Source organism: Microcebus murinus, chromosome 23, assembly GCF_040939455.1.
Source record: "Microcebus murinus isolate Inina chromosome 23, M.murinus_Inina_mat1.0, whole genome shotgun sequence".
Lineage (NCBI taxonomy): Eukaryota > Metazoa > Chordata > Mammalia > Primates > Cheirogaleidae > Microcebus > Microcebus murinus.
Genome location: NC_134126.1, coordinates 28,285,934 through 28,415,489, shown reverse-complemented (window position 1 = coordinate 28,415,489; position 129,556 = coordinate 28,285,934). Strand labels below are relative to the sequence as shown.

Genomic DNA, 129,556 nt, shown 5'->3' with positions numbered 1-129,556 from the left:
GTCGAAATAGGGTTGACGTGGCGGACAGCCAAAGCCCGGGCGCAGGCCTCGCTGTCATTCAGGCCCCGCGGTAATTGCTTCAGACCTTGAATCCGCCTCCTGCCACTGCCCAGACTGCCCTGTCCCTTGGGCCTGGCCTGTCACACACAGCTCCCTCGGTTCTTGGAAGGCGGCTCTGTGCCCTGATTCAGTGGCCGGGCTTGTTCTCCCCAGCCCTTCCCAAGAATACCAGGCCCCGAGCCACGCCTCCGGCCTCACCTGTCCGGGGGCCGCGTGCCCGGCCTTGGGGGCTTTGCAACGTGCTGGCACACTCCTGGGCAGAGGAAGGCAGGGCTGGGAGGCCGGTGGTGTCTCCCAAGGCCTCGGAAGCAGAGGTGGGCCCGGGCTGGACTCTCAGCCTAGCACGGTCGGGGGCCTCCCTGAAAAGACCAGGGTGAGCTGTGACATGGAAGGGACAGCCAGGGACCCAGTATTCCAGCAAAGGCCCTGAAGGGAAGGGCTTGAGGACTCGAGTGAGCGGGACAGGGTGGCAGGAGGGCCGGGTCACGTGGGGCAGTGGCTCTGCCCATCACAGCCGGCCAGGAGCGTTTAGGGCCCACCGCTGCCTGGCTGCCGCTCACATCGGGTCAGTCGGATTTTCCAGCGGCGGAACCAGACGTCGGTAGTGTTTTAAAACTCCCCAGACGACCATGATGTGTAGCTGGGGTTGAGAACTCCCCACTCCTGTGGGCCTTGTGGGCCCTGCTAGGGGCTCTGAATTCTGTTCTGTGACGGGAAGCCGTGTACCTCTGTTGTCAAAGGCTCAGAGAGGCAAACGGGAGGTGCCAGGTCCCAGGAGGAGGGTGCCGTGGCGGGAGGGAACGGTCCCCCTCCAGGCCTTCCCGTGCGGCTGCAAGACTAGGGGACCACGAGACGAAGGGGCTGTCATCGAGACAGGGCTGTCATCCCATATCCCGGCCTGGTCACAGAGAGGAAGGAGGATTGCGGAATTCGAACCCAGATCCGCCCACCTGAGCGGCACGGTGCTGTCCGCCACCATCAGCTGCCTCCTGGGCAGGCATGGGCGCCCCCACGGGAGGCTCCGCCTCACTCGTTTTCATGGAGGAGCGATGGGCATCTGGATATCCAGGGACCGGGAATAACACCCTTGCCCTCCGGTCACCTACAAGCATGGCTGGCAGGCACCAGAGGATTGGCCAAAGTCACCGTCCCCCCATACCAAGTGCCCCTGCCATCGTCCAGCCCCTCCTGTGCACCCTCTGGACCTCCCACCGTCTGCCAGTGACAAGTCGGGACGCCGGTTCCGGCTCCGGTGGCTGCGGCCGGTGCCATTTCTGATGGTCAGTGCCCGGCCCCAGGTGAGCGAGTGCCACCTCTCCTTGGACAGGACGGCCGGGGCTGAGGGCAGCTCTGACGGGACCACAGACGCCACTCAGCCCCTTGGTTCCCCGCCCACCACCGTTTCCTCCTCTCCCTTCCTCCCTCGTCTTCCCTTCTCTGTTCTCTGCCTCTCTCTTCTCTGGGGTGGCCGTGGGTAACACTTCAGCACAGGGGTCAATGATGCGACCAGGCCTCTTCCCTAAGGAGGCAGATCCTGCAGCCTCTCCTGTCACCCGAGCCTCAAATCCCTGAGACGCCGTCTCGGTGTCCAGTGCCAACCCTTGCTCCTGCTCCCGCGTCCCCTCCCTCTGATGTCCACACGGGCCACGGGGTGCTCTGGCAGGGGGTGCCCAGCCTGAGCCTGGAAGCCAGAATCACTCTGCCCTCCTGCAAGCCGTCAGCCCTCCCCCTCCCCCGCTCCTTTCTGGGCTAGAACCGTCCTCCTCTTCCTGTCTTCTCCTGAGCTCCTCCCTCCCTAATGGACTCATTATCCGGATGATTCCAGACCATGCGCCTGGCTCTGTTTCCAACACCCGGGATACAGACTTGACCCCGACTTAGACCCTACTCGCAGGAGCTCAGCGCCTCAGCACTGGCTAGGGTGTGGTCTCTGCTGCTTCTCGGGAGGTCCCGGCCCCTTGGGGGAAGCGGAGTTGTCCATTAGTCAGGCTTTTAAATTTCACCATGTGTTTTTGTTTCCGACACAACAGAAATCTTTTATGCCATCCATGTTTTCCTGGGAGGAGGGACTGGGTAGGTCCCCGGCTTCCTGGGGAGAAGGAGTCTCGCACAGCCAGGGAAACAACACGCAGGCTCCAAAATCGCGTGGACCTGAATTTAAATCCCAGCCGTACCTCGCTGGCAGGCTGTGTCACCTTGGGCATGTTGCTTAACCTCTCTGTGCCCCCTTTTCATTCTCCGTAGAATAGAGGTAGTGATAGCACCTTTTGCACAGGACTGTGAGGATTCGAGAGCACATGTTCAAAAGAGGCCTGACAAACAGAGTAGAAGCCCAGTTCACCCTGCTCACTCTGACCCCCTTCACCCGCAGGAATCCCAGCCCCTTCCTCCCCAGGGATCCTAGTCCTGGAATTAAAATTGGAAAACATACTCTTTTTTTTTTTTTTCCACTTGTATTCTTCAGCCTTGATAAGATCTCACTCAGCAAGAATGTATTAAGTACATTCTACTTAAAAGATTTATGCAAGACTTTTTAAAAAGATGACCTCAGCCCAGAGTTTTGTCTCCACAGAGCTTTAAACTGGCTGGGGAAGTACACATGGAAAGAGAATTTATGGTAAGAGGCACTGGGTCACAGGTGTCACTCGAAGTGGATCAGCTGCTTCCTGAGGTAGTGAGCACGCCGTCGCTGGGAGCATTCAAGCAGAGGCTGGCAGCGCACTCGCTGGGAATTCCAGGGGCACCACTGCCTCTGGTGAGTCTCTCCAGGCTCCTGAGGGAGCCGCCTGCAGATGTGCATCTGGGCTGACCCCAACCCTCCTCTCCTCTTTGCCACGCGAGGCAGCGAGTTGCAACTGGCGGGGGAAACACGTTCCTCAGAGAAGCCGAAAGGAATGTGGCAAACCGTGATTCTGGGCCCGCAAACACCCTTCCCCCTAGATTCCAGGAGGCCTGGGGTGTCCTCTCAGTGTCTCACTGGCTTCGAGGACTTTCAGGACCTGGGACTGATTCTGGGATTTTCTTTTTTTTTCTGAGACAGAGTATCACTTTTGTTGCCCAGGCTAGAGTGAGTGCCCTGGGGTCAGCCTAGCTCACAGCAACCTCAAACTCCTAGGCTCAAGCAATCCTCCTGCCTCAGCCTCCTGAGTGGCTGGGACTACAGACATGCACCACCATGCCCGGCTAATTATATATATATTATATATATATATTTGGCCAATTAATTTCTTTCTATTTATAGTAGAGATGGGGTCTCGCTCTTGCTCAGGCTGGTTTCGAACTCCTGACCTTGAGCAATCCGCACGCCTCGGCCTCCCAAAGTGCTAGGATTACAGGCGTGAGCCACCACCGGGCCGGCCCTGATTTCGGGATTTTTAAAGCCGGAGTTGATGAGGGTAGGACAGCCACCTTGGGGAAGCGGGGATGGGGCGGGGCGTTAGGGCCCAGTACTGCTTCCTGCCTTGGGCAGATGCCTGTGGTCACCCTCAGCCACCTGTGACTCCGCACCTCCGGCCAAGCATTCCACCTGGTCACGGAACTGACGGCCTCGCTTCACTGTACAAGAGGAGGTGGGGTGGGGTGGGGTGGGGGATGGGGAGGCTGGGTTTCATGAGCAGTAGAGGCACTGCCGTACCGGGCTGCCAAGGCCTGCATCCTAGAACACCGGGTCCTAGTCGTGTGGCCTTAGCCACGTCACGTGGCTTCCCTGTGCCTCCATTTCCCCAGCTGCAAAATGGGGCGATCGTAGGATGAATGTGGGGATGAAACGAATGAGCACATGAAAAGCACTCAGAGGTTTGCCAGAGATCCAGACGCCACCGCCCCAAGAAAGCACTCAGAAGTTACTGGTCACACAGGAAGCCTCACATCGGTGTTAGCGGCTATGTCATCTGTCCCTGAGATGGAAGCAGGTGTCATCACCCCATGTCTCTGTTTTGCCGTGAGGGCTGTCCCAGAAGCCCAAGGTTTCTTACCAGAAAGAGGAAGGGTTGTATGGGGCGCAGGAGTGAGTAAAAGCCCTTCTGTCCATGGAGAACCAGCTGTCTTCCCAAAATGCCACTGCGGTTTGGGAATTCCAGCGTCATTTATTCTAACAGATACGTGCATTAGACAAAGTGCTATGAACCTAAACAACCATTACCTAAATTTTAAAGGTTTTTTTTTTAAAGGTGTTTTTTTTTTTTTTTTTGGAGACAGAGTCTCGCTTTGTTGCCCAGGCTAGAGTGAGTGCCGTGGCGTCAGCCTGGCTCACAGCAACCTCAAACTCCTGGGCTCCAGTGATCCTTCTGCCTCAGCCTCCCGGGTAGCTGGGACTACAGGCATGCGCCACCATGCCCGGCTAATTTTTTATATATATATCAGTTGGCCAATTAATTTCTTTCTATTTATAGTAGAGACGGGGTCTCGCTCTTGCTCAGGCTGGTTTTGAGCTCCTGACCTTGAGCAATCCGCCCGCCTCGGCCTCCCAAGAGCTAGGATTACAGGCGTGAGCCACAGCGCCCAGCCTAAAGGTGTTTTTTTTTTAATTTTTATTTAATAGGCATCTATTAAAAAATCTCCTTAGCTCAAACCACTCTGTGAAACACTAGAGATTCAGAAATAAGTAAACGGTGTGTTCGCTCCCCAAGGAACTCACAGTCTGGTCAAGGAGAGAGAAGTTTGCAAAACTAGTAACGATGGCCTCAAGGTGGGCTTTGGGGGTCCCCTCCTTCCCTGCCCCTGCAGCCCCTCCCTGTCTTGCAAGCCTCGTAAACTGAGTTGGACCTCCACCTCTCGCTTTAGAGTTGTGAATGAAAATACGAATGAATCTGTATAAGCTTGAACCGCCTGCTACATGGGGAACCTGCTGGAACCCACCTTGCCCAGCCAGCTCCCTGCCCTCCCTTCCGTGCACAGCACCTCGAGGCGACCCTGCTGCCTTGAGCTTAGACCTCTTCAGACTTGAGTGCCATTTACAGCCACAGGGTAAAGCCAATCTTATTCGTAGGTGTCTCCAGCCTGTACTCCCCCACCCCCAACCCCCGTGTTCCCAGGCTGCAGGGAGCTCCAGAGAGGCTTCCAGACACCGAGTTGACTGTCCCACCGCCATCTCTAAGGGGCTGTGCCCACCCTCCAGGCGAGATGCTGAAGCTCTGGGTGCCCCAGCCCTGACCTTCTCCATACGCGCCCTGCAGTCTCGCTAGGAGACCCAGGACCGGCCCTCCCCCGAAGGCACCTCCTCCCTCAGGCCTTTGCACCTTTGGGTCTGTCCCTGTTCCCTCTGCCTGGACGTCCCCTTCCGCCTTCCCCTGCAGCACTGATTCCATTTCAGTCACTGGGCCTTGGGCACGTTCCCTCCCCTCGCTGAGACTGGGTGCTCCTGTCCCTACAATGAACTGGGCCTTACATGTCCTCAGCATGTGGTCCCCGCTCCTAAATTTTACATCAACCTGTCTGCTCTCACTTTAGTGTTTTGCATTTCCCCTTTTCCTTTCGAACATGCCTCAGAGCCGCCGCCTCCAAGAAGCCTTCCTTGATCAAGCCCCTGCACACTCCCTGATGTGCTTAGTTCTATTGGTACCAAGTAGGCCTGAACCAATGCTGGTGCCAAGGGGTTCGTGGGGGGCCTTAACCCCCTCGTAACCTCCATTGCCCAAAAGGCCACCCACACATACACAGCCCAAGTAAGAACAGAACTCAGTATGGAAACAGTTGCTACTTCTCAGGAAGCCCTCCAATCGCCCCACCCAACCGGCCCTACCCCAAGCCAGACTATCTAGAAATTCTAACTGCCCACAGTCCCCACGCCTGTACCTGGGTTGACGGCATCTCTGGGGTCTTTTTCTTGGGTTGAGGCTGTAAGCTGTCAGGGATGGAGAGAGCCAGGCCTTCTCATTTTTGGCTCTGCCCTCGCCCAGGTGTGCCCCTCCCCCAGTCGCTTTGTCAGTGCGATGACACCTCTTGGTGACCAAGCAATCCCTCTATCATTACTGAGGTGCTTTCGTGCACAGTAGCTCTTGAGGCTTCGCATTCCGAGGGGCACACAGGACACGCACAGCGCCCCCAAAACCCAGGCCTGGCTGACACCTTGCACGTGGTCAAGTGTCAGAGCAGGCCTCACGCCAGGTACGCCTGCATCGCTGACTCTGAACTGCCATATCCGCCAGCTCGGGTTGCAATCCATTCCAGGGTCGGGGCGGTGAGCAGTGGCCCGGGGCTGGCAGGGGCGCCAGAATAAGCACATCTCACGTCTAATCTGACCCACCCAGCTGGTTCAGAAAGCAGCCAAACTGGGGGGATTTGGTTGTGCTCCCACGCCCCCCTGCTTCCAGGGCTGCCCTCCAGCCCCTCTCTGCACCCCTCACCCCTCCCTCCCAGCTGCTGGGAGCCCGCAGAGGGGTGGGGTCCCAGGAGGATGTGAGCCTGCGGTCTGGCGGGATGTTTTTCCCACTCGGCATTGTTCTGCCCGTGCCCATTGTACGAGCTGAGAGCAGGATGTCACCTAGTCGCCTGGCAGGCTCTCAGCAGAGCTGGGGACCGTTTCCGGACGGGACCGACCCATTATGAACGGCTGGAACTCTTCAAAAGCTCTGCCATTTCTTTGGATCATCGGACTGGGCAGGGGACTTGGAGCCTCCTGGCTGGGAGGCTAAGGGTCCCCGGGACCTTGGCAGACCTGTGGCTTGCCAAGAGGGCCTTTCAGCCTGGGCCTGCCGCACGGGGAGGGGTCTGGGAAGGTAAAGCAGAGGGGAAATGGGGGGGGGGCTGTGGATGAGCCAGTATTGCATTATATGTCACACACAACACCTGCCCCCCCCTTGAGATGGCTCCCACCTGAGTATGGGAAAGGACCTCTCACCTTTAACAGCTTCACTGAGCTCACCCCAGAGGAAATGCAAAGTCAGAATTGTTTTGAAGCCACTCAGTGTTTGCCCCGGGGTGAGTAATGCTCAGTGTTTTAACAGGCTCCTAGCTCCTCTCTCCCAGACAAGGTATTTATTTAAGCATCTCTCTCTTTACCAGGAGGCTGGGTGTGCCCGCATTTCCTAGGTGCCAGGTGCCTTGCATACACTTTCTCACGGTTTGATTGGCCCTGAGGATTAACTGCTTTGGGCCAGAGCTGACATTTGAACCCAGGGCTGCGACACTCTAAAGTCCACGTTCTATAACAGGATTTCTCAAACATTCATGTACGTAAGAGATGACCGAGGTGCTGAATAGGAGTGCAGATTCCTGGGTCCTGGCCCCTCTCGCCCATTCTAATTTCACAGGGAGCTGCATGTTCAACAAATAGCACAGGTGATTCTGAAGCCTTTATGCCCCAGGTGAGGGACACGCCTTGGGGGCGCTGCTCTATGACTTCGGCCAAGAGAGCAGCAACCTGGTCTGCAAACACAGGTGCAGCCCAAGGCCCTTCCCAGCTCTCAAGGGGCGGGCCTGCCCCCTGCTTCCTCCTTTGCCTAAGTGATGAAACCCAGAGAGGCAGCCGTGACCCTCAGAAGACAGAAGGACACATCTACAGCCTACAGGATCTTCCACTGCATTTTATAACATATTAAACCTCCAAGAGAGAAACTTGAACAACAAAGTCAGGAGTAAAGGGACACTCATGCATCCCTTAGGTGTTTATGGGCCCCCCTCCCCTTCCATGAGTAAGGGCTTGGGACAGTCACCTCTGAGATCACTTAGAGCGGGTTCCCCAGAGCTGGGTGCATCAGGAACCCCCTGCTTCAGAATTATCTGGGGTTTGTCCACGGCCACACCACCCCAAATGCGACCAATCTCATCTGTCCTCGGAAGCTAAGCAGGGTTGGGCCTGGTTAGCACTTGGACGGGAGAATTATCTGGGGTTTGCTAAGAGTGCAGAATCCTGGGCTCCACCCCAGACTTCCATAGTCAGAATTTTGGGGTAGGGGTGGTGAACTCTGGGCATCTTCATTTTAAATACTCTTCTCCAGCACTTCCGTAGCAAACACTAATAGAAGTTTGAAAAGCAGGTCCCTAAGAGTCTAGGAAGGACCGGAACATAGCAATACTGTAGCTTTGGGGTCCTGAAGGTTAAGGACCCCAAAGCTCTGAATGAGCAGCCTGGGGTTGTGGGGGAAGAAGCTCATTCCGTGTGATATGAGCTGGTGTGGACGCACTTCACTCAGTTGGGGAGCCAAGGGCTGGGTTGGGCGTGGCTGGTTAGAGTTCAGAATCCTGACTCTGGACTCCGATGGGGTGGCCTAGGGTACCCTAAAAGGGTCAGGGGTCAGGCCGTGGCTCTCAGGACCCTGAGGAGGGCAGTATAAGCCTGGCAGCCTTGTGGTTAAGAGCCTCATCTCTGGAGCCATAGGGTTCAAATCCCACCTAGACCACTCATTAGCTGAGTGACCTTGGGCCACTTACTTCACCTCTCTGTGCCTCAGTTTCCTTATGGGTAAAATATCAGTGTACCCACTCCCTCGACACAGGTAAAGTACTGAAAACACGTCTGGCACACATTAAGTCCTCAGTAAATATTAGACATTATTGCTTATTAATGGAAGGGTTTTGAGCATGGGTAGTGTTTCAACGCTCTTGACCTCGTAAGTAGCTACCTGAGTCCGTGCAGGGACCTGTGCCGGCCACGTCCGGGCCTAGCCCTGGCTGCCCCCACCTGGAGGTGATGCCGAAAATGGGGCCGGGAGCCCAAGTCCTCGGGCTGGGTTTATCCTCTTGGCAAATCTCCTTGGGAATAGGGATAAGGACGAGAGCAGCGGCGGCGGATTAGGGGACATCTCTATCAGTGCCGCGTAAGCCAGGGCTTAAGACGAGAGGAATCGGACATCTGGGCCTCTCTTCCGTCTCCCGTAGGCTCAACTCCCACGTGGCCTGGGAGCAGGGCCTGGGTGGGAGACGAAGGCGGGGCAGTCTGTGAATCCCTGGGTCTCTGCATGCCGGAAACCGGGAAGGAGCGGGACTCTGCCAGCTCTGTTCTCCCACGGCAATCTGCCAAAAGGCAAGCAACAGACTCAAAGCCCCAGCAAAGGGGACAGATTGGGGTGGGGCCCTGCTTCGGTCACTCCCCCTGCTCCTGTCTCCTCTCCTCCCGCCCAATCTCCCTCTAGATAGGGCCAGGCAAGACTCCGAAGGTTACCTGGTCTCCCAGTCCCACCTTCTCTAAGGGACTAACCGGGTGTGAGAAAAGGGCCCCTCCCTTCCCCCTTGGGCAGACCAGCTGTCCCCAAGAGCCCTTTTCCCTCCTACTGGACCATGGGGGGCTGGTCCTTACCCATCCTTGGTCTGGAACAGGGGTCCTCAAACTTTTTAAACAGGGGGCCAGTTCACTGTCCCCCCAGACTGTTGGAGGGCCGGACTATAGTTTAAAAAAAAAACTATGAACAAATTCCTATGCACACTGCACATACCTTATTTTGAAGTAAAAAAACAAACGGGCAAAAACACCTGCATGTGGCCCTCGGGCCGTAGTTTGAGGACTCCTGGTCTGGAAGATGCGGCTCTGTCTCAAGAATGCCACTACGTAGACGGCCCCATCAGCCAGGAGCAAGGACTGCAGCTGCGCCAGGCAGAACACCAGAGGCACACGCTAGAAACGGCGACGCACGGAAAGGAGACACCGAGGCGACGTGAGGACTGTGGCCAGCCGCGACTCTCGTGATGCGGCCGTCTCACAGCAGGTGGAGGAAGCACCAGGCCGTGGCCACTCAGCCCACGCTGGCTGGCACCTGTTGTGAGTTAGGGCCGGGACTGACCCAGCAGCACAGGACTCAGAAGACCAGGTCCGCACTTACCGGGAAGCCAGGCCAGAGGGAAACAGCTGGTTCCCTGGCACGAAGGAGGGAGCCGCCGACTCTATCCGGAAGGGGGTGACACTTGAGCTGGATGCAGCTCAAGGCTGGGTCGCATTTCTGCAAGACAACAGAGAACCACCAAGGGGCCATGTTCAGAAACCACCAGGCCTGCCGTGTGTGTGTGCATGTGTGTGCACGTGTGTGTGTGTGTGTGTGTGTGTGTTTGACATGCATCATGAAGACACCGAGCTTGATCCCATGGATGATGCAGGGGAGGGGAGGATGCATTATTTTTTACAGACTATTAGAAATGATGTATGTTTATCATAAAAAATTGGGGGAGAAACAGAAATAGGAGAAGAAAATTAAAATCACTCATAAAGTAATCACTGTTAATTAACATTTTGATGCTTTCCTTTCAGATTCTTTTATCAAGAAACCTTAAAAAAAAGAATTATGTATTGTAGATATAATATATAAACATGCTAATACACCAAAATACATATTTCATATTAAAGGATTATGTTACATTAGAATATATTCTGAATTCAGTATATTTAGAGTTTAACATAAAAATTATTTTATAATAATTTATATATAATATATATTTATATATTATATATAATAATTATAATAAATTTAGTATATGTGTGCTTTTAAAAAAATTAAATTGAGATAATATAAAGGGTGAGTTTTAAATTTTACCTACTTAAAATAGACAACATTCTTCCACAATTCAAAAGGTGCAAGCTCGTACAGTGAAAATGTCCCTTTCATTCCATCCCCCATCTTGCACCCCTATTTGGACTCAGTGGACACTGTTGTAACCTCCCAGCAACTTTATGCATAGATAAGAAGATAAACATATTTTTTCTCCTTTTTTTTTTTTTACATAAATGTTACACGGGTTAGCCACTTATTCTGCATCCTTCAGCTTTTACTTAATCTTAGGTATTGTTTCTTATCAGTAATCCAAAGAGTTTTCTCACTTTTTGCGACTACATAACATTCCATTACGTGAGTGTATTCTAATTGATCTAGCAAGTCTCCACTCACAGTCATTTGGGTCATCTCCCATCTTTTGCTTGTATAAACAGCGCTGCAGTAAATAACCTGGTGCTTGCGTCATTTGGGACACGTACATGTCTGCCCGCAGGATGATGCCCTAGAGGTGGACTGGCGAGTCAAGGGCAGGTGCAGTTGTAGTGTTGACAGGTGTTGCCGCACAGCCCTCCACAGTGGTGACAGCCATTGTGCTAAAATGTCCCTCTTCTGATGTGAACCAGAGACACAGTCAAGTGTGAATGTAGAGCCGTGGGTGCTGGATCAGGGTTAGGGTTAGGCTGCTGCGACAACAGAGGACATATTGCCTGGGACCAAAGGGTGGGCCGGAAGCCCTGGACAGAGGCAGTCATGGGGCTGGAGCCGTGAATCCAAAACATGTTGGATTCACATTCTCCTGTTCTTCCGATTCTCCTGTTGGCTGCAGAATTGACAGGACAGAGACACAAACTGGCACTTGGAGGAGACGGTGCCAAGGTCTCTGACGGGGTGACTGGGCAGCCTTGTCTGAAATGAGGAACCCAGGTGGGGAAACAAAGGCAGCCCAACACAGAGGGAAGGAGCCTTCATTTTTCAGAGGGAGAGACATTTATTATGATGGTCACAGCGGAATTTGTTTCATTCCGCTATGTCAGGAGAATGACCTTCATTCCGGAAAAGGCACAACAGGACACCTTAAGAGGGAATTGAGGCCGGGCGCCGTGGCTCACGCCTGTAATCCCAGCACTCTGGGAGGCCGAGGCGGGCGGATTGCTCAAGGTCAGGAGTTCCAAACCAGCCTGAGCGAGAGCAAGACCCCGTCTCTACTATAAAAATAGAAAGAAACTAATTGGCCAACTAACATATATAGAAAAAATGAGCCGGGCATGGTGGTGCATGCCTGTAGTCCCAGCTACTTGGGAGGCCGAGGCAGGAGGATCGCTTGAGCCCAGGAGATTGAGGTTGCTGTGAGCTAGGCTGATGCCACGGCACTCACTCTAGCCTGGGCAACAAAGCGAGACTCTGTCTCAAAAAAAAAAAAAAAAAAAAAAGAGGGAATTGAAAACTTCCAAAGACAGACTATTGGCTGCACGAGTCTGCCCTCCCTCCTTCCCTGATCCCACTAAAATGCTAGTAGGGCAGTGAAGAGAGGTATATTCCCAATGACGAGGAGACAGGAGGAGCCACCTGCAAATGAACATTTTCGGCAAATGCATAAGAGCTGGGAAACAGGCAGTGGCGCGGTGACTGGCGAAGCCAGGAGGACAGGGAGCCCAGGGCGGGCGGCAGCTGGGAAGGTCACATGTTACCCCAACAGGACCACAGGGGCCTCCCAGAGACCACAGGGCTGGACGGCGGAGCGGAGTCAGGAGACGGCTGAAAAGAGGACTGGCCAGTGGACAGGGAGGAGTCAAGTCCCACACGACACAGGGGTGGCCAGGGGCCAGCGCCAGTGGAGGGTTCCACGGCCCCAAAGAAGCGGCTTCCACTTCTATCGCGTGGCATCCCCCGTGTGACGCTTGGCTCCCTGCCCAGACGAGATGACATGAAATCTGCCAACTGACCGGCCTGGCTCACTTTTCAAATATGAGAAAACAAATATCATCAGACATTTGAAAAAAGCCTCTAGCATGAAAAAAAAAAAAGACAAAGATGAATGGAGGTGGGGGAAGTGCTACATAAGAAGGAGAAATAATTAGGAAATAGAAGATAAAAGAGAATTTTAAATATTTAATTGGAATCCTCAGAGAGATTTGAGAAGGCGTCTCAGCCCTCAGCAAGGACAGGTGCTATGAAAAGCAGCGGTTAGAGGGGAAGTGTGACTATCGGAAATTAAAGATAGGATCGCGCAATAAAGATTTCATTAGATGGTGTTGGAAGGTAAGAGAATTAGTCTAATGTCTGAATAATAGTATATCCAGATCCTAAAAATTTCGTTAGAGAGGGGAAAAAAAATTCCCTCCAAAAACATAAGAATCAGGCCAGGCGCGGTGGCTCACGCCTGTAATCCCAGCACTGTGGGAGGCCAAGGCGGGAGGATTGCTCAAGGTCAGGAGTTTGAAACCAGCCTGCACAAGAGGGAGACCCCATCTCTACTAAAAATATAAAGAAATTAATTGGCCAATTGAGAAGATATAGAAAAAATTGTCCAGGCATGGTGGCGCATGCCTGTAGTCCCAGCTACTCGGGAGGCTGAGGCAGGAGGATGGCCTGAGCCCAGGAGTTTGAGGTTGCTGTGAGCCAGGCTGACGCCACAGCACTCACTCTAGCCTGGGCAACAGAGTGAGACTCCGTCTCAAAAAAAACCCAAAAAGAATCAGACGGGCCTCAGGATTCCTACTAACAAAGGCTAGAACAAGGCCTTCAACGTGCTATGACAAAAGCAATTTCAGCCAAAAATTTTATATCCATCCAAATTACCATTCAAATGTGAGGGTAGAACAAGGACATTTCCAGATATCAGGGACTCAAAATCTACATACCACACACACCTTCTTGAGGAATTACCTAAACATGTGGCGCAACAAAACGAGAGCATAAAGAAGAGAAAGAGAAAGGAAGAAAGAGAGAGAGGAAGAGATAGAGGGAGAGAGGAAGGGCTGCTAGGCCTGGGGCATCTGTGAAAAGAAGAAGTCCCAGGCCAACAGCTGGGTGGCAGAAGGGCAGGGCTCTGTGTGACAAGTCCCCAGAAAATAGGTCGCCTCTGTCCACACGCTGGAAAAGTGGAAGCAGACTTGAGGAAATGACCAGGGCACATACTGGTAAGAAGAAAAGAAGAAAGAGGGAAACGGGAAGGAGGAGAAGAAAGGCAACTCGAAACTCTATGGAAAGCTAAAAGAAAATGAAATCAATTACAGGACATTGTGTGGCTCTACAGTAAACAATATTTACATGGGCACAAAATGTAAACACTGTTTATTGAATTTAAACCTTTAAAACCAACCTATAGGCAAAGCACAGAAGACTTAATTATGGTTTGAAAATTAGCATATAAATATCACCAACATTGACCATTTAAAGTAAATGTTTACAGGACAGAAGTTGGGAAGGAGAGCCAAAAAGGAAAGGTAACAGCAAAGATGTCTTTTATCCTACAAAATAATGAGTCATACCTGCTATCAACAGGTTTGGTAGCTGTCGACAACAGGTCAACAGCTGGTGCGGCCTGAAGCTGGGACTGGAGTGGGGAGGGGGAGCATGGGTAATATACGTAACCGTAACATTTGTACCCCCATAATATGCTGAAATGGAAAAAAAAAGAAAAGAAAAAGAAAACACTGACAGTCGAACTGGATCCATTGAATGGCTCTGAGCTCTGGGATGATAGATTCAGGTACCACTTCAAAGTATTCTCCATGGAACTTCTTTTGTGAGCCTAGAGAGTTCTTCTAACTAGTGTCAGAGTTCTACATTTTCTGAGGATTCGGACAATTGGTCTACAAAGAGTTAGGAGAATTCTATGATATACGAAAACTCCACTGGAAAAGGCTGAACCTGGAGAGCGTGGGTATTAAATGGAAATGTCAAGATTTATCTTAAAATTGAAGAAAAGGTATGCATGTTTATTTCTCTGTGTGTGTGTGTCTGAGTGTTTAACAATTATTTTGTTTAAAAGAAAGAAAAAAATACTTTTTTTCTAATTTCTCCTCAAGTGTTCTTTAGCTCTTGACATAAACTCCAGGGAGATTTTTTTTTTTTCCTTTTTAATCAGAAAGACTTTAAAGAGTGTTTGAGTTCTTTTCAGTATGGTTTTTATTACTCCATTCCAATTGCCTTTGAGAAATTGATAACAATAGACAGTCTCTCCCCCATTTACTCATATAATCTGATTGATGGAGTAGATATCTGTGGTATTATGAAGGTATAAAAGCTATAGTCCTGTAGGGGTCCTCAAACTATGGCCCGCCAAGGACATTTATCCGGCCCACCTCCGGCCGCTGCCTGTCCTGCTTAGCAGCCGACTCGTCCCGGGCCCACAGTGCGCATGTGTGGAATGTGCACCGCACTCTCCAACGGTCTGAGGGACAGAGAACTGGCCCCCTGTTTAAAAAGTTTGAGGACCCCTGCAGGGTATAGCCACACTTTCAACATGTTTACTAAATTTTAAAAGAAGGTACAGGTTGTTTCAGGAATTTGTTAATCTCTTATTTTCTTCACCTTTTGGGGTCCAGTTGAGATATACCAGCAATACCTCAGCTCAGGTTTTCCCAACTCAGGTCCACTGAAAATCTCCATTCTCCTTTTGAGTTCTGTAGCAAACACCTGGAAACCTAATGGAAATAGATAATGGGAAGGTGGTGTTTGATAAGCTGCCCTTTTTTGTCCTCAACGTCAGTAAGTAGACTGAATTTGGAATTGCTCTGAAGGTAAAAGCAAAGTTAAGCAGACTAGATCGGAGAGTGTAGGCAAATCTCATGAGACAGCATAGGCGGGTAGACATCTAAATCCCGGGTAAGCAAACTGAAGAACAATGGGTTAGAAATATGAGATAGAAGACTGATTAATGAGAAATTATAAGAAGAAAGTCAGGTAAAGATTGTGGACAGCAAAGGATCTCGATACTACCACGGTAGCTGCCTAGACGAGGATGTTGCTGGCTATCTATGGGAAAGGAAATGTACAGTTCTCAGAATCGGGGCTGTGATGTGAGGGCAGTGAAGTGGGGAAGAAGAGAACCAGAAACAAAGTGATTCCTGTGAATGAGATATAACGCTTTCTACGCATGAGTATATTCATCCAGAAAAAAAAATTTATGATAAAATTATCAAAGAGTCATAGGACGTAAAACTTTGGTAATTAATATTATTACGGATCGATCAACTTGAACTCTAATAATGAATCACATTTGTCAATGATTGCCTTAACCATAGTTTCTTTCAAACAATTAGCTTACACATAATGCCACACAAACACAAGAGTTTCTCGTGTGTTTCAGTGACGAGGGTGACATATCCACCAGCAGATAAATGGCCCCTGGCTCTCAGTATGTATGTCTCAACAAGAGGGATCTCTTGGTCATCCCAGAGTCCTAGTTTATTTGAGTATTCTAACTGCCTGCCCACATCGACTGGTCCTTAACATCAGCTGGTATTGCTAATAGCGGCAGCAGCCAAACCCAGAATTTCCCTACTGCCTGTGATCTAGCAAGTAGCTGACCCCACCACTCCATTCCTTGCTAGCCGCGGGCAAAACAGGTATCTTGTGCTTGGAGTAAACAGTAAACATTTGACCCCGGGAGTTGAAGGTGAGAGCAGTCCTTCCATTCTATAAAAATTTTAACAGTGATCCAAACAAATCAGTTGCCAAGGTCAGGTCTTCAGATGTATATGTTACCTCATGAAAGCAATATCTTCTTGACCCAAGGTTCAGAGCCAGACCTTTGACTACTGGAATGGTTGGAAAAGAGAATGCAAGGGGAAAGAGGCAATCTCATGACACAACTCTAAACTGAGTGCCTATCTTTGTTGATATACATATATATATATATATATATATTTTTTTTTTTTTTTTTTTACCATGTGTCTTTTTAAACTGGAAGTAATGAAATTCCTCTTGTTTTAGTAACAGGCATTTGAGATAGTTACTTTTGACTTTAGTAGCTCCTAAGAGGTATCTTGAGGGGAGGAGTTTGGTTAGTTACTAATCCTGAAATGCAATTTCTTAGCAGTTGTTTCATGATGTTTAGCTCCTTTTTTTATATTATAGAAACGGCTGCTATTTTGTGGCATACTACAGAGCTTGTCTAGGAAGGACAGTTAGGGTTCTGGCTCTGAAATACACCCCTGCCCGTGATCTAGGGAGAAAGCATCCCAGAAACCATAGCGTAAAAAGAAAGATGAATCCTTTCTCCAAATATAAATAGTATGCTGGAATGCCTAAGAACAAGAATAAGTAACAAAGTCCCAAGAAAAGAAAAATGTAAACTTTTAGGTTGTTCAAAAAACTCTAAGAGGGTAAAGATTATTCTTTTCTACTACATAACAAAGAAGGAGGTCTTTTGCCTTTGAAAATGACATTTTATCTCCTCTCCCCACCCCCCACCCCTGACCCGGTCCTGTGCTATCCAGGGTGCTGGACTATTCCCACCAACTGGGTGGTGGGAAGATCTTTTAACCCAGTCCTTGACCTCTGTCTGGCCTAAGCCTATTCCGGTCATGTGCTCTTCCCCTATGGAAACTACCAGCTCTTACCCACACTGACCCTGCTTGAACAGTCAACAGCCCCTAAAACCAACCTGACAGTTCAGCCCATTTCTTTGTCCTTATTTCTATCTACAGTTGTATCAAAGGAACAGTGTAAGAGGAAGTAAACTACCTGAGACCTCATCTGAATTCCTAATGGTTTAGATGCTGTGAATACATCTAATGATCCCAAATGGGAGAAGTTAGGGCTGGATGTTTCTAAATTCACTTTAGGAAAAAAAATTTTTTTTTAATATATTGTAGCTTTGGTTATATAACATTTCTATGTCTAAGCCCACTTGTTTATCATTTTCAAGTGATTATTCATAATCATTTGAACTCTTCCTGAGTCATTAAATTCCACAGCCTGTTTCAAAATTCTTCTGCAAAAATTGGGAAGATATTTTAAATTCATAAAATAAAAATGTTATTATTAAACCACTATCCATATTATCGAAGATGGTAACTACATAGTAGCATCTTGTCTATCGATCTCTTACATGAAAGAATTGAGTCCTTCCATCTTAATAGTCTTAAAACACTTAAGCTGTTTTTCACACCCAGCAATTATTAAAAATGCATTTTTCATACAACTGGCAATTTTATCACCACTTCATGAACAAATCCAAATGCCAGAAGGTCAAGAAAGAGCAGGTGAGACCACCTTTACTAAGGCAAATCTGAGTTTTTATTTCCAGAGAATTGTACCTCTTCTTCTTTTAAGAATAGCCTGCAGAGTAGTCTGGTTGATGTTCATACTGTCACAGCTGCCTTGCTCAGTCATCTATCTTTTCTCTTCTATTAAAGCTGTAAAGATGGTCCTCGTTCATTCCTTTTTGTCCTATGAACCAGTCCCATTGTGGTTCAGAATGAGAAGTAAAAGGGTGGAAATAATTTATGTAGCTAGCTGAGCAACTGATTCCTTAGGGATTCACCCCTGACCTTTACAAGGGCTATATTTTCATAAATAAATTGGGACTCTTTTGTTCCATAAAGACAGCTAATCCAAACTTTAAAGACATTAGATGCTAGAATCACTTTACAGTTTTTTTGCTATAATGATTTAGATTGAATGTCATTGTACACTCAAGCTTACCAGGTAATTGAACAAATATGGGCTTTATTTGATGATACAGTCATGGCTCCTGAAATATCAATGACAGTGGTTTTGGAGTATAAAATAATGGTCATCAAATATGTAGTCATTATGAATAAGAGACACAAAAGCTATAAAATTTATTATTTTGAAATTAATGAGTTTGAAAAATGAATTATGTCCTTAAAAATTTACAATTACTTAATTATGACTCTTGGATTTTCCTTACAGAGAGTAAAAGTACTTTATTTAAAGTATAAGTTTTTAAATTTTCTTTCTTTTTTGGTGAGAGGAATAGCTATTTTAAAAATAATTATTTTATTTTTTCAATGAGATTTCTAGTTAGGGTTTTCTGGTAATCATGGCACATTTTCTCATGGTTTATTTGTACTTCATTTTTTTCTATATATTCATTATACGTATTTGTGAGGAATGGATTGTTCTCAATAAAATACATTTTTTTGTGGTTGGAAAAAAAACAGCTGGTGCAATGGAAAGTAAAGATGTAAATATGTTAGTTAAAGCAATAAAGGTAATCAACAGATTTATTTTTGTTTTATTTAGAGGAACGGAACAAAAACTGCTATATAATTACATGGAGAGTAGGGTGAGGGGAGGGAGGGTTGTTTGGATGATATATGTGAACTAAATCCTCATTTTCCATAGTTATAAATCAAAAGGGGATGTTTAAACTTGAAAAACCAAGGAACAGCAGCATTATTAGCATATTATTTAGAGATCTAGAAGTTTCTCCCAGAATAAAAGCAGTTCCCCTGGGGAGCCAGACTAGAGGTGGGAGGCATGCGTTTGGGGACTTATGGCTGTAGGCTCTTCTGTTCTAGTTTATTTTTAACCATGTGCATGAATTTCTTTGATATAAAAAATTCGAAGTACATCACAAGATAGATGAGAAGGTAGACGAGGAAAGCTTTCATGATCGTGGATGAGTTCTATGGGCCCCATGCAGACGAGACACGAGAGTTATGAAATACCTTGCAGGTAGGACTGAAAAACAACCCAGATAAATCATGAGGACATTGGAGATAAGGAAATTTTCGCAAGGAGACAGAAGGTATTTCTGGAAACTATAGACCAAGTCAGCTCAATATAGAATCCTGGCAAAATCCTCGCACAGATTATTAAACAGATGGCTTGGGAGTGCTTTGTGATTTATTTATTTATTTACTTATACTCTGCCTCATTCCAAAAAGAGAGATTTGCAGTATACAGAGATACAAACAACAGGACAAAAACATTCATTGAAATGTGAGGAAAGGATCTGAAAACATTAAACAGAGAGAGTTACTATATGACCCAGCAAACCACTCCTAGGTATATACCCAAAAGAACTGAAGCATGTTCACGTAAAACCTTGTACATGAATGTTTCTAGCAGCATAATTTATAATAGCCCAAAAGTGGAAACCCAAATGTCCACAGGCTGATGAGTAGATAAACAAAATGTGGTACATCCATACGATGGAACAGTACTCAGCCATAAAAACGAATAAAGTACTGATATGTACCACAACATGGATGAACCTTGAACACATTATGCTGGGCCAGATGTGGTGGCTCACATCTGTAATCCCAGCAGCTGGGCAGGCTGAAGCAGGAGGATAGCTTGAGGCCAGGAGTTCAAGACCAGCCTGGGCAAGGCAGAGAGATCTTGTCTCTACAAAAAAATAAAAAAAATTAGTTGGGCATGATGATGCATGTCTGTAGTCCTAACTACTTGGGAGGTTGAGGCAGGAGGATCGCTTGAACCCAGCAGTTCAAGGTTGCAGTGAGCTAAGATCAGGCCACTAATGAGTATGGGGTTTCTTTTTGGGGTGATGACAATGTTCTAGAATTAGGTAGTGGTGACGGTCACACAGTCTTGTAAAATATACTAAAAACCACTGGATTATAAACTTTAAAAGGGTGAATTTTATGGTATGTGAATGATCTCAATTAAAAAGCATTATTAGGGGAGAAAATGAGGAAAGGAGGATAAAGAAGAAAGGACAAAAATAAAGAAGAACCAAGTCAATACATAACACTTATACCATAAAATTCTATGTAGCAGATAAAGACGGACAATGACTTTGATCATGAGCTTTCCAGCAGCTACCATGTGCTTGGAAAATAGTGTTACTTAAGTGATTCCCAGCAGCTATGAGATAAACTCGAACAGGTTGCTGAAGAGGAGCACAAGCTTGCTTTGGTGCCGATGCCCAATAGAAATCTGTCCTGTGCATCTTCACAAAGGGGACCCACTGACAACAACGTCCCCCCATAACTCCAGTAACAAGAGCCACACAGTTATATCCTAGAGCCACTAGAATTAGACTTCAAGCCTAAGCATGATTCAATAAAGGCACTTTGATGAGGGGCTGCGACATGCAAACCATTCTCCCATGGTAAACTGTGGATTTTCCAGAGCAGTGAGTTCCAACCTCAGCTGCACATCAGAAAGCCCTAGGAACTTTTGCAAAACACCAACCAGAAGTTCTGACTTTTCTGTTTCCAGGTGATTATATTATATAGCCAAACCTGAGAACTATTGATTAAATAGATCAATTGCACATCTTTCATGAAATCCTCCATGAATACTATTTCTTGCCTCGCAGGTTTGTAAGTTCAAGGTTATAGTACTCAAACACATATTTATGCAGCTAACATTTTCTGAATGCCGGTTATTCTGCTGGGTAGGTACTGTGCCAGGTGCCCAAGAGGTAAGGATTAATGTGTGACCCAACCTCTATCCTCAAGGGGCTGACCCAGTGTCTACCGGGTTACAGGTGCCTCAGCTGGTGACGCCAAGGGGGGGGGGTGGTAAGTGAGGAGATGGTGGGAACACAGGCAGGCGCCTGCGGCAGCCCTGGGTGGGTGGCGAGCCCCAGCAGAATGAATAGCTCATCTGAACCCCGAAGGAAAGGTTAATCAGGAAAAAGTGGGGTGGGAGAACGGTGCGTTGTGCTCAATATTTTCCCCAATAATTAGGATGATTATTAGGATCCATCCCATGCAAACGTGAGGTGCCTTCCTTCCTTACTCCGGAGCAGCTGGAGACGTGGCCCCCGCTACACGGCTGGACTGGGATCCAAAGCACACGGGCAGGCAAGAGGAACCCAAACCCCAACGACAGGAGACTCCCGGGACGGGAAAGGCAATGAGGATGGGTGAGCGGCGCCATGCCGAGTGTTCTACTAGAAGCCCGGCGTGTGGTCTCCTTGAACCCTACATCAACATTTCACAGCTGAAGAAAATTAGGCTTATAAACATCCAGGTGGCTGCCTCGCCCCGGCATAGCCCAGTGTGCGGCCAGAACCCGAGTCCAAGCCTGTCTCACTCCCAGGTGCAGGCTCTTCCCGTTATTCCACGCATATCAAGTCCTGGACTTAGATGCAAAAACCCAACTGCTCACAGGCAAGACAGGAAGACGTGGTTCATTAGCACCGTCTTCCGTGGGGGGAAATGTTAATGGCTGTAAGTTCATGCACTAGTCGTAGGTGTGCGAGTTGGAGCTGAAGGTGAGAGGCAGACCTTCTCACGGGAAGGCTCCAGACTCTGGAGTCAGGAGACGCGGGCTCAGAACTCAGCTTTGCTACTTACCCTGCGTGGCTTTGGGCAAGGTCCTGGTCCCCGGTGTCCTTATCCATAAAAAAAGGGCTAAGAGTGCCTACCTCACGGGATCGTTGTGATGATTAAAGATTATGTGTGTGCATGGAACATTCTCCAGGATAGACCATAGGTTAGGCCACAAAACAAATCTCCATGAATATAAAAGAATCAAAATTATATCAAGTATCTTCTCAGACCATAATGGAATAAAACTAGAAATTAATAGCAAGAGGAACTCTGGAAACTATACCAATACATGGAAATTAAATAACGTGTTCCGGAATGACCACTGGGTCAATGAATATATTAAGAAGGAAATCAAAAAACTGCCTGAAACAAATGAAAATAAAAACACAATACACTGAAACCTACAGGATACAAAAAAGCAGCACTAAGAGGGAAGTTTATAGCAATAAACACCTATGTCAATAAAGTAGAAAGATTTCAAATAAGGAACCTGATGATATACCTCATGGAACTAGAAAAGCAAGAGCAAACCAAACTCGGAATTAATATGAGCAAAGAAATAATAAAGATCAAAGCAGAACCAAATTAAATAGAAAGTAATAAAGCCTGGCCGGCCGCAGTGGCTCATGCCTGTAATCCTAGCACTCTGGGAGGCCGAGGCGGGTGGATTGCTCGAGGTCAGGAGTTCGAAACCAGCCTGAGAGCGAGACCCCGTCTCTACTACAAATAGAAAGAAATTAATTGGCCAACTAGTATATATAGAAAAAATTAGCCAGGCATGGTGGTGCATGCCTGTAGTTCCAGCTACTCGGGAGTCTGAGGCAGGAGGATTGCTTGAGCCCAGGAGTTTGAGGTTGCTGTGAGCTAGCCTGATGCCACGGCACTCACTCTAGCCTGGGCAACAAAGCAAGACTCTGTCTCAAAAAACAAAAAGTAAAAAAGCCAAAAGATCAAAAAAATAAAATGTTGTTTTTTTAAAGCAAAGATAAACAAAACTGATAAATCATTAGCTAGACTAAGAAAAAAAAAAGAGAAGACCTAAATAAATAAAATGAGAAACCAGGCATGGTGGTGCACACCTGTAGTCCCAGCTACTCAATATATCGGCTGAGATGGAAAGATGGTTTGAGGCCAGGAGTTTGAGGTTGAAGTGCACGATAATCATGCCTGGAATAGCCATGGCCCTCCAGCCTGGGCAATGTAGTGAGACCCCATCTCTTAAAACAAAAGTCAAAAATGAAAAAGGAGATATTATAACTGATGCAACAAAAATGCAAAGGATCATTAGAGACCATTATGAACAACTATACACCAGCAAATTAGAAAACCTACAGGAAATGAATAAATTCCTAGACACATATAACCTACCAAGATTGAACCAAAAGAAATGGAAAATTTGAACAGATTAATAACAAGTGATAAAACTAAATGAGTAATAAGGAGTCTACCAGCAAAGAAAAGTCCAGAACCAGATGGCATCACTGCTGAATTCTACCAAACTTTTAAAGAACTAATTCTCAAACTATTCCAAAAAAATTGAAGAGGAAGGAATTCTTTTGAATGCATTCTATGAGGCCAGTATTACTCTGATATCAAAACCAGACAAGGACACAATATAAAAAGCCACAGGCCAATATCCTCAGTAAACACAGATGTAAAATCCTCAGCAAAATGCTAGCAAACCGAATCCAACAATCATACATCAAAAAGACAACACAACCATGATCATGTGTGATTTAACCCGGGAATGCAAGATGGGTCAACACACAAAAATCAATACATGCGATATATCATGTCAACAGAATGAAACATAAAAAAAACCATATGATCATGTCAATAGATGCAGAAAAAGAAGTTGATAAAAATTCAACATATTTTCATAATAAAAACTCTCAACAAATTAGGTGTAGAAGGAACATACCTCAACACAGTAGAGGCTATATATGAAAACCCACAGCTAGCATCATATGAATGGGGCAAAGCTGAAAGCCTTTCCTCTAAGAACTGGAACAAGACAAGGATGCCTGCTTTCACCACTCTTATACAACACAGTACTGGAAGCCTTAGCCAGAGCAATTAGGCAAGAGAAAGAAATAAAGGGCATCCAAATTGGAATAGAGGAGTCAAATTGTCCCTCTTTGCAGACAACATGATCTTATAAATATAAAAACCTAAAGATTGCACCAAAAAACTCTTAGAACTGATAATAAATTGAGTAAAGTAGCAGGATACAAAAATCAACATACAAAAATCAGTAGCATTTCTATCACGCAGTAATGAACTAGCTGAAAAAGAAATCAAGAAAGCAATCCCATTTATAGTAGCTACAAAGAAATCAAATACTGAGGAGGTGGCCAGGTATTAAATTTAACCAAGGAGGTAAAAGAACTCCACAGTGAAAACTATAAAATATTGATGAAAGAAATTGAAGAGGACACAAAAACATGGAACAACATTTCATGCTCATGAGTTAGAAGAGTTAATGTTAAAATGATCATACTACCAAAAGCAATCCACAATGCAATCCCTTTCAAAATACCAATGATAGTCTTCACAGAAACAGAAAAAAAAAAAAATCCTAAAATCTGTACAGAACCACAAAAGACCCTGAATAGCCAAAGCAATCCTGAGCAAAACAAAGCTGAGGCCGGGCGTGGTGGCTCATGCCTGTAATCCTAGCACTCTGGGAGACCGAAGTGAGAGGATTGCTCAAGGTCAGGAGTTCGAAACCAGCCTGAGTGAGAGCGAGACCCCGTCTCCACTAAAAATAGAAAGAAATTAATTGGCCAACTAAAAATATATATAGAAAAAAATCGCCAGGCATGGTGGCACATGCCTATAGTCCCAGCTACTCAAGAGGCTGAGGCAGAAGGATTGCTTGAGCCCAGGAGTTTGAGGTTGCTGTGAGCTAGGCTGAGACCATGGTACTCTAGCCTGGGCAACAGAGTGAGACTCTGTCTCAAAAAAAAGAACAAAGCTGGAGGCATCACACTACCTGATTTCAAACTATACTACAAAGCTATAGTAACCAAAGCAACATGGTTTTGGTGTAAAAACCGACACACAGACTCACTGGTCTACATTAGAACACAGAAGTAAACCCAGAATAGAGAACATGAAATAAATCCACATATTTATAGCCAACTGATTTTTGACAAAGGTGTCAAGAACATACACTGGGGAAAGGATAGTCTCTTCAATGAATGGTGCCAGGAGCCAGGAGTGGTGTCTCATGCCCATAATCCCTACACTTTGAGAGGTCAAGGTGGGAGGATTACTTAAGGCAGGAGTTTGAGACCAGCCTAAGCAACATAGTGGGATCCCCTCTTACAAAAAATAAAAATAAAAAAATTAGCTGGGCATGGTGGCATACACCTGTAGTCCTAGCTACTCAGGAGGCTAAGCCGGTAGGATCACTTGAGCCCAGGAGGTTGCAATGAGCTATAATGATGCCACTGCACTTTAGCCTGGGCAACAGAGTGAGAAATGCTTCAGGATATTTGTCTAGGCAAAGATTTTATGGGTAAGACTTCAAAAGCACAGGCAACAAAAACAAAAATGGACAGATGGGACTATACCAAACTAAAAACCTTCTGCACAGCAAAGAAAACAACCAACAGAGTGAAGAGACAACCTTAGAATGGGAGAAAATATTTGTAAGCTGCTCATCCAACAAGGAATTAATATCCATAGTATACTAAGAACTCAAACAACTTGACAACAAAAAACCCAAATAATCCCATTAAAAAGTGGGCAAAGAATCTACATAAATATTTCTCAAAAGGAGACATATAAATAGCCAAACAAGTATGCCAGGAGTTAGCTACTCTCCCAGCAAAACAAGTCCCAAAGCAGGATCATCACAAGGGATTTGGAAATAAAGAAAGAAATGATATAGATGGAGAAATGATTGAGATGGAGACAAAGTGCAGTTTAAATGATGGGGGATTTAGAGGATCTCCAGCATTCCCACGAACTGTGAGACCCCGAGTGAAGTCCCACATCAGTATTTATTGTTACAGCAAATAGTTGTCTTTTGTTGAAGTACTGCGTATACAGTTCATTTTTTGAGGTTTCCAGGGGAGCCTTACCTAATTCTGTCTACAAGAATAGATGGTTACACAATTTTTCTAAGATAAGCATGTTGAGCCCTAAGTTAGAAACAGACCTAGCTGAGCATACAAGTTAAAGATAAAATGTATAAAATGAGAACACTGAGGCTATGTACTACTCTAATCTAATTCTTCTAAACACAGAGACATGTAGTCAGGGGTGAAGCAGGAATAGCCTTGAAGTCTAGGACAGTTCCAGCTGCACGTTATCTGCTGGGCAGGCATTTTAATCAGCCTCTCTACCAAGGACCCAAACCAAGCTTCTGCCTTGCAAAAAAACTCAAGGAGATGGCCGGCAGCAAAGAAGAAACGTTGCTTTGCAAACGTCCTCTGACAATGCCCCCTTGTTGGAAGCAGCTTCTATTCCATGAACTAACATGTCCACAGATTCCTTCAAGGCAAAGCCCTGCAAAACCCCTGAAACTTCTCATGTCTCTTAGCCTATTTCCCAACACAAGTATATGAAAAATGTTCATCACTAATCATCAGGGAAATGCAAGTCAAAACCACAATGAGATATCTCTCATCCCAGTTGAAATGGTTATCATCAAAAAGACAAAAAATTATAAATGCTGGCAAGGATGCTAAGAAAAGAAACTTCTTATATACTATCAGTAGGAATGTAGATTAGTACAGCCATTTTGGAAAACAGTATGGAGGTTCCTCAAAAAACTAACAATAACAATAACTATATGATCCAGCAATCTCACTACTGGGTATTTATCCAAAGGAAAGGAAATCAGTGTTTCAAAGAAATATCTGCATTCCCATGTCTATTGCAGCACTACTCACAATAGCCAAAATATAAATTCAACCTAAATGTCTATCAACAGATGAATAGATAAATAAAATGTGGTTTATATACACAATAGAATACTATTCAGCCATGAAAAAGAATGAAATTCTGTCATTCACAGCAACATGGATAAGCCTGGAGGACATTATGTTACATGAAATAAGTCAGGTACAGAGAGATAAATAACACATGATCTCACTCATATGTGGGAACTAAAAAAAAAAAAATTGAGCTCATAGAAGTAGAGAGCAGAACTGTGGTCATTAGAAGGAGGCTTGGAAGGGCTGGGGGAGGGGAGAATAGGTAGAGGTTAATTAACATCTACAAAGTTACAGCTAATAGGAAGAATAAGTTATAGTATTCTATAGCATTGTAGGGTGAGTATGATTAACAATAATTTAGTATATGGTTTCAGAAAGCTAAAAGAGAGGATTTTGAATGTTCACAATAGAAATACATGATAAATGTTCAAGGTAATAGATATGCTATTACCCTGATTTGATCATTACACACTGTATACATGTATCAAAATATCACCCTGTGCCCCATAAATATGTACAATTTTTGTGTCAACTAAAGATAAAAGGATAATGGACGTGCAGACAAGGAGAAGGTATTTATATAATAATACAGGTAACTGACAAAGAACTCATATCCGGCATATATCAAGAACTCCTAAATAAATTTCAAAAAGATAGAAAACTCAATTTTAAAAGTAGGCATGAGACTTGAAGGGGCATTTCACAAAAGAGGATGTGCAAAGGGCCAGTAAGCCTCTGATGAGTTATTAAACTATATTTGTTGTGAGGGAAATATAAATTAAATCCACTAAGTTACTAGTGTACCCCTACAGGATGGTTAAAAATTTTTTTTTTCTTTTTTCTATTTTCTGGGATGGTTAAAATTAACATGACTGACAATGCTAAGTGTTGACAAGGCTGTGGAACTAGAACTCCAGTAGGAGTGTACACCGGTATAACCACTTTGGAAAACTGTTTGCGGCATGTACTAAACCCAAACATATCCATGACCTGGCAACTTCATTTCTGGACATACACTCAATAGAATGAGAGCTTCTGTCCATCCAAAGACAAGTACAGGAATGTTCAGAGCAGCTTTATCATAGCTCCAAACTGGAAACAATCTGAATGTCCATCAACAGTACACAGGATATATAAATTATGGCGTATCCACATGATAGAATACTACACTGCAATGAAAAAGAATAAACTACTGGTCTCATAGTATAATGCTGAGCCAGTACACCGCTGTTTCTTGTGTGGGTGCTGGAAATGTTCTGTATTTTGATCTTGATGGTGGTCAAATAGGTGTGTGCACATGTAAAAATTCATCGAGCATGTTATTTAGTTAAGACTTATGTACTTTAATATATTTTAAGTTTAACCTCAATCAAAAAAGTAAACTAAAAAGTACTGTAAGTCATGTGCTTGGCATACAGTAGGCACTCGATAAATAGTTGTCAGAATTTACAGAGTAGGGGAGGTAGCAAACCCATTGCACCGTGCACTACTCAGACCACTTGGGAGTCCTGGGTGCAGTGCTGGGAGCCATCGTTTTTAAGGGGGTCACTGACAATCAGAGCGTGGCATGATGACGAGGGAGTACATGGTGACTGAGGAGTAGCTGCAGGGAGTGGGGAGGATGATGCTGAGAACAATTTGGCGTAGGGAGAGCACAGAGTGTCTCCAAATACACACTCTCTCGGTAGAAGGGGAATGAGACTTTTTCTTTGCGGCTCTGCATCTGTGACTCTCAAACTGCAGCTGCATATGAACCCCCTGGGGAGCTTGTTAAAAGGCAGATTACTGAGCCTCACTCCGAGAATTTCTGATTCGGCTGGTCTGGGGCAAGACTGAGGATCTACATTTCTGACAAGTTCCCTGGACTTGCTGCTGCTGCTGATGGCCCAGGGACACTATTTGCTGGCCACTGTTCTAGTACACAAAACTGGAATGGCAGCTTGTGTTGTTAATATCAATAATGAGAATTTATTAGGAATCCGGTGTGCCAGTTTCCGTGACACATACTATTTACATTTTCTTACAGTAAGTGAGTTATTACTCTCCCTGTTTTAGAGAGGAAGAGACCGTGGCTCAGTTTCTCACGGGTGTCCCAGCCTGGGCACGCTGGGGCTGAGGCTGGGCTGCTACCTGCAGGGATGCTGTACGCGGAATTCCGTCTCTGAGTGGGAGGTTGCACTAGATAATTTCAGAGTCCTCCCAACTCTCAGTTAGGCTAGCTTCAACTAGCACTTTTAAGCACTAGCACACAGTAAGCACCAACTAAATGCCAGATACTATGCAACATCTTTCCAAGGTGTTTGTGGCCACTGGTCCAACTCTAAGACGCTTCTGGGTCATCTTGCTTCCTCTTGTCCCTCCTATCCTCCTTGGCACCTGCAGTCACCACTCCCCTTCCCCTCCAGGCAGGCTGAGCACTGAGTCCATCCGGATATTTAGTAAAGGAGGCTCTTTGTACACATATCCGCCCCTGCTGTTTGCATTCATGTGTGTTAAGGTAGCTGGGTCACCCAGGTACAGTCCTTGGCACTAAGCTATCTGCCACCCGCCACATGCCAACCCCAGAGAGAGCCTGCCAATCCACTCTCCACACCCTGGCCAGCAGGGCAATGGTGTGGAGGCTGAGAAGACAAAATCCAGAAGTTGGAGAGGAGCACCTTATTCCACAGAATGGCAAAACAACCTGCAGGATGTGCCCAATGATTTTGAATTGGCGACTTCCTTCTACTGCTCCTGCCCGGCCTCCTGAGAATCTGGGAAACAGAGACTCGAGGGCTCTGGGGACCGAGGGCAGACCAGAAGTCACTAAGAGGATCCTGCCAAGCATGAAATCAGGCCTGCATCCTGGTGCCCATCCTCTGGGCTAGCAATAATCAGGCCTTTTCCCTTTGTACATTTTTGTTCATACTGAAGGCTTTCAATTCTAACAGAAACGGTAACAAAAACAAAATGTACAACATGGGTTTATACGCTAAGGAATTTCCACAGCTGTGATGCATGCAAAAGGATGGTAGTAAAGATACCTAGCTCTTATTTCACTCAGTGTTATATTATCTTGTTTACCTTCTCCTGTGTATTTCCAGGATGTAAATTACCTACAGATGGTCCAAGATGTGCAGCTGATTTTTTGCTTCTCAACTTCCAGGCGTAAGAGCGGGAGTTCGGTGGAATGCAAACACTTCTCACCAAAGAGCCAGAAGTCTGGGCACCCATGATGAACCAACCCCACAGTCCTCACTTTGGAACAGCAGCAGGAAACAGATAATTAGCACTGGGATAGGCTGGGAGCCCCACAGAGGGAGGCTAGGAAGGTCAGAGAAAATTCTGGAGAGGTGATCTTGGAGGCAATGAATAGATTTCTTTCTCTAAGAGCTTGAGAACACTTCACTCCTACAGATCCTTTCTTCCAATCAATTTGATCTTTCCATATACTGGGTCTCAAACCACTTCCCATAGCTTAATGGGGATAATTCCCTTCCGGTTTATAAGGAGAGAAATCAGAAAGGAGTTAAGCAACCATCCAAGGTCTAATCTTTGAAAATTTAAGAATGACCACAAGGTGCCCCACCAGGAACAGACATTTGAATACTCAGCACATACGAAAGGTTGGACAGTCTCTGCCCGTGGGGAACCTGGTGTTGGGAGATAAGACGTGTAAACGTAAAACCAAAGTAACTGTAAAGGTGTCGTGCAAATAAATTTATCCAGGACTTGCTCTCGGCAAGGCATTCTGTGATGTGAGGCACATGGGTAGGGGTGGAGAGAGCCAGAACATAGGTGCAAATAGCCCCAGCCCTCAAGAACTCGTGGTTTAACTGGCTGTGCTGAGGGGTGGGGAGGTGGGAAGAGGAACCGTCTGTGGAATGTCATACCTGGCCCCGTGGAGACGGCGTGGGGGTACAGAAGTGGATCTGGGTCTTGCTGGAATTGAGGGCTGGATGGGATTTGCCTGGCAAAGATTCCTAGAGGAGGGGGGCAATGTGTGATGCTGGAAAATGGAAGACACAGAGAAAGAGCTGAGGAAAGAGTACGCAAAACCTTTTCACATGTGTACTCATCTTGCAGACCCAGCTCAGATTCTTGCATGAATCTTTGCCAGGCAGAATTAGACACCTCCTTCTCCAGGCTCTCATGCCACCTCTATTACAAAATGTACCTCGTTGCCATGTATAGCTGACCCTCTGGACCTGTAGGTTCTGCATCTGTGGATTCAACCAACCACAGATAAAAAAAATACTTGCAAAGAAAACTGCCTCTGTACTAAACATGCACAAACTTTTTTAAATCATTAGTCCCTAAATAACACAACGTAACAATTATTTATGTAGGGTTTACATTGTATTAGGTATTATAAATAATCTAGAGATAATTTAAAGTATGCAGGATGGGGCTGGGCATGATGGTTCATGCCTGTAATCCCAACACTTTGAGAAGTCAAAGGCAGGCAGATCGCTCAAGGCCAGGAGGTCGAGACTAGCCTGGGCAGCTTAGCAAGATCCCATCTCTAGAAAAAATAAAAATTAGCTCTGCGTGGTGGCTTGCATCTGTAGCCCCAGCTACTCAGGAGGCTGAGGCAGGAGCATTGCTTGAGCCTAGGCGTTCGAGGTTGCAATGAGCTATGATTGTGTCAATGCACTCCAGCCCTTGTAACAGAGCAAAAATTTATCTCTGAAAATAAATAAATCAATCAATATGAAGGAGGATGTGCATAGGTCAAATGCAAATACTATGCCATTTTATATCAGGGACTTGAGCATCTTTGGACTTTGATATTTGCAGGGGGTCCTGGAACCAATCCCGCGTGGATATGAAACACCATACTTGTTGCCTTACCTGCTCATCTCAACCCCAGGGCCTTATGGAGTCCCAGTACCTAGGAGGTCTTCGAATGTACAGAGGCCAAGTATGGTATTCATGGTGGAGTGTCCCACATTTTAAAGTAAGGAGTGCCTTACTTTTTAGTTTTACTATTTTATTTGAAGTATAACTTACAATAAACTGCACAGATCGTTAGGTATACAGTCCAATAAATTTTTACATACATTTACACCTGCGTAACCACCACCCAGATCAAGCTATAGAAGCTTCCAGCACCCAAGGCACTAGGCTGCCTCCCTGTACCAGAGTCACTGTCACTGTGGCTAGAGGAACTGAGTCAGTAGGGTTAGGTGGCTGGGGAACACCATCTAGGGGAGTGTGGAAAGAATTTCAGGGCTTTGGGCTGGAGAAGCGAAATCACTGGGGCAAGGTCATTATTGTGTGTGCGAAGGACTAATGTGTACAGAGCAATTAGACTTCCCTCTGTGGGGCTGTGGGGAGCAGCCACAGGGAGGGGCATTTCAGTTGAGCACAAGAACCCTCCTGCAACCAGAGCTCACCCGCATGGCAAGCAGCACCCCAAGAAAGGATAAGTAAGGTCCCCATCAGTAAAGGTGTCAGTCCAGGACAGGGTTGGCAGGCATTTAACAGCAATTATGCGGTGGCGATAGAGGACTCAGTTGGAGGTTATGCCTTCCAGCTCTGAGCTTCTGTGGTGCTGGAGTTCTGTGACAGTGGCAGAGAGGACTCCCTTTTCTGGTGCTCACAGTCTATAGGGATGGGTGGAGCAGATGTCCGGGTGCTCCTGTGAGATGGGACCAGCGCTCGCAGGAGAAGTTGGTTGACCCTGCCTCATGCCAGGTTGTCTTGGGGCCACCCCCTCATGCACCTGCTCAGTCCTTTCAGCCCTCGTCCCCCCCAGCAGGCAGGTGGGCATAATGTCATGGCTCCTGCTACTACTACCACACCTGGGCACAGGTGAGACACTGTAGGGTTTTGCTGCTATTTGCCTCCGGGAACCAGTGACCTGGCTCCCTCAAAAACAGGATCACACTGAACCCACCAGCCTGTGACCACCTGATGAAGGGACAGGCTGGGTCAGCTGCCGCTCCTTGAAGGACAACACCTGGTCTGGAGGCTAAACATCCCCCCACCCTGGCCCAGGCTTTACCCATGGAAGGAGAATTTTCCCTAGAACACATGATTTATTTATTCTAGAGGATTATTTCAGAGTTCTTCCCTGGGGTTCTTCTAGGACACCACCCTTCCCTCCCCACCCCCTCCCCTCCTCCAGCTTGTTAGAAGGAGAGAGATGGAGTCTGCGGGCGAGGACACCCTGCCCCTTCCCGCATCTGGCCAGGGCGCAGACCAGATGGGCCGCGAGGGCCGGCTCTCGGGCCCTTCCAGAGAGCTCAGCGGGAAGAGGATGGCAAGTTTTTAGGGCCTTCCTCCTAAAGGGCAACGTGCTTGACCTCTTCAGGTTCTACTGAGAATCATGAATTCGCTCCCAAGAAAAAACGTATAAGGCGGGGCGCCGTCAGACCCCCGGAGTCCATCTGGGAAGCCCCTAGGATTAAGGGGTTGGGGGTCCGGGCTTCGGGCACCGCCGAAGTCCAGGCGCGGGGAGGGCCCGCAGCCCCTCTCCGCAGATGCAGGGCGCGTGGGGCTCTCGGCGTGCCGGGCTCTAAAATGGGCGTCCGGGGCTGCGCGGCGAGCCCGTGGGAGGCCGGCGGGCGGGGCGGGCTGCGGCGCGGCTGGTCTCCCGCAGCCGGGGGAGGCGAGCATGTGTGCTCGGGGAGCCGCGGGAGGCCGGCGCCCGGCAGCGCTCGGGAAGGCGCGGGAGCCCACGCGCTGCCCCCGGCCGCACAGGCGCCCCCGCCGCTCCGCGGGCCCGGGGCGGGGCCCCTCGCCGGGGCGGCCCCTCCCCGCCCCTCCCTCCCGGCCGCCGGCCTCCCCAGCCCGGCCGGCCCTCCCGCGGGCGGCGCGGCACTCGGGCACCGGGCTCGCTCGGAGCCGCAGCCGCGAGCCCGCCAGCCGGGGCCATGGGCTGCGACGGCCGCGTGTCGGGGCTGCTCCGCCGCAACCTGCAGCCCACGCTCACCTACTGGAGCGTCTTCTTCAGCTTCGGCCTGTGCATCGCCTTCCTGGGGCCCACGCTGCTGGACCTGCGCTGCCAGACGCACAGCTCGCTGCCCCAGATCTCCTGGGTCTTCTTCTCGCAGCAGCTCTGCCTCCTGCTGGGCAGCGCCCTCGGGGGCGTCTTCAAGAGGACGTGAGTGCGGCGCCCGCGCGCCCCGCAGACCCTTCCCCCCGCCCCGCCCGGTCCCGCCCGGCCGCGCGGCTGCCGTCGCCCCGGTCTCCTGGCCCGCGCGACCACCCCCGCCAGCCCCGCCGGCCGCACCCCGCCTCGGCGCCGCGGTTGCCTCCCTCCCCCACCCCGGTCTCCCCGGGGGGAAAAACTCTCCCCAGAGACTGAAGGTGACTTCTGGATTATTTATTTGTCTTCACTCACACGCGCGGGAGGGTGAAACCAGTTGCCACCCCTTCCCCCACCTGCCGCCCCGCGGGGAGCGGAGGGGGCGCCCGAGTTTGCAGGGCTGGGCAGGGCGGGCGCTGGCACGGCTCTCTGGGGCTCGTCGGCGGCCCCGCTGCCTGCCGCGCCGGCGGGGGCGGAACTGAAAGTGCGGTGGAAGGACAGTGGGAGGCCAGCTCAGTGGCAGCGCTGGGTGTCAGAGCTCGCCTGCGGCTTGACTGAGCACCCGGGGCCGGCTCCGCTCACAGCTGACACAGGCTGTCCCTTCCCCACGTCCAGCGATGGGGCTAGTGGGTCCTGCGTGGTCCTGCTCCTGAGGGAGCCAGGACGCAGGTCCTGCATTGGCCCCTAGAGGTGACACTCCATCCCTGGTGCCAGGGTTCCCCTCTGTTCCGCGCCGCCTCCGCATGCCACTACTCCCTTGGCCTCTGCCCCAGGACAGCGCTCCGGTCTCTCCCTGGCATGTCCCCTTTGGATACCCTTGCAGAGCCTCATTCTCCTGGCTCAAATTGGACAGGGCCACCTCCGCAGGGCCCTTGCGTAAAAGCAGCAGGATTCACTCCCTTGGTGCAGCTGGGAAAACAGACACCCAGAATAGAATAGGGAACAGAGGACTTGCAAGCCAGCGGCTGCTGCGTGATTTCCCTGGTCCCAGCTTCTGGCTGAGTGGTCTTCTGAATTGCACGGACTCAAGCAACCAGCTAGCCTGGGGACAGAAATCACAGTTGGACTATCGCAGAGAAACCTCTGGAGGGACCATTCTGCCCCAAGGGCTCTTGCCCTTTGCTCAGTCCTCAAAGTGTCCATGGCCGTGGGTGTTCCTGTGCGCCTCACACCAGCAATGGAGAGAAGCGCAGGTGTCAGTACAGATGGAACTGAGTTTAAGACATGAGCCTTGGGGTGCGATGGTCCCCACTTCCCCCAACTCCTCTTGTAAACTGAAGACTTCTCGCCTGAAGAAGCAAGCGCCCTTGTGTGTTACCAGCGTTCTTGTGGGTTTGGTATAGGATTGGATGTGCAGGAGATTCAGAAAATCTTAAGGAAGAGCTCAAGATCCATTCTGCCTAGAGGCTTAATTAGAAATGAAGATAAAGTATCTTCAAATATCAGAGTTGTTTTGTTTTTTTTCTTGAGCATTTTAGCTGACAAAGACTCCCTTACCTGGAACTTTTAAGAGCATGTGTAGTGCAAAGACCAGGAAAGGGAGTAAGGGTAATTCTAAATGACAGGTTGGCAGGCCGGGCTTTGTGAAACCAGCAGAGATACACACCCAACTGGGCCATCTCTTCCTGGACAGCCTCGTGCCTTCTTCGGGGCTCCTTAATCTACAGGCGGCTCTGGTGGAGCCAGTCCTACAGCAGGACACGGCGTCACAGAAAAGAAAAATTGATAATGACAACAGTCACAACTAACTGCATTTTGCACTTGCTTTGTGCCAGGCACTGTTGATTGCACTTTACCTGCATCGCCCCGTTCAATCTCCGCAAAACCCCTGGGAAGTAGTACTAGTACCTCTGTTTTATGCATAAGGAAGTTGGGGCACAGAAAGATTAAGAAACTTGGCCCATATCATGCAGTTGTTACGAAGAGACCTAGCCAGGATTTGGACCCAGGCATTTGTCTCTAGAACCAGATTCTTTGGCAGCGCCTCTTGCTTTGTGAGCATTCGGCTTCAGCTCTGCAGATCAGGGCTATGGATGTGTATCCCTGTAGATACTCATGGGCTGAGTATTCCTGAGCTCTCACGACTCCTGGGAAGGCAGAGGCGGGCCTCTGGGGCTTCCTGCTGGGATCTTTGGGGGGGGGGGATAGGTCCCATCAGTGGTTTAGCTTTAAATTTTTTTTTTTTTTTTTTTGAGACAGAGTCTCGCTTTGTTGCCCAGGCTAGAGTGAGTGCCGTGGCGTCAGCCTAGCTCATGGCAACCTCAAACTCCTGGGCTCGAGTGATCCTTCTGCCTCAGCCTCCCGGGTAGCTGGGACTACAGGCATGCGCCACCATGCCCGGCTAATTTTTTATATATATATCAGTTGGCCAATTAATTTCTTTCTATTTATAGTAGAGACGGGGTCTCGCTCTTGCTCAGGCTGGTTTTGAACTCCTGACCTTGAGCAATCCGCCCGCCTCGGCCTCCCAAGAGCTAGGATTACAGGCGTGAGCCACAGCGCCCGGCCTAGCTTTAAATTTTGAACCTCAGTCCTGCCCCTTCCAAGATGAAATGTCAAAAAGAACCCATTTCCTTTGATTAAGAGCAAAGCAGGGCTAGGTGAGGTGGCTCATGCCTGTAATCCTAGCACTCTGGAAGGCCGAGGCAGGAAGATCCTTTGAGCTCAGAAGTTTGAGACCAGCCGGAGCAAGGGTGAGACCTATCTCTGCTAAAAATAGAAAGAAATTAACTGGCCAACTAAAATATATATATATAGAGAGAGAGAGATTGAGAAATAAGCTGGGCAAAGTGGCGCATGCCTGTAGTCCCAGCTACTCGGGAGGCTGAGGCAGGAGGATCTCTTGAGCTCAGGAGTTTGAGGTTGCTGTGAGCTAGGCTGACACCACGGCACTCACTCTAGCCTGGGCAACAGAGTGAGACTGTGTCTCAAAAAAAGAAAAGAGCAAAGCAGACTTCCAGTGGGAATGGAGGGATGCCCCAGGAGTGACCTTGGGCATAGGTGATAGTCTGCCACCACCTAGCTAGCTCTGGGCAGCTCTCATCACAGTTCCCCAAACAAACAGAACTTCCAGCAGCCCAGAAACCAGCCTCTAAAGCTTGATTCCACCCTGTCTGGGTTAAAATGCTAATACCCTTGCAAGTAAGTGCTTTTCAGCTTAAGTGATTACCAGCTAGCGCAGCTCTAGTGCTTGTGAGTGGGGGATTGGTTTAACAAATCTGCGAAAGCCAGCTGTTGCGGGGGTTGGGGGAGAGTGAGGGATGGCACGTGGGAGAAGGAGCGTCCAGGCAGCGCCTTTCTCTAGGGCTCCTACTCAGGTCCCGCCTAGGCTGGGGCCCGGGCTGAACAGGGCTTCTGGACGCCTCCAGAGGGACATGCATTGAAAGGACCGTACATGGAGAGCCTTGAAAGCTGGGGTGGGTGCAGGGGGGGACCGGAGCCTCTGCTCAGGGCAGCACAGCCTGCGTGCACACCCCTGCTCGCTCTCTCTCTGCCTCTGAGACTTTTGGCATAGACAGAGATCTCGAAGGAGGCCGACACATGCAGGCAAAAGGGGGAAGAATCTAGACTACACCTTCCTTAGGAAAGTCTTGCTTACCACAAAGGAGGAAATCTTTCAGAGAAGCAAAAAACAAAAGGCTACCTGGTTGGCAGGGCTTTTGTCAGATAGGAAAGGCGAGGGGGTATTTAGATGAAAGATTAGGTTTTCTTCCTGATTTCTCAGGGACCTGTCTAACCAGGCCAGGTAGGTGGGACACCCCTTTATCTCAGAGGCATCGGGGTAGTTAAATGACTTCCAGAGCTTCCTCTGCCTTTTCCCATTCTCACCTTGTCCTCTCCCCTGCCTGCACGCTCTTAACCGAAGACTTGTTGAGTTCTTCCTCTGTGCCCTCTTCACTCTCTCCTTTTCTAACTCCCCCCCAACTAAATTTCTTCTAGTCTGCAAGCCTTGCCCTGCCCAAGACCCAGCTATGACACCATCCTGCCCATTGCATCAAGCCCCATCTTCCACGCACCGGTTACGCAGGCCACCCTCAGACCTGGTGGCCCTCTGAAGTCCCTGGAACACAACCCAAGCCAGGTCCTCCCTCGGAGCTGGGCTCTGGTCGGTCTCCCATCCAGAAAGCCTCTGCCTCTCTCTCCAGCACCTTGTCTGCTTTTCAGCACGCAACAAACCTGTGCCAAGAGCCACAGGGAGTCCAGCACCAGACATGGTTCTTGTTTTAAAAACCTGTCTCAACACCGGGCTATCATACAACCCCAACTCCTAGGTATATGCCCCAGAGAACTGAAAACAGATGTCCACACTAAAACTCGTGCACAGATGTTCATAGTAGCGTTATTCATAATGGTCAAAAAGTGGAAACAAATCAAATGCCCATCGACAGACGGATGGCAAAACAAAAATGTGGTATATTTAGCTGGATGCAGTGGTACATGCCTGTAGTCCCAGCTACCAGGGAGGCTGAGGAGGGAGGATCACTTGAGCCCGGGAGTTTGAGACCAGCCTGGGCAACAGAGCGAGACCCCCGTAGCAAACAGAACAGAAAAATGCGGTATATCCATACAGCAGACTATCCCTCAGCCATAAAAAGGAATGAGCTGTTGACACATGCCAGTAATGCAACATGATGGACCTTGGAAACATCATGCTAAGTGAAAGAAGCCAGACACAGAAGCCCCTATCTTGTGTGATTCCATTTATAAAAAAGTCTAGAATAGAGAAATCTATAGATACAGAAAGTAGATTAGTAATTGCCTGGGGCTGAGGGTGGGGTGTAGGGAGGAATAGGAATTGACTACTAATGACTGATATAGGATTGCTTTTTAGGGTGATAGAAATGTTCCAAACGTAGATTGTGGTGATTTCACAACTCCAATATACTAAAAACCCTTGAACTGTACACTTAAATATGTGAATTTCATGGGTTTTAAATTATATATCAATTTTTTAAGTTAAAAAAGTTCTCAAAACTCATCCCACCCTTTAGTTCACTCAACAATTCTCTCTTAAGTCAGACGCTGTCTTGGGGAGGAACGTGACGGGCAAGGTAAGGACCCTGCTGTCATGGCACCTGCGTCCCGGAGGAGGATTTTAGATGGTGACATGAAGGACATGAAGCAGGGTAGGGTGGAGAGTGGCAGGGTTGGGGGCCACTTTAGTGCTCAGGGGAGGCCTCTCTGGGAAGGTGGCGTGAGAGCTGAGGCTTGCATGGCAGGAGAGAGCCAGGCGTGCACCGTGGGAAGAGGTACTCCAGCTGGACAGACTTCAAGTTCCGGCTCAGCCCCCATCTCAGGAGCACCCCCCACATCGCCAGCACCCCAGGGGGCCCCAGGGGTGCTGTCACGTGCAGGGTGCAGCTCCCAACCCCAGAGTCTGACAGCACAGTCCTGCCTTGGGTTGGGGTCTCCCAAATGACAGATCTGTGTGGCCCTCCTGCTGGGTCTCCAGGGGGGAGACCCTGGACAACTGGGGTGTGAGCGTGAGGGCCGGGGTGACGGAGTTAGAGGGGCGCCTCCTCTCCCCTGGCCCCTTCCTCAGTCTGGGCTGCCCCTGCATCAGCCTGGCTCGAGATCAGCAGCAGCCCGACCTAGCTCCCAGGGGTGCCTGGTCTCCTGGTTTCTTGTCCTGGGTCCCCACACCATCTCACTCTGCGCTGCCTGCCCGCTTCGGGGTGGGTAGGGCTGGCACGCCTCTGTGTGTGATTCTTCGCAGTTCTGCTCTCTGCGTCTCTGCCCCCGTCCTTCAGGGAAGGAGCTCAGGGAGGCTGGGCAGGGGTGGAGGGCAGGAACAGGCCGCCTGGCACCTTGCCGCTCAGGCCCTTCCCCTGCTATGGAGCCAGGCAGTCCCTGCTCTGTTCACAGAACCGGGAGGGCGAGAGCAGGTGCCCAGGGCAGGGCCGGGTCAAGGTGATCCCGTGCTCCCTCGGGGTAAGGCAGAGCACTGGGGCTGAGAGGGTTCAGCAGCCTGGTCAAGGTCACCCAGCAGACGGGGCTGGGCAGGCAGCTCCAGCACCGCAGCCAGGCTGGGGACAGGGGACCCTGGCTCCCTCCTCTTCCTTCCCGCTTTGCACCTTCTATGTGGAGCCATTAATAAGTAACTTGGTCATTTCTCAGCTTCCTGCAGCAGGTTTCCTACACTGTCTGGGCTATTTCCTGGGTCTCGCTGGGCCATGAGGGAGTGAGGCTCCCTCACTCCCTGAATTAACCTGTGAACCGAGGACAAGAGGAGAGAGGATTGATGACACTCTGCTGGCCTTCGCCTGGACTGGGAGACACTGGACCCTGGCTCGGTCCTACTCCTCTCTCTTCCCCTGTCTGAGCCTCAGTTTCCTGATTTGTAAAATGAAGGGCAGGACTCAAGTCCTTGCTGCCATGCTAGCTGGGACGCTGCGGTGTGACGCCTCCCTTCGACAGCTCCTGGGCCAGCCAGGGTCCCCCCAGAGGGTGTCGCAGCAGGAGTGGAAGCAGGCGCGGGGGAGCTCCGGAGCCGGCACTGAGCTCTGCGCTCTTTCTGCTGAGCACGGTTCTCTGGGTCCAGTGATGCTCTTTGGGGGAGCCGGGGCCACAGGGTAGGCACCTGGCAGGGGCCGCAGGGGCCGTGGGAAAGCCCAGTGAGTGAGCAAAGGAGGACCAATGTCACACCACACCGCCTCCCGGCAGCCTCGGCCTCACACAGAGCTTGCCGTCCCCATTTTATAGCAGAGGAAACTGAGGCTCAGAGGGGCTGAGTGTAAGTGGCTTGCCCCAAGCCACGCTGCTGGGAAATGGCCAAAGTGGTCTAGAACCCAGTCATCTGATGACAGATCCCACTACATCCTCGATGCCAAAACTATTTTGACATAATGATTCCATAATTTTCAATTACCCACCTTCCAGAAGGGCTCGTTGACCAGGCCATTTAGAACAGGCAATAAATGTCTTTCAGCCTGGCTCTGGGTTATAGCTGGGACTTTTTTTTTTTTTTTATTTCTTGGCAACAACATACCATTCTAAAGAAATTTGTTCAGGCCGATGTTTGGAATGTCCCGGCACAGCCCCTCGGAAGCACTTGGGGAGGGTGGCCAGCCTGGGGTCCAAAAGCAAGGTTCCCTGTGGCACAGATGTCCCCATTTACGGGGACAGGTCATCTCCCTTTCCCTGGCCCCCTGGCCCCCTGGCCCGATGGGGGCTCAGCCCTCCCGCCCCAGCTGCTGCGAGCTGTCAAGCTCGAGTCCCAGAATTCACACCCGGGCTCTGGCGGGAGACGTGGGGAGATTTCCCAGGCCTGGTTCCCTCCGGCCTCCCTCTGCTGTTTGTTCGCTCTTTACCCCTCCCTCCGGCCTGTCACTGGGCCTGGGGCAAAAAATGTCCCCATGGGGCATCTAGTGTCCTTCTCAACAATGACAAGGTGAGAGGAGACCAAGGGCCACCCGTGGGGTCGAGGGACAGGGCAGCCCCTGTGCTGCCAGCCCTTCCCCTTCCCCTGTGTCCCCTGCTGTTTACTGGGCATCTTCCCGGCAGCCTCCGCCACCCCCACCGGATACTCTAGGGAAACTCCCACGTCGGCTCCCCAGCTATCCCTTCCTCCGGGCTCGTGTGGGGCGGCCAGACAGGCCTTCACCAAGCATTGCACCCTGCCCCTGGCGACATCCAGGATCGGGCACCTTCTCGGGGCCAGGCGCGGGGCCGGGCACAGGGCCCGCATGGAACCGGCTGTGGCACGTGCCTTGGGAGGCTGGTGACAAAGCCGGCGGTTAGGACAGCGAGCATTTGGATCCCTGCTAACAGCCGCAGAGGGACCGTCGAGGCACATGTTCTAGGGACTAAGCTGCTCTTCGTTGTTTCCTATTCCTGCAACTCCAGGCTCTGCGGGGTCTGGCCCCGTGTTCCCAGCTGGTGCTCCCCTCTCCAGCCGGGCTGGGTCTGCGGCCCCGCACCAACCACACGTGTGAACATGCATGTGCGTACGCTCCTCCGTGGAAAAGCGTGGCACAGGGAGCGTAACGGCAGGAGAGCTGAGTTGCAGTCCAGGCTCCGTCCGCGACCGTCTTAGCCTTTCTCAGCCTGGGTTTACTCCCGGGGCAGATGGGCACAGTGACAAAGCCCACCTCACAGCCTTGTCACGTGCAGCCGGTGTCCGTGCACTGTAAACACATGTCAGCGGCCACCATGTGAACCGCGGCGCAGTGATTAGCATCATTTCCTTTCCCACAGCTCCTTCCTATCTCGGCCTCCTGGTGCCCGGTCCCATTCCCCCAGGACTTTGCCTCGCGGCTGCTGACTGAGCCACTTCCATCAGCTTTTTAAAGGCAGTCACGATAATGAGTTAATTCTTCAAGAGCGTATCTGCAGTTGTGTTTCCGGGGTGTCCCTGCCTTGCTGCAGAGTGGCGAGTGGGGCAGTGGGCATGTCAGTCCTGGTCCCGAGGCCGACGGGGATATTTGCAGTGTGCACATAGGGGCCCTCTGGCTGTCCCTGAAGCCAGCCACCCAGGAGCCTGCCTGCCTGCCTGGTCTGTCTTGTCCAGGGAAAGGAAGGGGAAAAGGGAACTGTGATGAGAGATCTGACGTTTTCATCGACCTGCAGTGTGTCGGCGTCACTCTGTGCTGGGCACTAGGCGGGAGGGGCCGCACAGCAGGACACAGCGGCACAGGGGGGCACAGTGAGCCCCACGGGGTGGGGGCGGGGGTGCAGCAGGGCCTGGGCTCTCGGTGCTGGGGACCCTCGGCGAGCCAGGGGAGTCCGGAGGGAGCTGAGCAGCCCTCCCCACAGCACTGCCCTCCCTGGCTTTCCTCCGAACGGCTGGCCTTGCAGCGGGTGCACCCTCCCCTCTCACACACCGAGCTCCGAGCTGGGAACAGACAGGGGTCTCCCTCAGTCCTGTCCCCGACAGATCAGCCTGGAAACAAGAAAAGGGAAAATAACGAACTGCTGCTTATCAGCAGAGCCGTTTTGATAAAGCATTTAATCAAAGATGGAGCAAGATACGATGGCTGAAGGCCAGCGCTGAGGGCCAAGGGGGTCAGAGGCAAGGAGCCCTGGGACAAGACACAGCCCGGGGCCACTGGGCACTTCCCTTTTCTCTTCCGTGAGCCGGAAACTCAGCGGTCTTTTTGCCGCGCCCCACACACACCTCTCCAGGTCCAGCAGCCCAACTAGAGGCTGACTGGGGGCTCTCCAACTCTTCATAATCTGAGAAAGCTCCTCCAGAACCTTCCAGAACCTTCTTGCTGCCCAATCTCCTCTCCCTGACTTGCCTTTCAGACTGGTCCAGGGGGGGAAAAAAAGGCTTTAATCCCTTCTCTGAGGGTCTGGTTACTGGGCAGAGTGTCCCAAAAAGACCTTGCCAGAGCTTCAGACATGCCATGCGCTCACTTATCCATTCACTTATCGGGGAACAGGTCCTCGCCCTGCCTCCCACGGGCTTTTTTTTTTTTTTTTTTAAGACAAGATCTCTGGCCAGGCCCAGTGGCTCACGCCTGTAATCCTAGCACTCTGGGAGGCCGAGGCGGGCGGATTGCTCGAGGTCAGGCGTTCCAAACCAGCCTGAGCAAGAGCGAGACCCCATCTCTACTATAAATAGAAAGAAATTAATTGGCCAACTAATATATATAGAAAAAATGAGCCGGGCATGGTGGTGCATGCCTGTAGTCCCAGCTACTCGGGAGGCTGAGGCAGGAGGATTGCTTGAGCCCAGGAGTTTGAGGCTGCTGTGAGCTAGGCTGACACCACAGCACTCACTCTAGCCTGGGCAATAGAGTGAGACTCTGTCTCAAAAAAAAAAAAAAAAAAAAAAGACAAGATCTCACTCTGTCACCAAGGCTGGAGTGCAGTGGTGTGATCATAGCTCACTGCAGCCTTGAATTCCTGGGCTCAAGCGATCCTCCTGCCTCAGCCTCCCCAGTAACTGGGACTACAGACACCTGCCACCATGCCCGGCTAATTTTTTTTTATTTTTTGCAGAGACAGGGTCTTGTTATGTTGCCCAGGTGGATCTCGAACTCCTGGCCTCAAGTGATCCTCCTGCCTCAGCCTCCCAAAGAGCTGGGATTACAGGCATGAGCCACCATGCCCGGCCTCTGTGGGCTTTTCTATTGTCTGAAGAAGGGGACAGGGTCACCACTCGAACACCTCTCAGTGGGGACGGCCACAGGGCCTCTCTTCCGGACATTTGCCGAGCACAAAGCCTGCAACCTCCGCCTGCTAGGAGGGTCGCCAATTTACCCGAATCCCGGGGCTGAGGGCCCTGCGCCTGCGAGGCAGTGGCTGGCTCGCCACTCCGGGTGGCGAGGGCACACTGGGGCCAGCACGTCTCCCTGGGCAAGGGGAGGGGCCCGGCTCAGGGGCTTCGGGGCTTAGGTTCCATCTTGGGTCCCACCTGCCCACGGTGAGGCTCTCTTGACGGGTTCAAAGCGGCTTCCTTGGGCGGGAGGGGAGGCATTTTTGCATTTAATTGTTTGCTTACAAACAATTTAAGGTTTAAGCAAGCAACATAAAATTGTTTATAAGTACAATAATAAAAAGTAGCCGGGCTCTGTGAAGTGCCGATCGTGGGCCGCGGTACCCGGAGTTCTCGTCGCAACCCGGGACGTAGAGGCCGGTATCGGAGGAGACGGCTCTTTGGACAGCGTGCCCACGGTGGCTGACGGGTGACCGAGCTCGGTCCTCGGCGCCCCTCCCTTCCCACAGGGGGTGGGTGGGGGGGGACGTCCTGTCTGCCCGAGGAGGACAGGGAGGGGGTCTGCATGCGAAGGGCCCCGGCCCGGCCCCCTGACGCCGCCCTCCCTGCCGCAGCCTGGCGCAGTCGCTGTGGGCCCTCTTCACGTCTTCCCTGGCCATCTCCCTGGTGTTCGCCGCCATCCCCCTGTGCCGTGATGTGAAGGTGCTGGCCTTGGTCATGGCGCTGGCAGGCCTGGCCATGGGCTGCATCGACACCGTGGCCAACATGCAGCTGGTGAGGATGTACCAGAAGGACTCGGCCGTCTTCCTGCAGGTGAGCCTGGCGGGAGGGCGTGGGGCTGGGTGGCCGGGAGGGCGTGGGGAGCTCCTTGGGCCCCTCCCCAGCTGGACCACGTGCCAGCCGGGCCATGCCGGGCGGCCGCTCGGTGCCTGCGGCCTTGGGGTTCCCCGCCTCTAAGCAGCCTGCATTGCAGGGCGTCACAGCAGCCTCAGTGCCCGTGAGAGGAAGTTCTCTGTGAACTGGAAGCGTGTGACGGGGCTGGGGTGGCTGTTTCCCTCCTGTCTCCTTCCCCTCCTCCCCTCTCTCCGACCTCTTTTCTTCCTTCTGTGCCAGTCACCCAGGAGCCGGGATTCCCACCCAGCCCTTCGCTTTGGGGAGCCAGCTGGCAGCTGCTCACATGGGGGACAGCTCTAGTTGGGGGTGAAGCTTGGGAAAGAAGAGAGACAGGGAGGGAGGGGACTGGTCACTGTCACCCAAGTCACCATGAGGGTGGTTGACTTAGGTGACAGTCACCTTTCCCCACCTCTCCAGCTTCTTGTCCCCTTTGCTCCCCACTCTGGGGCCAGGCAGGGGCTCCCGGATGGGGCACGAGGCGGGGTCGGGGGAGCTGGCCCCCATGGGCAGAGGCCAGGCCGTGGCGTCCTCGGCTGAGCCACGTGCCCCCTCCTCCTGCAGGTGCTCCACTTCTTCGTGGGCTTTGGCGCTCTGCTGAGCCCCCTCATCGCCGACCCCTTCCTGTCTGAGGCCAGCTGCCTGCCCGCCAACGGCACGGCCAACGCCACCTCCAGAAGCCACCTGTTCCACGCCTCCAGGGTGCTGGGCCAGCACCACGCCGAGGCCAAGTCTTGGTCCAACCAGACGCTGCCCGGGCTGTCCCCGAAGGACGGGGTGGGGACCCGAGTGTCCTATGCCTTCTGGATCATGGCCCTCATCAATGTGAGTGTCACGGGGCAGGCCGGGTGGGGAGCTAGTGGACGGTCCGCCCAGCCCAGTCCACCCAGTGCCGCGGCTGATGTGTGCATCCCGGAGGCAAAAGGATGGGCACACTGACCCTCCCAGGGTCACCTCCGAGGCCCTTCAGTGACCTCTGTCATTGCAGTTCTCAAGGACGGGAAAGCAGCGCGCAGGCTGAGCGCAGCGAACATCAGGGCCAACTCTCAAGGCATCTGAGGCCCGGGGGGAACCGGCTCTTCCCTCCAAGGCCAGACGCGGTGGGCCCTGGCCCAGGCCGAGGCAGGAAATGTTAGCCTCTTCTCCGGGGTCCTTCTCGCTGGCGGGATTCTCCTGTGCCCTGCTGCCGGGGGGTCCTGTGGAGGACGGGGGGATGGACAAGGTGACCTCCGAGGGGCCGGGCCTGCCAAGGCAGCCTGTGGCGGGAGCAATGGGGAGACCACCCCACGCTGTGATCCTGGGGCCCCTTCGTTTGCCCTGGTGCCGAGGCAGCACTGACTCTGGCTTCTGGCTGGAACCCTGCCCTGGTGCTCTGCACCCCAAGATGGGCTCCCCGGCGTTAGCCTAGACTGGAGCCAGGGGCCGGGTGGGGAGACCCCCTTCCCCTACCCAGCCTGGCTTGGGAAGGACTATTGGCAACACCAGAGCAGCCCTGGCCTCCCGCCGGCTTGGGCGCAGCGTGGAGCTGGGGACGGGGAGTGTTCCAGGTGGCCACTGGCCTGGCTGTGGGACGGGGGCACCGTGCTGCTTGTCGGGGTGGCGTAGAGCCTCTCTTTGCACCAGGGCGACTGGTCAGCCCTGCAGGGCCAGGCAGGCGGGACCCGGGTGCCACAGCAGCTGCCCGCCCGCTGCCCAGCCCGAGTGATGGATGCCGCACAGGTAGCACTGAAAGGTGCCTTTGAGACCACCAGTTGCACAAGCAGCACAGCAGCGGTGGCAGGTGCGTGTCACGCCGTTGCTGGCTCAAGGCCCTGATAAGGGGCTTGTAGGAGGCAGAGCCCCAATCCCAGCGAGACCATCCACCTGCTACCCCAGCATTGCTGCTCAGTTTTCCTTCCTTTTCCTTTGTGAGTTCCCTCTCCCTGTTCTGGACTCTTCACTGGGGGTTCTCAGAATGCACCTCTCTCTCTGCTCCTTCCCTTTTCTGCCTGAGTGCATCCATTGTCCTGGAACCTCAGCCTGGGGAAGGGAAGGGAAGGGAAGGGAAGGGAAGGGAAGGGAAGGGAAGGCGCACTGTCAGTGCAGCCAAGGCCGGGACTCCGGCCCAGGAAGCCAGAAGGTCCGGCTTAAGCCCGAGGTTTGTTCTCTCTTGCCCCATGAGGTGCAGACTGCAGGGACTTTGTTTGCTGCAGGATTTCCGGACTTTTTCTATTGGTTTGTGTGTGAAAACAAACAGTGCACCACCAAAGCAAGCGGGGGCTGGCGCGTGCATGCCGGCACATACACACACACGCACGCACACGCGTGCACGCCCCACCCGGCCTTTTCTGGCTTTCAAGGTGGGGCTGCCTTCCCTGAATGGCGTTTTTATAAAGCTCGGGCGTGTTCCTGCGGTGATGCCAGCCAACCCTCTGTGATGGCCTCCCCACGCCCACCTCGCTGGAAGGCCCCACCTGGGCGATCCCGCCTCTTTTACAGCTGTTTCCACTCGGCCTTCCCCCGGGCATTCTGCCACTGCAGGCCTGCCTGCCGGTTTCCTGTTTGCCGGGTGGCAGGCTGGAGGTGGGGCTGCGTCTCCCCCAGCGGGCCGGGACCCCTTGGGGCCGGGGCTGTGTCTCTGCACTCAGGCCCGACCGGTGGGCTCACCGCTGGCAGGAGCCACGTCTGACCTTGACTTATTTTTCTAGTGGGCAGGAAGGCCCCCAAGGTCACCGTCGGGGGGGGGGGTGTCAGCACAGGGGCGGATCTGTGTCGTTCACTCTGTCGCAGCATGACGGGGGAAATGCTGGTGAGAGCCAGCTGCCTCCAGCGGAGTGGGAGGGGCTCCCCCAGGGCAGCGCCGGTGGTGCTGGTCTCCTCGGCTGGCACCCCACCCTCCCGGCGTCTCCCGCAGCCCCCTGGGCTTCCTCTCTTTCCTAAGCCACGGGAACTGGGCTGAAGCCGCAGCAGGAAGGGCAGCGGTTAGACTTGCCGCGGCGCAGGCCGGCGGTGAGGCTGGTGACACACGGGCAGGGAGCCTGCGGGAGCTGGTGGCGGCTTCTCCAGGCAACGCCAGGAGCAGGAGACGCTCCCGTGCTCCGGGGAGTTCGGTGGAACCCAGGTGGCTTCACCTAAAGAGCACGAACTGAACGCTGGGCTCGTCTGCGAGCCGTGCTTGTCAACATGCCTTGCTGGGTGGAAGGGAGTCCACGTCTGTGTCCTCGAGTGTAGACATCAAGCCCCGAGGGGGCCTCTGCACCCTGCCAGGACAGGACATCGCCCAGGCAGGCCGGGGCTGGGAGGACCAGGACGCCGGCCGGGTTCCAGGCTAGCTCTGCCCCAAGTCTGCCGTGGTGCGACCAGGCGCTTCCACTCCCTGGGTCTCTAGCGTGCCTCTCGGGTCTCTTCCAGTTCCACCAGGTTATGACTAAGTGACAACAGGGAGCCTCAGTTGTCCTATCTGGAAAATGGGGATAATAAGCTCCCCCCCCCCCAGCACATTTTACAGGGCTGTGATGGACAAAACCAAAACTGATCTGCAGCACGGAGGGGCGTGAGTGCCGTGCTCCGGCACTGCTCAGGATAAGGATAATAGAAGTGAGTTGACCCGGCACCTCTCCGGGGCCGGCGGAGGCCTGGTGTGACAAACATCTGTCTTTTCGGGGGGGAACAGGTGTGGTTCAGGTTGGGCAGCAATGACACCAACAGCCCCCCCACCTCCAGTCAAGGCACCCGGCTTACTAGGTGGGGCTGGCACGGCTCTTAGCTGGGCACCCTTGGAAGAGACCAGGGCCGTGCGGACGCCGTGGGGGCCGCCACCTGGAGGTGTGTGCAGTGGGCCTGACGCCCTCTGCCTGGCCCCCAGCTGCCAGTGCCCATGGCCGTGCTGTTCCTGCTGTCCAAGGAGCGGCTGCTGACCTGCTGCCCGCAGAGGACGCCCCTGCTCCTGTCCGCAGATGAGCTGGCCCTGGAGACACAGCCTCCCGAGAAGGAGGATGCCTCCACGCTGCCCCCCAAGTTTCAGCAACAGGCAGGTAGGAGCTCTGATGAACCCTCGTGCTCACAGCCTCACAGCGGGGCTTCCCTGGTGACCCCCTCCTCCCAGAAAGGGTGTGCTCCCGGATCACAGGATCACAGATGATAACGGTTAGGGAAAACCCTTGTTCTCAAGAGGCGGGAGATGGAGCGAGCAGCCCGGCAGGGCGAGTGGCAAGGCGGGCTCCAGCCTCCTTCCTGCCCAGCCCTGCCTGCGCTACCTGGGGCAGGTTCCTTGACCTCTGAGCCTCGCTTCCACCAGGGCTGTTCCCAACAGAAGGCTGGACGAGGCGGAGGCAGGAAGCGGCCCCCTCCTGCCAGGGCGCCTCTGGCTGCCAGCTGTCCCTGGGGCATGCAGGGTGGGGTGGGGGGAGCAGGAGCAGACGCTGAGACTCACCCCTGCTCTTCCTGCACCGCCCCCAGCGCACGAGGACCTGTTCAGCTGCTGCCAGAGGAAGAACTTCAGAGGAGCCCCGTGTTCCTTCTTCGCCATCCACGTCACGGCCGCCCTGGTCCTGTTCATGACGGACGGGTTGACGGTGAGCCTGCCGCGGCGCACGTCCCCACTGGGGGCCCCACCCTGAGACCGCAGTCTGGGGCCGGCAGTGCAGACTGTCCCAGGGTCCTTCACAGCCCGTTGCTAGTATGAGCTTCTGCCCCAGCCAAGTGTTCTTATTCTTGTTAACACCGTAGACGGGCCTATCTGGTCCGTGACCCAGTGCAGGGTACTCGCATTTTTTTTAAAGGGGTGGCGCCCTGTACCCCCAGTTAGAGGTCACTCCGTGCAGACTGCAGGGCACGCTGCTTCCTGGAATGCGTTGTAAACCTGGGCTTCGCACGCCCGTGCTGTAAACAAGCTACCGGCAGAACTGAGGCCGGGCTGTTTGTTCTACTAGTGGCCTGTGTTACACTAGTTAGTGCCTTTTTCCAGAAATCTGCCAGGGTTGGGTCAGGATAGTCTTTCGTGGCAAATCACTGATTGCCATACGAGGGACTCTCCGGAAAGGGGGCCCCCTCCAAACGTAGATGGCCTGGTGGCAAGCACTCGTGACAATACTGGTTGGCTTCCAGCTCTCAGGGTGACCTTGGGCAAGTCCCTTCTCCTCTCCGCTCTCTCACCTGTAAAACAAGATGTTTGCACGCATGCTTTTTTTTTTTTTTTTTTTGGCAACTTTTCCTTCAGCAAAAATCCTTTTGTGGAATCCTCATCAATGAGGCGTAGGGGCCCCCTACTGCGTCCGCCCTGCCCCGGGGGACCCAGAGGCACGTCTCTGTAATCCCGGGTCTCCGCAGGTGCAGCCCGAGGCTGCGGCACCCCGGATTCTGCTCCTAGCTGGGGCCTGCGCAGTGGGCTCGAGTCAGCCGCGCTCACCCAGGCCCGGTCTCTCGCAGGGGGCGTACTCCGCCTTCGTGTACAGCTATGCCGTGGAGAAGCCCCTGTCCGTCGGACACAAGGCGGCCGGCTACCTGCCCAGCCTCTTCTGGGGCTTCATCACCCTGGGCCGGCTGGTCTCCATCCCCGTCTCCTCCAGAATGAAGCCAGCCACCATGGTCCTCATCAACGTGGTGAGTGGCTTGGGGGACGTCCCTTCTCTTCTTAGAGACCGAGAGGAGCCCGTCTGCTCCTGGCCCTGCCGCTGCCCCAGGACCTTTGCCCGGGACTGGACTCCTGCCAGCAGGGCGGGGGTGTAGAAGGAGAGGGAGGCGGGGAGGAGAGATTGGTGAGGAAGGGAAGGAGACCTGGGAGGTGGAGGCTGCTGTGTGACCATGCAAAAGTCCCTTCCCCTCTCTGGGCCTCTGACTTGATGCCCTTAAAAGCATAAAAGGAAGGGGCTCTCGGAGGTGATTACCGAGGTGCGTGGAGCAGAGCCCAGCTGACAACCTGCCGAGGGCATGAGGGAGGCAGGTGTCGTCGGCCTTGGTCCCTGTGTTCACCTCAGTGCCAGCTGCTCAGGGCGTTCTGGCCGGCGCAGGCTGTGGAGGCCGGGCATGGCCCAGCCTTCAGGACCACCACCTCTGGGCTGCGGCCCGGGAACTTGCATTTTGTGGTTCTCCTAGGTGATTCGTAAGCCGCCAGACTGGCATGTAGGGTGACCTTCGAGGAACTGGTCTGCCTGGAAGGTGGGAGGTCTGGGCCGGAGCGAGGGGTTGAGACTGGCCCTGGGGTGCAGCCACGTCACCGTCTGTGACAAAGGGGTCCAGGTCACAGACCCCCATGGGGTCGTCTAGTCTCGGACCACCTCTATGACATCCCTTCCGTCTGCTTAAACACCTCCAGGGACAGGGACGCTCCACCTTCCCAGGTAGCCCAGCACGAAAGCACTTCCGTGGCAGAGTTTCTAACAGAGAGGGATTTGGACGTAATTCTGGGGCTACAGAGACAGAAATCAGGAGGCCTAAGAAAGGCCTTTGCATTTGACCTCGTGCTGGTTGAAGACCTTCAAGAAAGAACTTTCTTTCTTTTTTTTTTTTTTTTTTGAGACAGAGTCTCACTCTGTTGCCCAGGCTAGAGTGAGTGCCGTGGCGTCAGCCTAGCTCACAGCAACCTCAATCTCCTGGGCTCAAGCAATCCTCCTGCCTCAGCCTCCCGAGTAGCTGGGACTACACGCATGCGCCACCATGCCCTGCTAATTTTTTTTTGTATATATATTTTTAGTTGGTCAATTAATTTCTTTCTATTTTTAGTAGAGATGGGGTCTCACTCAGGCTGGTTTTGAACTCCTAACCTCAAGCAGTCCGCCCGCCCCGGCCTCCCAGAGTGCTAGGATTACAGGCGTGAGCCACCGGGCCCGGCCAAGAAAGAACTTTCTGTTCGGTGTAGATGGGAGGTGGGTGGTTGGAAGCCAAAGCCTCAAGAGGCCAAGGAGGACTTCTCTGCAAATACGTCTGAGTGGAAGGCAGCCATGTTGGACAGGACCAGGGTGGCGTGCGCCTGTCTGTAGGCAGAGGACAGAGGGAGGAAGCCCATGAGGAGGAGGAGCCTGCACAAGTGCCATCGTGGGAGAGTGACTGAGTGAGGAGGGCCCTGGTGGGGGAGACGGGGGCAGAGCAGGGGTGACGGAAGTGTGAGCTCAGGAGGGAGGAAGGCCCCTGTCTATGGAACTGGGGTGGAGGGGTGCAGGGAGGTGGAAGGTTCTAGAAGTCTGCAAGGTGAGAAGAGGAAGGGCACAGGCACGAGTGGTGGCCAGCCTGGGTTCCTCCTCAAGACAGGACACAGGCCAGTTGCTCAGACAGAGAGTGGGGTGGCGTGTGGTTTGGGAGAATGAGGAGGGTCTGAAGCATCCACCTGTGTTAGACACTGCCCATAGACACTTCTCCAGGGTGCTGGGGTTTTTTTTGGGGGGGAGGGTAATACATTTTTATTTTTTTTCAGCTTTCTTTTTAATTCAATAAAATATTAAAGATAACATTTTTTTAACTTTCAGGAATAAGTAAAGATTTGACAATCTAGCATAGTCACTTTGCGAATCGTTGAAAGCATATGTTGATTTAATTATAAGGTAGAAATCATACAGTTCTAAAACATTTTTAATGGGTAGAAAAGGTAAATTGGACTTTATACGTTATAATAAAACTTTCCTAGTGGTAACAATAGTGACCACTATTTCTAATTACAGAAATGTATAATTCCTCTTTAATCAGCAACATCTTAGAATATGAACACACATAGTTGAATTCTAATCCAGTGACTGAAGCTAAAGTTAAAACATCAGCAGTCTATTATTTTGTTATAGGGTGCTGGTTTTTAAAAAAAGAAAATCAGATTCCTGGGCCCAACCCAGACTGGGTGGATCAGGGCGTCCAGGGGCAGGCCTGGCAGTCTCTGTATTTAACCAGCACCTCCGGGGATTCGTATCATCAAACAAGTCTAGGAAAACTCTGTCCTCCAGCAAGTGGCTCCCAAATGCACGAGACTCGCCAGCCGTGCTTCTAGAAGCTTCCGTCCCTGGTCCCCTGCCCCGAGGCTCTGCTGCGGGAGGTGTGCGGGGAGCCCGGCCTCTGAGTCCTTTGGAGAACTTTCCAGGTGTGCTGCTGGGCACCCCACAGACAGGAGCGAGCCTCCGCGTGCAGCTGCAGGTGACTGCCTCTGCGGCTCCCTCCGCGGTTAAGGTAACGGTCACCTGTGCTCAGCATCCTCCTGACTTCGTGTGCCTGCGCCACGTGTCAAGGTCTGCCGGGGACCGCAGGGGAGCCGGGTTCTATGGGGCGGGCGAGGGTCCTGCGGTCGGCCAGGGGGGCAGGAGGGTGCGCCCCGGCACAGAGGGAGGGCGAGGGGGCGGCGGGCAGCAGGGGAGCAGGCTGAGAGCCGGGCTGAGTCACCGGCCACACCGCGTGGGAGGAGAGCTGGCGGGCCGAGCTGCTAGCTCGCCCTGGGCACATTCAGCCTTCTGTCACCAAGGCTAAAATAAGACGGCTGAGTGTCTTTCGCACTTTCCAAGATCTAGGGGTTTCCAGGGTGCCCGTCTTCGAGGCTTGCCCGGACATTCGTGTGGTTTGCACGGGGGTAGCCAGCAGGCGGGGGAGGCACGGGAGTGGCATGTGCAAGCCCCCCGCATCCGCCCCGGCTCCCAAGCTGAGCGCTCAGTATCGAGAAGGCGCCATCCGGCGAAGGCAAAGGGGAGCGGTCCTGGCGGAGGCCGCTGCCGGCCAAGGGCCCCAGGAGGGGACTATCGGGGGGTGGGGGAGCATGGTGGGAGGGGAGGCGGGGAGCAGAGGTTTGTAAGGCAGGGTTTAGATTTTATTCCAAGAGGGCAGGAAGCTGATAGAAGGTTTTAAGCAGAGGACGGACTCGGTCTGCAGCGCATTTTAACAGTGCATATTCCAGTTGCTCTGTGGAAGAACAGGCGGTCAAGGCTGGAGAACGGCAGGGAGGCAGCTGCGGTGTCTGTTGGTCGCAGTCCAGGCACGAGCCGGCATGCATCTGGAGGGACACACAATTCTAAATGTCCTCTGAGGTGGTGTGGACGGCGCTTTCCCCTGACCCAAGCGTGGGAGGTGCAGGAAGGAGGGACCGGGGGTGACTTCACATGCAGGGCCTGAGCAACTGCGCGGCTGCGGTGCTGTCGCTTGATGTAGGGAAGAGAGGATCGGTAGAGGAGATCAGAAGTCCTGTTTTGGCCACGGAGACTGGCCTCATCCAAGGGGCAGTTCATAGGCCGGGCGAGCGCTGGACACGGGTCACGGCTAGAGGGGTAGATTTAAGAGTCCTCGGCACAGAGAGAGCTGAAGCGTGCAGCTGGGTGGAAGGGGACTGTGGGTAAAGAAAAGCCAGGGCGGGGAGTGGTGGCTCACATCTGTCATCCCCGCACTTTGGGAGGACAAGGCGGCACGGTCACTTGAGGCCAGGAGTTTGAGACCAGCCTGGACAACAGAGTGAGACCCCGTCCCTATGAAAAATTTAAAAAAACTAGCCAGGTGTGATAGGGCACACCTGTAGTCACACCTACTCAGGAGGCTGGAGTGAGAGGATGGCTTGAGGCCAGGAGTCTGAGGTTGCTGTGAGCTAGGCTGACGCCACGGCACTCTAGCCTGGGCAACAGAGTGAGACCCTGTATCAAAATAAATAAATTAATTTAAAAAGCCAGAATAGAATCCTGGGCTGCTCCAGCATTGAGAAAATGAGCAGAGGAGGAAGAAGGAAACATGGAACTGTGGGACAAAAGGAAGCTCTGCACCAAAGGAAACGTCATCTTTGGAGCCATAGATATGTCCATGGCTTTCCTGTTTTTCCTACGTGAAAGACGCCTTCTGTTTGCACGTCCAGCGCTAAGAGCATGTGTCGCTTTCCTTCAGCCACTGTGTGGCGCCTGGTCCCTCTCCAGGGCAGGCAGTCTGCCTCGGTAGGGACCCCGAGTCTCACCTCACAGCTCAGGGGTCTGGCGGTGGAGACTGAGGGGCTGGCCGAGGGGAGCGAAGGGGCTCCCGGACGGGGTCACCGGCTTTGTTCCTCCACTTGGAGCCAAGCCCCCAGCATCCCCTAGTGACCCTGGAGGTCCCTTCCTTCCCGCATGCCCAGTGCCTCAGCCACGGAGTGGAGAAGGCGGGCCTGGATTCGATGTCGTTTTCTTGCAGACACCTTCCAGCTCTATGTGCTATGCTCATTTTTTTCTGGAAACAGATGTCCTCACCCAGGAGGTTTTTACCGCAAAGCTGTGGGCTTCTACAGAAGATCTTTGTCTCCTGCCACCCTCAAAAGCCCACGCATGGATACTAGGATTAATATTTGCCTAAAGCAGTCACACTTTACAGAGCCCACTCGTTTATATCACTTCACCCCCACTCTTCAGCGTAGCTTTGTTTAACTCTTCCCATTGTGCGGATTAGGAAGCTAAGAATCAGATCAACTACTTGAAGGTTCCACAGCTGGTTAAAATAAAAAAAAACGCACACACAGCTGGGACCTACTCCAAATCTTATGCTGCCCGAGTTTATTCCCAGATGCATTCTGCATGAGAATGACTCAATATTGGCATAGAAGCATGTTTAAAGAACTCGGAAATAGGGTTATATTAACAAAGCTATGCCCACGTGACTGAACTAGAAAGATCTCGGGGCCTGCCAGCCCATCGCAGGGGTCTCCAGCCCTGGGTAGCATCTGCCCCTCTCCCTGGGAGGTTGGCTTGGATTCCCAGAGGGTGGGGACCCTGCAGCCACCACCCCTCTTCTCCTGCAATCTGTGGCCTCCTCTCTGGGCCCTCTTGGCCTCGTGAACTTTTAGGGGAAGAGCAGCAGCTCCTCTTTAAAGTAGAGTGGGGCTCTCATGCCCCCCACCCCCACCCCACCCTGGGGACAGCCGGGCGGAGGAAGCTGATGAAATCGGCTTAGGTGGCATTCCTTGTGGTCACAGATAAGACCTGGGGCACAGGAGTCTTCCCTCGCCAAAGGCTTATTAAGCGTGCGTGGGTGCGGCGGGGCGTCTGTGTAGAAGCCCGGGTGGCTTTCCTGTCTGTGCATCCTTGCTGGATACCAGAACGTCCCTAGGAACGCCGCAGTTCCCGCCTAGTCCACAGGGTGGCGCGCTGCTTACACAGCACCGCACCTGGGACCGGAGCCAAACCTCAAGCCAGGAGACCCTCGCCCGGATGCCCAGCTCTTCCCAGAGTCTGACCGCCCCCACCTCTGCTGCGACAGGTCGGCGTGGTGATGACATTCCTGGTGCTGCTTATTTTCTCCTACAACGTCGTCTTCCTGTTCGTGGGGACAGCGAGCCTGGGCCTGTTCCTCAGCAGCACCTTCCCCAGCGTGCTGGCCTACACCGAGGACATGCTCCAGTACAGAGGTGAGCCGGGCTGGGGGGACGGGCCTGCTCTCCATGGCAGGTGCGTGGCAGGTGCGTGGCAGGTGCCTCTTGCTCCCGCCCGCCCCGTCTTTCTGTGGTTTTCCAGGCCAGCACCACCTCCCAGCGAGATCTGTACCCTACCTTCTCGTAGAGAGGAATGGTCCCCTCCTGACTTTGCTGGCAACAGATTCACACGCAGGGTTGTTCTGACCCTCTGGGCTCCCTCCATTCAATACGAGATCTTAGGCTGCAGAGAGGCTGTTAAGCTTCTCTTTCTTTTTCTTCTTTTTTTTGAGACAGCCTCACTCTGTTGCCCAGACTAGAGTGCCATGGCATCAGCCTAGCTCACAGCAACCTCAAACTCCTGGGCTCAACTGATCCTCCTGCCTCAGCCTCCCGAGTAGCTGGGACTACAGGCATGCGCCACCACGCCCGGCTAATTTTTTCTATGTATTTTTAGTCGGCCGGTTAATTTCTATTTCTATTTTTAGTGAGACCATATTTTAGGGTCTCACTCTTGCTCAGAGTGGTTTCGAACTCCTGACCTTGAGCAATCCACCCACCTCGGCCTCCCAGAGTGCTAGGGTTACGGGCGTGAGCCACCGCGCCCGGCCTAAGCTTCTCTTTCCCATTTTCGTTTTCCCTGTTGTAACTAACGTCTGCTGACGCGCAGCTGACACTGTGCATAACACGCATGCGCTGGAAATGCCAAATTCAAAAAAAGGCGAAGTTGCATGGGAAAAGTTATGACACAGGAAAAGGCATCTTATAATTTAATTATCGGCAGCAGCACCTCCCTGCCTGGTTGTGGGTGTTGTTCGAAGCATAGAGGACTGGAACGATGACTCCACACCTGGTTTGAGGTTGTGACACAGCTTCTTTGATGTCAGAAACCTCTAATTCTCTTGACCGATCTCCCTCCCCTTTCCCTGCCCTCCCAAGTGCATGTAGCAAAAAAAAAAAAAAAAAAAAAAGTTTTTTAATGAGTTAATTAAAAATAATTATGTTTTGAACATTTAACTTTACCCTTAGAAGCAACTAGAGACGCCCTAGAGGCTGGAAAAGCAGCATTAAGATGAGCAATTTCTTGAGAGGAGTGGGGGAGGGTGCTGTGCAGGCAGAGCCGGAGCAACTAGAGCTGCACCCAGCTCAGTCATGCACAGTCAGGGGGGACAGGGAGAGCCTGGATCCTTGAACTCGAAGCATGAGCCCCAAGTGAATTTAGCACACAGCATCATCGGTTGTAAAGAATAAAATGTTTTCTACAATAAACCTGCACATTTTTTTTTTGTTTTCAAAAAATGGAAAATCTTTTTGTTATACAAGTAGTACAGGCTCACTGCAAAAACGTTAAACAATAGGGGCTATTCTTAAGCAGCGAAGTGAAAGTAGGCGAAAATAACACTCTTAGCAGTCTGTTTCCTCCCAGATGCCTTCTGAGCCTATGAGATCATACTATCCGCTGTTTAATGTTTATAATTTCGAAGGAAAACAATTCGTGTGATAGAATGAATCAACCAGGCCCGGCGCGGTGGCTCACGCCTGTAATCCAGCACTCTGGGTGGCCGTGGCGGGAAGACTGCATGAGCTCGGGAGTTCTAGACCAGCCTGAGCAAGAGCGAGACCCCGGTCTCTACTAAAAATAGAAAAAATTAGCCAAGCAACTAAAAATAGAAACAAAAAACTTTAGCCAGGCGTGGTGGCGAGCGCCTGTAGTCCCAGCTACGGTGGAGGCAGGGCAGGCCCGGTGCAAGTTCCGTGGAACCGTGACCGGCCCCGATGAAAACTGAGGGCAGAAGTGACATCATCGCGTCCATCCAGCCCACCTTTCTGCTTCTCCTGACACGGTGCTGGGTCCCAGGGGACACACCTGAGGGGAAACAACCTCCCCCCTCAAGCTCATCCTAGAGACAGCAACGGCCGTTCACCCGGCTCCCCGGGGTGGGGTCCTAGGCGTGCGCAGTCGCCTTCCTCCTTAGTGAGACACCGGCGTCTAACCGAGCCTCAAGGGAGTAAATGAAGTAATGAAACATTGTGGCTATCACATGCCACACAGAGCGTCCCACAGGGCTGTAAGTGATCCACAGGTGTTAGCGTTTAATCATGATAAGTTTAATAATGATAATTGTGCTTACAAAGGATCACTCAAATCCGTCCTCTTCTTTTCATTTCTCATTGTCCCTGCCTAAGTTCAGACCTTTGCCTTCATATTACCTGCTTGGCTATTGCATGGTGCCCAGCTTTTCCCAGTTCCTCATCGCCTCCGTCCCTGTCGATAAGTCTTGGGTGGTCTCCTTGCCTCTACCGCTCCCACCTGGAGCACTCCTAACGAAGCCCAGGACACCAGCTCGCCGCCCGGTCCATGCAATTGGTCCGGAGCAGCTGGTGGCTCCCACGTGTAGCCAGGGGTGAGGCCCACGCACCAAGCCGCCCTGCGCACTGCTGCTGAGGGCCTGCTTTAAAGCTCAGGACCAATGGCAGCCTTCACACCTTCCTACAGAGCTCCTCTCTCCTCCAGCCTCCGTCCTCCCTGCCTCCCCTCCACGCCTGCTTTCTAGCCATGCATTACTTGCTGTCCTCTGACGGCACAAAAACTGTCCCTACTTTGGCATGCGGAGCACCCTCTGCCTGAAATGCCCTCCTTACCCTGTCTCTCTACCCCTTTAGCTGCCTGCTTGTCCTTCTAGACCCAACTCGAGTCACTCCTTTCCCTCCCCCCCCCAGGATGTTTCTCTGATTCCCCTGGAAAGATGTGCCCCCTCCTTTGTGCCCATTGACGCCGCACCTGTCTCTCGTGTTTCACCCTCTCAAGGCTCTTTGTACCTACGTTATCTGCCTCCTGTCCTAGACACCACACTCTAAGGGACAAGGGGAAGAATGTGGGCTGCGAAGTCATCAGCAGACCTGAGTGCCTCACACTTACTGGCTTTATGACCTTGACAATTCCATTTCCTTCCCTTCTCTGAGCCTCGATTTTTCTCATCTGTAAATGGGGGATGCAATTGCCTACTGTCTAGGATTGTTTTGTGCATTGGAGCAAACGTAAAGCTCTTGACTTAGCATCAGAGCCGGCTCATGGGTGCTCGAAATCTGTTAACTCTTAGTGTTCATCCGCGTGTCCTCAGTGTTTGGCACAGTGCCTGAGGCACGGAAGACCCCCAGCTTTTTGAATGAATGAGTGGAACAGACAGTTGGGTGCCACTGGAATTCAGAGAAGGGAGTGGCCAGTGTTGGATTTAGAGACAGCCTCATGGAGGAGATGAGGTGCGCTGGCCCAGGATCTGGGAAGGCATTCCTGGGAGGGGTGGGGCCACCAACAGAACGTGCGCACAGGCACAGAGACAGGTCTGAACGTTGTGAGACTAAAAGAGCTTGAAGGAATGTGAAGACCAGAGTAGATGCTGGTGATGACCACTGTATTAAAAGATTCTAACGCGCCCCGCGCCCCGCAAACCCCGTGAGAGCACTTGGACTTCATCCTGCAGGTGGTGCTGGCGGGCTCGAGCAGAGCGCCAGCCTGGCCTGGCGTGTTAGCACGTGCCAGCGCTGCGCCACTCGGCAAATATTACACCAGAGTCAGCCACGCAGCAATCCCGTGCAGGGCCGTCGTGATGCCCATTTTACAGAGAGGGAAACCAAGGCCCAGAGGAGTCAGAGAACTTGTCTAAGGTCACATGGCTAGGAGGTGACACAGCTGGGCTTGGAACCCAAGTCTGACTCTGAAGCTTGGGCTCGGAAGGTCTGTGCCACGCTGCCGCTCTATCAGGGGCGTGTGGCTGGTCACCGAGACGCCGGTTTGAGTTGCCGCAGCAAAGAGCTAGCCTGAGGATGTCAGGAAATCCTTCTGGAAAGGTAGCTGGCGGTCAGATGCGGAAGAGCCCTGAATGCCGGGCTAATCGATTTAGGATTTGCCCGGAGACGGTGGTGAGCAATTGAAGGTCTCAGAACAAGGAAGGGAGATAATGACACTAGGACCCCTTAGGCATTCCCAAAGCATAGTTCCAGGCTAACGTCCAAGAACTCTTAGCAATCCAAAGTAGTCCTTGTCGCCACACCATTTTCCAGGGGTTTTCCAGAAGCAGCCTGGATTTCGACAGCTGACTTCTGTCTTTTTGTCTTGCTTTCACCAAACCGAGCCTCCTCTTCCCGCTAGGCTGCGCGACCACGGTGCTGGTGACCGGGGCAGGAATTGGCGAGATGGTCCTGCAGATGCTGGTCGGTTCGGTACGTGGGGATCTCTTGGGGAGGGGGCAGCGGCCGGGGAGCCCTTCTTTGGGCAGGTGAGAAGAGGCAGCCGGCCACCTTCTGAACCCAGACTGCCCCTTTCCCGAGTGTCCTGCGGAGCCAGCAGGGCCCCTGCGCTGCTGCTACCTGTTTCCGTCTTCGAGCCGGCGGTGGAAGCTGGGCCTCTCGAAAATGTGGGATCTGGAGACGTGAACGGACGCGTGGAAAGGTCCAAAGCAAACACGAGCCACGTCTGGGAGTGGGCCCAGCGGGCCGTGGGAGCGCTGAGCAGCTCTCGGCGCCTGGGCGGTCGGAGCTGCAGGCAGAGCTCTTTTCTTTTTCTTTTCTCGCCCACCCTCCCTGCCCCACCTCTCCCGGCCGCCCGTGGAGGGCCCGGCCTCCTCCCTGCCCAGGGGCCTCCTCTGCAAACATGCCCAAATTTCATTCGTCCACTGGGGGGAAAAAAACCAAACATCTACGTTTCTATTGAAAACTATAATGTAGATTTTTTTTAAACTTTTTTTTCTTTTTGTTTATGTCAGTGATTATTGGTACGCATGCATAGATTACTCCTCTTTTTACAACAGAGGATACTGAAACTCAGATGCATTTAGCAACTTGCCTGAGGTCAGTCCCCCCTCTCGCACCTGGTAGAGGCGACATCAAACCTAGGTCTTCCCACCTCGGCACCACGACACGGTCCTCTTTACCCTGCCTGACGGGGTGGGGGGGCACGTCTCACGACCCCCTCCACCCTGAAATGACGCGATGTCTGGCACCAGCTTCGGCGCCATCGCGTGCAGGGAAGCGGAAGGCCACCGGCGAAGTGGGTGCAGATCGCTAGGGCTGAGTGATGGGTCCACCAGAGCCCCACACGCCACTCTGACGTCATGTTTTAAATCTTCATAACCAAAGGTTAAAAAAGTTATCCTCTGCCAAGTCCTGGTTAGGCCTCATGGGTATAGAAGCACGTAGTAGGTCTGAAGTTTCAGTGATGGTATGGAGATTTCCAGAAGGTTCCAGAACACAGAGCTGAAAGAGCCTGCAGGAGGTTACCAGGTCCGACCCCTGCCTTAGAGCAGGACTCCCCCGGCCCCTCCCGGCACATAGCCTTGAAACAAGGCCAAGACCCCCCTCTTCCTCGGGATTTCTGTCGGTTGGCGGGATGGGCCTCGACTTGACTGAAAACCCTGCCAAGAAGCAGGGAGGTCGCTCCCCACAACACGTCCCCCAGGGAAGGTCTCACGGCCCGCGCCTCTGTTTCCCCTTTGGCAGATCTTCCAGGCGCAGGGCAGCTACAGTTTCCTGGTCTGCGGCGTGATCTTTGGCTGCTTGGCGTTTGCCTTCTACATCTTGCTGCTGTTTTTCCACAGGATGCACCCTGGCCCCCCATCAGGTAAGGGGAGAATCCGCTCTGCACAAGAGGAGGAAAACAGAGCAGGGGGAGGCGGGGGCAGGTTCTATGGCTCTTAACATGCCCGCAGTGCTGCTCTGTTCCAAGTAAAATGCGAGGAAATGTTTATTTTTCTACAGCTTCCTCTGCCCCCCTTCCTGCCTTCCCTGCGATTGTCGTCGGTGCGGGCTCCTAGGGCAGGCGGGAGCGGCCGGCTGACTCACAGTCCCTCCGCTAGCAGAGGGGCAGGGACTTGGCTTCCTGCGTCCCACCATGGGGGGGGGGGGGAACGGGGGCCCAGAGTCCCTTCGCAGTCTGGTCGGGACACTGAAAGGCAGAGCCTGCCTCCCTGGCTGGAACTCGGCCCAGCGGCCTAATTGGCCAGCTCTTTGCAGTTCAGGATTTTGACTCCCGTCCACATCTCCTTTTTCCAAAAGCCAAGTGGCAAAGAAAGGCTCCTTCAGGGCAGAGACACCTCCTAAGAACAGTCTCCCCGCTGGAGACCCCAGGCAGGGGCAGTCCCAAGGCTATTTTCATAACACGGAGCTTTTAAAGTAACTGTATCGGCTGTGTGCGGAAGCTTCCAGAGCTTCTCTCTCCCTGGGTGGACGGATCCACCCGCTCTAAACACTCAGAACAAAGGCCCAGAAGAACAGGGGGTCTCGCAAGCAGCACTCACTACGGCCTAGCTTCTGAGAAGGCCGTGCTGCCTGTCGTCTAGCCTGGCACTCTGTGCAGAGTGTCATTTAAGACACATGTTCAACTAATATTTGTTGAACATCAAATGAGCGACACTTCCTTATTCATGGGGGACAAAAAAACAAAAAAACATATTCCCTAAGCCTTAAACACTCAACAAACTGCCTCCACCAACATATTGCCGGGACGAGTTGAGTAGGTCTGACTTCTCCCCTTGCCCCTTAGGGCATAGCCTGGCAGAGAAACAGAAAGCCCGGGTCAGCTCTCAGAACGAATCACTGCGAGTAATTGGAACCGCTAAAACGGGCCCGTTTTGGTTTTTTTTTATATATGTATAATTTTATTTATTTATTTTTCTCAAATTCTGTGGGTACAAATATTGTTGGGGTTACATATCTTGCCCCTGCCCCCCTTCCCCACCCCGCTCTGCCAGAGCTTCAAGCGTGTCCAGTCTCCAAGTGGTGCGCCCTGCACCCACCATGAAAGTGCGTACGTACCCTTCCCCTTCTCCCCCCCTTCCACCTGTTCACCTCCCATTAACAAAAATTTGTTTTTTTTAGACATTTTGGTTACAGTGTGTTTCTTGGACTCTCCCTAAAAAGGGATAGAGGTAATCCTTTACCCCCTACCATGCTCATCACATCCTTAAGATGTGGGTCTCCCCCCCACCCCCCAGATCCCTGCTGAACACTACAGTTATTTGAACACCATAGTTTTAGGCTGTCAGTACCAATTTGATGGCGAGTAGATGTGTAGCCCATCTTCCAGGTCTTGTGTCGTCTCACTTTGTATTACAGGCTTAAGCTTAATCCACGATAGCATACACGGTGCTAGTTCACTATGGTTTCTTAGGATTGAGTAATATTCCATTGTGAGTATATGCCACATTTTAGTTATCCATTCATGGATTGACGGGCACTTGGGTAGTCTCCATGACCGTGGGCTTTTTTTTTTTTTTTTTTTCTGTCGTAGTTCCTACCCAAGACAGATCACTCGGAATGGAAGGCTCTGAGTGCTACCAGAGGTAAAAGTGGGTGGCGGAGGCAAGCGAAGACTCCCAGCCCCCCGAGCGCCAAGGCCGCCAACGTGTTTGAGACAGCTGGGGGTGGCAGTGGACGCGACCTCTCAACGACGTCGTCCAAATCTTCTCTGCTTATACTTGATCGGGTAGAAAAAAAATTGAGTCCTGGTACCTGGATCAGAATCATTAGAAGTTTGCCTGGCTATTCACGTTTCCTTCCTCTTCCCCAGTTCAGACTTTTGGTAAGAGCTGTCCGGGACGCCCAGACAGGAAGGGAGAAGACGGCCACATTTGCCGCCACATGCATGGACTTGCGATCACTCTTAGTTGAAGTTTGAAAAAAAAAAAATCACTTGAAATTGTAAAGCTTGATGATCATTGCTATATATAGATATATTTTAAAATTAAGCAAAACAAACCCCAAGTTACTCCCTGGCATGCTCAAAGGATCTACGTGTTTTTTCACTTATTAATAGTCCAGAGTCCCTCAAATCCCTGCTGCAGATTATCCATAGTTTACCAATATTCTAAAATATTAAGAGGAAAAGTTGCATCTTGCTATCTTTGGGACACTAACTCAGTGGTATGCTGGGCTGGCTCATGCCAGCTTAGAAAAGCTGACTGTTACATTTTCATTTTGAGCTGGGCATAGTGGCTCACACCTGTAATCCCAGCAACTTGGGAGGCCAAGATGGGAGGAGCGCTGGAGGGCAGGGGTTTCAGACCAGCCTGGGCAATATAGCAAGACCCCATATCTCTAGATCAAAAAATTAAAAAAAAAAAAAAATTGGCCAGGCATGGTTACATGAACCTATAGTCTCAGCTACTCGGGAGGCTGAGGCTCTTGCTTGAGCCCAGGAGTTCAAGGCTGCAGTGAACTACGATTGTGCCACTGCGCTCCAGCCTGGGGGAGAGACTGAGACTCTGTTTCTCAAATAAATAAATAAATAAAATGTTCATTTTGAGAGCTGCTTGTTAAATGCAGCCATTATTAAAATATATAAACATATGGTTACATAAATATATTAAAAACAAAGGTAATAAATATTCAAAATGTAACACTTCCTGACTTTATTATACTGATGCTCCTGAGGTTATTTACGTCAAGGCATCTACGTGGTGGAAGGACTACCTAATGCTGCGCTTCCCAGTTCTCTCTGTGATAGCATATTGGTAGCTTGAGATCAGCCATGGTGGAAGCATTTATACCATGGATATTGGCAAAAGCTATAAATCATGTCTTTTTTTTCCCCTCCCCTGGAGAGCCAGTTGGTAAACATTTACCAACATGCCCACTGCTAATAATCAATGCTAATTGGTCCAGAAATTGCCTGGGAGAATGAGATGGATGTTCTGTTATTCTCTACTGACATTGACTAGCATATGAAAGGTATAAGAACAGCACTAAGAATTTCCAAAAATATCTAATTAAAATTTTTTACATCTTTTACAGAGGGGGGGAAAAAAAAAACAAACTCTTTATACCATGTCTAGGTCTTTTCCTTAAGAAAAAGCTGGGACTACTGAACAGCTCAAGCTGTGCAGTGTCCGACAAGGAGCTTCAGCTCCTGCCCAGAGCAAAGGCGGTAGCAGTACAAAGGGAGAATGCAAACTCACCAGCTTAGACAGGGATAGGTTACTGAGACTTCTGACCGTTGTGAAATGGCTGTTACAGTGGCTGTATAATGAATGGCTTGCCTGCACTTTCTCTCTGTATATACAAATGTACATGTATAAATATAAAAATTAAGTGGATCATGGTTCTCGGCACACCCGTCCCAAGTGCTGTGGTTCATGTGCTTGACACTAAAGGGCTCTTCCTGGGTCTGTAGGCATCGGTCACGCTGGCCAGCTCTCGTCACCAGCACCCCGGCACAGTGATGAGAATCTGGCTGGAGAGAGAAGCGTGGCTGAAGCCACTGGCCTCACTGCCCAGCTGTGTGTGGCTCTGGGCAGACAACAGAGGCTCTTCCAACCTCGCTTTTTTCACCTGTAAAGTGGCATTTCTAAAAGTACCTACCCTACCTCAAAGGAATTCTGAAAGAATTAAGTGAATTTGTTTAAAGCACTTACTATATGCCTGACATAGAAATTGTTTAATAAATGTTAGTGATTTTTAACACCTCCTCCTAAGCGGCTTAAAATTGCTCATTATGTTTGGTACCTATTTATTGTTAAGTCAAACAAATCCAACTTCTTTTGAAAGCTGGTGGTCTGGGAGTGTAATTTTAACTGTTTGTAAATACAAGTGGTAGATGCCAGTCAAATTTATATACACAGTCTGACTGTAGTGAGTGACTGACTTGGGCAAAGAGAAAGCAGTTGTATTTTTCTTGTGGTTTTTCAAGAAAACACCTTTTATACAGATTTAAAAATGAGAACCTATGGCTATATCTAAGTTGATCATGATTGATTTGTTAATATAGAAAACAAGATTAAACAAATCTAAGAGTACCTTTCCTAAAATAAAATATTTTAAACTTAATAAATGTGTTATGCATTATGAAGGACAACTGAAACTCAGAAACAAATGGCTTGATGTTCCCCAGAGACAGCTGCTCTCATACTCTGTGTTCACGTGGCTGGTCTTTTAGAAGAAACAAAACTCTCAGGAGGGCTGAGAGCCACTGTTCCCTGATACATAGAATCAGAATAAGAGGTAGGCAGATAGGTTCTGATTCTATGTAACAGGGAACATGCTTCATTTTTCAATATTATACACTGTTGTCTTATTTTAGAGTTATTCCGAATGAAGTCACTTTAACGGACTCCTCCCTTCAGTTACAGAGTGTATTCCAGCCAGTGCAATGCTTTGCAGTGACAATCAGTGTGAAATATTATGACTGCTGATTATCCCCTACCTGATAATGCCAGCCCTAGAAAATGACCCAATATTAGGGTGTAGTAGTTTGTCATTGGATGCATCAATAAAACACACAAAGTGCTTGCAAAAGAGGCATGCCTCTCAAAAGAGGATGTGCTCACAGAAAGGTTAGAAAACGGTGACTTAAACAGGCTTTTTAACTGAAGGACTTGGAGCTTTTGATAATGCAAAATACATTTTGATTCTCCAAGAAGTGAAGACTCCATTTCCCAAACTTATTGGACCTCATGGGACTACTGTTCTCAGTAATACATTCTGAGGTGGTGTTTTGGGAGAGTCCAACAGCCCTCTCAAGTGGTTATACCCAACTGTGCTGAACAGTGCTGACTGAGCCACCGTCTGAAGTGACATGTCACCAGGGCACATGAACTGCTCGCTCCCCCCAACAATCTGTCCCTCTGTCCCCTTATTTTCCTCTAGAGATATGAAACAGCTCTCTCTGGTGTGATTTTGCCACCTATTAACCCCACTTTCCCCTATGTATATTATTTCGACCCAGTTTTGAAAAGGCCTAATTTCATTTGCTAAATGAAGTCTCCAGTTTCTTATCTCAAAAACTAGAGGAAGAAACAGTACCTAGAATACAAATAAGCAAAATAGAAATAAGCAAAAGTTGCTCCTTACAAAGGCTAGAATAAAAGCATCTGATTAAGTTATTTTAAGCTCTTTTTAAAGTAAAATAAAGAAGATTTCAAATAGTGAATAACTTTTCTAGCCAGTGAGTTCTTCATGAATTCCTAATTTTACGTCAACAATCATTTTATAAAATCTTCCTCTTCACTACCTATCCCAATCTAGGCTTTAAATATTTTAATGTAGACAGCTATCAAATAGTTGAAGGCCAGGTTTTAATGATAAGCATTGAAAAACTCTTTGCTTACCCACAGTTAGCACGGATGAGAATATAATACAGAGACTGTACACAGAACTACTTCAATGGATATGAGAAGGAAAATGAATAATCGATTCAAAAAATCATTTTGTTAAAAATATTTATTTAAAAAAATACAATTGTCCATATCTAGTTGCACATATATCTATTAACATACCTGTATAATTTTAGACTTGTAGTAAATCTTGCTACAGTGCTTTCTTAAAGCCAGCTTGCATTATACAAAGCAAATTCCTCTGTCAGTTCTTACATAAAATAATTTTTTAAAAAGGTATCATCTTTCTTAAAAGATGCATATCACCGTTATAGAATTTAACAAAATTTTTGCATAAAACCTGGAAAGTGGTAGAAAAGACGATCACCTGATTGGTTATTCAGAGCAACCCCCTGCCATATCTGGAGATGCACTGAGTATCAACCACACTTTTTCTTTTAAAAGCAGCATATTAGAAAGCCCTCAAAGTGCCAGCGCACCCTTCTCCTCACCTACCTAAACTCTCTGAAGTCTCTTTGTTGCATACAGATAGAATTTAAGACTCAAGCTACAATCACCCTAATCAACCTAAAAACAACACCTCGTTGTTTCTCGACAGGTAAGTCAGACTGCTTGGCTAGATGATATGGCAGTTTCCCTCTAGCTGTATAAACAATTGATGTGAATTTTTATAAATGTTTAATTGCTCTTTTAGAGAAAAGAAAAGAAAAAAGATGATTTTAATACTATGAAGGTCTCCCTAGGGTAAATTACACTGAAATTAAGACAAGTTATTAATAACACTTTAACAGTTATTCATTCCTTTGGGTAAGTGTGCATTGCATTATATATACGTACCTATTTATACAAAGTGGTGGCTACTAGATACTATGTGATAAATAGACTTCAATAAAATAAGGGAGAAAATAAACAGTGAAGTAACTGTCTTCTCAGTTGAGCTGATAGGTTTGAGGAAAGCACCCTGACAAGTTCTTGTTACCACGTTTTGCAAAGCAAGATGGACTCATGAGATAACGCATCTCTCCTGTGATAGCACTGACTGAGACCACTCAGCAGTCCACGGCAGACATGCTTTTCTTCTGAATTAAAGATTGGCTGAACGAAACTTATTACTTACCATCTTTTAATTTTTAAGTGATGTCCATACTTAGTTGTCCATAAACTCCCAGTGCCACTGTGGTTAAAACACATGGCGTATGGAATTTAAAATAATCTTACAGTTATTTCCCATTAATTGCACTCATTCCTAATTGTATCTAAGGAGGATTTTTTTTAGAAGATTTACCCATGGAAAATTATTGGTTTATTTTTCAAAATGTAAAGCTATACACGATTTTTTTTTTTTAGCCAATTTGGTTATCTGGTGAATAAAGGGCCTAATTCTAAGCAAATAATTTTAATCAAAAATCTTATTTGCCTCAAACCAAAGCTAACCAGTGGCAAAATGACTGGACTGGGTTTAATATTTAATCTTCCCTATCCACAAAGATAAATGAAACTGCCAGAAGGCAAAAGTGAAAAAACAGGTATGACTGCGATTAGAAAAGATCCAGGGCTAAACCAAATACATAGGCCTTGAGTAGTGAGAACTCACTGTATTCATGTCTATCTTTCCATATATGCATCTTAGTTAACTTCACTAACACTGAACAGGGAGTTTATGAAAATGCTACTCTGCTGCACAAACGATAAATGTAAGCAATGAATGCACATACAATGGCCACTGGTAATGCTGCCCCCCACAAAACAAAAAATTGAAATGTCTTAGAAAGGACTGTTGTCCCCCACATAACAGACAATAAGCAACAATGATTTAACAGAAAAACACCTTAAAATTGAATACTTCACAAAAAGTGTAATCTATCAACTATAAATCATTTTTAAAAACCACAAATTTCTACAAAGCACAATATTAAAAGCTTGTAAATTATTTTAAAACATCCTAGCCAAAAGAGCATACCTTACAGAGCCTAGAAGAATGGCTCATTAGGTAATCCATTTATCCCTTCTCCAAATACCCTTAAGGTTCCAGAAAACACAAATGAGAAATAAACCTGACTTCCCTGACCCTCAATAGCCTTAAGTTGAAATTAAACAAACAAAATAATCACTAAGTGCTTCCAGTTATTTAAACAAAACAGTGCTAATAAGGGTGCCGAAGAAAGTGCCAAGTGATTTAACACCAGGATATGGCATTCCCACCCGAAAGCTAGGCATACTTGAAGGATTCCACTGGCTAGAACTCTGGTCCAGCCCCAGGGCACCCCCACCTCTGCCCCTACCCCATCCAGAAGATCCCAGGCCTATCTGAGCATGGCCCATAATTCTTGGAAGGGACAAGAACCAGAATGGGCCTTTGTGAGATGGGAAGCAGGCAAAGTTGAGAAGACCATTCAGCCCAAGATACTCTACTGTGATACTTCTGCTAATGCTAATTATGTACAGTTTAAAAGGATAAGTTAGGTTGCAATGCCAGAATTCCTCCACTATTATATCAATTCATGGACAAATCTCTATATTTTAGAAATACCAATTCCAGTATAAACCTCCTCTCTGAGAAACAATACAACCTAATACAGATTTTAAACAAAAGCTAATGTAGAAATTTTAAGAAAGGACATCCTTATTTGCTCAATAATACATGAATATAAGAGAAGAGTTTAAAATGACTTTGTTTACAGTATGTCACATGTGAGTACTATATTTCTAAAATGTTGGCAAGCAATTAGTTTTTAAGGCCTACTGAAATGTGCAAAGCATTAATCTTTAAAAAGTGGCAACTGCAAAGTGCAGCAAAAACTTGTTTTTTTTCCTTAGTTTTAGTATAAAATAGACTAGGAGCCATCCTAGTCTAGAGGATGAATAATATATGTTCCCTCTCAAAAACAGATTTACACAAACACACACAGTCAGTCAATACATCAATATATACTCACACACACACACACACACAGATATATACTCAGCCAATAAATCAGAATGTCTTGGAAAGAAATATTGTAGCCCTCCCCAATTAAATATTTCAAAGTAAAGTTTTAAACCTCATAAAACCTTCTGATGTGTATTATACCTAAAAGATTAGCATTCAAAATATTTACTATGTTTGACTGTGTCCTTCATAAGTTTTCTTGTTAAAGGTTTCATTTAAAATTATGTTAACAACAGCATGAATTTCCTGGTTTCTGTTTAAAGCCAGTATTTCCCGTCTCACACAAACCACTGTAGACTTATTTCCACCTTTCACAATGACTAAATGTGAATGGTAGCACCCTAAAAATTGCTATTTTCTGGCAAGCTATCAATCCGTCATAATTTTTCCCCAGAAAAGTAGCTTGAAGAAACTGACAGCTTCAAATGGAACAGTTATACTACCATCAATTCACCTTGCAGATTTGCTCAGTTTACAGGTCAAAATATGACTTTTATAGTAACAACTTCCACCAAGTGCAAGAAGTGAAATCAAACCACCACCTTTTTCTTGCTTTAACACACTACCACCCACAAGAATTTTAGATTCTAAGATTAAAACTTCAACTTCAGTAAGCAGAGTTCTGATGATATAACAGGAATAACAGGACACCTTGTTTCACACAAGGCCAGCAGCATTAAAAAAAAAAAAACAGTAACAAAACATTTATTTGTTGATCCCAAACCAAGAAGATAATTAACAAAATACTCTCCCTAAAATCCAGTCTCTGGTCAGAGTATCTGCTGAAGAAAGACAGATGTGACTGACCTCCCACTTCACTTACACCACTATGGACTAAACAACTGCTCAATCCTCTTTCAGAAGAAATATATTCATTCTCTCATTCCCTCAGATAACATACTACCTCATGAGCAGTCTTCTTAACTTTCTAAATGAAGTGATAAATAGGATAGACCTATCAAGGAAAGTATTCCTTAGACGCTAAAATGTCACAAATTTTAAAAATCAAAACCTTATTAATGGCCGGGCGCGGTGGCTCACGCCTGTAATCCTAGCTCTCTGGGAGGCCAAGGCGGGCGGATTGCTCAAGGTCAGGAGTTCGAAACCAGCCTGAGCAAGAGCGAGACCCCGTCTCTACTATAAATAGAAAGAAATTAATTGGCCAACTAATATATATAGAAAAAATTAGCCGGGCATGGTGGCACATGCCTGTAGTCCCAGCTACTTGGGAGGCTGAGGCAGAAGGATTGCTTGAGCCCAGGAGTTTGAGGTTGCTGTGAGCTAGGCTGACGCCACGGCACTCACTCTAGCCTAGGCAACAAAGCGAGACACTGTCTCAAAAAAAAAAAAAAAAACACCTTATTAATGCAGCAAGAAAATGGAATTGGTATATATATTTTAGCATAAAACAACTTGAAAAAATTCTGAATTTGTTAGTAAAATATTAACATATGGGACTAGTGAAATAAAAATAAATCAGAGTCATACCTAACATGAAGATAAAATAGACAACAAGCTGTCAAAAATAATACGCACGAAGCTCTGGAAAACATTTGGTAATGGGTTATTTGGCAATTGGTGAAAAAGAATTAATGTGAAATTTCAAAAGTTCATGACAAGCTCTCCTGAAAAATTCCAACTCTCTTCTAGGGTTTCTCCATGTATCATAAGAAAAGCATACTTTTTTTTTTTTTCCAAGATTACAGAAGTGATGTCTTGACTCAGTGGTCTGCAAGAAGAGTGTGTGCTTCTGGAAGGTGTAGGAAGAAAATGTTAGAACTGCTACTCAATATTTACTTTTCATGCCATCCTAAATTTCTGTTATGTTTCATAATGTATGAATTTTTAATAGGGAAAGTTTTTGTGTTCAATAACTTTTACTGACCAAGGTGTGTGTTAAAAAGGCTGGACACTGATTCTCTGAAATATCACTGAGTGCCTCTAACTGTGCTTAAATTCACTAAAAATATAAAAGCTATCTTTTATACATTTAGAGTCATTGTACAAATTCTGAGGTCAGGATGAAACAATGTGGTTAGACTAGATAGCATACAATGCCCAGTGTGAATGGGACAGAAGTGATATCATCAACAGCCTGGAGTTAAACAGACTGGAATTACAGCTCCAGGATTCCAAGCCTTTGATTTATTTAACAGTCAGACTTGTCTTCTCTGATCTCTAATATAGTATCTAAATCTTCAAGAAAATTTCCAGTTCAAAAATAAATTCCAGGCTGAGTGCAGTGGCTCACGCCTGTAATCCTAGCACTTTGGGAGTCCGAGGCAGAAGGATCGCTTGAGCCCAGGAATTGGAGGTTGCAGTGAGCTATGATGATGCCGCTACACTCTATCCACGGTGACAGAGAGAGACCCTGTCTCAAAAAATAAATAATAAAAAATCCAGTACCCTATATAGGCTTGTGGGCTTACTTTCCCCATCAAAATTTGAAGGAAAAAAAAAATCATACCTATATTTTAAACTGTCAAAATGTGAGAAAAAATTAAGCTTAAATTTTAACTCTAAGAAGCTTAAGATTGACCTTTTGAGGGCCTCTAGATTCCTTTTTTCCTAACAGAGTATTCTCAGAATCTAGATTGTTTAATTGTGTATACATTTAAAAAAAAAAAAATCAACGGAAGTTTCCTCATTTGTTCAAACAAAATATGACATGAGGAATATAACATTACAAAAGCACTGTGACAAACCATTAAAAAAAAGGATTACTAAGCCAGGCTTGAGGCACAAGCCTGTAGTCCCAGCTACTAGAGAGGCTGAGGCGGGAGCATCACTTGAGCCCAGGAGTTGGAGACCAGCCTGGGCAACAAAGTGAGACCAAAAGGATTACTGAAGTCAGATATGATGGTTTTAATTTTGTATTTTTAAAAATCAGCATATGAATAAAAAAAAGTTATCTCAGAAATTGTGTGAAAGTCCACCCGTGGGTGGAGCAATGCAGTGGTTTGCTGGCACTGGCTCTGAGCCAATGTATACATCCCTTCTCCAATCCAAGGTGGTGGCTTGAAATCAGCCACGGAGGGAGTAACTTACAGCAAAGAAATCAGCAAATGCTACGAACTCAGGCTTCCCCCTCCACATCCCGCCTCAGAAGTCCTGGCTATCATTTTCCAGCACACAACTGAGTGGATAGGGCCCAGAGCAGAAGAAAAGCTATCAAAAGAGATCACCGATGTCTCAAAACCCCATTCAACCTGCTCCTCCCTCTTCTTTCACGTCAGCCACTGACTAGTGATGGATACCAGCTACAGCTACCAATTATAAGTGTCTCCAGTGAAAACTGATCTTAAGTGGTATGTTACCTTTGGACGCTAACAAGAATTCTGTGGATATTCAAAAGAATATGAAGCTGAGACTTTTCCAAGAAGGAGGTAGTCTACAAATAGAACTGTCTGCCGCATACACTTGCACTAAGGTTGTAAACTTTGACTTACAAAAATGGACATGGACACACACACTTCCCCAAATTAGTTGATCTCAAAAGAGAAAGCAGATCATCATCATCATCACCCTCTGAAGGCCTCACACCTCTCAGAGGCTTTAGCTATAGGTTTATAGAAAGAGGACTCGCTGAAACGGTTTCCTAGGAGGCTGTTTTGACTGAGTTTTAACAGTGCCCTTGGTGCCAAGGCACCTCTGTGCTGAGATAGTTCATTATTAAAGATCTCATCTGTGAAAACAAACCGATGGCTTTTCTCCTTTAATGCAAAAAGATAAAATACCTTTGTGCTTTCAAAATTTAAAACATCTACTTATATCAACCATCAATATTTACTTATTTAATGTACAAAATGTTAAGCTAATAAAACTATTCCAAAGTGCTGCTGAGAGGTCTAATTTCAAACAAACATGCAAACTAAATAATTCAATATGGGAAAAAAGTCCAATCCGTCTGTTCCCCATCACTATTAAACCCTACCTTTCAACACTACTATTGCACATCTTAGGAATAGGACTTTCAGCTGATAACCACAAATGAACCAGTAACAGGTCTCCAACACTACACATATAAAGGCAGCTCACTGAATTATGTTCCTTCTACTACTAATGGACTAGCTAGCATAGACGTCTTATACAAGAGCTTTTCTACACTGTATATAAACAAATTTAAAGTAAATATTATGCATCTGGAAGATGCTAGTTTAGATCAGTCATTTTGAGCCCTCAAGTCCTTACTCCCTCATTCCATTTAATTCATGTGATTCAATTATGGGATTAAAAGGCTAGTTTGGAGTGGGGCAGGGTGGTGGTGGTGGTGGCAGCATATTATTTAATCCTAGGATTTAAAGCCAAGTTTTTCAAAAGATTCCACTGTGAATTCATGGTATTGACTCAGTTTGGTGAATAAACAAATCTGTCTGTACCTGGCATTGATTACCATATGGTAATATTTTATAAATTTGGTAGAGAGGAAGGCCTACATTTTTCACTGGTAATATAAATAATCCAATACCTATGTATGAACATTCCCAAATGATCTCTGTCCTTCCCTAATTAAAAAAAAAAATTAGAAGAAATAAGCACATCTTTACCTCACTACTGATTGAGAGGCTTCATTTTGCATTTCACCTTCCTAATTACATCTCTAAAACTGTCACAACCTCCAACAACCTTAAATTTACAAGGAAAGATGATAAATATACAGTAGAAAATGAGGTAAAGAGGAAAGAGAAAAGGTCCTTCACTTTGCCATCTTCTAATTGGGAAAAGCCTCATGTGTTGTTTTAAGTTATTCAACTTAATCTCTTACTCATAGATGCCTCAAAATTTCAAAATCCAAGCTCATTCTCCTAAAGTCATTATTTACCATACTGTATCCTATACCATTCAGAGAGCAGACAACATATCTATGCCAGATGTGGGGTCCTATATTCTCACTAGATGTTCCAAAAACTGTCTTAAACCCCAGGTTTAAAAAAATCTTCCTATGTTGCAACAGACTAGCTTCATGCCCTGTTGACAGGTTCAGACAAGATCACACAGATAGCTAAGAGACTCACCCTGAATAAATGTAAACAAGATGGCTTTTTGCAGAGTTGCTTACATGTTACGGTTCATAGCAAAACAGAATCTCCCCAATAGTACTGCTCCAATCTTACTTTGTAAGAATAGGAATGATTCTTCTTCTACTGCTTATGAACAGCTCACTTCTAATAGTTCAACAGAGCACGCTTAGTCCTAAAGATGCCAATTCGTTTAACTTATATTTCTTTAAATAACAGACTCTCAGCATAATTTTTTTCCTTGCCAAAAAAGTTCCCGAAGGAATAACTTTGTTCTTAATTGCTCTTGTAAAGTATAGCTGCTAAATGCCACCAAAAATTTCTTTAGCACAAAGCTCAAAATATTAAGCTGGGAAAAAAAAGAAAAGAAAAGAAAGAAAAAGAGAGGGAGGTGGAGTTTGCACTCCAATTAAGGCATTTTTATACACAGTCCAACTTGAGTCCTATTCAAAGGGAATCCTAAAAAGGCGTTTCTAGGGGAATGGCAAAAATCACAATAGTCTATTATCAGCATTGTAGAACTTTCGATTGCTCACTTCAAATGCAATCATGTTGAATGTCTCTCTGTTCCTTTGTTCCTCAGTTTTCTCATCCCACAAGTGCATAGGTTATGTCTTCTGTAGGTCTGGGGAAAATGGGCCAGGGGTGGAAGGTCCATCCAAGCCAGACAGAGTGAATGGCCCATGACTGTTCAGTACAGAAGGAAACTGAGAAAGAAAATAAAACACATTATCATGCTGTTACTCAACCCTAACTTTCACTTTCTGTCCCTACTATATTCCCTGAGGCAAAACACAACAGCCTTCTGCAGTGGCTCACAGGACAAAGGCAGTAACTGTTTATCATGAAAGAATATGATGTCATAACAAAAACCTTTTTTAAAACAAGTTTGGTGGGGTGCGGTGGCTCATGCCTGTCTATAATCCCAGCACTTTGGGAGGCCAAGGTAAAAGGACTGCTTGAGGCTAGGAGTTCAAGACCAGCCTGGGCAACACAGTGAGACCAGTCTCTACAAAAAATAAAAAAATGAGCCAGGTGTGTGGCAGGTGCCTATAGTCCCAGCTACTTAGGAGGCTGGGACAGGAGGATCACTTGAGCCCAAGAGTTTAAGGTTGCTGTGAGCTATGATCATGTCATCACACTCCAGCCTGAGTGACAAAGTGAGATCATCTCCAAATAAACAAATAAATAAATAAGAATTTTAGGCTGGGCGGGGTGGCTCACGCCTGTAATCCTAGCACTCTGGGAGACTGAGGCAGGAGGATCATTTGAGCTCAGGAGTTCAAAACCATCCTGAGCAAGAGTGAGACCCCGGCTCTACTAAAAATAGAAAGAAATTAATTGGTCAACTAAAAACATATATAGAAAAAATTAGCTGGGCATGGTGGTACATGCCTGTAGTCCCAGCTACTAGGGAGGCTGAGGCAGAAGGACTGCTCAAGCCCAGGAGTTTGAGGTTGCTGTGAGCTAGGCTGACACCATGCCTCTCTAGCCTGGGCAACAGAGTGAGACTCTGTCTCAAAAAAAAAAAAAAATGTTTTAAGTTTGTCCTAACATATTAAATATTAACACTCTCCAACCTATCTCGATGGAATGGAAACAAAGAACAAACCTATACCTTCCCTCATATCCTACATACACAGGTTTCCAGTTAACCTCGAATGAAGGTTTTAGATAGTTCAGTCAATGATAATATGCACTGTAGACTGTAATTCAATTATAAAGTAAATCATGAACCCTCAAAAAGAGGTCCAGAAAGGTACAAATAGCTACAAGGTGCTCATGCTAGAAGAGGGTTCCCCACCAAGAAGTCTGAAGCCAACTCTATAGGAAGATTCCAGGCTGAAGCTATAGGAGCACTATGCTTTTGCTTAAGATCTCAGATCACTCTATAACTCAAATACCTGCTGATGAGAGGCAAAGAAATACAAAAAAGAAATACAGAAAATTCTCAACACTCTAATAATTTAGGGATTTCTGCAAGAAAAATAAAAGCTGAAGGGGAAAGATTTTTAATTTTCTTCTTTTTCCTTACCATTTTATTTCTGAAAGGACAAATGAAAAGTTGAATTACAAATGTAAGAAAATCTTTCAGGAATAATCACCCTTGAATGAGTAAATGAACTGACCACAATAAAATTATAAAGTCTAGATGTTTTGGGCAAAATAATGGTTAAACCCATTAGGAAGGACAAGACCTTTCCTAACATCTTGGTAAAGAGATAACATTCATTTTTAAAAATATATATTTAAAATGTTTATAAATATCAATTCTGAGTGAAGGGAAATAGGAATATTTGATACACCATTCTCAAGACCTTTCTCTATTTTTTAGAAACAAATCCTTAATTAAAAGAGGAAATCTATGTGCAGAGGTCCCCTGTATGTGTATGTGGGTGTGTGTGTGTATACATTTTTTTTAATAGAGGATTTCTAGCATTTAAAATGACAAAGAACTTTGGGTAAACTCTAAATCTACTAGAGTGTTGAATAATTCTTGGTCTAACTCAAATGTACATCATAGTAAACGATGAAAAGGAAATTTTGCTGTGAATATTTATCTAAGCTGTTTGCTGGTAAGAAAATTAACATTTGGAAATTTACCAATAAACCTTAAGAGTATTTATTAAAGCTTCATAATGAATCAACTGAGCAGTGGGACACTGCCTTTTTGCCTATTTCTTCATTTAACTTGCTCCAAATACAAGAGACAGACTTTTACGAAATTTACCTGGAAGAGTGTGTTAGCACCTTGCAGTCTGGCTGGACTCAGGGGAGCAACAGGGCTGAGAGTACTCCAAAAGTGGATACTGGAGAGCAAGGGGCTTGGAGTCAGTATGATGGGTGTCTGCAACACACAAGACAGAAATATTCACTAAATGACTTACTAGGATTATGCTTTATCCTTGCAATCACATACAAATAACCACAAACCCAGATACTGCCCTATTCTCCACTAACAAATATCTCCAAGTCTGAAATTTTATCATGATGAAACACAAATTATTTTCACAGCCTAAGAAAGATAAAGGTCAAAATAACTATTTTTTTTTAACTCAGCTTTTATAGAGTCTTTCCCAAATAAAAAAACCAACCAGAATTCAGGTACAAAGGAATAATGGGTAACCAAGTCAGCAACATGTTCTATCCTTAATAATGAAAGGGTCTGGGAACAGTCTATTAAAATGTTCTGTGAGATGAGCAAGTTAATAAATACCCAATGTAACTGTACAAACTTATTACTCAACATCACACCAGTCATTTTTCTTAAGGTTCTCAAGCCCTACTGTTTTCTGACTCGATATTATCACTGTTTTCCTATAAGATACCAACCAACTTTATATGACCAAGAGAGAGAAAGAAAAGGAAGTGGAAAAACCAAAATATTTATTTACTTGGAGAACAATGGATTTTTTAAGACAAGACCCCAAACCTTTTATTTTGGCAATCATAACTGAGATGAGGAATTAGGTTACTTTCACAGGGTCACATATAACCTTTCTAAGACAAACCTAAGTAACAGAAAGCAAACTTAGGAATATAAATTCTGGATTTGTTTAAAAAGGTGAATAAATGCAAACAATGGTGGCCCCAAAAAGAAAGAGTGAGCTACCTGTGAGAAATACGCTGGTGTGAGAGAAGCTGTGGGGAGGGACGGGCTCAGTATTCCCAGGGGGCTTGGATCGCTGCCTGTGATCACAAGGGTGGGTGCCAGTTCTAACCCCTTGGGTTTCTTGGATCTTGATGAATTACTCGTTTTGTCCTTCTCTGGCAAAGCTGAATCCTGGTCTTTAGGCTCCAGTGGCAAGTTCTCTGGGAGTTCCATTGGCTGAGAAGCCACGGAGTCGATGTCTGTGTCGACGTCCGGGTTAGAACTCAGTGGTGGCGAAGGTGTCCGAGGAGGCTCCTGCAGAGCAGCAGGTATGGGCGAAACGGGAGGTGCAGCAGAGAAGGCGGCAGGTATGCTGGATGCAGAGGCTGGGGCCTCCAAGGAAGGTGGTTTTGGGGACACCAACGTCTCCAACGCTTGGATAGTTTCTTCTGAAGATGGAGAGATACTTGGGCCAGTTGAAATGGCGGCAGCAAGAGGTTCAACTTGTGGCTTTTTGCAGGGTGTTGTTACAAATTTGATGACAGATGATGTCGGTTCCTGAGATTTCTTCTCTGCCAGTTTCTCAGCTGGATTCTCAATCTTTATTGGTTTGGAAAGCTTCGCCTTGGAGGAGTTCAAGGAGTTGAGAGTAAACGAAGAATACAAGCCAGAGTGTATATAGTCATTGCGGCTGGAGGTCTTGGCACCAGGCTGAGGTGGTTTCTCTTTCCCTCCATTCTCCACATCTTTGGAACTGCTGCTGACTTCGCTGGAGTTTAAAGTTTCACAGTCCCCCTCAATCCGGCCCACTGTCATTGGATCCATGTTCAAAATCTCTGGGTAAGAAACAAACTTGTACACAAACTTCTGACCATTCACTTTTTTGATGATATTCTGTAGGTAAATAAAATAACCATTCTTATACTTTCTTATAAACTTGCAACCCATAGTTCATAAAAAAAGCTGACATAACAAGGTTCTCTATTTAAGAAGTAGGCATAGCTTATTTAAAATCTTCAAAATTCTCTAAATCAGCAGTCCCTAACCTTTTTGGCACCAGGGATCGTTTTCATGGAAGACAACTTTTCCACAGACCTGGGAGACGGGAGATGCTTTTGGGATGATTCAAGCACATTGTATTTATTGTGCACTTTATTTCTGTTATTATTACACTGTAATATATAATGAAATAATTATATAACTCACCATAGGTTAGGGATCCCTCCTCTAAATCCATCTAGCCATACCAAACACAGTGCCTACTATTCAGGGGAAGTTAAGGCAAGAACACTTAAATGTCTTAGTAACAACTGAACTAATATGTTACATAAAAGCTGAAAGATTTTTTTAATTTTTATTTCAGCATATTATAGGGGTACAAATGTTTAGGTTACGTGTGTTGCCTTTCCCCCCCTTCCTTCCCGGAGTCAGAGCTTCAAGCATGTCCATCCCCCAGATGGTATGCATCCCTTCCTCCCCCCTCCCATCTGCCCAACGCCCAATAAATGTTATTCCTATATGTCCACTTAGGTGTTGATTAGCTAATACCAATTTGCTGGAGGGTGAGTACATGTGGTTAAAAGCTGAAAGATTTTTTTTTCTTTTTTTGAGACAGAGTCTCGCTTTCCTGCCTAGGCTAGAGTGAGTGCCGTGGTGTCAGCCTAGCTCACAGCAACCTCAAACTCCTGGGCTCAAGCGATCCTCCTGCCCCAGCCTCCCGAGTAGCTGGGACTACAGGCACGAGCCACCATGCCCGGCTGATTTTTATATTATATGTATTAGTTGGCCAATTAATTTCTTTCTATTTTTATGGTAGAGACGGGGTCTCGCTCAGGCTGGTTTTGAACTCCTGACCTTGAGCAATCCACCCACCTCGGCCTCCCAGAGTGCTAGGATTACAGGCATGAGCCACTGTGCCTGGCCAAAGCTGAAAGATTTTAATTGCTTAACACTCTCAACCCAGTATCTGTGTAAGTCAGACTTAATGAACTGCAATCTCAATTCCAAAGGTATAAGCCATACACATCCTGAGTAAGCAAAAAGGAATTTAGAATATTACATCTGCTAAGGTTCTTATTCCTTCAGAAAGAAAGTTGTCTCTTATCTCTTATCTCGTATCTCTATACAGGAAAGCTTGTAAGATCAACCACTTAAAGGTGAAAGGAATTAGGAACTCTCATTCTAATTCTACCCTTTGGAGCCATTTATTTTAGTTCAGTGCTCCAAGAATGTATTCAAAATAATAAGAGGCTGGGCGCGGTGGCTCACGCCTGTAATCCTAGCACTCTGGGAGGCCGAGGCGGGCGGATTGCTCTGCTCGAGGTCAGGAGTTCGAAACCAGCCTGAGCTAGAGCGAGACCCCATCTCTACTATAAATAGAAAGAAATTAATTGGCCAACTAATACATATAGAAAAACTTAGCCGGGCATGGTGGCACATGCATGTAGTCCTAGCTACCTGGGAGGCTGAGGCAGCAGGATGGCTTAAGCCCAGGAGTTTGAGTTTGCTATGAGCTAGGCTGACGCCATGGCACTCACTCTAGCCTGGGCAACAAAGTGAGACTCTGTCTCAAAAAAAAAAAAAAAAAATTAAGATATTAAACAAAATAATATAATTTTAACTAAGAAATCAACTTTATGTATTAGCAGCTATTCTTTAAGGTGTTCATTTTTGTTCCCTGGGTTAAAATTAAGCTACAAAAACAAGTGTGTGTGTGTGAGTGAGTGAAGGAGACAAGCCAGGTGTGGTGGTGCATGCCTGTAGTACCAGCTACTTGGGATGCTGAAGCAGGAGGAGTTTGAGTCCAGTCTGGGCAATGTAGCAAGATCCTGTCTCTCATAAACAAAAAAAGAATTTCAAATTTCCTTTTTCATATTCCAATCCTGTACGTACTCTTTTAAATACAAATGCAATCAGGAATAAAATACATGTAGTGGGACTAGGCTTAACGAATAAGAGTTTGTAGAAATACAGCTGGAACATTTACACCTTGTATTCTAATTCCAAACTGCTGATGCTATAAAATAAATTGGATTAAAATAAACCAGGACATTTGCACTTATAACCTCAACAGAAAAGAAGGAATAATTCTTGTCTTGAGGTTATCTCATAGTATCAAGACCAGGAAGTGTATTACCTTCACATAATAGTATCTGAGGGCTCGGCTGAGTTTGTCGTAATTCATGTTAGGCTTGTTCTTGCGAATCCCCCAGAGACGAGCCACCTCTTCTGCCTGCAAAAGCTTGAACTCTCCATCATTAGAGGTCCAGCAGATCATGTGCTTGTTCTGAGGCTCCTGCAGGAGCTGAAGGAGGAATTGCCACAGGGTGATAGCACTGTCCATAGCAATGACCTGAAAGAATATAGATAAGATATGTGATAACAGTAACAGCCAATATTTATTTAACACTGAATGTCAGGCACTATTTTAAATGCTCTATGTGTATTGATTCATTTCACCCCACAACACTACAAGGTAGATACAAGATAGATACTATTGCATCCTCATTTTACATAAGAAAAAGGTGATTCATAACAGGGTTAAGTAACTTGTCCAAGGTCACACAAGTAAATGGTAGAACTGAGATTTAAGCCCAGGCAATCTGGATCCAGAGTCCAAACTCTTAAGCATACCGCGCTGCCTAAGTCTTAAGCAACAAGTAACTTGCAAGGAGGATAAACCTAGTTCCATAAATTACAGGAACAGGTTGATGATTGTCAATCACTAGAGTATCACTGTTATTAAATTTTATCTTAAATTCTCAGAAGAATACCATTTCAGAATCTATCTAAATCAACCCAGTTTCTTTATTTGCCAGGGTGTATGTGTATCAGTGTGTGTGTGTGTGTGTTAGGGTGGCCCGGAGGCTGAGATGTAAGGAATAATACACTTTTGCTCCAACTGGTATTTCACCTTCAAATACTTTCCATTATCATAAATATAATTGATATACAAATTGGCAACACTGAGGATTCAGCAAAATGCTCCCTCATTTAGCTTACAAGTTCTATCACTGTTCCGTCTATAGGGATTCCATCTGTATAGATTCTCCTTTTATCTGATTAGCAACCTTTATTTGATTACCAAGACATGGATTAAAGGAAAATTTTTCAATATATGAAGTTTTAGGAGTTTAAGCCAGAGTTTCTCAATTTTGGTATTTGGGGCCAGTTAACTCTGTTATGGAAGCTGTCCTGTGCAGTACAGTTTGCTTAACAGCATCCCTGCCCCACTGAGATGATCATTCCTCCAGGAGTCCAAGTCATCCTGGTAGGTAATCATTGGTTTTGGCAATCGAGCAGCAAGGAAATGCTCTAACAAAGGTATTTTCTTCATAGAATTTTAAAATATCTTGTCTATTAGGAAGAATTCTTAAGGGAAGAAACTCTGACCAAATACACATAAGCTTATCCTAAGAAGCCTATGACTGAACATCTTCACACAGAAAAACAAAAACCCTTCCTTTCTCTAGGAATGAGATCTCAATGGGTCAAAACAGATTTTGAAGACAAATCAAATTAATTCCATTAAAACTACAAAAACAGGTAACTGTACTACATCAAAATTTAAAACCGCTGTGCTACAAACAATGTCATTAAGTGAGATAACAATCCCCAAAATGGGAGAATATTTTCAAACTATGTATCACAAAAGTAACGTGTATCCAAAATATTAATATATAAAGAATTCTTACAACTAAAAGAAAAAATAATTAAATAGGCAAAGGATTTGAAAAGACATTTCTGCAAAGAAGATAGACAAATAGCCAATAAACAGATGAAAAGATGCTCAACATCCTTAGTTATTAGAGAAATGAAAATCAAAACCACATAAGAAACCACTTCATACCTACTAAGATGGCTATAATCAAAAAGACAGATAATAACAAATGTTGGCAAGGATATGGAGAAACTGAAACCCTCATACATTGCTGGTGGGAATGCAAAATGATACAGCCACTTTGGACAAGTTTATCATAGACCCAGCAATTCCACCCCTAGGTATATACCCAAGAACAATAAAAATATATGTCCATATAAAAACTTATACTGGAATGTTCATAGCAGTATTATTCATAATATCTAAAAAGTAGAAACAACCTAAATGTCCACCAACTGATGAATGGATAAATAAAATGTAGTACATCCATACAAGGGAATATCATTCAGCCATAAAAAGGAATGAAATGCAAACACAACATGGATGAACCTTGAAAACATGCAACTGAAACAAGCCAGCCACAAAAGACCACATATTATATGATTCCACTTACATGAAATTTAGGCAAATCTACAGATACATAAAATACATCCATGTCTACTTAGGATTTGGGGGCTAAAGTGAGTAGAGGAAAAAAATGGCGAGTGATAGCTAATAGATCCAGGTTTTTTTAGGAAGGTGATAAAAATATTCTAAACTTAGACTGTGGTGATGATTACACAAGTCTGTCAACATACTAAAAACCACTGAATTGTACACTCTAGGTGAATTTTAGGTATGTGAATTATATCTCAATAAAGATGTTCAAAACAAGCAAACCTAACACAACAAACATTACAAAAGTTAGGCCTGAGAAGACTAATTCTAACAACACATAACTCAAAGAGGATGGGATCCTTAAGGGTCAACTACGTGCACTTCCGAAAAGGGGAAAAGGGTAGAGATAGGGAATGAGAGTCGAAAATATCTAGGTTTCTCTAACTTTTCTAAGACATTCAAATGTCTTAGATAATGTCTCCAGATAACGTCTCTTAGATTAATGTCTTCAGTAATCCTCACAGTTATCACTTTGAAGCTGGTTGTACAGAGATAGTCATCCAAAAGTAGAAACGTTAAAATAATAAAGAACAGAAAGGGGGAGATGCCTCTCACAGGCACAGAGCTCATGGAAAGGCTGAGGCCATGAATCCAAGTCTCTTTCATGACAGGCATGTACTCTATGCACTGGGGAAACCACTTCCCTGGATGGATAAACGCATTCACAGAGCCAGTTGAGTGTAAAGAAGTGCTACATTTTAGGCCGGGTGCGGTGGCTCACGCCTGTAATCCTAGCACTCTGGGAGGCTGAGGCAGGCGGATTGCTCAAGGTCAGGAGTTCAAAACCAGCCTGAGCAAGAGCGAGACCCCCGTCTCTACCATAAATAGAAAGAAATTAATTGGCCAACTGATATATATAGAAAAAACTAGCCGGGCATGGTGGTGCATGCCTGTAGTCCCAGCTACTCGGGAGGCTGAGGCAGCAGGATCACTTGAGCCCAGGAGTTTGAGGTTGCTGTAAGCTAGACTGACACCACAGCACTCACTCTAGCCTGGGCAACAAAGTGAGACTCTGTCTCAAAAAAAAAGTGTTACATTTTAGATACAATAATAATCCACGAATATGAAGTGCTGCCTTAATGCTAAATAACCATGTCCACTAGATATCAGTTTCCCATAGCCTCATTTAAGCTGAGTTAAAATGGTGAGTTTATATTATATCCATTAAGCACAGTGGAGGGGGCAAGGGTTCCCCTGTCATCTCTCTGACATTACCAGACAGATCTTTCTTCTAATGAAGCCCATTCATGGCAAATTCCTTTTTCACTACATAGTTTACCCATTCAAACAATTAACTGCTAGTCTAAGTCTGTTAAAACTACTCCCTAGTAAATATTAGTTTAACCAAAGAACTGAATTTCCACATTTCCAGACATTGCCTTCATATCAAGAATGCTTACAGGGTAGGGCTGTGAAGATGCATGTGTAAGAGATGATGATACAAGAAAGGAAGGAAAGACAGGCAGAGAACTGGAATATCATTAGCCTACTACAAATGTGGTGCCTATAATTCCATTTGTTTTTGAAAAAAATTCAAAACCCAAATCCTGGAGTCTTAGTACCTACCTACCATGTAGATAATGATTGAGCCCTACAACTTTACGACACCTGAGCTATACATCTGAAAAACAAAAAAAATAACAAAGTAATGTCCCCACTATGGCAACCAGTGAGATTCCCAAAAACATGGGTGTTCCCAAGGTAGTACAGGTTTAATTTCCACTTTCCCCTGTGGTTATCAGTGGGGTAGATCGTATTGAGTCAATGGCTGGTGAGCTGTTGGGACACCTCAGGGTAGAACCTAACCCTGTAGAGAATGCTGATGTTTCTTCAGCAGACTATAGGGTATCTAGAATAGAAGGCTGCTGAGAGTAAAAGAAAAAGAGCACTGAGGTTTTGGACTGAAGTACTGGAAATGAATTGTTTTGAGAAAAACTAACAAAGATATAAAATGGACATCTTCAGTGGGTACTTTAAAGGAATATTTCCTTAATTCAATTTTGATATCAGATTATTCTTTTGACTGAAAAGTTGGTGAACTTCTTGGTATATAGTTGAAACTTTTCATTTTAGTTCCTAAAAGTGTGGTATTAGCTATGAACTTCAATGATTTCCTCAGACATAAAAGCAAACTAAGGACAAAAATTCCAAGCTAAAGAAAAAATTATGGCTTGTGCCTGTAATCCCAGGTACTTGGGAGGCTGAGGCAGGAGGATCATTAGAGCCCAGGAGCTCGAGGCTGCAGTGAGCTATGATTGTGCCACTGCACTCCAGTCTGGATGACAGAGCCAAAAGAAGAAAGAAAAAAAATTCCAGAAGACAGTTATTAAAAATTACATAGGTGAAGCCAGGTGCAGTGGCTTCATTACTTCCAAATGAAGGAAATCTGTTGAGAGGTTAAATTCTGAAAACATAACTGATTCCATCTTAACACTTCAAAGATGGTAGAACAATCCCTTGTGCTAAATTGAAAGAGGGTGCATGTTGAAATAACTTGTTAACAAAAGGAAGTCTTTATTAAATGAAACCTTTTCCACCCTAAACATGTTTGTGATACACATAGTCCAGTCGCTGTGGTGACCCATAGCCCAACTATTTTTCAAAGACAGTAGCTAAGACCCAAAAAAATAAACAAGTCTCCAAATTGTTCGACGTGCTGCTTCAACAAAACAAAACCAAGCTATGAAATATATCAAGCCTAGTTCTGAATCAAAAATAATCGCTGTAGCCAAAAACTAACTAGATATATCAACCAGGGCAGAATACTAAACAAAGAGAGTATTAAAAGTACACTGTTACATTACAATAAATAAAACTTAAAGACAATATTTCCTTAAGAATGTAACAGAGTCCACTCATGCAGTTTTAAGGTTTAAATAAAATCAAACAGAGTTCCTGAGGGGGGAAGTACTGAATCATACTATATTTCAAGGAAAACACCCCTGCCAGCCCTAAACACCGAAGCACCAAGTTTTCCATGCAGGGCGTGGAGGTGAGAGGCACGGAAAGAGGAGGGAGGATCTGATCCGCCAACCAAAGAGATGGGCAAACCGTTGTGAGGAGGAATAAAACTCCAGAATCTTTTAGCTAAATGCTCTGAACTTCAAACAGCAATCGCTTGGGGGAAAGCCAACTGCACATCTTCTGACTACTCCGGTCGACAGAATCTCTCGTTTCCTCCCGAGGACAGTCAATAATATCCCGCCTCAGAAGCCGCTTTCGGTTCGCCTCCCCAGGAGCGAAGCAGCCCGGCTCGCCGCAGCCGCACGCGAAGCGGAAGGCACAGCGGGAGGGGCCGCCGGCGAGCCGCAGAAACGAAAGTTGACACCGGATGGAGAGCGAGCGCGCGGAGAGGAAGAACCGCGGACGGCCGCGCAGCCCGAAGATCAAAGTCCCGGGAGAGAGGCGCGACCTCGCCCAGCCTTTGTAGGCACTGAATTACTGTACTTTCATTTTCCAATTTCCTGTCACAATAGAAAGTCGGAATTGCTCCCCTCCTCCCCACCCACTAAAAAAAAAAAAAAAAAAAAAAAAAACACAAAAATAACCGCTGCCACCTTTGCCCAAGGGACCTCGCGGCAGCAAACGCGGGACGCCGAGAGCCGCCGGGCGCTGCGCTCCCGCGTCCACCTGCGCGCCGCGGCGCCGGGCGGGCCGGGGGCGGGTCAGGGGGGAGCGCGCCCGCAGCCCCGCGCCCCCGCGCCCACTTCCGGTCGTGCCGCGCGCCCCTCCGCCCCCGCGCCCGCCCCCGGCCCGCGGGGCGGCGGCCGCGAGACCCCGACGGGGCGCGCGGCGCTGGCCGCTCACCGAGGCCGCGCGCGGGGCTCCCTCTCGGTCTCCGCCTCGAACACGACGCGCCTCTCCGGCCGCGGACTCCTCCTCCTCACGCTGGAAACTCGAGGACGGCGCGGCCGCCGCTGCGACCCCCGCGGCCGAGCCGGAGAAGGCGGCAGCGGCCGAGCCGAGCCCGCCGGGTGCCCGCCGCCGCCCGCATCTCCCGCCGCCTCACGGCCGCCGCGGCTCCTCGCGCCCCGCCCTCCCCGCCCCCGCACGCGGCGGCGGCGGCGGCGGCGCGGGTCGTCGGGCCGCTACCCGGCGGGCGCGCGCTCGGGGCGTTCCTCGCCGCGGCCGGGCCTGCCAGTTGCTCGGCGGCCGCCGCCACTCTCGAACCCCCTGGCTGCGCCTGGACCCCTCCCAGGCGCCGTAGCCGCCGCGCGTCACTTCCGGGGGCGGGGCCGCGACCCCGAGGGGGCGCTGCGGCGCCTAGCTGCGCCCGAACCCGGTTTTGGAGGGGGCGAGGGCGCTTCCTGGAGCTGTCTGCTTGCGGCTCTCCGCCGCGCTCGGACCGGTTGCTTCTAGTGCCCTGAGGCGCCCGGCCGGAACCCGCAGCGCCAAAGCTGCCACCTGTGTCGGGACCTCGGACTCCCCAGGGTGTCCCCGGTCCTGGGCCCCTCCGCGCGGGCCGAGGGCAGAGGCGGCGCTCCCGGAGCAGCCTGCCGGGGGTGGGGGTGGGGGACCGCTTCTGGCGTCCCCGCTCCGCCGCTCGCCTTCCTTACCCCTCGCGGAGTGGACCGAGAAGCTGGCACCGCCACAGCTTTCTCATCGAAGTGCCACCTCCCGGGACGCGACCAACACTTGATAAGCAGTAGATCAGCACCCTGGCTCTCCAGCCCGAGGCCGCTCGCCGCTGGAAACGCTGGCGTGGCGGGGAGAGTTTGCTGTGGCCTTGGAGGCAGAGACCCGGGCTCCCTTTGTGGCTCTACCCCTCAGCGACCTTAAGCAACTTTATAACCTCTCCGAAACAGTTTCGTCATCTATAAAGTGGAGCTGGAGAACCCAGGCTCTCGGAGTCGTCGCAATGATGAAAGGAGATAAGGTGCATACGTCACCTTAGCAGAGTTTCTAGCTCGGAGGCTCTCACTAAATGTAATTCTTAAGGAACGTCCACACTTGGTGCAGGAAGCTGCTTGAACAATTCAGCAGCAGAAGGGATTATGGAAAAGCTGAAAAGCTGAGGCCAGGAATGCAAGTCTCTTTCATGACAGGCATGTGCTCTATGCATCGGGGAAACCACTTCCCTGGATGGACAAACGCATTCACATAGCCAGTTGAGTGTAAAGCAGGGTTACATTTTAGATACGATAATAATCCACGAATATGGAGTGCTGCCTCAATGCTAAATAACCATGTCCACTAGATATCAGTTTCCCATAGCCTCACTTAAGCTGAGTTAAAATGGTGGGTTTATATTATATCCATGAAGCACAGTGTAGAGGGCAAGGGTTCCCCTGTCATCTCTCTGACATTACCAGGCAGGTATTTGTTCTAATGAAGCCCATTCATGGCAAGTTACTTCTCACTACATAGTTTTCGAAATTCAAACAATTAAGTGAATAAGCCGAGACTGCCGAACAAAACCTCCAAGAAATAGATTACTTATTCTATTTAACAGGAACCAAAGATAGGTCAGTATCTGAGTTACTGGATATTCCTGGCCGTTTACTAGCTGTAGGACCTGCCGTGAATTACTTAACCTCTCTGAACCTCAGTTTGCACACATAAAATGAAGACGGTAATATGCAGCGTTGCTGAGAGGATTAAATGAAATAAAGGACATAATGTGCTTAGTGCGTTATCTGGCACGTTGTAGATACCCAGTAAATGGTGATGTCATTTATTTTTGCTTGCCCCCCCTCCACCCCTACAATTGAATTTATGGTAAAATTAATTGAATTCACTGAGTGGAATGTGATCGTATCATCTCTTTGTAGGTATTTGGAAGAAAATTATCACTTCTTTTGATTTCCAACCTCCTCCATAATACAGAGAAATTATATATATATATATATATATATATTTTTTTTTTTTGAGATAGAGTCTCACTCTGTTGCCTGAGCTAGAGTGCCATGGCATCAGCCTAGCTCACGGCAACCTCAAACTCCCGGGCTCAAGCAATCCCCCTGCCTCAGCCTCCCGAGTAGCTGGGACTACACGCATGCACCACCATGCCTGCCTAATTTTTTCTATATGTTTTTAGTTGGCCAATTAATTTCTTTATATGTTTAGTAGAGACGGGTCTGGCTCTTGCTCAGGCTGGTCTCGAACTCCTGACCTTGAGCAATCCACCCACCTCGGCCTCCCAGGGTGCTAGGATTACAGGCATGAACCACCACGCCTGGCCTAATACAGAGAAATTATAATACACAGGTAGCTATTCCTGTAAAAGCACCTCTACCAAAAGATGTTAGCTTTTCAAGAATAATTGTACCAAAGTATGTAAATGTATTTTTATTAAGAAATATGTGTCTTAAAAGGAACATGCAGTATCTGAAAAGCACTAGCAATCTTGGTCCCTAATATAAAATTTTGCTTGCAACAACTTGCATCTTAGAAACTAAGAGGAAAAAATAAGAGTTGTTAAAGTAGGCTGTCTAAGATACACCCACTGGAAACGTTTGTTTAAAGAAAAGTTTAATTGCAAAACCCCATACCAAAAGCAGTTAAGAGTTGTGGAGATCTCCTATAGACTACCCTGCTGTGCCCAAACTAGCAGTAAATATCTGATTCAGCCTCAGGGTCAGTAGTTGTGTCATATCCCCTTTAGACTGAGCTTACAGTGTTGTCAATTACAATGTATTTTTGGAAAAGAGCCTGCTTTGAGAGTTCTTAAATTAGTCACAGCAAGTCTGTCTGCTTTTAAATTGACTTTTTTTTTTTTTTAAACACAGTACATGTTGACAGCAGAGAAACTAGAAGAAAAGTGGATTTCTAATTAGAGAAGGGGGTAATGTTAATTAATGCGCCTGGTTTTCCCACTCAGGATTCTATAAATACAGAATCTCTCTCCATGATTCCTCACACAACAGATGGTTCTGTTTTGTGCAAACTCCATAGTGGTTATGTTGGTCAACCAAAAAGACTGCTTTTTTGTTATCTGGTTTGGTCATTTTTCCACCAGATAAATGGATTCCCAGTCTTAGCCTTAGTTACCTAGGGCTATCCCAAATAAAATTTGTAAATTTTATTAAAATGTTTAAATAAACGTTTTCTGCATGGCCTGCCCTCAATTGTGTTTTCTTAGTAATTATAGTTATCCCAGCCCTGCCACCACATTCCCCTAATTTAATTACATTTCCTATCCCAGTAGCACTTAGTTACCATCCTTTTTTTCCCAAGGCAACTTCCCCCTCCCTCTCTTTTATTTCGGTGCCTCTTCATTACCCCCAGTTAATATCCTTTTTCCTAAAGAAATATTTCTTGGATTATGACTGGATAAGTATGGAGCCTGGATCCAATTGCCTGTTAATGTCTCAGTGTCTTGTAGCATGTGACATAGAGATCCTTTAAGTCGAAGGGAGCACAGACAACCCCAGGTTGGGACGAGCATGAAGCAAATTGCAGCATGACTGCGATGTAAGAAGAGAGATCAGGGATTTCTGGGTTCCAGCCTTTGGGTCTTCCTAAATTTGAGGCTTGGTCCTCCTGCGAAAATCCTTATGACTTGTCCTTTCTGGGCCTCACTTTCAACATCTTTAAAAATAAGAGACAAAAAAGAAAAAATTAAAAAAAAAAAATTACAGATACAGGCTGCTGTCAAAAAAGAAAAAATTAAAAAATTAAAAAAAAAAAAATAAGAGAGGCCAGGTGTGGTGGCCCACGCCTGTAATCCTAGCACTTTGGGAGGCCAAAGCAGGAGGATCGTTTCAGGTCAGGAGTTCAAGACCAACCTGAGCAAGAGCGAGACCCTGTTTCTACTAAAAGTAGAGAAATTAGCCGCACATAGTGGTGCATGCCTGTAGTCCCAGCTACTCAGGAGGCTGAGGCAGGAGGATCGCTTGAGCCCAGGAATTCAAAGTTGCTATGAGCTAGGCTGATGCCATGGCACTCTAACCCTGGCAACAGAGTGAGACTCTGTCTCAAAAATAATAAAAATAAGAGAGACTTATACCTTTCACTTCTTGTCTGTGATGGTTAGGGTAAAAGAAAAAGGCAGTTGATCAAACTATGAACTCTTGTTAAATGACCCTATAGTTGTTATATTTATGTGGACTGAAATCTTAGGTAGAGGAAAAGTCATCTTTGAAAATAAAATGCTGCCTAGTTGTATATTGAATCTGGCAATATTTGCAAATGCTACTACGTGTCGAGGCCCTAAAATTTACCAAATATGGCCAGTGAAATGATGGTTAGAAATGTCTTTACACCAAGACTATTATTCTGGCCAAAGAAGTTTCACCCCCAGTAATAAGACTTATAATCAGAGGGTATTCAAAGTCCAGTGAAAACTCTAGTAGAAGGTTCTAGAGCAAGGTACTTGTAGCCTATAGACTGTGAGGTAAGCTCATGGCAACATCTTTCAGCCCTAGATAATCGCCACTCTACACATTGTTTTCCCAGAGAGGACATGACAAGACATGAACATTGCAGTCACACGCTCAGGGCTTGGCAACCATCTAATATGTTTAATGACTTGTCACAAACAGGGCTCAGAAAATAACTTCATATGATTTTCATTTTTGGTCTCTACACCCAGTCTACTTTCCTCCTCCACTAATATTTTAACCTAAAATATTTTTACTGGTCTTTGGTAAATGTACTTTTTTCTGGGCTTGTAAAAATTAATATGCAATATGTACTAGAGAAAGAGAAGGGAACTTATCGCATTATTTCTAATTACCCTTTGGAAAAGATGTTCCTTAATCGACAAAAGCTTATGAAATCCACCTTTTGGGTAACTGTTTAAGATTCTGGTGGTTGGACCAACTCCTGGCAGGATCCAGATTGCTCTGAATGTTAAGCAAGAAGGATTTCTTCTCCTCTTGTATATTTTATAATCACTGGCTGGAAAAAAAATTTCTCCTTTAATTAAAATTCAGGAAAATTCAGGAACCACCAATATATAATGTTATGCAGTTACTATAGAAGAACCTCAAAGAGGATTTGTTTTTTTCTTCTAGGAATTTTCAATCTTGGACTGGCAACACTGACACCCTCAGAGAGCATCATTGCTACCCATGACTTCCATCGTTTTCAGAGTTCTTTGATCCTACATACCTGGCCAAAGAATTCGGCTAAGGATCCAGAGGTGATATGAGAGGCAAAGTCAGGCTGACAAATAAAGAGATAAATGCAGCTCCAAACGGGCTTGAGTGTTGCCATGAGGGAAGGCGAGTGAGGGATTAGAGAGAGGATGAAATAACCACCTCCCACTGCATGAAGGAACATTTCCTGGAAAAGGTGGAGTTTGAAAGACTTGGTGGTAATTAAAAAACGTGCAATGCCACCTTTTTCCTTCCTTACTTTATATATCCAGTAGCAAAACAAAATTAGTTCCGCTGTGCTTAGAGAACTTAGCTTGAGAGTTGTGTACCCAATTCAGGAGTGTGACGCTTCTACTTCCCACAGTCCCTGCTTCTGACTCTCAAGGGAAGAAAATTTGAGTTCTGTCTAGACTCACTCTGTAAAGTGGGAAAGTTGTTGGTAGGCTTTTTCCTTCCTTCTTTCTCTCAGCTCCTCCTTGCTTCTCAGAAGATGCAGCGCCCTGCATGCATCTGATCAGATATATCTATGAGTCAGATTCCAAAGGGAGACCACTAACGCAGACTGAGAATGGGAGTCCTCGTGATGGAAAAGAATCCAAAGACAGGGTTTCATGGAGCAAAGAGTTCTGCTTAGATTTCGTTTGTAATTGGATCCCCACTGTGTATACACTTCATCTCTGCTTCCTCCCCACCCCTTCCCAGCCCTTTCTCTTGTTCTCTAAGCCTTAATTTTCTTCCTGTGCCTACTTTTTTCCTTTCCCTTTTTATATCTATGCCTTAACCTTACCAATGGCCCCCTGAGAATTTATTAACTATGATGGCGGTCCTTGGGCCTGAGATTTCATATCAAAAAAATATTTTTAGAGCATTAAGCCATGTACTGAGCACTGTGCTGGATACTTCAGGAGATTCAAAGATGACTCAGACCACGTCTCTTCTCTTCACAAGTTTCCAGTAGATGAGGCAGTGAAGCCACCATAGCATAGGACGGGGTATTCAGTAGAGATAAAAATGACATGTATTGAGAGTAGGGAGGAGGAGGATTAGGACGATCTTCATGTTCCTGCAAGAGACCATACCTGGGCACTCCAGCTGTCTAGGACTCAGAGAAAGTTGCGAGGGCGTGTGTAGGGAAAACATTCAGCCAGGAATGCCTTCTCCTTTCCTCTCTCCCAGCAGACTGTCTCCTACTTTAGGTCCCAGCTCAGATGTCACCTACTCCAGGAAGTCCTTCAACCCTCTAGACTGGGTTTGGGACCTCCAGTGTCTCCCATCATGTCCAGGACTGACCCTTCTTGCAGCACTGTCTACACGAACTTGAAATTTCTTGCTTGTTTCTTCAAGCCTTTGGACTGAGTTCTGGAGAGGAGGGTCCAGGTCTTGTCTTCCTTTGCAGCCCAGCTCCCAGAACAATCCCTGCGCCAGGAGTGGCTCAGTAAAGCCTTGTTGAATGAGGAGATCGTCTAGGCGAAGGTAATGGCATGGCAAAGCTCAGAGGCACAAAATTACAAGAAAAGCGCATATGGCTGCAATTTGAGCATGTTCCCTCTGCCTCCCCATGGGCCTTGCTTCAGCGAGTGTGGCCCCTCTCGAGTCCTTGGTCTTTCACCTCCCTCTCCTGCTGCTGGGAAACATGCTTGAGTCTCACCCATTCTAAGAGAATTTTCCCCTTCAAGTGTCAGCCTATGGGCCAGGCGCGGTGGCTCACGCCTGTAATCCTAGCACTCTGGGAGGCTGAGGTGGGAGGATTGCTCAAGGTCAGGAGTTCGAGACCAGCCTGAGCAAGAATGAGACCCTGTCTCTACTAAAAAAAATAAGAACGAAATTAGCTGGACAACTAATATATTAGCTGGGCATGGTAGTGCATGCCTGTAGTCCCAGCTACTCGGGAGGCTGAGGCAGGAGGATTGCTTGAGCCCAGGAGTTTGAGGTTGCTGTGAGCTAGGCTGACGCCACAGCACTCTAGCCGGGACAACAGAGTGAGACTTTGTCTCAAAAATAAATAAATAAAGTATCAGCCTATGTTTTCCTCTTTCCTTCCCTGCAGTATCAAACTTCACAAGAATAACGGGCTGTACCTACTGCCTGCTCACTCTTCAGCCTACTGGACCTGTCTACTGTCCCCACACCGACTCTTCCCTAGCCAAGGCTACAGCCATCCTAACTGCCAAATCTGACATCCCCTTTTTAGGCGTTTCCCCATTCGCCGACTCCCACTCTTTTTCAAGACCAGTTTAGATGTAAGTAACCTCCTTACGTAAACACCCTCTGACCTCCAAAGCAGGCTTGGATGGCTCTCCTGGTGCCCTCACAGAGAGATGCTCTCCTCTCTTGGCCTCCTTGAGCCTCCCCTCTCTCTCTCTGGCCACGTTTTGAATCTCTTTGGGGGCTTCTCTTACACCAGTTCCGAAGAAGGTTCTATCCTTGCTTCAGGGTTCTATCTTTGGTCTGTTGTCCCTCAACACACTTCCCATGAGGGACCTCCTTCTCTCCAAGCCTTCATTCACCACCCGAATGCTAACGACCCCTAACCTTTATCCCTGGCTTCTCCTGTGAACTCTGGATCCGCTTACCCACAGGATTTCTCCACCTGAATGTCCTCGTGACACCTCCATCTCAGCACATACAGCTTGAATTCATGACCTATACCTGTCTCACAAAACCAGATCTCTTTCCCCAGTTTCAGTTGAAAGCATTACCTAGACACCTCGGTCATCCCTAACAGTTCCTTTCTGCCTCCTCCACGGATGATTTGTCACCATGGCCTGATACAGGTACCTCTAGAATCTCTCACATCTGTCTGTTCCCCATGCTTGTCCCGGGGCTTTCATCATCTCTTGCTAGGACTGTTGCAGTAGCCTTCTGACTTGTCTCCCAGTTACCAGGCATTCCAGCCCACCCTCCACAGTATCACAAGGAGAATTTCTGAAGTCCATATCTGATTGTGCCACTCATCTGTTTAAGAGTATCCAGTGATTGATTTCTCTGCTGCTTGCAGGATAAAGTCCAAACTCTAGCCTGGCAGACCCACGAAGGGCAAGGTCTAAAGGCCATATAGCACCTTCCACGGTTCCCTGTTTTGATTAGTGACCTTCTACTGTCAAGCCCTTTTTCAGCCTAATCCCTGCCTTCAACAAACTACATACAGCCCCTCAAACCCAACAGGTCCTTTCAGGACTCCAGCCTTTTGTTTCCATAGCTCCCTCAGCCTGGAACATCGCCTCCATCCCCGTGAAATTCCTGGAAGACAAATGCCGTGTCCGCCGTCTCTGCATACCCAGTGTCTTCTAGCCCAGTGCACTGGGATAAAAATAGGGCCTTAGTAAATATTGAATAAAGAACTCCCACTTCAAGGAAGGGCCGGCTCTCAAATGTTATTTCTTCTCTGCTTCCTTCCCCTCACCACTGCCCACTTCCACCCCAGTTAGGAGTGATTGTTCTTCCATGGGAATGTTCCTGTTTATTCAGCAACTATTTCATGAGTTCCCGCCATGCACTAGGCATTGTGCTAAGAGAGAGGGGTGTAAGACACTTTCAGTCTGGGGTGACAGACTGACAAGTAAACAATTATAACGCTAAGATAAGTGCTATGATAGGGTCCTTTTCCTGTAGAGAAATTTAACACAGAAAGCCAAATCATGACCCTCAGGCTACTTGGCATGCAGGTGGAGGGAGCAGGTTGGATAAGTCAGTTGTTCTGTGATAAGTCAACCTGCCAACTGCACGACAGGGCCACCCCTGCCACAGGCAAGGGAGCCCCTTCTGAACAACGTGGGGCGCGTCACCCCCAGCACCTTCCTTGTCTAGTCCCCTCTTCCTGTTTGCTACTGATCATCTCCTGTCTGCTGACACTTTCTCCTTAGCTGTCTTAAAACAACCTCCTAGATTCCAGTCAAACTCTGTCACCGCTTCCTAGTCCTACTTTCTAACCCGGAAGGCATTTGCCTCTATATAAGCTCATCCATTAGGTACCAGTTTTGGAGTTTAATTCTCAGTGTGTTGGGGACGACAGCTCCACAGTTCTTCAGATGTGCCTGTTGACTTCCGGCCTTCTTGCCACTGCTCTTGCAGCTCCTTCAGCTCCTTCCGCCTGGCAAGCTGACCCTTGAGCACCCACAACCTTCCTCGTTCTCCGCTCCCCCCATTCCTGCGGCAGACGTTTGTCCAGCCCCCTCACTCTCACAGACTGTTGCTGGTTTGGAAGCCGACTGATTTATCAAAATGAAAAATGTGTCTGGGCGCGGTGGCTCATGCCTGCAATCCCAGCACTTTGGGAGGCCGAGGCGGGAAGACTGAATGAGGCCAGGAGTTTGAGACCAGCCTGGGCAACATGGCAAGACTCTATCTTTACAAAAAAAAAAAATTAGCCAGGCATGGTGGCACGTGCCTATAGTCCCAGCTACTCAGGAGGCTAAGAGGGGAGGATCGCTTGAGTCCAGGAGTTCAAGGTTGCAGTGAGCTATGATCCTGCCACTGCATTCTAGCCTGGGTGACAGAGCAAGACCCTGTCTCTAAAAAGGAAAGAAAAAAAAAATGAAAAATACACGTATCTTCTGACCCAATGATTCCACTTCTACAAATGTATTCATATATGTATACAAACGGATAAAGTATATTCCTTCCAAAAAGTGGAAACAATCTAAATGTCCATCAACAGGGGCTAGTTAAAGTATGATCCATCCATGCCATGAAATACTTTCAGTCCTTAAAGACATATGCTGCCATAAGAATATCTTTAAAACATATTATGTGGGCCTGGCATGGTGGCTCACGCCTGTAATCCTAGCACTCTGGAGGCCAAGGCGGGCGGATCGCTTGAGCTCAGGAGTTCTAGACCAGCCTGAGCAAGAGCAAGACCCCGTCTCTACTAAAAATAGAAAAAATTAGCTGGGCATAGTGGTGTGCACTTGTAGTTCCAGCTACTTGGGAGGCTGAGGCAGGAAAATTGCTTGAGCCCAGGAGTTTAAAGTTGCAGTGAGCTATGATGACACCACTGTACCCTGGCCAGGGTGACAGAGCGAGACTTTGTCTAAAATAACGTGTGTGTGTGTGTGTGTGTGTGTGTGTGTGTGTGTGTATAATGGGGGGAAAAAAAGAAAGCAAGGTGTGTGTGTAATGTGATGTTAATGGGTACATTTATATATGTATATGCAAATATATACATGCAGATATATGGGAAATGTTTGGAATGGTAAATAAGAAACTTAATAGTTACTAACAGGAAATAGGCTGGGAATCTTCAGAGGAAAAAAGACACTTTAAAAAAATTATGGTGGCCAGGCGCGGTGGCTCACGCCTGTAATCCTAGCACTCTGGGAGGCCGAGGCGGGCGGATTGCTTCAGCTTAGGAGTTCGAAACCAGCCTGAGCAAGAGTGAGACCCCGTCTCTACTATAAAATAGAAAGAAATTAATTGGCCAACTAATATATATAGAAAAAATTAGCTGGGCACGGTGGCACATGCCTGTAGTCCCAGCTACTCGGGAGGCTGAGGCAGGAGGATCGCTTGAGCCCAGGAGTTTGAGGTTGCTGTGAGCTAGGCTGATGCCATGGCACTCACTCCAGCCTGGGCAACAAAGTGAGACTCTGTCTCAAAAAATAAAATAAGATAAAATAAAATAATAAAAAAATTATGAGAAAATACAATAAAATTTACTATCGTAACCACTTTAAAGTGTATAATTCAATGGCATGTATGTATGTATGTATTAGACAGGATCTTGTTCTGTTGTTCTGGAGCTCAGTGGCAGGATCACAGCTCACTACAGCCTCAAACTCCTGGGCTCACGTGCTCCTCTCACCTCAGCCTCCCAAAGTGCTGGAATTACAGCCATGAACCACCATGCCCGGCCTAAATAGAGTGCTTTATACGCAACAGACCAACACGTTTGTTTGGATGAATGGTCATACTTCAGTGTCTTCAGACCCTACTCTTCATGGCAACCAACTATCGTCCACAGCCTCTATCAGAGGACCTCAGGATTAGAAGGTGCTTGAAAGTAACGTGGACCAACCATCGCTTAATGCTGGAATCTTCTTCACAACCCTGCACCAAGCACTTGCCCAGCCCATGCTCCAGTACCTCTGAGCAGAGTCATTTCCCCTTTGACTGCCAAAATCTGTATTCCTGTGACCTCTCCCCAGCCCCATTCTAATCTCTGGAGAACACAGAACAGCTCCATCCCTCCCTCTGCGGCACAGCACTCTCAATAGTGAAGACTGCCCCGAAGTCTCCGGAGGGGTCTCTTCACCAAGCTGGACATATCCCCCCACCTCCCGCGACGGGGTTTCAAGTACCTTTACCACCTCGCCTGTTGCCCTTGCTCTCAGTAGGAAACACAATGACAGTAATGGCCAGATTGGGCAGAACATGGTTTTTTCTCTTACAAACTCTCGACCGCAAGTGAAAACTCGGTCATAAACTTTAAGCAAAAAGCACAAGAGTTACACATCGGGTTTGAAAATAGGCTGCTGGCTGCCTGGCCGCTCTAAACACCCTGCCGCCCACTCTGCTCACAACACTTCCCCGTGCAGCCAGGAAGGAGCGGCATGCATAAAAATGCCACTGTGAAAAAGACGCAGTGCTACTGCTACAAGTGTGGATTTTCAGAAATGTTCTGCAAGCTCACTGAAATTAAGGATTGGGCTACCTCCAGCCATTCATCCCCCCTGCTGCATATGGTTTAGCCTCCCAGGATGACATAGACCACAGTGGTCTGGGCCAGCTCTCAACAGTCATGAGGAAGGAACCTGTGGGCCTGCCCTGCCCCCTGCCGCACCGTCTCCCATTTCCCAAATGCCTCTTTCCTTCACTTCCAAGAACCAAACTCTGCTAACCGTGCAGTTTGCTCCTGCACATCTCTGAGACTCCCTGATCAGGGATCCCCAAGAGGGTAGGGACTACATTTATCTTTTTATCCTGCCTTCCTCCAGCACAATCTGCTCTTTACGAAACATTTCATCCAGTTGTTTATATTGTCATATGCATTCACGTCAGTGCATTATTTTCCCAGGGATATTTGCATTTTAAGTCTTATTTTATTTTATTTTATTTTTTTTTTGAGGCAGAGTCTCACTTTGTTGCCCAGGCTAGAGTGAGTGCAGTGGCGTCAGCCTAGCTCACAGCAACCTCAAACTCTGGGGCTCAGGCGATCCTCCTGCCTCAGCCTCCCGAGTAGCTGGTCTCCAATTAAGGCATCAGCCAACAGGTGAGATTGGCAGATTGTGCAGTGGGAAGAACCTTCCACCTTGGGCCTCAGTTTCCTCATCTGTAAACTGAGGGGGGTAGTTTGATCCCCAGCTCTGGAATCCGCAGGCCAAATGATTTATTTGATGTTGGTAAATAAAACTAAGGGCCCTCTGTGTATGCTCCAATTGCGGCACAAATCTCTTGCAAAGAGATATACTATAAAGAACTGGCTCCTGCAATTATGAAGGCTGACAATCCTAAGATCTGCAGCGTGAGTTGGCAAGCTCGAGACCCAGGGGAGCTGACGGTGGGTTCCAGTCCAAAGGCAGCAAAAGGTCACCGTCCCAGTTTAAAGGCAGTCGGGCAGGAAGAATTCTCTCTTACTCAAAAGAAGGATCAGCCTTTTTGCTCTACTGAGGCCTTTGCTCTATTGAGTCTGCTTCATTCAGTCTATCATTTTATTTATTTAATGTGTTTTCTTCAACTTATCAATCAGTTGAATTGCTTATGTCTTTTGAAAGAGTTCATCAAGTCAAAAACACTCTGAACCTGTTTAAATAGAAGGAAATCCTTTTTATCCCTATTTTAAAAACATCCTTTAGTGGTTGTTTCTGCCCCCCTCCACAACTTTCTGCTTCTGTGTATGTACGGTTGGCACTTGTCAAACTGCCTTGTACTATTGGAAATAACTTTTCACTTGAATATGTCTCGTTTTCCTGTGGAGAGAACTGAGAACTCAGAGAGGAAGGACTGCATTTTACACATCTTCATACGCAGCCCCCCCAAGTTGTACATACCCTGGTACCTTTCACCTACCAGGTATTCAGTAAACAATAACAGTTGGTTGGTTGGTTGGTTGGTTGGTGTGTATCAGAAGGTGATGAAATGGGTCAAAAAATTCTCCACTTTAAAAAAAAAAACCTAATCTTTTTATTTTGGAAGGGTATTAGATATGCATAAAAGCTGCAAAGATAATGCAGAAGCTCCCTGTATACCTCTCGCCTCCACCTTTTAAAATTGGTGATAGTAAAACAAAAATAGCCCTCAACCAGTGTACCTTTGGGCAAGTCACATCTTCTTAGACCTGTTTTGTCACTGAAAGAAAGAAGTGTCTGTCCTGCTGTCTTAGCTCCAGCTGCCAAAACAAAATACCATAGACTGGGTGGATTATAAGCATCGGAAATTTATTTCTTACAGTTCTGGAGGCCGGGAAGTCCAAGATGAAGGCTCTGGCAGGTTCGATGTCTGATGGGAGCCCACTTCCTGATTCAGAAGCAAGGGAGCTCCCCGAGGCCTCTAATGGGCACTAATCCCATTGATAAGGGCTCCACCCTCATGACCTAATTAACTCCCCAAGGCCCCACCTCCGAATGCCATCACACTGGGTGTCAATTTCAACATCATGGGGGGGGGGTGGACGAAGTCTATTGCAGCCACCTCCACGGGATTCACCCAGCACTTGTAATGTGATCACTGGGAGGGGGCCAGCCTGTGCAGTGTCCTCTGGGTCTAGATCCTCTGCAGGACCCAGGACCCTCGGTGGGCAGGGTCTCCCCAGCCTGCCTCCTCACAGCCCCACCTGAGCCGCCAGTGAGTGTCTTCCCTTTGCCCACGGCCCCAGCATACAGGAAGGTAAGAGACAGATGTTATTTCGCGAAAGGGAGAGCACATTAATTAGGGACTTTAATACGCTAAGTAGTCTACTGGGGGAAGGGGACACGGAACTGTGGGGTCACGGAATTCTACAGCTGCATCTGCAGAGATGACCTGTTAACGCCCTCGACTGCACACACAGGGGAGTAAACTGTTGAAGGTCAAATGCTAGGAAGGGACAGCCTGGGGCCAAGTGTTTCTGTTGCCAGGGTATACACCCAGCTGCTTCCTAGTGTGCGTGGAGATCTAGTGACAGTGTTGGATGTCAGAAAGCCCCAGCTCTAAACAAGCCCTTCCACCCATGGTGACAAAACTGCCAGGCTGCTGTAATCAAATCTGACCCTGGAAACCAAGGGCTTTTTCCCCCAGCAGCACGAGAAGTAACCCGAGACCCAGGCTACCAGGGGGATATTCTCCACCTCATGGTATCTGGTTCTGCAGGCAGGGACACCCCAGGCCAGAAAGGAAGACATTGGTAATCGTTGTCTAGGTCCTATTTTGGTAGAACTAGAAAATTATAATTTTGCAATATCTATCACTCCTTTGGTATGTATTCTTCCATAAAGAAAAAAAAAATCTTCATTTGCTATCTGGCCATACTGAAATATGGCTTATATGGGAAAAGCATGATAAATACTTGATAATCCTTTCCCACGACTTACCAACTTTTGGAATAATGAGATGGTGCTCTAGCAGCCACCAAAGGTGACCAATGAGGTTGTTTTTATTAGTATCATTACAAACTTGTGAATTGTATACATCCGTGCTTCAATCCGATGTAGTCAGTGTTCTTGTTGAGACTCAAGTTGTGGCGTCTTTGGCCAACGGGATCACCTTCAAGGTGTTCCATGAGTTCTTTTGACATGATTCCGATAGCCTTTAATATCCCTTGTTTTTTAGGCAAGACAAGGTAGCTCAACTTCATCTGGGACGTTTCCTGCCCCAGACATGGACTCAGCCATTTCTCAAGAATCCCTCATGCATGGCAGTGACCACGATCTGAGTGCGAGCCTGGCGTGAAGAGTTAAGGAAATGGGAGAGTGTGAGAACCAGCGTAAAGGGCATGAACCAAGGCCCAGTGGTGTCAAAATTCTCGCCACGCACAAGCCAGGTGCAGTCCCTATTCTCTTGCTGTGGTCCATGAGGGCTTGCTCCATCTCCTCAACCACACGGGGGGCCCTTTGAGAAGGAAAATGTCCCCACCCTCCCACATTTCAGACTCTTTTCGAGCCTCCTCCTCCACTCCCAAAGGAGCACCCCAATCCAGGGTGCAGACTGCCTCGCCCAGTGGACACAAAGATTGCTGGTCTATGGCTCCCTCTGCTGGTGGCACTGGGAACTGAAGCTGCCAAAAGCCAAAGGTCCCCATGAACTGGGGAATTGAGAATGATTTTGGAGAGCTCTGGTTCTCCACCCTCAGAAAGCACAACACACGCCAATCAAACATATAAGAAGCCTTTAATTTCATCACCATAAACATTATACTCTGATTGCTCACATACAGTATAAAATATTTACTCCGCTAAATAAATAAGACGACATTATTGCAAACGGCACTTAAACCCCCCAGAGATAAGACCTCCTTAGCTCAGGCAGGGGGTGCTCCTGAGTTTCTGTGTGCGACTCCCCAAGCACAGATATACCCCGGGGGCTGAGACGGACGAAGGCTTGAGGAACCACACTTTGTGCTTCTGGTCCTGCTGGTCCTGCAACAGCCCCCAACAAAGGGTTGTGGAGCCAGTGGGGAAAGGCAAGGGGCTCAGGCGAAGGGCAGTGCCTCCACTGGCCCGGTCCTAGAGGGAGCAGGGGGAGTTAGGAGTGGGAGGTGGTTAGGGAAGCTGGTGAGACCTGAAGCTCCCCTACCCCCACCTTCCCTCAACACCCCTGACCTTGGGTGACGGCATTTGGGATATCAGGTGGGATGAGTACAATTTCCAAGGTCCTGGGTGAGCCATTTCTGGGGGCCAGACCCCAGGAGAAGGGGACTCTGGCAACGCTCGGCCCATGACCAGCTATCTCAGAAGACCTGGTTGTTGAGAGATCCCACCCTACCCAACTCCTGGACACCAACATAGAAAACTAGCGATGGCTCCCTTCTACTTTGTTAAATAAATAAGTTAAACATTTAAATGCCTGTGTCCCTATGAGGGCGACACAGGGACCAACAAGCCAAGTCCTGATACAAGGTGGAGGGGATCAGCAGATAGGCAGTGCTGTGGACCAAGGGGGCCTGGGCCCCGAGTTGCCGTGCCCCTCAGGACTCTCCCCCCCCCCAAATAACTTTCATACTTTCAGATCCCGTGGAGGAGAGCTTCGTACTAGAAACTCCCATGCAAGAGCTACATTGGGGAAACCTGCAAGATAAGGGGGCTTGGAGGTGGCTGAGTTTATTCAGCTCCCCAAATTTCTTCTCTGGATTATGTCTCAACCAAGATCCTGGCATCAACCTGTTGACCCTGAACCTAAGTAACCCACTTGCAGAGTCCCACATTCCAGTGCACGGAGCTAATCGAATGCCCTGCCCTTCTGGCCTCCCCGTGGAGGTCCGGCCTGAAACCCATTCGGAAAGCTGCCAGTCCGCCCACCGCAGCAGCCACCGGCCAGAAGGAACCCCCAGTCCCCCAGCTGTGCAGCTACACGCCTCGCCGCCACAGGGTGGCAGCAGAGAGCCGCACCGCTGTGGCAGCAAGAGACACGGGAGGGAGCCCCCAGCCCTCCTGGGCTACCTGAAGCCGGATGGAGAGCGGGGACCCGCGGAGGCAGGCCCTCCCCCTCCGCGTGTCTACACCGAGTATTTGGCCAAGTCGCTCTTGTCAAACACTACCCGCGTAGCAAAGTAAATGGCGACCAGACCCAGGCCCGCCGCGGACACCATGTAGGCAGTGACGGACTGGCTGAGCTGCACGATGGAGCCCATGAACAGGGACGGGGCCACCTGGGACAGCAGGAAGGCGCTGTCCAGGATGGCGAGGTCCAGGCAGATGCCGCGGCCCGGGACGACCCTGGCCTCCGTCGGCTCGCCCACCACCGCGCGCATGGAGACGTCGCAGGCCGAGGCCCCGCAGAGCGCAGGCGGGGAGGGGAGCAGGCCGCCGCCCGCGCCCTTGTGTCCGTTGGGGAAGGGAGCTCCAGTCTTGGGGCCCGGCAGGAAGCTGGTTGTCAGGCTGTCCTCGCAGCCACCACCTCCAGAGTCCCCTCGGTACTTAGGCAGGAACACCTGCAGGGCAGGGGTGGAGAAGGGGGAGGAGGACAGGTGTGTACCCAGGCACAGGGGTCCCCCGGCTGTGAGACCGGACCCTCGCCTTCATCCGGGGCTGCAAGAAACCAGTCAATGGGAGAGGAGGGGACAAAGCTGAAACTAGAAGTCTAGGTCTCCTCTAGCGTCTCTTACAAGCAAGCGGCAAACTCAGCACTGCAGGGTAGAAAAAGGACAGAGCCCCAAGTAAAGGAAAAGACACAGAAGAATGGAGACAGGTGGGAAGAGAGATGTCTAAGAATCGAGGGAGGAGATCCAGAGGCGAGGCCCCTGCTGGCCCAATCCCCACCCAGGCTCTCCCAGCCCTCTCCCTGCCTGCCTGCCCTCCCCTTCACCATCTGGAAGTCCTCTTCGTCCTGCAGAGAGACGCTCTTCCCGCCTGGGGCCCCAGGCCCCCGCTGGAGCTGCTGCCCTGCTGCGAGGTCCCTGGCCCCAGCCTTGGGGCAGGGAGGATGGGCAGGCTGCGGGTGGGAGGAATGGCCCAGTTCCCACCTCCCCCAGCCCCAGCTGTGCTAACGCCCAAGCCCTTCTCGCAGCTCAGTGAGGTGTCTGGTGGGCCCTCCCCACTCCCGCCCTGCCTCCCCGGCCCAGAGCCTCCCATGTAAGAGGACTTGGCCAGGTCTCCTCTGACGCTGCCCCTCGTAACCAGGAGTGTGTCACACAGGAGCGTCCCCGAGGCGGCTGCGACTGCAAGCTGGGAGCCTCGGCAGAGCTCAAGCCGGACACCAAGAAGGCCCACGGCTCACCCTGCAGCTCCACAAGTGGGCAAAGAGCAGGCGTGCGGCGTGCGGGGCCAAATCGCCATCAGCTGTGGCTAGGAACGGGCCTCTCAGATGCTCCCCTCCCTGCCTGCCACCCCGGGAAAGACCACTGAGGCTGGAGCCTGAAGAGGTCCCGGAGGACAGACACGCTTCTCAGCACAGAACACGCTCCCTGGCACAACTGCGGGTGCTCAAGCCTGGCCTCCGACACCGGCCTCCGTTCCCCCAGCCCAGGGCAGCGGAAGACCAGAGGCCGATGAAGGTTAGCGGTGAGCCAGCAGGGGTCTCGGGACCCAGCTCCCCCAGCCAAAGCGTTCGGCCCTCCTCCTGCACACCTCCCAGCCCTGCAGACACCTGGGCAGGTAGCCAGCCACGATTTACCTACTACCCCACTCGTGTGCTACAGGGGCAGGAGCCAGTCCCCCTGCAGCCTGGGAGCTCCATGAGGACAGGCCCTCATCTCCTCCTCCCTTGGGACACCCCAGCTTCATGCCCTTTGGGGCAGAGCTCTGCACCCAGGGCTGCAGTGAGGCCAGTGGAAGGGGACTAGGGGGACCCCAGTGCCTGGGTCAGGAGGCTTCCCCACAGAAGGGAGCCCCTGGAGGGGCTGGCTGGTGTGGGCAGAGCGGGAAGGAGGCCCCCCAACCTACAGTGCCCAGGTGAGCCGTGTCAGGTGCCAGGTGTCAGGCTCGGATATCTGCCGTGGAGGCAGGGGAAAGGGACAGAGGCAAAAGAGGGAGGCAGGAAAAGAAAAGAGAATTAGACAGAAAAGGAAGACAAACCAGAAAGAGAAGGGGCAGGAAGGAGACTTCCCACTCTCTGAGACCAAAGCAGGGCACAAGGCCGTCACGCTGCCTCTCTCCCTGGAAAAGGAGAGGAGCTCTAAGGCCAGACCGTCCCACTGGCCATCTGAAGCTAGATGCCCCGCAGGTCATCTGATCCCGCCCCCGCCTCTCTGCAGAGCAGCCAGCCCAGACTGAGGGCTTCAGCGAGCTGGCTCTTCCAGATTCCTACTGAAGGATCTGCAGTTTCCTGCAATCCTCCATTCAAGTGCTTCATGGTCCTGACCCCGGGAAGTCATTCCAAGAATCTAATCTACACGCTTCTTCCTCTGCAGCCCAAATCTCTGGTCCTGGGGCTAGGATGGGCTTCCTCTCTGATCAAAGAAAACCTCCAAGGCCTGTGGCCAGACAGCAAGTCCTGGACTGTCCAGCCTGCCCCGGCCCCCGCCCCACTCCCGCTCCGCCAGCCGCCGAGTACCTGCTTCTCCCGGTGGTAGAGGGAGGCCAGCGTGTAGGGCAGGATCTGCAGGGCCGAGAAGGTGAACCCGGTGAGGGCGGCCGAGACCGTCACCACGGCCACGCTGTGAGACAGGCACGTGGCGCCAGCAGCCACGGGGAAAGCCACCACACTAGCCAGGTAGACTGCCCGGGTGCCGAACCGCTGCACCAGCCGGTCCATGGCCAGGGAGAAGACCAGGGAGATGGCGCACTGCAGGAACAGCCCCAGGCTGCCCATCCGGACGCCTGGAGGGGGAAGGTGGCGTCAGGCAGGGTAGGGGGATGCTCCATAAGGTCTGGGGGGAGCTCAGAAGTGAGGGCCACAGGCACCTGCTGCAGGACATACCTGCTCCCCAGCACCCTCCCCATTCCACCTGCAGCACAGGAATCTAGGCTCTTCCGCCAGCCCTCGGGAGACATAGCCACGGCCATTAGCTAAGGGCAGGGGAAGATGTCCTAAGGGTTTTCTGGGAGCCTCAGCTTTGGGGACAGGAGGGCGAGAGGGAACAGAAAGATAGTTCTGCACAGGCTTCAACACTCTTCTAGAATACCTGAGCTGGCAGGCGCTGGAGAGATTTAGAAAGTCATCAGGGGAGCAGAGGGCACACTGAAGCTGGAGCCAGCCAGACCTGAAACCCAGCCTTGACTCCTCCACTCCCTCTGGACCCTGAATAAGCTCCAGCCTTTCCTTCTGCCAGACGGGGGCAATGACTCCGATTAAACTCTCAGAGCAGCCAGAAGCGCAACTGAAACAGCAGGCAGAGCCGGGTAAGCAGGCTGCGTCCATTTTCCCTTCCTGATGGGGGAGCCGGGCCCCAGGCACAGGCTGTGCCCGTCTCCCTAGCCGGGGAGGCACACAGGAGGGCGGCTCCCACGACAGCCTCCCTCCACAGCCGCCTTACCTTCGTCATAGTGTCTCCGGGCCTCGGTGCCTGGCTCGGCCCTGGGCACACCGCGGTACAGCCCCTCGCCCACGAAATCCGTGTAAAACAGCGTGAAGGTCATGAACGCCATCCAGCTGCACAGCTCGGCCACGAAGAGCCGGCGGAGGGTGCGCGGCATGCGGCAGCAGAGCCGGTGCAGCCGGGGGAGCAGGGCGCCCGGGTTCCAGAAGGCCCGGCACGGGCGGCAGGGCAGCTGCGCGGAGGGGACCGACAGCCCTTCCGCCGGCTCGGCCGGGGCCAGCGCCGCCTCCTCGGTCACTAGCAGTGTGGCCGCCACGCAGGTGAGGAAGATGAGCGTGAGCAGGCCAAAGAGGCACTCCTCCTGGGTGCCCAGGTAGGGGGCCAGGGCACTGGCGTCCCAGTCGATGGCGGGCAGCAGGTAGCCCAGGCAGCCCCCGAGGCTGATCATGAAGGCGTAGACGGAGTAGGCTTGGCGGCAGTGGTCCGGGTCCCGGAAGAGGTCGGAGAGCAGGGCCTCCAGTGGGGTGAAGCACACCTGGCCGCAGAAGTCCAGCAGCCCCACCCCCAGGATCAGCAGTGCCAGCTCCAGGGGCCGGGGGTCCGGGCACAGCAGCCCCGCCAGCCAGCCGGCCCTGGGGATGAGGAAGAGGCTCAGCAGGATGCCCAGGGACAGCGCCCAGATGAAGGGCCTCCGGCGGCCGTAGCGCCCACGCCAGTGGTCACTGGCTGAGCCCAGGAGTGGGACGGAGACCAGGCCCAGCACGGGGCCGATGCCTGCAAGAGGGCAAGGAGCACGAGTCAGTGGCGAGTCGATGGGACGGTTAAGGGGGACGGGGAGCCAAGCTGCTTGAGAAGGATGGAAGTGGCATCACACTGAGGGCGAACTCCACACGAGACTCGGTGCCAAGTCTTCCCGGGGAGTCCAATTTATTCCTCATGACACACGTATTACACACAGCCCTCTTTTCAGATTGGGGAAACTGAGGCATGGAGCAACTGATGAATGATACCTGTGCAAAGGCACCGAGCTACAAAGGGTAAGAGGCGGAGTTTCAACAGGCAGTCTGACTCCAGAGCCTGCGATCCTGCGGGGCCCCCTCTTCCTGGGCGTGGGGGTGTCACACAATGGTAACTAGTTGCCTTCTGTGGCTTTTGCGGAATTCATCTGCAGAGTCGGGAGCCCGGCCCCTGACCTAGGGGTAAAAGCTAGCGCTGGCTGCCTGGGAGACATTAATCGAGTTCCAGCTCTACTGGTCAGCAGCTGTGTGGCCTTGGCTAAGGCTCACCTAACCTCTTACAGGCCTCCGTTTTCTTCTCTATAAATCGGATCACACCTCAAAGGGTAGTTGTAAGGATTCAATCAGGTAACAGACATTAATTATAAAAGGGCTAGGAGTAGACAAAGGGTAGGAGTAACTTCTCCAGTGTCTCCTGTGAGCCAGGCATCATGCAGGGTCAGGGACACAGAGGTGACCAGGCTGTGTCCCTGTACTGTCTTCTCCTGGGGCACCCCCTCAGCCCAGGGTCAGCCTCCTGCCCGGCACCCCTGCCCACCCAGCACATGGACAGCAGGCGACCGCTCTCCCCCCAGACAGCTGCCTGGGCAGAGGCGCCCCTGCCCCACATCCCAGGTGGCACAAATCTGGCACAGGGAGGAAGGAGGATGTCGTGACTCACCCAGCACCATGGTCATGAACTTCTCCTCCACCCCCACTTCTAGCAGCAGGGGTGGCACGTAGGTGATGCCTGCAGCCAGGCACACCTCCAGGCCAAAGGTCAGCAGGTTGACCAGCAGGAGCTGGGCTTTCTGATGCCGCAGCAGGCGGCCCACCCACAGCCTCTGGATCATCATGGGCCAGGCGGGTGGTGGGGCTCGGGCCGTTCTTCACGCTCTCCAGAACTGCTCCGCCTCGGCTCTGCTCCGGGAGCCCGGGCCTGTCCTCCTCACCGCCACCGGCTGCCTAGGCTTCAGCCAGGCGCCCATCTCTGCCGGCCCTCTGGTGCAGGCCCAGCTCCTCAGCCCATGCTAAACACCTGTTGCCGTGGGCCACCTCGGTGGGGACACATCTCATTGCTCAGATCCTAAAAGGGCGGGAACAATCACAAGCACACAGAGTATTAAGTCCTGGGAGCTGGGGCTCCAGGATTTGCCCTAATTCGTCTGAATCCTGTCCATTCACTGGCCAGCGACTGGCCCTGCCACCTAGGTGCCACCCCCTGCTGCCCAGCCAGGAAATGCATGTTAATATTAGCCTACGGCTGACATAATTAATAAGGTAAATATGATTTGTAAACCTCAGCATGCTGCAAAGCCAAACAGATGCTGGTTATTCTGTGCTTGGCAATATTTGCAATCGCCCTCGCCTGCTAGGATGGGGGTCGGGAGAGAATCGAACCGGCGGCGGAAGTTCTGGTTGCCCAGGCCGGCTCTCAAGGTGTGCCAGGAGCCCCTCTGCCAGGCCTGGTTTGTTTGCTTTTCTCTCTGCACTTCCCAAAGCTGGGCTGCTCAATTCCCCTTTGTTAAGAGTAACACTTCCTATTCCTCGCTGCTCCTGGCTAGGAGCCATGCTGTACCGTGACCCCCACCCCCAAGGACAGGGGTGAGGGGGAAGGGAGGAGAGGCTGCCACTTGCTGGGTTGGGTTTTAACCTGTCATTGAAACCACTGAAAGAGAGCTCCCCTGGACAGACCTAGGCCCCAAAACCTTTGAGTTTCCCCCCAAGCTCAATGTTCACGGGAAAGAAAAGTCCACAGGTGACTGTCCAACTGTCGCGGGACAGTGGAGCTGTTCTCAGCAGAGAAGTCCCAGACTCACAGGGGCGTGGAACCACATCACCTGGCAGAAGCCATGATGATGCCAGTGACCCCCAGGCTGGCAGGGTGCCCCACCACTTCCTTCCTGGGTAGCCTTTCTCTGCTCCCTAAATGCATCCGTTCTCAGCAGACAGGTTCCCACGCCCCTTCCCGTCAGCCCAGCTTCCCGAGCGGAGGGAGAGAGCCACCACCAGCTCTGATCCCCCTGGGGGAGTGCCCACCCCGCACCCCCATCTGTGGCCCCTGGTCCTGCCTCTTGACAATGTACCCATTGCAGTTGGCTTTGCTTAGAAGTGACTACCAAAGAGGGAAAAATCAAGCCAGTCACCAAGAGGAGGTGCTACCAGAGGGCAAGGCGTGGTGAGGTCAGTAGGCAAGAGGCCCCTAACCTGTCATCCAAGCCAAGACAGAGGCAGGGGACAGAACTTCCCAGCACTACTGCCTGGAGTGCCTTCCCTCTCCTCCCTAATTCCATCCCATAAATGCTTTGAAGGGATGCTACTACTCCGGTGCAAGGACCACAGTGGCTGAGGACCAGGCTCCAACCCAAGAGCACCCCAAGCCCCCACTTATCCCCCCACCAATCACAGCACCTCATAATAAAAAGTGCTTCAATTTTTTTTTATCTTTTCGAATAACATAAGCTACCCAAGGGCCCCTGCATGTGACAAGAATGCTGCAGTGCCCTCTGAGCTGTGTCTGAGACTCAGATGGCCACCAGTCCCGGGTAAGGGCCGTCCACTCCGTAACGGCTTCTGGGGCTTCTCGGCTAGTGGATCAGGAAGGCGGGGACTCGGATAAGGCTGGGCAGGCGGCAGCCTCCTCCCCGCAGTCCTGCACAGGCCCGCGCTTGGAGACGGGCCGTGGGACCTCCTCTGGGGGTGGCCCGAGCGGCAGTGCAAAATACTGACCCACACAGTCCCAAAAGGGAGGCAGGGGGACCCGTCTTAGCTGAGCTGTTGTGGCCCACAGCACCCACAGGAAAGCCGGGGGCTGCACCCAGACCAAGGGGTGGTGCCATCCGGCACGGAGGGAGGGGTTCTGGGTCAAAAGGCTCCCAGCCCATTCCACCCCCCACCTTTGGTCAGGGAGGGCCCTGGACACTCACCTGCTCCGGGTTTAAGGGACCAGGTCCTCCCTGAGCAAACAGACTCCGTCAGACCTGGCCTCACCCATAACCTGCCCCCTTTTTCCAAGCCCTGGTTGCTCCCTGTTGTTTAAAATAAATTGCTACTCTCTAGCAACCATTAATCACCCCACCTGCCTTCCCTGTCCCTGAATCCAGTCCTCCCAGAAATGAACAGGATCCTGCTTAGCCCACAAGGGAAAAACACAAAAAAGGGGGGGAGTGGTAGTGAAAAAAGCAATTGAATCGCCCTCCCCCCATAGCTCATTAGCTGCCTCCCCCTCCCTGGGCTACCTCTCTCCACCCTAGACGTTCTTTACCTGGTAACTAGGGGCTGGGCTAGGTGAAGAACTCATAGAAAGGAGTTGGGTAGGAATCGAGCAGGTTCCAAGCCCAGCAGGGCATTGTCTGTTCTTAGATTGCAGAGCCCCCTCCTCCCTCGTTTGATTTCTACTCTGCCCTGGCGGTTCAGGGCACAACTGCCACCCCCAGACTTTACTCTTCCCAGCCCAGAATTGCCTGAGCAATCCCAAGCCCGTAAGAACACCCCCAAAAGGCCCCTTTTCTCATCCTTGCACCCTTCCTAGTGCCCCAGTCCCCACACTTCATCCCCACTCCAGGGTCCTTAAGGTGAGGGGACCACAGAGGACCCAAAGCACTAACTCAAGCCACAGGCCACCAACCCCTCCAGGGCCGTATCCCCTGGCGCACCAACAGAGAAGCCCAGGCCCAGGGAGGCCAGAGAACTCGAAGTCATTCGGTCCTGCTTTCCTGGCCACCACTGCTGTCAGCGGCCCCAGGGCACACTTCTAACCGAAGACTGAAAGTGACAGATCAGTGTTGGGCCCCCCTGTCTGGGGAAACTCCCCTGGTCTTCCTGGAACAGAGATACAGGCAAGGGGACAGGGTCTAATTCTCCCCTATACCCTCCAGTCTTGGAGATGCTTCCGACCCAAATCCTCCTGCCCCGCTGGCCCTGGAGCACGGTCTGTCTGACACACAGGAGATCAGCCTGAGCGTGCTCACCTGGTGAGGCAAGGGCAGGAAGCGGAGGGGCTGACCTCTCAGAATGGAAAGGAACAGGCCGCCTTCTGGGACAAGTCCCTCTCAAGTTCCCAACATCTCCCCTGCTCTCTGCTGCTGTTGCCGACGACGGCAGGACAGCAAGAGAGCTGGAGGAAACCCAAGACCTCTGGGAACCTTCGCGGAGCTCCGCCCCAGGCCATCCTTCCTCATCCCTGGGGGAACGAACCCGAAACCCAGAGCAGCCAAGGCCCCCGGGCAAGGTCGGTGCACCCGGATCCTCTCGGCCCAGCTCCAGGTACTGGGAGACTCGGTGCCCCATGCACCCCCCCATACACACGTGGCACCCCCAGGGCAGGCCATGGGCTGCATCACAACCCTCTGGCACCAGCCCCAGCAAGACAAGGGTCCTGGGACATGTTTACCTAACGAAGGAACCGGGGAAAGCAGGGGGTGGGCGTAGAGAGAAGGTGAAGACTGGAGTCCTCCTCCCTCCACAGGCTCCCCACACACCACGGAAATTCCAAGCCCAACCCCAGAAGCGGCAACTCCTGAAGGCTTGGAGGTGGTGAGGGGCTCCGATCGCCCCTCCCGGCCTGGAACGCCCCCCTGCGCAGGGAGGACGGGAAACGAAACTGAGCCACGAGAAACAAACTTGGCCTGAACTTTGCCCAAAACTCAAAAGGCAGAGTGGAGGAGGTGGAGGGAAGGCGGCCGAGCCCACTCCCCGGTGGCTCCCCCAGGGAAGGAGGGTCAGAGGGGGACGCATAAAGAGGCCTTTGAGGGCTTTCAAAGGGGCTCCTGCCACCCCGCGTGGCTGAGGTGGGGCTGGGGAACAGACTCCCTCTGCCGACAGACAGGGGCCAGCCGGGCCGGAGGGAGCGGGCTGGGGGCAGCCCCGCCCGGGCCAGTGTCGGCGGCAATTCTATGGCGTCTTTATGCAGGCCAGCGTCCCCACACCCCACCCAGCACATCAAACGGCCGCAGCCCCCACCAGCCCCGCACTCGCGGCCCTGCGTCCTCCCAGCACGCTGACAAAGGCCCTCTGCTTTCTCACACGCCCGGCCCGGCAAGCGGGAAGCAGCCCCTCTTCCCGCCACGGCCGCCGAGCCCTCCCCACGGAAGGGGAGACCCACATGCGTGCGGGAGGCCAGCCAGAGAAGCCATGACTCAGCTGAAGCAAGGGGGGTAGGGTCGCCCCGGCCCACCTCCCCCAGACACACCCCACCAGGCTGGCCTGTCTCAGGCCAGGACTGTGCAGAGCCGCGGGGGAAGGGGGGTCACAGCGCACTGCTCCAGGCGGAGCTCTCCAGGCTCCTGTAGGTTGGGGGACGGGGAGAGGACCTCTCAGGTCTGGGGGTTCACCAGCCCAGCATCCCTGGTACACGTCCCCGCCCCTTGCCCCAGCCCCAGGGCCTTACCTAATGACACCTGGCACACTGCACTCCCCAGATGAGCTCTGCTCTCGGGGCAACTCCACAAGGAGCCTTGGGGACACCCCCAGAAAGAGCCTGCACCTGAGAGACCTGAAGATGAGCAATGCAGACCCCTCTGTCAGGGACGTGTGAGGGTCCCCACCTGGGTGCTGGGGAGCGGGACAGGGCATTAGACTACACGTGGTTTCCGTGCCTTCCAGCCCATCGGGTCTGCGGTTCTCTGGGCCCAGATTATTTCCAAAGCAGGGAGGGTCTCTGCGTGTCCCGGCCCCACCCTAGAAAAACGCAACGGTGATCTGCGCAAGTAGCTGAGACCCAAGAGAGCCGCCCCGCAGGGCTCTCACGGCCACCTGAGGACACTGCAGTGTCACCAGGGCCATGGAGGGACTCCTAAGAAAGAGTCAGAGCAGTGGGAAGGGGTCCCCGCCCCGCCCAGACAGGCTCCCTAGCTCCTGCCTCCCCCAGGGCCCGGAGGCCGGGGATTTAGAGTCCGCCCTGCTGAGCTGCCTTTTCTTCCCTGGGACTGGAAGCCTTCTGCTTAGCAGCTTGTCAGGGAGAGTGAGGGGCCGCGGGCCGGGACACAAAGGGGATTAGGGGGAAACCTCTCGGCCTGCAGAGTAATCCATCAAACTCCCTCCCGGCTGCCAGCCCCGGCCCCTTCCCACTCGACTCCCCCTCCAGCTGCTGCGGCCCCCACCCCCTCCGGCTCCCGGGCACTGTCACGTTGGGCAGCACAGAGAATCCCAGGCCCTAGGGGGGCAGCGGGGGCACACCACAGACACTGGGACAAGGCAACGGCCCTCCCCCCACTCGCCCCCAATGTGTGAAAACCCAACAGGTGGCAGTGGCTTGGAGAGGAGTTGCTTTTGTTGCCCTGTCTGAGAGCCCCAGTCCAGCTTTGGAAAGGAAACAAATGCCAGAGGAGACTGGGGGAGGGGCGGGGAGGGGCAGGGCAGCGGTCCATAGAGCCTGCGCTGATCTCCCCTCCCCGACTCGGTGACAGGGACTCTGGGGCTAGCCTGACCCTCACCTTGGCCACTGTCAGTCCCAGCCAGCCTAAGCTGAGGCCAGAGCGCCCAAGGGTCCCCTGGCAAGCCCATGGCGACAGTCAACACAGACCCACAGTCTGACCCCAGGCACCCGGGTCTCCCAACCAGACTTCATTTCTGAGAACAGCTGCCACCCAAGGTCACACTGGGCACGCCCTCCAAACCAGGACAAGCCGTGTGCTTCGACCTGGAGCGCCCTGCTCCACCCCAGGGGCCGGAGCCTGTGTGCGCCGACATCCCCCAAGCCCGGCAGACCGTGCAGGGTGACCTGGGTCTGGGAGTCAGCCTGACCTGCGTGCATTCGCATACCAGCCCGGCCACGCACTACAGCTGTGGTGTCCCTTGGCCTCCCACGCCTCGGTTTCCTCATCTACAATCAGTAACCGCAGCCACCGTCGAGGCTTACTGCACGCCAGACGCTCTGCTGAGCGCCTCGGTCTCCAACCCTCCGATGGGGTGGGTGCAGTCAACGCGCCCGCCCGTTTCATAGGCAAGGAAACTGCAGTCAGTCCCCGACTTCACGGATGTGCAGTAGGTTTGAGATAAAGGACCTGAACGTTCCTGGCGGCCGCTTCTTCAGCGGCCTGCGCCTCCTCGGTGGAGGAAAGCCGGGACAGGCCTTCTCAGTCCCAAACCGGGGAGGCCGTGGTCGGGGAGACCAACCCCGCCCTTCTTCTCGGCTTCCATTCCCCCCACCCACCCACGTGCCTCCCCCACCGCACCAGAGCCTCTTCCAGCCCCTGCTGCAAGAGGAATGCCAAGAATGCGGACGCCTCCCCAGGTGCTGGCCCCAACAGGTGAGGAGAGGTCACTGCAACAGACCTGCCTGGCCACGGAAGGCCCCGGAGGAGGGTGGGATAAACACCCACAGGCGCGCTCAAGAGGGCGATTTCCATCCACAGGGAAAACGAACCCAGGGGCTGCCCAGGACATGTGCAAGGTACTCGATAGACTGTACCTGCCCTCCAATAATCCATACAATCCAAATACAGAGTAGGTATTTTGTAGTTCACAAGGATGAACATCTCTCAGTCTCAGAACTTAACAGGCCCAAGGTTCACAAATTCTAGAAAGTGCTCTGGAGTGGGAGCCAGGAGAGTCTAGCCCCGTTCCAGCAACTTTTATGGCTGTACAGCCTAGACAAGCCACTTCGCCTCTCCGAGACTCAGTTTCTACACTGGTAGAATGAGCGCGAGTGTAGATAATGTCTAAGGCTCCCTACAGCTGTGCAGCCAGGCAACTGATCTCACGCCCAGCCCCGGCCCCGGGCAGGTGCTTCTTCCTGGACAGGTGCCCACTGACCAGGCTCCGTGGCATTCAGGAAGGGCCTTTCTCAGCCTTCCGCCAACAAGAGTCAAGGGGAATCGGGTGTAAAGGGCTCCCCGGGTGCAGATAGACCCCATCCTTTACCCGCCTACACTGCTCAAATGCCGAGAGAGTGCCAAGGGTCATCAGTCACCTGAGACTGAACCAAGTAACCAGGACATCTGAGGGCAGAATGCCCTCTTCCCTACTCTCTCCCAGAGGTGGACTCTGTTCCGGGCAGAAATTAGTAACTAAGTTCTCCTCTCCTTGGGCCACGATAAAGGCTTCCCTATAAGGTGGGGCAGCAGTACCAAGAAATCCCTTGGTCCAGGGTGGGGAAGAGGAACGTGGGAGGGAACAAGGAGCTCAGCACAGTGTCCAGGCCACTCGGAAGTTCCCTCCCCCATCCCACCTCTTCCTACAGCCCCTGAAAGTGAGACCTGAACAGCCTCCCTCCTAGTGAACTTGTCCCTTGTCAGTAGCCTGGCCAGGCTGCTCTCTTCAGCCACGCACAGCCAATCCCGGTCCTCACCTTCTGCCTGGTCCCGCTTAGGAGTGGAGGTATCCAGGAAAGAGGCCAGGGGACTACAGATCCGGGCAGACCTACAGATGAGCAGAGCCCTGGGCCAAGAGTCACACCAGGGTGCTGGTCCCAGCTCAGCCATGTCCCGTGCCTCCAGGGTCTCAAATTCAAAGGCCTCTAAGACTCCATCAGACCCGATATCCTAGGGTCTGTGATCAGCCCCATTTATAATCAGACAGCTGAGTCAGACCCAGTTCTTTGAAAGTGTGTTCTCAAAAACAGCCACTCTGCGGTAAGCAAGGTAAGAGTTGGCTCCAAAAGAGACTTTTAAAATTTTCATTAAAGATCTCAAGTTCACCGGCCGTTGGAGGAGGCACACCCCAGTGCCTGCAACCTAACCTCCCCTAAAGGAAAGGGCACTAAAGCCCACCAGCCCTGCTGAGCCGGTTATACGTAAGCCCACCTGGAAGGAGGCAGAAACCAGCCCCTGCGGCTCCTTTAGCAAAGGGGTAAAATGCGATCAGTGTGCAATGAAGTGGGACAGGTGCTGAGACACAGCCCACAGGGTGGGTGCCCAAGGTGGGGGGCGTGTCTACTTCTCCCAGGGCTTCCTAGAAGTGGCCACGATGCTTCCCCTTGAAGGATAAGCAGGTAGGCTCTATACGGCATAAAAGGGTGATCCCTTTCCTCCCCATCTTCTTTTTTTTTTTCTTTTGAGACAGAGTCTCAAGTCTCACTCTGTTGCCTGGGCTAGAGTGTCGTGGCGTCAGCCTAGCTCACAGCAACCTCAAACTTCTGGGCTCAAGCGATCCTCCTGCCTCAAACTCCCAAGTACCTGGGAATACAGGCATGCGCCACCATGCCCGGCTAATTTTTTTCTATATGTTTTTAGTTGGCCAATTAATTTCTTTCTATTTTTAGTAGAGACAGGGGTCTCGCTCTTGCTCAGGCTGGTTTCGAACTCCTGATCTTGAGCGATCCTCCAGCCTCGGCCTCCCAGAGTGCCAGGATTACAGGCGTGAGCCACCGCGCCTGGCCACTCCCCATCTTCTGTCGTGGCTGATGCTCCTTAACAGAAGACAGGTTAACAAGAAAAAAGCACAACCGACCTATATGACTATAGTTTTATGGGACCTGGGAGAATTCAGAACGAAGACCCCAACACCCAGGGTGAACCACCCACTTCTACGCTTAGGTTCGGTGAAGGAGGGACAGCCGTGTGGAAACGTGATTAGACTAAAAGGGCATGAGCTACAGGTAACAGACGAAGTGGGGAAATCTATCTAGCAAGGCCTGTCCAGATTCTCCTTGGCTTCTCTGTTGTAGCATTTCTTCCTCCTGAAGATGGGGTAGGACCCCTTTGGAAAGAGGGTGTAATGACCTACTATTAAACAAGGCAGGTCAGAGAATATCTTTATGGCCAGTTCTTACACAGAAAGGCAGGGGGCAGTTAGAGTAGTATTTTGGGGTTGTATGACTGGCTACGGAGAGAGGGGTCTTGTTTCTATGCTCTGCCTTGGGGAAGAGGGATTCTAATCTCCATGGCTTGCCTTGGGGAAGAATGAGGGGCGAGACACAGGAAGGTAGGAGGTGGTCAGAGATAAACTTTGTTTCTGAGGCCTTCACTTTGGGGTACCATTTTCTGAACCTCAACAGGAGAAGAGGGCATATGTCTGTAAAACAAGGTCCCTGGAGCCTGGGATTCCTAAGCACGCCCCCCACTGCTCCCCAGTAAGGTGTGCTGGAAAGAATACCAGACCCAAAACCACAGCACCAGGTTGCGGTCTCACATCAGGCCTGGCTATCCATGTGTCCTTAGAGGAGTCATCATACCTCCCTGGGCGGAGGAAGAGGGGATGCATCAGCCCTGGGCTTGTTTTTGCTAACAAAGTTGTCACCATGCTCCAGTTACTTCCTCTTCCTGGGCTGCTCTCTGCCTCCACCTGAACCCCGTGTCCAGCTTGAAACCCACACCTACCTCCTCCTGGAACCCCAGCCCTTCAAGTCTCCCCTGCCTCCCGCCAACCTCGGCCGCGCTAACCAGGCATGCCCAGGGTTGGATGCTGCGGGCACTGTCCTCATCCTCAGCGTCCCTGCTCTGCGGTCCTCCCCCACTGGCGCCCCTGGAAAGCGCGCAGCACGGGCGTGAGACTCCCGGATGCTCAACAGAAGGCCTGCGGGGAGGCCGAATCAGGATTCCCGTCGGATGTGACTGGACCAGCTTGCCCGGGATTCAAGCGGGGCCACACTCAAGGTATCCGGGTGCTCGGCTCTTTCTAGGGACAGGAGCCAGGAGCAGGGCTCTAGATTGCCACATCACTTGGGATAGGCCAGGGCTCTTAGCTTGGACATTATTTGCCAATTCAAAGTGCACGAGATTAGAGCGGCCTTGCGGGAAGGGCACAGCGAGCACAGGGGAAAGAGGAGCGGCTGCTCCCGAGGGCGCCCTACCTGGCTGGCACCGTCCGGCCTGGATGTAGTAACTGAGGGACGGTGGGATCTAGGAACGGGAGCTGGCCTCCAATCCCCTTCTTGCTAGCTCCTCCCAACTCCCCAAAAGCGATCTCCAGGAGTAACAAAAAAGAGCAGGAACAAACATCCACGGAGCACCTGGTCTGTGCACTTTGCTAAATGTGCATATACATTTAATCCTCACCACAACCCTCGCAAGGTGAATGCTATCCTCTCTGTTTTACAGGCAAAGAAATCAAGGCCAGTAGGGGAGGCGGGCTCATCTCCAACATCAGAGGCAAGACGACCCACGCGTCGTTCAGGGCTGGTAGCAAAACTGTGGACTTCCTCCCAGGGAGGAGGAAACAGACCACATAGGAGAAAATGAATTAAATAGGAAGTTCTGGCCCCAGGGATCAGGACCATCCCGCGATGGCTCTGTCACCAGCCCCTGCCCCCAAGCAGGGGCACTTAGTACACTGGACAAAGCTCAACACTCCAGCTCTATTGCTGGGAGTCAAGTGGCATCAGCGTTCAAGACACTGGGCCTGGTACCAACTGGTCCAGCCTCCACCCTTGCTGCCCAGCAAACAGGGCCACTGACTGTTCAAAGCAAGCAAGGCTGCAGTTTTGTTTTTTTTTTTTCCTTCTAGACACCAAAGAACAGTGCAAAAGATCCTAAGAGTTGGGGAGGGAGGACAGAGCAGAATCCCAACTTCAGGGCACCCTCCCCACATAGTTTCCCTAAAAATAACAAATAACCTTTCTGCATAGAAGGCTCTTAACTTTTTAGGACATATAAACACCTTCATCACCTCATGGTACCCTCTTCCAACTTGAGTACACTCTTGGGAGGGAGGGAGGGAGGGAGGGAAGGGGTTTCTGGGCTAATTGAAATTGACTGGGGAGAGACATGGACATCCAGTCCTGGTGTGATCTTTGCACCTGACCACAAGTTCAACTGCAGATGTGTCATCTGTAGCTTATATACAGTTATGTATGGTCTAATTCCCTTGCTAGGAAACTCTGGTTTCCTTTTCTTTTTTTTTTTTTTTTTTGAGGCAGAGTCTCACTCTGTTACCCAGGATAGAGTGCCGTGGCGTCATCATAGCTCACAGCAACTTCAAACTCCTGGGTTCAAGTGATCCTCCTGTCTCAGCCTCCCGAGTAGCTGGGACTACAGGTGTGTATCACCACGCTCAGCTAATTTTTCTATTTTTAGTAGAAACAGGGTCTCGCTCTTGCTCAGGCTGGTCTCGAACTCCTGACCCCAAGCAGTCCTCCTGCCTTGCCCTCTGAGAGTGCTAGGATTACAGGCATGAGCCACCATTTCCAGCCAAAAATCTGGTTTCCAACTGTAAACCAAAATGATTGCCTCCACTGTCACCAAATAACAACAGCTGACATCTATCAAGCTCCTTTTATGAGCAGCTGCTGTGCTCAGAGCTTTACCTACATCAGCTTATTTAATCCTCGCAATACTGTGAGGTAGGTACTATTATCCTCATTTTGCAAAAGAGGAAATTGAAGCACAGAAAGTTTAACTTGCACAAGAGGAAACCAGTTTGCCAGAGACCAGCAACTTAACTATTCACACCAACTTCCCAAAGTCCAGGGGACCTTGCTCCCAATTCAGAAATAAGGAGCACAGCAAAAAATTATATTTGTTGTTGTTTAAGAGAAAGGCCCAGGCTGGATGTTGCTATCCGTTCAATCACAGGTGATAGTTATAATAGAGCCAGCTGGTACCAGCTAACAGTTATTGAGCACGTACTATATATCAGGCATTGTTAAGCGCTCTACGCTCAGTTTAACAAAGCTATAATTTTTAGACTTTATGTATTTACAAATATTATTTATATCTGTTATAATTTAACAATTCACAAAGCTATACAGTAGGTATTATTATTATCATTCCCATTTTGTAGCCAGGAATACTGAGGCTTAGAAGTATTAACTTGCCAAGCCAGTGGAGCAGCCAATATATAGACTGCCTTCCTGCAGCCTGGGTTTTTAGCCATAACGTTGTGTCATCAGACTGCAATGGTCCAGATGATAGTACTTAAAGTTAATTTCACTTCCAGAGCGCTCAAGGCCAGCCCTGCCCAGGCTGAGCGCTCCGGCTCCAGCCCCCACTCCAGCAAGCGGAGAGCTGGAGAGGGGCCTTCCTGCAATCCCTCCACCACCCGGTGGCCTGGGAACTGGCTCAGTGGGCCACCAAAGATCACTGTCCAGCTCCTCCCCGTCCTCCCTCAGGGCTACTCGGAGCCAGGAGGGCAGGGGGAGTTCATGACACACCCCATGAACACACAGGAAAACTCCCCCCAACACACACCCGCTAAATCGGGGCCTGTCTGTCCACAGCTGTACATTCATCCACAGCTGTATTTTTATCTTTGGACTCATCCTGCTGACTCAAGCTCCATTTTCTGAGCACTTTTAGAACAACAGAGTCCTGGCTCCACGACAGGCCTGGTGGGAGGAGATAAGGGAGGAATGAGGGGATGGGACGGGTCCAACAGAAGGGCCCGTGACCTCAAATTATGTCCCGCTTATCCCCTAGGATGTGCTGCGTAGGGGTTTCCACAGGCTTCCCAGCTAGCCCGTACCCTCCCCATCCACCCCACACACCGGCCTGTTCCCCACATCCTGGGCAGGTGCGTCCACGCCGAGGCTGTCTCTGCGCGGAAAGATCTGCGGAGTGCATCCGGAAAGGTAGCCAGAAGCGCCCGGACCGCAATCCCACCCTTGCGCAAAGCTTCCAGCAGCCCCGCAAGGGTCACTCTGGGCCCCCGTTTGCTGGCAATGGCCGGCTGCAGGGCAGGACAGTAGCTGGGCTATTCTTAGTGCCCGCTCCGCGGGGACTGGGTCAGTGTAACAGCTGAAGGGCGAGCCCTCACCAGGTACCCGCCAAGCCAAACCCCTCCCTGCCCCCCCACCCCCCGCCTGCGGCCCCTTGGGAAAAGAGGAAGCAGGGGAGACCGCACCCCGGGGAGGGGGAAAAGCTGAGTAGGTCAAGAGTGTCAGATTCCGAGGTCAAGGGCAAGAGAAGCCCGCAGGACTCCAGGGCCCGAGGGGAATGGGAGACCATGGGAAGGACTGGCCCTCGCTCGGGACTGCAGGTGCCTGGGGGCGTCTCCAGCAGGCCTGCTGCCGCCTAAGCCCGGCGCTCTGAGAGGCTGCACCTGACGCCAGGTACCACCGCGTCACACCTGTCTGCTGCTGGGAGCACTCGCGCCGTTCCCGCGTGAACCCCGGGCGGCGAGGAGAACACAGCCGCCCCTTGCCTCCACCCCTCGCGAGGGGTAACCGAGGCTGAAAAGGGGGACACTAATACACACACACTCCAGCCCGACCCTCAGCCCAGAGCCTCGCCCCAGAACTAGCCACCCTCTCGCTCCTCCCCCAGAAAGCCGGCCCGAGCCCGAGCGCCCCGCGGCGTCCCGGCCGGCGGCCCCTTCCCGGCTCCCCCAGGTCCCGGGCTGCGCGCGCCCCGGTGACTCATCCTGCCCCTTTCCGGTGAAGCCCAGACAAGGGAAGAAAATAAACGCAACTTTCCAAAGAAAAGTCTGCCGCGGGAGGCTGCGACAGGAGCGAGCGGCCGCGCCGCCAGCCGCCGCCGGCCCGAGCTCGGGAGGGGCCGCTCCCCGCCCACCCGCCGGCCTGGGACAGCCCGGGCGCCGGAGCCAGCCCGCCCTCCGCGGAAGAAAGCGCAGCTCCGCGGGCACCCAGCGGGCGCTGGGCACCGGCACCCGCCCGCGGCAGAGCGGGGTCGCGCCCCCGGCTGCGCGCCCTCCCGCGGGACGCGCGGGGACTCGGCGCGCGGCGCCCAGGACGGCCACGGCGCGGCCCCATCCCGCGGGGCGCAAAACACGCGACACCCCGGCGCTGGGCCGCGAGCGCCCCTCCCTCTCCCGCGCCGGGACCCTCTCCCCTGGGAGAGGAGGGGGCGCGCGCCTACCTGGCCGAGGCGTGCGGCTGTCACCCGGGGCCAGCGCGTGCAGGCTCTGCCCCCTCCTTCCCCCACGCGCGCCAGCCGGCGGCTTTTAAATCTCCAGGTTACTCCGCGGGGGGAGAGAGCATGCGCGCTGGGGCTGCCAGGAGGGGGGCGGGGCGAGGCGGGACGGAGGTGGGGGGTGCTGGGAGGGGGATGGAGGGGTGGGGCTGGTACCCAAGGGAAGAAAGCCGGAGGTCTCCAAGCTGTCTTTGTAGCCGCGGCCGCGACAGGCAGCCCCCGCGTGGCTCTGGACTGCCCTATCATTACCTAGGGCATGCACCGCCCCCTCTGCCGCTCGCCACCAAAACATTTAGGTAGAAGCTCGCCGGCTCCGCGGGGCACCTCCCCGCCCCTCCCCTGCCCGGAGCCAGTGCGTGCCAATCCGGCCACCCCGGTCTCCGAGCAGAGCTGCACCCCACCTGTCCGGGACCATCCCCTGGAAGGAGGTGTCACATTCTCCCTGAGTTACTCTTCCCGCCGTTTGCCACTCTCCGACGCAGATAGAGCTTCCTTATCCCTCTTTCTGCAGCTAAAAGCCAAATTCCATTTTTCCCCCTCCTTAAGAGTGTGTATGGGGTAGCAGGGATAATAAATTCCCAGTAAAATATTCCCTGCGCCAGCTGTTGAGCAATGTCCTAATAGATACCTGCTTCCAGAATGCCTTGGACAGGAATGGAAGCGTGCAGTTAGGAGGCAAATAACTGGAGTCCCAGGCTGGCCCTGGTAGTGGAGTGTCTGCTTCCCAGGTGTGTCTTTTCTCTTCCATGGAGTTTTTTACCAGGGTAGAGAGAAATCCAGTCTAGGTGGATTGTTGACTTAAATGCTACAAAATTGCAGGAAGATGCCTTTGAAGGGGAAGACCTGGTCTGCCTTAGCCCTGGACTGGGCACTGGGGTGCTGGGCTCCCATGCTGGTCCCGTGTCAACCAGCTGTGTGATGTGGGGCAAGTCCCTTCCCTGTCCTGGGCCTCTGTAAGAAGAGGGAGTTAGAGGATCTCTAAGGGCACCCCCAGCTGAGAGGCACAGGGAGGGAGGGAAGGGAGAGACACAGAGAAGGGAGAAGGAAACAGTGGAGCCCTGGTGGGGAAGAGAGAGGGCAGAGAAAACCAAGAATCTACCTTCTGAGTCACTAAACAAGTTTAACTTGAAAATGGTCTCAGCTTTGACTCCCTGGGTGCACACACACCTCGATAGCTGGGGACTCTCCTGGCAGTGGCCTTCCAAAGCCTTTGGCATACCCGCCTGCGGCCAGCAGAAAGACGAGGGTGGAGTCCTGGGTCCCTGAGCTGGTGTCCCCTCTGCCCCAGGAAACAGGACAGGAGTCAGGGGGAATTCCAGGTCAGCTGGAAAATTACAGAGCCAGGACAGAGTCGAGGGTGGTATTTTCCAAGCTTGGAAAAGAACACTGGGAGCAGCAGGAGAGAGTCGTCCCTCCAGGGAGCAGTGGGAGCCCCCCTGCCTCCCCACCTCCACCCCCCACTTCTTGCCAGGGCCCTGTGTGCCTTCTGCCTTGTGACACAGGGAAGGAGAACGAGGGCTCAGGAGAGTGAGCACACAACGTGGACCCCACCCAGTGGCCGGGCCATCTGAATAACTGCCCAGTCGGTCGCCCCTCCCCAAGGTGACCTTTCCTTACCGAACCAGAGAGATGCCCTGGGTGCAGTAGGGCCGTCTGCTGGGAAAATCCCCCCTACTTTCTGCTGCTGCAGCCTCGTGTCATAACACTACTAGTTAACCATTGCTGACCGTGCCAGGCACTGTTCCTCAATATTTTTCGTGTATTAACTCATTCGATCCTTCAGACATCCCAAGAGACGAATACCATGTTCAGATACAGAAACTGAGGCAATCCCTCAGCTGAGTTACTCTCTCCCCCTGCCCCTGAACCCCCCAACCACACACACACACACACACACACAGTCCCTGGGCTCCAGAAACACAAGCGGGGCAGCAACCCCTCCCCTGTCTAGCCCGGCCAGTGACCTCAGAGCCCTAGAGAAAGTCATGGCACCCATACTGCTCCCCGAGGCTCTGTGTCTTTCTGGGCAATTAACAACTTCTCTAGTAAGTCAGCTGTAGGAAAACCACCATGTCCCTTTCCCTTCCTTCCTTCTCCCTCCCCCACCATACACACATGCACACGAAAACCCTATTCCCTGGCCACTTCCCATTTATAGGAAATGGGGGATGACGTGAGGCGCAGGCCATCCTTGGGGAGCTGCTAATAGTCTGGCTGGATATTGGAGAAACCAAAGATGCTGGCAAAATGCATTAGCAGCCTCTGCACCCCCACCCCCTCCCCATTATCCTCCGGCTTAGAGCGAGCATCCCCCTCCTGGCCCCACAGAGACAAGCACAGAGCAAGGAGTTCCCTTGCTGTTCCCATCTCCTCTCGTCTCCATCATCCAAGGGCTAGGGTCCACTCTGAGATCCGTTCGCTTCTTACCTTGCCTGCCCAGGACCAGGGTGAGCGTGACAGCTACCAGCAGGGCTGGGGACTTGGAAGGAGGAGGGATGGGTACCCTGGACCCAGTAATTCCATTCCTGGGATTCCTTTTGGGACAAAATAATCAGAGATGTGTATATCAGAAGTATGTAAGAGTTGTTCATCCCATCGTTCTTTATAATAGTGAAAAATTAGGGCCGGGCGCAGTGGCTCACGCCTGTAATCCTAGCACTCTGGGAGGCTGAGGCAGGAGGATCGCTCAAGGTCAGGAGTTCGAAACCAACCTGAGCAAGAGCGAGACACCGTCTCTACTATAAATAGAAAGTAATTGGCTAACTAAAACTATATAGAAACAATTAGCTGGCATGGTGGCGCATGCCTGTAGTCCCAGCTACTCGGGAGGCTGAGGCAGGAGGATTGCTTGAGCCCAGGAGTTGGAGGTTGCTGTGAGCTAGGCTGACGCCACAGCACTCTAGCCCAGGTAACAGAGTGAGACTCTGTCTCAAAAAAAAAAAAAAGAAAGAAAAGAAAAAGAAAAATTAGAAGCAATCTAAATGTACAGTAATAAGCATTGGCTAAGCAAATCATGGCAAATCCACACACGGGACACTATGCCACCTCTAAACACGATGACAGAATAATTTTAATGGCCTGGGGGAAAGTTTACGATATGTTACTAGCCTGTGAAAAAAGCAGGCTAAAAAATAGTATGTACAGTAGGATATACATTTTTTTAATTACATATATATTAATGCAATGTGATCGGATCTTGGAACAGGAAAAGGACATTAGTGGAAAAACTGGTGGAGTCCGAATAAAGTCTGTGGTTTAGTAAACTTTAGTAAACAAAAATTAATACTCCACTAGTATTATTTTTTTATTTTTATTTTTTTTTTTTTTTGAGACAGAGTCTCGCTTTGTTGCCCAGGCTAGAGTGAGTGCCGTGGCGTCAGCCTAGCTCACAGCAACCTCAAACTCCTGGGCTCGAGTGATCCTTCTGCCTCAGCCTCCCAAGTAGCTGGGACTACAGGCATGTGCCACCATGCCCGGCTAATTTTTTATATATATATATTAGTTGGCCAATTGATTTCTTTCTATTTATAGTAGAGACAGGGTCTCGCTCTTGCTCAGGCTGGTTTTGAACTCCTGACCTTGAGCAATCCGCCCGCCTCGGCCTCCCAAGAGCTAGGATTACAGGCGTGAGCCACAGCGCCCGGCCTCTCCACTAGTATTAATTTCTCTGTTTTTGTGTGTGTTTGTGTGTGTTTTGTTTTGGTTTTTTTTTTTTTTTTTTTGAGACAGGGTCTTGCTTTGTCACCCTGGCGGCTAGAGTGCAGTGGCACCATCATAGCTCACTGCAACATCAAACTCCTGGGCTCTAGTAATCCTCCTGCCTCAGTCCTCCTGAGTAGCTGTCCCACCATGCCCAGCTAATTTTCCTATTTTTTGTAGAGATGGGGGTGGTCTCGCTCTTGCTCAGGCTGTTCTCAAACTCCTGAGCTCAAGCGATCCTCCCACCTTGGCCTCCCAAAGGGCTAGCATTACAGGCGTGAGCCCCCTCGCCCAGCCCAGCTTCTCAGTTTCGTACTATGGTTATGTGAGATGTTAACATTAGGGGAAACTGGTTGAAGGGCATGTGGGAACCTAAAACTATCTGCACAACTTTACTGTAAACCTAAAATTATTCCAAAATAAAAAGTTTTTAAAAATTAGGTATGTATCTAAAGAAATGCTAAGAAAGCTGTAACCTGAGGGCCTCCTCAACTGAAAGGCTTGCAACAGTTTGGTGGAAAGAAGTCAGATGGAGCAGAGTTTGGAAAAGGTGAAGAAAGAACCTGGAGGGGTTATACACACCCACCTGCACTGTTCCCACCAGCAGCAGCTCTCTGAGCTTTGGGATATTTTGTGGGAACAGAAGAGGAAGAAATTAAACCCATTGACAGAATCGGACAGCTGCGTCTTCCTCCATCAAACCCCAAGGCTAGCAATGACCATGGCCTCTAGTTCCTTAGGTCACCCATGCCCTGCCCTGTCATTGCAGAGCTCTGGAGTTGCTGACAAATGAGCCGCTGGGGACACTCCAATTTGAGTGGCACCCCATGCAGGGGTGATGTTAAAACAACAAACATGGTCTTCAAAGGGCAGCCTTTTCAGGAAGCTTGGCCCTGACAGTGAACAACAGAAATACCTCTATAGAGAGAACTTTCCTCTGGACTTAAACTCCTCCTGTGTCTTCCCCCTTTCCTACCCAGATCCGTGGGGCAGACTCAAGGCAGAGAGCAAAAGCGCCTCCCTGGCAGAAAGATTCGGCTGAGCAGGGCGCGGAGGTGGGGAAATGCTGACCATTCTTGCCCTGGAAAAGCGCCGGCTCCTCTATAGGCAAAGTGAATGATGGAAAGAAATGGCTTCAGGGGGCCAAACTAGACAGAGGGGGGAGTGGGGAGGGGAGCCAGATCACAGCCCAAGGTGGGGAACAGGAAGGTGAAGGAGAGAGTGGGGGGTTCACCTAGGGGGCAAGCCCAAATGGCCCTAAGCAGAGATTAAGCACGATGGTGGCTCACGCCTGTAATCCTAGCACTCTGGGAGGCCGAGGTGGGTGCATTGCTTGAGGTCAGGAGTTTGAAACCAGCCTGAGCAAGAGCGAGACCAGTCTCTACTATAAATAGAAATAAGTTAATTGACCAACTAATATATATAGAAAAAAAAACTAGCGGGGCATGGTGGCGCATGCCTATAGTCCCAGCTACTTGGGAGGCTGAGGCAGGAGGATCGCTTGAGTCCAGGAGTTTGAGGTTGCTGTGAGCTAGGCTGACGCCAAGGCACTCACTCTAACCTGGGCAACAATGGGCAACAAAGTGAGACTCTGTCTCAAAAAGAAAAGCACAATGGGAGCATTGTAGGGCTATCGGGTGCCAGGTAAGGGCTGAGGCTGGATGAACACAACAGTCCTTTTCCGTTCTGAAATCCAGCGAAGCCTGTGTCAATCTCCTCTCAAAAGCCAGAAGCGGGTCTTTGGCCTCTCATATTTTAGGGACATCAGCAAAATGCTCAGGGAGTCAGGGGGCCCTACCACTGGAGCCATGATGGCTGATGGCTCATTTTTTAGAAACCGAAAAAATGTAAACAGGCCAGATTGGGGTCGGGCTTAGACAGCTAGGTGGAACTCACTGGAGGCTGAGAGGCACAGGCATAAAAGGTAAGGCTGTCTCCTTTCCCCTAAGGGTTTCAGGACGGGCCAGACAAGCTCCCAATAAGTCTCTAAATGGGAGAGACACTGTTAGCTGGGCTGGCTTCTGAAACGCCTGGAGGGAGGAGGAGATCTT

The 129,556-nt window shown here is 50.2% G+C and overlaps 3 protein-coding genes across 5 annotated transcripts; 1 reads left to right on the top strand and 2 right to left on the bottom strand.

Annotated features, from left to right (window-relative positions):
* The first annotated feature begins 33,459 nt into the window (after positions 1-33,459).
* SLC60A1 (solute carrier family 60 member 1) lies at positions 33,460-64,412 on the top strand. The gene is made up of 10 exons (XM_012759902.3): positions 33,460-33,745; positions 44,447-44,645; positions 45,288-45,548; positions 48,568-48,736; positions 49,161-49,276; positions 50,130-50,303; positions 55,869-56,016; positions 60,170-60,240; positions 61,516-61,636; positions 63,305-64,412. The coding sequence occupies exons 1-10, from the start codon at positions 33,516-33,518 to the stop codon at positions 63,358-63,360; spliced, it is 1,545 nt and encodes a 514-aa protein (XP_012615356.1). The 5' UTR covers positions 33,460-33,515; the 3' UTR covers positions 63,361-64,412.
* A 2,800-nt stretch (positions 64,413-67,212) lies between these two features.
* Positions 67,213-88,616, bottom strand: ELK4 (ETS transcription factor ELK4). Of its 3 annotated transcripts, none has more exons than XM_075996915.1 (5): positions 88,537-88,616; positions 81,800-82,015; positions 78,685-79,557; positions 77,803-77,919; positions 67,213-75,778 (listed from the first exon to the last, which is right to left on the bottom strand). In XM_075996915.1, exons 2-5 carry the CDS (start codon positions 82,004-82,006, stop codon positions 75,680-75,682), a joined length of 1,296 nt encoding a protein of 431 aa, XP_075853030.1. In that variant the 5' UTR covers positions 82,007-82,015; positions 88,537-88,616; the 3' UTR covers positions 67,213-75,679. The 3 variants fall into 3 exon arrangements, with proteins under 3 accessions (XP_075853030.1, XP_075853029.1, XP_012615407.1); XM_075996914.1 differs by lacking the exon at positions 88,537-88,616 and adding an exon at positions 87,788-87,929; XM_012759953.3 differs by lacking the exon at positions 88,537-88,616 and adding an exon at positions 87,032-87,501.
* Positions 88,617-103,301: 14,685 nt separating this feature from the next.
* Positions 103,302-123,874, bottom strand: SLC45A3 (solute carrier family 45 member 3). Its single transcript, XM_012759986.2, has 5 exons — positions 123,753-123,874; positions 109,742-110,146; positions 108,062-108,838; positions 107,140-107,405; positions 103,302-105,079 (listed from the first exon to the last, which is right to left on the bottom strand). The coding sequence occupies exons 2-5, from the start codon at positions 109,914-109,916 to the stop codon at positions 104,645-104,647; spliced, it is 1,653 nt and encodes a 550-aa protein (XP_012615440.1). The 5' UTR covers positions 109,917-110,146; positions 123,753-123,874; the 3' UTR covers positions 103,302-104,644.
* Positions 123,875-129,556: the final 5,682 nt, after the last annotated feature.

Excerpts from the sequence above, each read along its gene's own strand:
- SLC60A1 (XM_012759902.3), top strand. The coding sequence starts at position 33,516 with ATGGGCTGCGACGGCCGCGTGTCGGGGCTGCTCCGCCGCAACCTGCAG. Across the intron at positions 33,746-44,446 it reads GGGGGCGTCTTCAAGAGGAC|CCTGGCGCAGTCGCTGTGGG; the intron begins GTGAGTGCGGCG and ends TCCCTGCCGCAG. Across the intron at positions 56,017-60,169 it reads GGACATGCTCCAGTACAGAG|GCTGCGCGACCACGGTGCTG; the intron begins GTGAGCCGGGCT and ends TCTTCCCGCTAG.
- ELK4 (XM_075996915.1), bottom strand. The coding sequence starts at position 82,006 with ATGGACAGTGCTATCACCCTGTGGCAATTCCTCCTTCAGCTCCTGCAG. Across the intron at positions 79,558-81,799 it reads TCAGATACTATTATGTGAAG|AATATCATCAAAAAAGTGAA; the intron begins GTAATACACTTC and ends ATTTACCTACAG. Across the intron at positions 77,920-78,684 it reads CACCAGCGTATTTCTCACAG|ACACCCATCATACTGACTCC; the intron begins GTAGCTCACTCT and ends TGTGTGTTGCAG.
- SLC45A3 (XM_012759986.2), bottom strand. The coding sequence starts at position 109,916 with ATGATGATCCAGAGGCTGTGGGTGGGCCGCCTGCTGCGGCATCAGAAA. Across the intron at positions 108,839-109,741 it reads GTTCATGACCATGGTGCTGG|GCATCGGCCCCGTGCTGGGC; the intron begins GTGAGTCACGAC and ends GCCCTCTTGCAG. Across the intron at positions 107,406-108,061 it reads CCGGAGACACTATGACGAAG|GCGTCCGGATGGGCAGCCTG; the intron begins GTAAGGCGGCTG and ends TTCCCCCTCCAG.